The sequence below is a fragment of the Apteryx mantelli genome, chromosome 22 (assembly GCF_036417845.1).
Source record: "Apteryx mantelli isolate bAptMan1 chromosome 22, bAptMan1.hap1, whole genome shotgun sequence".
In the NCBI taxonomy this organism is placed as follows: Eukaryota; Metazoa; Chordata; class Aves; order Apterygiformes; family Apterygidae; genus Apteryx; species Apteryx mantelli.
In genome coordinates this window covers 10,568,873-10,675,735 of record NC_089999.1, presented here as the reverse complement: position 1 = coordinate 10,675,735, position 106,863 = coordinate 10,568,873, and the positions used below count along the sequence as shown (strand labels likewise).

At 44.1% G+C, this 106,863-nt stretch overlaps 8 protein-coding genes across 16 annotated transcripts; 3 read left to right on the top strand and 5 right to left on the bottom strand.

The window, feature by feature from the left end:
- Positions 1 to 728: 728 nt before the first annotated feature.
- TRPV1 (transient receptor potential cation channel subfamily V member 1) lies at positions 729 to 13,869 on the bottom strand. Its single transcript, XM_013953851.2, has 15 exons — positions 13,752 to 13,869; positions 10,247 to 10,562; positions 9,514 to 9,680; positions 9,045 to 9,197; positions 8,515 to 8,655; positions 7,687 to 7,985; positions 6,858 to 7,034; positions 6,170 to 6,334; positions 5,114 to 5,184; positions 4,241 to 4,406; positions 3,451 to 3,517; positions 2,711 to 3,027; positions 1,985 to 2,112; positions 1,607 to 1,722; positions 729 to 1,043 (listed from the first exon to the last, which is right to left on the bottom strand). Exons 1-15 carry the CDS (start codon positions 13,852 to 13,854, stop codon positions 877 to 879), a joined length of 2,553 nt encoding a protein of 850 aa, XP_013809305.2. The 5' UTR covers positions 13,855 to 13,869; the 3' UTR covers positions 729 to 876.
- A 2,295-nt stretch (positions 13,870 to 16,164) lies between these two features.
- On the bottom strand, positions 16,165 to 25,498 carry SHPK (sedoheptulokinase). Its single transcript, XM_013953904.2, has 7 exons — positions 25,130 to 25,498; positions 23,510 to 23,651; positions 20,464 to 20,647; positions 19,089 to 19,241; positions 17,808 to 17,983; positions 17,452 to 17,652; positions 16,165 to 16,582 (listed from the first exon to the last, which is right to left on the bottom strand). The coding sequence occupies exons 1-7, from the start codon at positions 25,304 to 25,306 to the stop codon at positions 16,188 to 16,190; spliced, it is 1,428 nt and encodes a 475-aa protein (XP_013809358.2). The 5' UTR covers positions 25,307 to 25,498; the 3' UTR covers positions 16,165 to 16,187.
- A 266-nt stretch (positions 25,499 to 25,764) lies between these two features.
- CTNS (cystinosin, lysosomal cystine transporter) lies at positions 25,765 to 34,289 on the top strand. Of its 5 annotated transcripts, XM_067309836.1 has the most exons (11): positions 25,870 to 26,057; positions 26,363 to 26,436; positions 27,844 to 27,922; positions 29,104 to 29,188; positions 29,281 to 29,384; positions 30,332 to 30,463; positions 30,877 to 30,976; positions 31,068 to 31,187; positions 32,281 to 32,451; positions 32,900 to 33,017; positions 33,392 to 34,289. In XM_067309836.1, exons 2-11 carry the CDS (start codon positions 26,373 to 26,375, stop codon positions 33,520 to 33,522), a joined length of 1,104 nt encoding a protein of 367 aa, XP_067165937.1. In that variant the 5' UTR covers positions 25,870 to 26,057; positions 26,363 to 26,372; the 3' UTR covers positions 33,523 to 34,289. The 5 variants fall into 5 exon arrangements, with proteins under 5 accessions (XP_013809336.2, XP_067165941.1, XP_067165937.1 ...); XM_013953882.2 differs by lacking the exons at positions 25,870 to 26,057; positions 27,844 to 27,922 and adding an exon at positions 25,765 to 25,847; XM_067309840.1 differs by lacking the exon at positions 32,281 to 32,451 and having other exon boundaries at positions 25,867 to 26,057.
- Positions 34,290 to 34,722: 433 nt separating this feature from the next.
- Positions 34,723 to 39,032, bottom strand: TAX1BP3 (Tax1 binding protein 3). Its single transcript, XM_067309841.1, has 4 exons — positions 38,917 to 39,032; positions 37,104 to 37,223; positions 36,727 to 36,804; positions 34,723 to 36,337 (listed from the first exon to the last, which is right to left on the bottom strand). Exons 1-4 carry the CDS (start codon positions 38,953 to 38,955, stop codon positions 36,200 to 36,202), a joined length of 375 nt encoding a protein of 124 aa, XP_067165942.1. The 5' UTR covers positions 38,956 to 39,032; the 3' UTR covers positions 34,723 to 36,199.
- Positions 39,033 to 39,077: 45 nt separating this feature from the next.
- EMC6 (ER membrane protein complex subunit 6) lies at positions 39,078 to 40,009 on the top strand. The gene is made up of 3 exons (XM_067309894.1): positions 39,078 to 39,150; positions 39,229 to 39,295; positions 39,428 to 40,009. Exon 3 carries the CDS (start codon positions 39,470 to 39,472, stop codon positions 39,803 to 39,805), a length of 336 nt encoding a protein of 111 aa, XP_067165995.1. The 5' UTR covers positions 39,078 to 39,150; positions 39,229 to 39,295; positions 39,428 to 39,469; the 3' UTR covers positions 39,806 to 40,009.
- A 218-nt stretch (positions 40,010 to 40,227) lies between these two features.
- Positions 40,228 to 71,461, bottom strand: P2RX5 (purinergic receptor P2X 5). 5 transcript variants are annotated; one of them, XR_010886232.1, is made up of 13 exons: positions 56,205 to 56,689; positions 54,259 to 54,409; positions 50,529 to 50,600; positions 49,646 to 49,721; positions 49,181 to 49,277; positions 48,622 to 48,702; positions 47,596 to 47,734; positions 46,510 to 46,646; positions 45,723 to 45,816; positions 45,125 to 45,190; positions 44,180 to 44,262; positions 43,615 to 43,741; positions 40,228 to 43,387 (listed from the first exon to the last, which is right to left on the bottom strand). XR_010886232.1 is itself a non-coding variant. In XM_067309892.1 (12 exons), exons 2-12 carry the CDS (start codon positions 60,852 to 60,854, stop codon positions 43,666 to 43,668), a joined length of 984 nt encoding a protein of 327 aa, XP_067165993.1. In that variant the 5' UTR covers positions 60,855 to 60,950; positions 71,406 to 71,461; the 3' UTR covers positions 40,228 to 43,665. The 5 variants fall into 5 exon arrangements, 3 of the variants coding, with proteins under 3 accessions (XP_067165993.1, XP_067165994.1, XP_013809334.2); XM_067309892.1 differs by lacking the exons at positions 54,259 to 54,409; positions 56,205 to 56,689 and adding exons at positions 60,792 to 60,950; positions 71,406 to 71,461 and having other exon boundaries at positions 40,228 to 43,741; XM_067309893.1 differs by lacking the exons at positions 54,259 to 54,409; positions 56,205 to 56,689 and adding exons at positions 60,792 to 60,950; positions 61,098 to 61,448 and having other exon boundaries at positions 40,228 to 43,741.
- Positions 71,462 to 73,269: 1,808 nt separating this feature from the next.
- Positions 73,270 to 106,629, bottom strand: ITGAE (integrin subunit alpha E). The gene is given in 37 exon segments (XM_067309942.1): positions 73,270 to 74,019; positions 74,615 to 74,725; positions 75,332 to 75,427; positions 75,826 to 75,927; positions 76,034 to 76,163; positions 76,371 to 77,086; positions 78,657 to 78,709; positions 79,559 to 79,682; positions 79,767 to 79,833; positions 80,292 to 80,369; positions 81,343 to 81,419; positions 81,726 to 81,827; positions 83,062 to 83,197; positions 83,891 to 83,961; positions 85,413 to 85,541; positions 86,227 to 86,375; positions 87,027 to 87,160; positions 87,948 to 88,078; positions 88,419 to 88,640; positions 89,578 to 89,718; positions 90,631 to 90,761; positions 91,804 to 91,939; positions 93,092 to 93,159; positions 93,243 to 93,393; positions 93,860 to 94,013; positions 94,886 to 95,037; positions 95,664 to 95,785; positions 96,041 to 96,154; positions 96,796 to 96,931; positions 97,404 to 97,557; positions 98,253 to 98,404; positions 99,108 to 99,229; positions 99,584 to 99,715; positions 100,355 to 100,472; positions 101,016 to 101,086; positions 101,526 to 101,623; positions 106,289 to 106,629. Coding segments are annotated over 37 exon segments (5,040 nt in total). The 5' UTR covers positions 106,492 to 106,629; the 3' UTR covers positions 73,270 to 73,962.
- HASPIN (histone H3 associated protein kinase) lies at positions 76,338 to 79,951 on the top strand. The gene has a single exon (XM_013953878.2). The coding sequence runs from the start codon at positions 76,338 to 76,340 to the stop codon at positions 78,942 to 78,944; it is 2,607 nt and encodes an 868-aa protein (XP_013809332.2). The 3' UTR covers positions 78,945 to 79,951.
- Positions 106,630 to 106,863: the final 234 nt, after the last annotated feature.

Genomic DNA, 106,863 nt, shown 5'->3' with positions numbered 1-106,863 from the left:
TTTTTCATAGGAGCATACTCCTGTGTTCTTGATTTTATTGCTCTTTTATGAGTCCTTCTCCAGTTTCATAATAGCTTAGCTGGTTAGCTTTTGAGGCCAGGAAATCATGAAATCAGGGCCTGTAGCTTCTCACACAAATACTTTTTAAAATATGGAAAGAAAATCTAAAAGCAAGCAGAACGTATGAAATCCACTGCTTGGGATGTCAAATGACGGCCATTTTTGTAGAGCCGCTTTTGTTGTTTTCATATTATCAACAGGAGAATATCCACCCTCACTGGCCACTTGCACCAACTTGCTAAGGTTAATGAAGCTCCTGTCAGCTAATGATGCAAATGCCAACCCTCTTCCCAAGGTTCCCTGGGAAACACAGTCCTTCATGCCACAATGACAGCTGATGACTCAGAGGAGAATGCAGTGTCTTCGATGAAAATGCATGAGAGCAATTTGAAAGAGTAAAAGAAACAGATCGAAACTGGAAAATCTGCACTAAAAGGGCTCACTCCCTTACAGCAAGCCCTGAAGTGTGGGGAATTCTCAATTTATTTCCTTTTTTTTTTTTTTAAACAACTATGCAAAGTGTTTCTCACACTTCATGAGACAGCCTACATGCAAATATCTAGGCCAAGTAAATTTAAACCAAGTACTAAATAGCCATTTTTTTCAGATTAATATTAAAGATAACCATGTAGACATGAGCTTAAACAACAAATAATTTATTTAGCATACTTAATGAATCCTTCCACACAGTAATTTCCTAAGTCCTTTGACCTTTTTCCATAAATCCCTGTTCTTAAGAACAAAGTGCTCTAATTCTGTGCTTGTAAGTACCAACACAGGCAACTAGAATAATCTTCTTCTAAAAACAAAATACGGTTACACTGACTTTGGAAGTGACTCCTTCAATGCCTCGGAGTCTTCTGGCTCATAATAAGGTTCCAAAATGGGTTTTAATTTGACTTCTTCTGGTAGTTTTTGTGTCTCTTCTCTCCTGCTTCCATCCCTTAAAAGTGGAACCAGTGTTTTCCAGTTTTTCCCTGAAACTAAAAAGGAAAGGAATGGTTGATTTTATCCCCTCCACAGAAACAGAAGAAAATATACCAGTGGTTTGAATAGGAAGCTGATGAAAAAAGAAAGAAGCAGGAAGAAAGGGCTCTGTGTCCTCCCCCCCCCCTTATTGTTCCACAAGTTTTCCATATCTGAGCCAGCAAGCACAGCAGAGATTGATCTCAGGGTTGAACACTTGTGTGCTGGGTGCTGAGCTCCCAAAATAGAGAGTCTGGGGCCTCCAAGGTAGCTTCTTGGATATGTGGCTGCCATTATACACTGCCTTGCTCCTCAAGATTTACTCTTGTTATCTGCCTTCCAAAATCTACAATCAGAATAAAGAATCCATGGGGCTTTTATTCTAAAGAATAGAACTGCTAAGTGAATAATGAGTCCACTTAGTTCTTTACATTTTGCATTGATTGAAAAAGCCATTAACTGAGCTACAGCCATTATCACTAGTAAGTGTATAAACTGACCGCCCTCTAAAAATTAACCTGTGCTGCTTCTGTCATCAGTGTGTAGTCCATTCCAGGATCTAGGTCCCTGAAACCCTCACCTCGACCAGCCTTAATAGAGTAGCTGGGATTTCGTTTGAGGTCCCCAGAGTACCCAGGGTCTTCGTTGATTATGCCCAGATTAGTATTCCACATGGACCAGTTCACTTCTTCAACTCTGGGGAGAAAAATGACAAAAACAATATCTATTCTAAGGATCAACAGACAACTTTAGGATGAGTTTATATCTCATATTGCCACCTCTCAGGCTTCAAATCTGACCAAGGAAACAAACTAAGCTGACTACAGCAGACAGTGTTAATGCATCACTGTTCAGAGGAGTGCCCCGAAGGAAGAGTTCCGCTTCCTATTACCATTTTCAAACGCTTCAGTGTTGTTTGTCTATAAAAGATTGTTCATTTGACACACAAACAGATTACCTAAAGCACCATCTGTAATCATCTTGGCCATCAGGTGTGATCCCCACCAAGACTCGCTTCCCAGATCGGAATGAGCGCCTCAAACAGTTCAAGTAGCTGTTTTCAATATCCAAGATTGTGATGGCTCTCTACCAGGTAAAAGAAAGAAGAGCACTGAGAATCTGCTGTTTCAAGTCATACAAATCCTGAATTCTGCCTTTATAAAAGAAACCTTCAGCTTTTATCATTATTATCATCTTAGAGCAAGCATCATATCCATCACTAAATCATTACCTCCACAAATATGTCATTTAAAATGTTGAATTACTGCCCTGTGGTTAGAACTATGAAGTTCCCTTTCTTACCCAAAAACAAAAGCTGATGTGGCTTTGTCTGAGACTCTGGAAAAGATTGTTTTTCTTTTTTTTCCCCTTGCATTATCCCTGTCTTCATACTCTGATCAGGATTTTCCATCATCAAAAGCCCAAATAACTGTCTAATTACAAAAGTACTTCTTTTCTTAAATTCTGAACATCTGTGGAACACTGGGAACATCTGCTCAGGCAAAACATCAAATATGCATGGAAAAGGAACCAGTTTACTTTTTTGGGGGATCTGTTTAGGTGAATCAAAAATAAGGAGAAACCTATTATTTAGAAATAAGCCAGTTCCTACAAATTCTCTGTGAAATTTCTTATCATTCCCCCCACCCTATTTCTAGGATAGCGCCTCACAGTACCAAAATACCTGGAGTTTCCAGATGCTCTTGCTCTCCTGTGCAATTTTGCTCACAGTTTCCCCCATCAGTGCAATGAGCATGTTGAGCAGGAGGATGTATGTAAGGATGACGTAGAGAACCAAAAGGATGACAAACACAGACTTGAACCTGTAGTTCTCAGTGAACTCCAGGTCCCCCATCCCAATAGTGAACTTGAAAAGCTCCAAGCAGGTATAATACAGACTATTATAGGATGTGCGGCCTCGTTTCGGATGGTAACATCGGGTATAGTCAGAGCTATTGGTATCCTGCCCCTCATTGTCATCTTCAATTAAAGTCACTACAGCTGTTGCAAAAAAGGAACCATATAGGCAAGATGAAAATAGAATTTGAGATCATAATTCTACTGCAATGAAAATGAGTATCAAGGCATAATATAAGACAGAATATCTTTATGGGGCATTGTCCCCAGTTATAGCCACAAAATTCCTCTATAAGATATTCCCCATAGCTGATACACTCTCAGAATGTTGTCTCAGTTTTCTCTGTATAGAACAGGATGAGTGTTTTTTCATTCAGCTTTGCCAAGCAGCTTGAGGTCCAGGGATAAAAAGCACTACGAAATTGCTGTATATTGTTATTCTGAAGACATTTTTGTAATGAGGTTAATTGATCAGTTTTTAGTTGAAAACAAAAAATCTAAGTCACTTGGCAATATAACTTTCTGCGACTTTAAGATAACAAAAAGTAACTCCAAGTATGATATTACCTGTGGAAAATCCCAAGAGAAAGACTAGGTAGACAAACATGAAGCGACATAAATCTCTAAGGATCATCTGCAACATGGAAACAAAACATTTTTATATCCCTAAAACTTGAATATAAACTGCAACAAAAATTGGCAGAAAATACTGCTTGAGCTCAAAAAGGCATTTGCTGTGAACTTGCTGTTTGTCCATTAAACTGTTGTTTATCCAGATGAGTTAATCAATTTTAATACAGAAAACATTTTTCTCCATTATTCATGCAATTGTTTACAAACATATGCATGCCAAATAATTTCATCTTTGTGAATATAAACCACATTAAGACAGTTGTCTCTTTGTTCCTCTCTTGGTCTAGTCGGTTAAATCCTACACAGAGTTTTATTAGCCTGCTACCGCCTCTTAGCTAATTGCTCTGTTTTGTAACATTCTAAATATTCCTAAGGAATTTTCCAGATGGTAGAAAGCTGTGCTATTTCATGCTAGACAAAATCTGCACTGTTCTCAGTCTTCTTACATCCACATCTTACAACTGTAGGGTTATTTTGAAGCATTGCAGGTAATACAGTGTATCAAGACTTATAAAAGTGCATGGATGAGAAACAGGTGTTTTCTCTACATGACTTAAAATGTGACCTCTTTGACCAGAAAATAATGGCTGAGCGTAGCTGACTGATATAAGCCTTCCTAATGGCATCCTGGTGGTATATATTGCCACTTCTCTCCTTGGGCTGTTGGCAAGAGTTTCCTGACCTGATCACTCAGCTGGCCTCACTACCCACTCACTGGACTGACCTTTGCAATCATGACAGAGTAAATGCCCATCTGCTGGAAGCCACGGGTGTAGTACAGCATGTTAGCCCAGCCCAGAGCCAAGGAGAAGACCATGGAGGCCACGTAGAGTTCCTGACCACAGAAGTACAGCACCACAGAGCTCAGGAGGAGCAGGGAGTGAACAAAGCTGAAAGACAGGCGCAGTCTGAATGCAGAGTGCTGAGTCAACCACAGGTGGTGTGAATGGAGGAGTACCATGATGCATGCAGCAGAATCAGGGATGCTCCAAAACACACAGGAGCCTTGGCAGTCAATTCCTCTCTTCCCTTCACTCTTTCCCTTCTACAAACCCTACAATTTCTTTTGCAAACTCCTGTTTCCCACATACAAACTTCTGTAGTCTCATTCTTGTTCTTCCTTGTGACTGGAGGGAAGCGAAGTCCCTGAAGACACGCTCATTTCTTTGGCACTCCCTTTCTTTCCATGGACCACTGTACCATCCCATGAAGTTGCCCTGCTCAGCTGCCATCCAGCTGGGAAAATAAAGGGTCTAAATTATGGAGAGGCAAAGCTCCCTTTAGGAATAGGAGGACTCCTGCACATCCAGTGCACACACTGGATTGCAAGTCAGTTAACCTGAAGATCTATTCCTAACTCTGCTGCATGACCCAGTTACTGAACTTCTCAGCACTTCATTTGCTTTACCTCCAAAGGACATTATTGACCCACACCCGCTTTTTCGAGTGCTACGATATCCACTGTCAAGTGTTTTGTAAGGGCCCAGGAAATTATAGCAAAGCTTCTACCTGTTAAGAACTGGCTTCAGCCAAAGCTATGGATATCACACACTCCTCTGTTTCATGCTGAAATGCAATCAAAAATATTGGAGCTTACAAAAGAACCTCACTGTAGCTGTCAACTATCAGCGTCTTGAATGATGGGCGCCTCTGCACGAAATACTGTATCTGAAAAAAAATGGGAATGAATACCAAATTTGCATCCAAGGAGGGAGTAAATATCCCATGTGAATGCACCAACAAACCCCTGGACTGGGTACCTATATAGTATCTCACAAGAATAGCTGAAGAATGACACTGGTGCAATGTCCACTAAGGACTCTTGATAGCACTAGGATTCTTTGACACCTGGGGCCTCTTTTGAAGGCAGCAACCTGTTCAGTCAGTGGACCCATCAGAGGACCCGTAATCTCATCATATTCACTGTACACTCTTCATTGGCTGTCTACAGAAAGCAGGCTTATCTTAAGCTAAGATAGGTAATCTTTAATGTAGACCTAGCTATTTGTAATGTGCCATTCCTAAGCTTTGGCCAGACTGATATCTACCCAGATGCTCCTTGACTTCTTAGGGTTTTCTTTTTCATGCAATAGGCAAAACTGTACCTGAGAGCTTATTAGTAATCTGAAAGCTCCTACTCAGGCAAAGGAAAAAATTGTAGCTTTTGACTAAGATGTGGATTATCCTAGCAATCTTTTCTAATGAATGGGAAAGGTGATTTTGGGTCTCACCTACACCTACCCAAACAGCACAAAGGAAAAGTTTCAAATATCTTACCCCTCTGAAAAAAAAATAGAGACCTCCCAGTACACTCAGGATCTCTCCAGTCACTCGAAAATATTCCCCAGTGCTGTGACCAAATGTGAAGGGAGGCTGTATAAGACAGGAACATAGAGATGTTCAGCAGAGCTGGAGATAGGAAAGACCTGTCCTTGCCAGCAGCTGAAAGCAACTACATTTCCTGAGGAATTTCTCAAGTTTCTAAATGTGCTGCAGAAAGCGAGCAGGGCTGGGAAGCAAGCAGGGTCAAAATCTCCCTCCTACCTTTAGGAAAGATGGAAAACTGACCTCAGGAGCGCACATTCAAATGGGAGGCAGATCTGGGATATTATACACTGGGTGGCTCCCCTGATATGTGAGAGGAGTAACATACCTTTTCTCCCTTCTCCACAGGTCTGTAGTAGGCAGCTGTGGTGAGGGTGATGATGTGCATGGCATAGACAAAGAAGTTGAAGTAAAATAAATGTTTGACAAACCGGTCCCACTTGTCTTGCAGCAGCCTGTTGAGGGGTTCCACCAGCAGCATCTCATGCCGGTTCTGATGGGAATGACAAAGAGGAGAACCTTGACAGGATCAGTATCTACTGGACTTTGAAAACAGCAAACAATATTCATCTTCAGCAAATGTTACCTCTAATACCCTTTAACTCAGGAAAGGAGATCGCTGTTTTTTAGAAATGAGGCAAATTGACTTGTCCACAGCTGTATGCTGAGTTGGGAGCAGAGCTAGGGACAGCTGGAACAGTTCCAGCTACCCAATCTCCTGCTCTAGCCACTAGAAGCTGCTTCCTCACAGGAGGAGGAGGCGGGAAGGAGGAAGAAATGGCAGGGAAAGACATAGACCCCAGAGAAGGATGGCAAGAGTCTGCAACTCTCCTGTGCGTAACCAGCACCACTCCCTCCAAGCATGGGGGAATACAGACTGCATTGAGTGACAGTAGCACACCACACACTCTGCTAGAAAGGGAAGATCTTCAAAAAGATGCATCATCTGGAATACAAAGCTCTTCCCTAGCAGTCCCCCAACCCATGAAGAAAATGCCAAGGAGGTGCATACTCACTGGTGTTTCACTGCTGTAGGCAATGATCTCAAGCACTGAATTTTTCTCGCATGTGTCTATACAAGACAAGTCATAAAGAGATGAGTGGACAGGTCCATAGACCCATTCAGTGAACTTCCTAGACAAGTGTCCGCACTCAGGATCTTTGATCTCTCGTCTGAGGATGTAAGCGAAAATCTAATTGCAAAAGAATAATACAACCAACATTTCAGTGCTAGTGGAGTTTAAGTTCCTCAGTATCTCCATAAGAGGGCAGGGCTAATTTCTCCCTAGTTTAACTGTGCTGAAGTCAACTTACCGGAGGACTGCAGAGACCAAAGTCTGAACTAAACAGTATCAATTTTCTCACTAGTTTTTGGGGCATGAAAAACAAGAATATGGCAGGAAGCCCATCTCTTTGCTCTCTACCACTTACATTGTGCCACTATAACTGTTTCAGAGCAGAAAGAGAAATGCAGAGACATTTGTTACACGTCTCTGAGTTTACACTTATGGTGAACAGGAACTGTCAGAGGGTGAGTTATACCAGCCAGTCAAAAGTACAAAGCATTTCATAGCTCAGATAACAGACGAGACCTGCTTTCTGCTTCCACCTTGGCTGGCACATGTGTACCGGTGGTATATGCATAATGCCAGCTGGGCATCCACAGACCCACACTTCATAGCCTTTAGGACTTTTCAATTCTGCATGTGAAACTGCAGCATCAGTTCCTATGAACTAAAAGGCCCATGCAACAAGCAGTCATAAAATCTGTCCTACATAAATGTTTTATATGTACTCTATAATTTGATGCAGTGATGGGAGAGTGACACAGATGTGCCCACCTACCCCTATCTTTCCTGTTTTGGCTGCCAGAGTTAATGGTGTCAGCCCTTTCTTGTTGGTGAGTTCTTCCAGCTTCAAGATCGGGTTAATTTTGGCACCAAGGATCAATATGTTATTGTACATCTTGGTAACAAACTTGGTGTTATCCTTAGTGTTATCCGCAATCTCCACCAGTGTGTGCAGGACTGTATTGCCCATGGAGTCCTCAGCAGTGATGCTGGCTGCCTGGTAGGGGTTCTCAAGGAGGAATTTCACAATGCAGAGCTGGTTGGTGCAGGCAGCCAGGGACAGAGGCAGCTCCCCTATGGGTAAGCAATGGGAATGAGTGGTCAGAAAGGCCAGCACATGGGCAAGCATTACTTCAGGTGCATAAATGAAAAGGAGACCATGCTATTTTCATCTTCCACCATGAGGAGAAAGAGGTGAGTTTTTCTGTCTGATATAGCACCAACTCTTGAGATAGCTGTTAGAATTGCATTTTCTTTGGTTTAACTGAAACTTAAGCACCATGAAATCATGGCTGCCTATAAAAGCACTGAAAGGAGGGCTTGCAGAAGGTTACAACCTTTCAAAGATTATAGACCTCAGAAAACAAATGGATGTAGACAGCAAGCTGACACTAAACAGCATCAGAGCCAACTGTGTAAATCCCACAGGTTTCTTTGTAATCGTAGCCTTTAGGAGTAAGTATTTGGACTAAGTAGTGGATTAGCCCATCTGGTACTTGTGGGCTTCCAGTCCCGCATAAACAGTATTATCTGAATAGCTTTGCACCTGGGATAACGATGTGGATAACTCAATCAATAAAGTGCATGCTGTGTTCACTCCTACCGAAATAAAAGCCAGGTTTCCCTTTGATTTTCCTGAAAAACTCCCCACAAGCTCTTGCATGAACATTTGCTCCGTTCTGGACCAAGAGCTTCACCAGGTACATGTTCCTTCGTTCGATAGCGATGTGAAGTGCAGTCTGGCCTAAAGAGACACTCATCAGACACAGAAATCTGTAACATGTAATGCAGACTGACAGCTTTCAGGCACAATTCATTCAGCTCCATGTACGAGGGTGGAACTGAGAGCTCTGCACGCTGAAAAGTTCTAGAATTAAAACAAGTCAGATGGCACAGACAGCAAGTTCCCTGAACCTGCTGATAAATGAGCATGTATCAGAAAGGGCATAATATTGCACCTGTCTAACCAAATACTGCCCTGCCATGAATGTATTGGCTATTAACCAGATGCTGGCACTTCGGGATGCTGTATCCTCAGGCAGAAGGCCTCACACAGAGAGTGTTTCAGAGCCCTGTTTATCCCTACCTTCAGTCTCATCAGCAAGTGTTCATTGCATTGGCTGTTTCTCTTACCCTTGTAGTAGTTGTCAGTATACTCTGCGTTAACAAACTCTTTCAGAGTTCCAGTTTTCTTTGCAATATCCAGGAGCAGTGGAATGGTGTCGTTTTTCCCATCATGCAGATTCAGCATGGCTTTCAATAAGCATGTTTTCCCAGTTTCTGGTTCTGTAACATAAAAGATTACAGATATATGGAAGTGACTACAAACCTACCATGAGACCCAGGCATGCAGGAGTTCCTGAGGATCTTTTGAAAAGATAAGAAAACCCATTTGGGGTTTCCACAGAAAAATTCTTGAACTTTTCTAAACTCTCTTCCAACCTTACAGTCAAGGGGTTGCCCAATTAATGGGGGAAACACCGGCAATTAGAGGTCCTTCTGCAGTTACTTTGCATTTAACACAGTGATTTTTTTTTTTCATCTCAGTAGCACTACTGGAAGACGACAAGGGCAACTGAAGATATGTTACACTAAAAGGTACCTTTGAATTCATCATCTGTGAGATGCTTCAAGGTTCTATTAAGATAGATTAGCAGATTGTCCAGGTCACTTGTGTTGCCTTGGGCTACAGCATCAAAGATCCTTCTGCGGTCATAGAATTTGAAAGCTTTTTCTGAGCAGCCTGTGATGGAATCAGTAGATAGGAGCCTAACAAAGGTAAATCTCAGTTACTTAAAGACTGGTATTAAGCAGACCTTTTACAAACAAGCAGATTACGATGCTTCATTAACTTGCTTGAAGTAGCAAGCACTACCGGTGCATGGATCTGCAAAGTCTACAAGATCATAAAGTCTGCAGGCAACTGTTCTGATAAAATTCTGTTTCTGTTGCTGAAAAGTTGAAAACAGTATTTAAAGAAGTACTGAAGTCTGACAGTAACTACAGGCCTAGGAGTCAGGCACTCCCACCTTCTCATTCAGAGTTATTCACTGAACAGTCTCAAGAGAGTTACTAAGGCCTGTCACTAATTTTGGGTGAGACATCCATTGGCTGAATTTTCAGAGATGCCAAGGGCTAACAACTATTATCACTTTTACATGTAACAGCAGGGTATTAGTAAATGTGACAGGATATTCTCCTTACTGTGGCACTGAAAATAACGGAACTGAATACCAGGCACGCTAATGTGGGGAGAATAAATGCTGCACTAAAATACACAGCCTAAAGCTGTCAAACTGCATTCACTACAACCAAATCCTACAAGGTAAACTTACTTGTGAAGTTTCCCCCTCTCCAGATTGGCGTGGAATTTGATGACAGAAGGTGCCATCAGGTGATCCATCTGGTAAAAGGAGTCCATGGGCGCCATACCCTTGTCACTATCCCCCATCACAAACCGCCCACGTCTTGCAAAGATGTTGCTTTTGGGTGGCTGCACCTTGCTGTTGAGGGTACCCTGGAGGCTGTCAGGCATTTCCAGCAGGGAGTCCTCCCCATCCGTGTGCTCATCTGCCACTTCAGATTCCTCCATGTCAGAACTGCCAAGCTTCTTCATCTTCCCAAGAATGGAAGACATGACGAACAGGCAGTCTGCGAGGAACCACACAAACACCTCAAGTCAGCACATTACAAGGCTGTGAGTCCCCTTTTTCCTAGGACTACTCTCCAGAAACAGCAGGGAATGGATTGGTTGCTCTCATCCCAGAAGCAAGACAGACAGCCACAGTCACTATGCCTAGAGTTGGAGCAGTTTGGCAGGTCATTATTCCCACACTGTTTGTTACTCCCCATTGCCTTTACCCATTTCAGAACAGAGACAGCAAACCAGAAAGGCCCAGAGCCTCCCAGGTTGCAGAGCTGGCCACCTTTGCTTAAACTAGGGCCTCCTCCTCCTCCAATATAGTCCTGCCACTGCTGTTAAACCCCGAACAACCTCCAACCCAGAACAACCCCTGCTTTTTTTCTGTATTTGCTAACTGTTTTGTGCCACAAGACATTTTCAAGAATATATTTGGCATATGAAAAAAAACTGATGGAGAGTTTTGTGCCATAACCATATCTCAGTGATGCTAAGCCAGGGTTTCCTGGCTCATACCCCATGCAAGGGTTTCCTGCGTGCAGGAAAATTATCACCTAATGACTTTACCAGAGTTACAACAACACTAGATGAAAATTGGGCTTTATGATTCTTGGGAGATTAGTGTCACCTCAGACATGAGACACGGAAACAGAAAGGAAAATGTTACCACTGATAAGAGATCCTTGTAAGACCACAGCTCTGATCTTGTCTGATTTACAACCACAAAGAATTTGAAAGAAGTTAACAAATACACAATAACGAAGACAGAGCAGAGATTTTTTTTGCTTTTTTATCACACTGTTTTAAACAGCCAGACGCTGGTATTCACACCACTGAATGCAAAATATTCTGGAAGTCCAGCAATGGAGACAGCAACAACATCATATTTGAACTGCCGTGTACCTGGCTTTTAGAGGGTGCTGAACAGCCTTAGAAAAGTACTCCAAAATCCTAGGTTGCTTTGGAAATCTTACTGTTTTGAACACAGGGATGTTATAAAATCTTGAAAAGGTCTCCAATTATAAACCAATTGCAGTGGTCAGTAATCTTCTCCCCACATTCAGTGTGAAAACAATGTCACAAATATGCTTCCAAGCCATTTCTCTTCACAAAAATATTCTGCGGAAATGTTGATAAACCTACATATTACACTAACACCAGATTTTCAGTTCTACGGGACTAATTAATATTTACACTAAGGTACAATCACATTTTCCTGTGCAAGTATGATGGGAATGACACTTCTGTCTTACATTTGCATTTTGAATAATGTACATGGAATGAAAACGTCAATTTGCAAACTTGCACATTTAGAGTAACTGGAAGCAAATCAGCATAATATAGATGAAATACTAATAGCAACAGTTTAACTTGTTGTGACCTTCAACCTTTCACGTTCTTTGCATCCTAAGAGGCACTCTGAAAGGATAACATAGTATCTTATTATCATAATTATTCTATAAATAAGAAATTATGTAAAGAAAGATATTTTCATTTGGAATTTGATATTAAAAATACTGAAGAACAATTAATTTAGGGAAGAAGTTACAAAAATAGATTTATAAAAAAATGAGAGAAAAAAAAGTCTGAAAACAGCCATATATAATTTTCTTTTTTTGGTCTCAATTAAATTATTGTGGATCAAGCCAAAAGTGTCAGGAGAGATTGCTGTGGAAAATTGAATCATTTATTTTCCATGGAATAGATGCAATAAGAGAATAAGCAGAAGAGATTTAATCTTGGCTCCCTGGCAATTTGCTCTTTGTTTTAGTCACTATATGTGCTTTTGTTTCTAAAGCCTGTTGGTAATATCTTTGATAATAAAGAAAAAGTTGCTTTTCCTCATGAGTATGAATTTGCAAGGGAAATAACCTTCAAAGTTCTGTGGAAGGATTATTAAAAAAAGATTTTCTAACCTGAAAAAAAGCGTTAACCTATTTGGACTCTTTGAATCCTATGTACATCAAAGTTTGACCTATAAAATGAGATATAAGGAAATACTGTTGTTGAGAGTATCTAACTGAACCAAAACTAACGATAAAAACCAAAGAGTTTACAAACAACCAACAAGCATGCTATTCAAATATACATGAAGAACTTACAAATATTGCAAAAAATCCTGTCTTCCGCAAAATACTCCAGTCTCAGTAAGCACCCACTGATCTACAGGAATTTGGTGCCAGAGATTCCTTCTCCTAGGAGCCTGGACCAAAGAGACCTCACAGTTTGCTTCTCCACTTCATTTGTCCGCAAAATTGTTCCATGCGCTGATGATTTTTAGAATCAAGGGAAGTTCACTATAAGAACAGGGAATACAATAATAAAATCATTAAGAACAATTCTGGAAGCAGAAGCATCAGTAGCTATTATTCCCAGGGGTTTAGCAAAGCTTTTTACAAGAATTGCAATATGTTGTTGTTGTTGTTTTTTTCCTCCCTAATTGCATTTAGTAATGGACACTCCTCTTCAGATTTCCTCTTTGAAAAGTCACTCAAGCTGCAAAAAAATCCCCAAACAACACAATTGTTTCTGTGGATCAGAGTTTTATTTCACTTTGCAAAACTTTCTAAAATATGCCACAGCTCTTCCCTGAAATCATTCACCTTTTCTGGAGGCTCTTGGCGGCTGCCATAAAACCTCGCCAAGAATCTTAAAGATAAACTGATTCTGAACAGAGTTAAAGAAGAACCCAGTGACAGAAAATCCTAAGGCCACTCTATCATTCCATGTTCCTACTGTGTTTTATTTAAAAATATACATGTAACAGTTTTTAAATGTTAGCATCACTAGGAAAAAAAAAACTAATCCAGGATGGTTTTAATCCCCTAAAAAAATGAAAAACTGTGTCAAATATTGTTAAATATATCATGTATATAGGATCTCTCTGTCAAAGACTGGGCTGGAGAGACAGCTTTTCCAGCAAGCTGAGCTGGTAGGCTGTAGTTGTTAGGCTAGAGGCCCCAGACATCTAGCTCCTGAGGTTTGAAGCTAAATAAAGAAATTACTGGGTGAAATTATCTGGTGTATGCTTTGCAAAAGGTCAAACTACAGGATAAGAAATCTTTCTAGTCTTGCCATCTATTAAAAAATAATATATTTGCCTATTTATTAGCGAACTAATTATACTACTTAAAACAGCTTATGGTATTGTACTCAAAGGAAATAAAATGCCTATTTATTAATGCATAAGTATAGATTACCAGCGTGCCAGATCCTCGGCTGGTGCTCCTGGAATTTTGCTGAGCAGAGCATCTGATTCAACACTATGATTAACTCCTTCACCATTTGCAATGCAGGGCTCATAAGGGAACTATATGGCTCAGCAAAGGGTCTTCCTCATTCAGTCTCAAAGCTTCTCACCGATTCCTTTTGCTAAATGCTCCTTCCCCTTCTTCTCCCATTCCTGGCTTCAGCTCCTTTCAGTCTTACCATGATCTGATGTCCACACTTTGGGAGCTTTCTGCTGTTTCCTGAGCTTTGATGCCTTCCTCATCAGCCTCCCTGACTCATATTTGTTGTGCAGACGTTACTTCCCTCTTACCAGCAGCATTCTGTGATTCTTGTAATGGTTCTTTGAGGTATCATATTCCATCTCAGGAGGGACCTGGTTTGAAGGTGTAAGCTCATTAGGAGATGTGAATGCCTATCAAAATAGGACAGTAATAAACTAGAAGGAAATTACTCCTTTTTCTTGGGCCTGCATCCATGCACCCACACGAGTGTTTAGGCTTTGTGTGCTGTGCTTGAGAGTGATTTTTGCCCAGTAAGAGCTCTCTCCATCACTGCAAATGAAAAAGTATCAGTAGATAAGCTAGAGATCCTAAAGATGTATCCAAGGCTCGTCTGCAGGTCAGAGATAGCCTTGCCTTTGCTAATAGCACTAGAGACCATTGCAACCTAAAGCCAGACCAAATTTTACTAGCTTCTGCAAATAGACACAGCTTGGTTTCATGGTTAACAGCAGCTGCCGTGCCATGGTGGAGAAGTGTTATCAGCTCTTTCCACAGCTATTCAACAAAAATGAAAACAGATCTGCTGATACAAAAATATTTTATAACAACAAAAAAGAGAAAACAACATATAACGAAATCGGACTTTTTACAAAGTCTTTCAACTACTCTGCACTTTGCAATTCCTATTTATGCCAACAGTTCTATAACCACCACACAGAACAGATGCATGGAGGGAGGCTGGAGGGAGATGGAAATTAATCCATCTCTGTAATTAATGTCGCAGAACTCAGAACAGCTTTCTCACTAAGAAAATGAGGTAGTCCCGATGTTGTTAATGTGCAAAATGAAAATACACATCTGTATTTCAGTTGAAATAGATGTTCTAAGTAAGAAAATTCTATCCAGACGACATGAAACTATCCTTCTTACTTCCCAGTCTCATTTGAGCAAGAAAAGGTGTACATCTATCATGTTTTAGACTGACAAAGTGTGAATGTTCTTACATTAAAATAAAGAGTAGGGTGAGAAATCAATTTTAAGAGCATAGCACAGGGGATAAAAAATTAGAAATTTTAAGGGAAGTCTCATGATCAATACTCAACACTAAAAACTGGTTAGAGTCTGACCTGGCAGCTGCCATGTTAAAGCCCACTTACATAACATAATACATGAAGGGCAGAAACACCTTCAAATCAAATACACTAAAATACCTGGGCATTATACTTCAAGAGCAAATCATTTTTGTGGACCATCTCTCAGGGATGCTAATTGTGGTTGTGCTCAAAAGTAAAATCACAGTTTGAAGAGATGAGGATTGATTGGGCTTCATAAAACTTTCCGAGCTGGCCACCTCCTCCTGTTCATCACAAATTCTGATTGTTCCAGAGAAGCCCTGATCCTCTCTACCACCCAAAAAACAAACATAAAATAATTACATACTGCCAAATAAGGAAAATAGTCACCTCACTCACACCCTGTGAAAGTATTCTGCATTAGGATATAAGCCCTGCATTTCAGGTGTCTCCAGTCATTGTACTGACCTAGTCATACCTTTGACCTGAATCCACTGCAACGGACCTGGGTGACCACAGAAATAATCCTCATGTTTTATTTTGATCATTTTGTTGACAGGCAAGCCAAGGCTGTATTTCATCTTTTACAGAGACAACATGCAACATGTAAAAAATGGCATTCATTCTGTGCAAGTGCCAAACTCCTCAAACAAGCTTGACTGAGACCCCAGTCTGCTACCTATATGTATGTATACTATGAGACAGCTTTTAAACACAAGATGTCTCTAATGAAAGCATCAGACTAATTTACAGAAAGCTACTCATCTCTCCCAGCCCTTTCTAAATATATTTCCTAACAGGAAAATGAGCCTAGCATGAAATTATCATTTTAGGCAGAAACTTAATGGATCTTTCCTAGTCACTCAGTCAAATTTAATGTGGTAATTACTTCTCATTTCACAAATGGAAATGACAGAGCTAGGAAATGGAGTACACCCTGTGTACACCCAGAAGCAGAAACAAACATTAAATACAAGCTCTTTTTTGCTGTGGTGAGTGAGATGGTACGTTGAATACAACTCCAGAAAAAGTTAGGAAGCAAAAGGAAATACTGTACATCCAGAGAAAAAAGAAGACGACAGTTCATGTCAGGCCATTCCAAACAATGACTTTATTTTCTGTGGAACATCACCATGGCAGCCCCCACAGCAGCGTCAACATCCTTCCCGTAAATCACAGGGAAGGGAAAAATCCTTTCTGCTTCCTGCCTCAGCACCTCGTTCCTGGCAAGGGCACTCCCAGTTCCCAGAATCCTCCTCACTCCTGTCTCCGTCAGGCGCTCAGAGGGCAGCATGGAATGGAGATTTTCAATGATCCCACGGCACAGAGCTCTAGTTACATGACCCAGGGAGAGGTCAGAAACAGAGATATCGGTCACTGAAGCCAGCTGCTCAGGCATGTGCCTCTCTCCAAATAGTGTCGGGTGGATTGAGAGTTTGCTGTTGGTTTGGGCCAAGGCTGCTTTGATTATCTTTGTATAGATAGTAGTCTCCTGAACCTCAAGGCCTGCAAAAGGGAAATACCATGTTACTAATTTGAAGGGGTCTAGTATATTCTACATGTGGAGACTTAAAATGGACACTGATCCACCTGCTCAGCAAAATATTGTATATCTGTTTTTCCCTGTGCCAAAGATAACTGCTTTTCCAGGACTCTGAACCCCCTTCCCATCATCCAACATACTGTGATGCTAGAAATTTTTTTCTGATTACAGAAACTGCCATTTCTGATAATACAGCTATCCTCCTTTGCCTACACTGTGTGAAGTTACACAAAACACCACCACTAAAGGCACTGCTGGCAGACTTCACATGCTATCCAGTCACTGAAGCTAAATGCAGAGTTTCCTTCAAGAACTTGCTGAAAGAGTAACAGATATAAGAATTCATTGCTTCACTGCAACACCCAGAAGAGGAATACAAAAGAGCCCGTAAAGACCACATTGAAAGCACTTAGGAAATATTACATGAGCCTGAGTCTTAAAATCCATTAGGTATTTAGAGTTCTGAAAATTTGCAGCAAAAGGCAATTGATATAATCAGAGAACTCTTTTGGACGGCAATCATAGAATATTAGCAGCTGTCTTCAGATTTGCTGACCCTTCCTTTTGAAGGATATTCTCTCATATTCTTGAAACAAAAGAAAAGCCAAAACCTAGAGATGATGTGAATGTAGGGTCTAGGCATGACTGTCCCAGCATGTTCATTAGCTTCAAAAGGAAATTCTAGAGATCTAGGAAGCATGACCCAAGAGTTATCCTTGTTCCTTGTACAGCATGACAAAACAGCTCTAGGCTTGTTCTTTTGCCTCAGCTACCCTGGTACTTTGCTGATCAACCCTAATTTTAAGCTTTAACTATCCTTGAAATAACTTACCCAGTTCTGCTGTCCACTGGGCCACCATGTCCACAAATGTTGCTAGAACATTGCCTCCATTGAGTGATGCTGCCACCGCCAAGTAGTTACCACTGAAGTAGGGAAAATAAGTAACAGCTGAGAAAGGATCTGGTATCTCTGGAGGCTGGAATCCCGGGGGCATAGAGATGGTCAGCTGAGCAGAGGTGCCGATATTGAGAACTTGAACACAAAAAGAAAAAAATCAGTGTTTTACCAGACAACCCTGAAGGAGGACAAAGAAAAAAAACAAATAAGTTATCAAGATTAATCAATCACAGACAGACACAAATAAAAATGAGGGTCTCAGTTGCACACTATCAGCTACATGATCATACCTGCATCAGTCCTCTCAGTCAGACAGGAATAAACAGAGCACTGGAAATCTCCAAGGGCAATTCCGACTTCTGCTCCCTTGGGTATTCCATGCCATGCATAGATTGTCCTGCCTGCAATACTGCCAGGGTCTCCCACCTCTGGAAGCAAGTGAACAGGAAAGCCGGATTTTTTCAAGCTGCAATCAGAACAATATAATTGCAGGAAAGCAGTACGGGAAAATGCAACATGACTACAAGGACCTCTTTGAAGTCACAGGTGAACCTGGCATTTGTGGCTGCTGGATTTATGGATGCTTTCACCTATTTAGAAAGTTTCGCCTTGGACCAGAGCAGCATTTCAGTTCCACTGGCTGGGTGGACTAGAATAGTCTAGAAGAATAAATACTTTTACTTTATATATAGTCTGATTACCTGAGATTATACAGCAGTACCTGCACAGCCAGTTTAAGCTAATGTTGTCATACATACAGGCAGTTCCAGAGTTAAGGGACAATCACAAAAACAGCCTAAGAAAAAAATCAGGTTTCAAGTGCCAAAGAACTTAGAGCTGTTACGCAAACAGTTAGTGGTTCAAAACCAAATCATTAATATTTAAGTCCAACAAACTTCTTACACAAACAAACTGCAAGATACTCTATGTTGCTACAGCTACAACACCAGATTAGTGAAAGATCAGTGAGCCAGATGCAAGCTTCTGTCATTCTTTCAAGGCATTAGAAATTAGTTTACCTTCATGAGCAGAAGATCTTTTCATCTTGGAGTACTGGCCTAACCTAAGCCCTGAATTGTATAAGGTCCCCCCCAAAAGAGCAAATCATAAAAAACAGCAACAAAACAGACCCTATTTTCCAATAATACTCCCTGTAGCCTAATAACTTTTAGATAATATGACAAGTAAATCTTTGCGGTTACAAAGAAGCTCAGCTGAAAGAACTAATATGCACAGGCAGCAGCAGTCACTTGTCCATCCCATCCCATCATCATACCACAGAAAGGGAGAGGAACACTTTTGTATATAAGGCCTCACTGACGAGCCTCTCAGCTCTGCTGTTTTAGCTGTTTCTAAAAACACAGTGCCAGATTTTATATAATTTAAGCATTATATCCCTTACAAACCAGAGCAAACCCCCAACACTCCTGTATGGGCCACATCACAACTGATTAGGAGTGACTTTCAACCACTTTCTATCTGTAGCACTTTCATACTTAGGGCCCAAAGAGATGTTCATGTTGCCCGATACAAGCAATGTGTAGAATCTATTGAATGACTTTAGCTCTTACATGTCAGTATTCCAGCTTTTGCTTCTGGAATTAAAATATCCCCAGCTGGCAGCATTCTGGACAGACATCAGTGGCTTCTTCAGGTCACACAACATGGCAACCACATAGTCATGGATAGTGCCAGCTGCATCATAAGACTTCAGAAAATCTGGACTTTTGAACAAAACATTATTAAACAAAAACAATGAGTCTTTCAAGGCACAAGGTAGCAAGAATACTTCCAGTGCTACAAGGAACTTCAGATATCTGCGATCTCATCTCCTAACAATCAGTGAACCAGCAGCCTCAGTGATCAACCTGTACTTTTGGGTCTTTTAAGTGAATTTGTTTTCCAAGATGTTACCACAGCAGCAATACTTAATTCCTGATGGAAGATGGAGAGAAACTGGCTTTAAGGAAATGAGTTGTCCAGGTTCAAAAACACACCATTGCAAAACTTGTCAGGAAGTTATTAACTGTTTGCACAACAATGTCATTTTGTTGATTCTGGAGCATTTGAGAAAAACAGGAAAATTCCTGCAATTGCTTTAAGATCCACAAATTATATGAAAGGAAATGTACCAAATGGTGAAACAAAGCAGGAACAAAACAGCTTGGACTCATGATCAATACAACACTGAGGCAAGATCTGGCCACATTCCACACATTTGTTGAACACACTTTGGAAGAAATCAAGTTTTTCCTCAACTTTTATAGCACCTAGACTCATTGCTGAGGAAAACACCAGCTCTTTGAGAAGCATAACATACTGGAGATGAAACTGTCTGAAACCACTGAAGAGCAAGTCCTGCTGAAGTCAAGTCATAAGTGAAAAATTACATCCTTTGCAAACATGCCACAACAAAGCAGACCATCAATTCCACCTCATAAGGAGCTCAGTGTCTAAGGAAGAAAGGAACTGGAATTAATTTAGGGACTGTTTCTTTTAGCATCTGGCAGCAAGCAGCCAAAGCAATTCTGTTACTGTCTTAGGCATGCTTGTACTTTTGACAGACAATCCGCAAAAGGCGAAACTGTAGTGTTCAAACTATATTACCAGACCTCCTTTGAGCAGGAGGTTGGACTAGAATTATTCTGATTCTTTAAGGCTTTAAGGCTACTACATGGGTAGAGGATTTTCTTTTTGTTAAGAGATCTGTAGTATTTTTATGAGGTCAGGGTCTCTTGTGTGTTCGGTTGCATATAGTTTATACTGAATACTGATATTTTTAATATTTTTTGACTATTTAATTAATATTACAATTATGGAGAAATGCAGCAACTAAACCTGTAGTGGCATTAACCTGCTACAGAAATACTAACTGTCACGTAAGTTCAAGATGAGAAACTGCCAATGAAACCGCCTGATACAAAACCCTTTTGAAAAAAAATGTACCTCTTCTTTAAATACCAGTAGACTGTGGCACATCCAAATCCTGTAGCCAAGCTGATATGTGACTGTGGCTGAGGAAGAGACGAGAGGAAGCTACGGTTGCAGCGGCCGTCTTGCCAAGTAATCAGATTACTGACCTCCTTGGGCTCAAAGGTTCGGCCAGTTCCACTCTCTGTCCATTTGCAACCTAAAACACACAGTGTCCGAGAACTCCAGTGATTCCCCACAGCATAGTTTGCCCAGCATTCTTCATTTCTGGATATTCAGATAATTTGTGCAACGAATTGGAAAAAGAATAGAAAAAGAGCCAGTAGGCATTGCAATCAAATGAATTAGTCATACTTTTCAGTCCTAGATAATGTCATAATGCCATAATCTTTGCTAAAACAGAGAATGCTGTCCAAAGTCTTCTGTCTCTACTAGCACTCCTAGTGTCTAAGGGAACAAGGAGCTTGCACCTCGAGGTACTAATGATACAACTTAATAACAGGTAACCCACCAAAAATTTGCAATTTTGCTAAGGGAGGTAATGACCTGCTGTGACATCTCTTGCATTCAAACCTTAATTGGGATCTGTCACATCATGACCTAAAGAGAGTTGTATTAGTAGTGAACTGCATACAGTGGATAGCACATAGTTATTTGCACCTTTTGAGTCAAAGCAAAAGGAAACTTGGCTCTATATTTATTAAGCAAGGGACTGTGAAGTATTAAAGAGTAGCCTCCCCTTATCTACAACAAAGCTTCGCTGAAGGCAAAATAGGGTTGAATTCAGTTTTCTCTTCAGTTTTACCAGTCTAGCATGTTCCCTCTGAGCAGAGGAAACTACACCTTTGAAGTCACCTTCACATTCTTCTATGCAGGGGCCTCAGCTAAATTACGGCAACTTTTCAGGGCTGCAAGGAGCCTTCTCAGCCATGTCTGCTACTGCTCCAGTGCAGTGCGCTACTTCCTGCCCCGACATGCTCACCGCAAGCAGTCCTGCAAGGCAGCTTACGGGTCCTGCCAGAACAGCAAACTAAACACAGCTTGAGCTCGAGCATGTGATGTTTGCTAGCACACTCCATGGCATGGTTTTGGCCTCTGACAGCTACTGCTCCCCCAGGCAACGCCTGGCCACACTGCAGGGATAGGACAGAGCGCTGACTCTGTGACTGAGGCTACTTTTTTTTTTTTTCCTCTTTTTTTGGCTGGGGGGTGGGGGGAGACTTTTGTCATACAGATGCAAGCTGTGCTGTGCCACTTGACCTCTCCTGAGGTCAGAGAAGAGGCCCCAGGCTGTTTTACTTACTAGTAAAAACATAGTCAAATGAGTCTTTCCTGGACTGGATATAGGGATTTGAAGTCACACACACAATAAAAAGCAGCCATGAAAGCTGGGTAGTATTATATGAAATATGCAAAGCAAACATATACTTTTCCTGTCCCCTTGGCTCTCTGTTCCATCAAGGCTGTTTGAACTGAATTTCCAATTGGTTTGTTTTTCTAGTTTTAAATGGATTCTAAGAAATACTATTAACCATAAATCTAAGCCTAAAGCATGCTATTAAAAATGTAAATTGTGTCCCAAAGCGCATGAATTCACTTAGTCTACTCAAAGCAAATGAGAGCAAACAAACTCTTTCCCTTTGTTGAATGCAAGAATTGAAACAAAAGTGACATGTGGCTTTAGGAAATAAAATATTAAGCAATATCACAAAAGAATCTATGTCTATGATGAACCCATGATGCTTTGTTATAAAGCCCTTGGGACAGCTGGAAAGCAAACAACAGCTCCTTCAGCCCTCAGCCTTTAGAAATATTTCTTAATAATAATTTTAGTAGTTAAGGTAAAATTACAGCCAGCAATGAATAGCATACTGTCTCTTAAAGCAATTAAGAACCTAACAAACTTTGACAGGCAGTGACCAGCACTTTTGGGAAATCTGTTCTGTGGTTTACAATAAATCTTTGCTTAATTTGAGTAGCTTCTTTCTATTATTATTTTAATACTTTCTTTCTATTATTATTTTAATACTTGTATAATTGCTCAGATGTTCACATCGTAAGGTAAAGAGAATGAAGACAAGGAATTAGATTCTGAAATCTGAACCAAAAGCCCTAGACTTCAGTACATTTATATCAGTTTAGCCAAGAAGAGAGACTGTCCCTGGCTCTCACAGCTGGCAATCCAAGCCCTGAATTCTTCAAACATCCTCACTGTCACCAGGATTATTTGGGTACGTACACGATCAAGCCCCATATGACTAACTCACTGTGGTTGATTTCATTTCTGAGGTCTTGGCCTTTCATTCTACAAGCAGTTGTGTACCCAGGATCATGACCATAATCCTTTTCTTTTCCTACTCACAGAAGCATAAGCAGTAAGATCAGTGCAACACGAGAGTCTATGACTTACCAGAAAAAAAATGCTTTGAGTTTTTTGAAAAAAACATGGACAGAAATCATCTTTTACCAGACTTCAATTTTTCTCCTACTCTGCTTTCAAACAGCATTTCAAATTAGCATAGCAATATTCAATGTTGGCTAGCTAATGCTATGCACATTCTCTTAAAGATCTAGAGTAGCTTATTTTTCAAGGGATACGCAGAACTGCTAAAACTGCTACTGCAAAATCACAGGAAGGTATTAAGATATTGGACAACAACTAGTTAAGTGTTTTATAAGGTGAATAACATTCAAAAAAAAAAAAAATTCACATGATCCAGAAGTTCTTTCAGTTGGCAGCAGATAGCATACGATGGACAAACATTTGTCAAGCTACAAACATGCAATTCCTCCTTCATATTAATAGCTGTGCTGACTCTACAGGGATCTCATAAGACTAAATCCTTTAACTAGTCTATGTAAACAACATGGTTAACTGTAGTGAGCAGCTGACATTCCAGAAATTAAAGCAAAATCCCCACAGAACAAGATCTTCTGATGATTCTGTCTTACAGAAGACCAAAGTGAACATGCAGCAATTTCCTGCAGACCATTTCAGTGCTAAAAATTTATTTTCTGCAGCATAATATTCAAAATAGGAATGCCAAAGAATTAATGTTACCTTGCTCTTTTTTCCAAAATACAATCCCATGCATTTGTCCTGAAATACCAATGTGACTGACTCTTTGAAGTTGTTGCTGGGGTAGAGCAGCAAGGCATTCATTCAGTGCTCTTATTATCTTCTGGACATTCTGCTCCATGCCCTGCAATTACAAAGCATTATACCAAGCATAAAATCATTGGGATTCATTCACTGTATTTATTAAATAAGCCTACTCTAGCCAGAAGTGAACAATATAATACGTTTAGCTTAATAACGTACATTAGAATAACATTCACTCCTAAATTGACAGAAATAATGCAAAAAACCCCAAACCACAAAACTCCAAAACCAATACTAGCAAGTTGAGACTGATATAACAGCACCTTACACTGAAGACCAAATAATTCTTGAAATAATTTCTCTGATTCTAAGTTATTGCACTCAAAATACACTTTTCTAAAAATCTGTCCCCTTCTCATTTTCATATTAATACTCTTCCTCCTCACTATATGCCTTTATTAATTCAATTTTTTATCACTCTTCTTTTTCCTCATAAACAGGATTACCTCGTGAAGAGGTTCTGACTTGCATGCACTCTCACTTACACCTTCCTAAAGCCCCTCCGATATTCACTTACCTTTGATTTTGAAGAGGCTGATACTTCATTTCTGGATATTCTTAGATCTACCCAGTGCTGATCTACTTGGTAAACTGACCAAATCATGCCACAATGGAAGCTGTATTACAACTTCTACGCTTTTGAACATTCAGATTACTATGTGACAGAAGATTATAAGCAAAAATGTTTAAATATAGTCTACACATAGATGTGAACTGTTCTGTGTGTATATACACTTTTGGCTGCATAAACATAACTGTAGGGAGCAGGTTTAACACCTCTGCTCAGACAAGAGGCCTTGGACACACTACAATACTAAGCTGGAGGAACGTCTATATATATATTTTATAATTTTGTTTGATTTGTGCTTTATTAGCTTGACCAGCACAATGGATCTAAACTCCTCTAACAGGAGTACATATTCTTGGGTATTTCAAACAGTAATTTCCGGTTATGATTCCATCTCACACTAAAGCGCAAAATACGCTTCCAGTAGGCAAGTGGTTGTCATTTCCTGACCAACAGCGTCAAATATCAGGTAATGGTTCATGGGAGAAGAGTTTCAGATTGTCTTATGACATCTCTGAGCCTACAGTGGAAGAAGCAGCAGACTTTTCCAGCAGAAAGTTTGCAAAATTAGTTCTTCTCTCTGTGGTGCCACTCAGGGAATGTTCCCAGCAGCCATCTCCATTTTGAAACAAGGGAGAGCTCCTGAAGATTTACTGCTCACCTAACAAACTCATTGGCTCTTGTACTGTTTCAGTTTGACCTGACCATTTCAGCGACTTTTCAACACCTCGATCTTTCTTAAAACAGGAGGCTTTACTTGGCTTTCTTGAACAGTAAACAGACAGCATTTTAATTCTAATTTCAGATATCCAGGCACACGCAGCAACCATCTCCCTTGTTCTAGGCACAAAAACGACCCAGGAAGGACACCAAAGCCAGCACGACGCAGCGGCGCAACCCAGCTGCTACGAGGCTAGGGATGAGCAGCGATGCCCCCCGCCATCCCTTACCTGCGGTCCAGCGCCCGGGCTGCCCGTTTGCGCCTGCGTCTCCCTGGAGCAGCTCTCGGCCACCGCTTGCCCCCGCTCTCCCCCTGCCACCAGGACGGCCTTAACGGACGTGGTGCCCAGGTCTATGCCCAGCACGCAGGCCGCACCGGGCCTGCCCGCCGCCTCGCTGCCCGCCATGGCCACCGCGGCGGGGGCGGCTTTCACCTTCCCCGCCCAGGAGGCATCCGAGGCGACCGCGCTCCTCGCTGCCACCTGCCCCAGGTGCCAAGGGCACACGCAGCGCCCGCCCCAGCGGCGCGCGGGCACTGGGGGGACTGGGCAGACTGGGCAGACAGGGCGAGCGGCCTGGACTCTGCCCTGTGGACTCTGGCGCTCAGGGCAGAGGAGGCCTCCCCTCAGCAGCGCCTGGACACGTTCCCTCCATCTTGAGTGTGGCGAACCGCCGTTCCCCTCCCCGGGGACCTGTGCGGCTCCGAGCGACAGCGCAGCACAAAGGCGAAGCCGCAGCCGGCCGCCTCCCGCCGCAGCGCTCCCACCTCGCGGCCCCGCCGCCGCCGCCCGCTCCGCCACACCCAAGATGGCAGCCGAGGGCGGCCACACCGGCGCCGCGCCGGCCAAGGGGCGTTAGGCGGGGAGTTGATAGGCGGCCGCCTCACGTGAGAAGCAGAAAAGGGAAGAGCCGGAGGCACGCGAGACGGAGCTGCAGCGCTAGGAGGAGGTAGGCGCCCTTTCCCAGACGCTCGTCCTCGGCGCCTGCCTCCCCCTTAAAGCGCGGGACGGAGCCGCTTCACCGTGCCTCCTGAGGGCAGGGCGGCGGGGACTACAAGTCCCAGCATGCACCGCGCCTGGCCGCCTCAGGCGGCGGGGGCTGGCGGAGGCGCGGGGGCTGCTGAGACTTGTAGTCCCGCGCGGGAAGGGTGTCGCTGAGGTGAGGGGAGGTCCCCGGGGACCAGAGGCGGCGGTTGTGAGGGGGCGGCAGCTCTGTGGGGCAAACTGCGAGGGGAAGATGTCCCCGGGGGGTCCGGGCAGAGAAAGGGGCTGAAAGGCCGGTGCCCTGCCGGGACGGGGGGCAGGGGAGGTGGCCGAGGGTCCCTCGGGGGGGGGGGGGGGGAGCCGGGCCGGGGGCAGGGAGCCGTTTGGTGGGTGCTGCCCCTGAGGGGACGGGGTGGTGCTGCCCCCCATAACGCGTGGAGCCTGAGCAAAGCTTTTCTTCCCCCTCTACCCCTTCTGCAGCCCTGCCAGGATGGGGACAAGATGCCTGCTCCCGCCGCTGCTGTGCCTCTCGCTCGCGCTGCTGGGGCCTGGCGGTGAGTGTTTGCCCAGGGCAGGGCCAGCTCCTGGCTGGTAAGAGGTGGAGGAGCCGTGCCCGAGGCTGCTCCGCTGGGGTAGGCCCCTCACGGCGCCTCTCCAGGGAGAGCTGCTCCAGGTGTCCCCTCGGCTCTTCCTTCACGCCTTTCCTTGGGCTTCATGCGCTCGCTCCCGCGCGCACGGCGCTGCGTTGAGGCGCTGGTGGGCCAGATGGAGCGCTAGGGGAGCATACGAATTCGCTTCTGCAGATGTGGGTTAAATATTGTGCGTGGAGCAGCTGGCGATGAACTGGGGAGCTCTCCTGCATTTAAATAACTTCTTAAGAACTCTCTGTTCTATAAGGCAGCAAGACAGACGCGCACCACTGCTTCTGATGCAGATAATACCTATACAACTTCCTGCAATAGTGGCTCTTGCAGTTTATTCTTATCTAAACAAAGTTTCTCAATTCTTTCTAAATATATCAACTTTCAGAAGGTACAGGGAGGTGCTCCAACTGCTGCATGAGGCTCCTGACACACCCAAGGGACTCACCACTGCTCTAAGGCTAACTGCTAGTGTCTGCCACTTCACTGTATCCAGCCCATGTATTTTTTCAAACCATGATTTCAGTTCTAGTTGTCTTGAACTTCATAGTTCAGGAGACAAAATAGGGTGCCAAGTACACAAGCAGTGTTTGTAAATAAGTGTCCAGGACAATCCATTTATCTCTCTTCATATATCTGATCTTATTTTTATGTAGCTCTTTATTCTTCCTCCTGCCACTTTTGTTCTTTAAACATACAAACCCAAAATTGCTAACACATGATAATTTATCATTTTTATATCAGTAAAATTGGCATTTATAATCTGGACCTCTCTCTCAAAACATGATGTGGTACAATCTAGCTGGGTTGTTGCAAAGTGTACCCCTTAATAACAACATTTCAGAGCCTTATAGCAAGGTGCTTGAGAACCCTGAAGCATTAGGATAATAAATTCATGTTCTCTTGAACATATGGATATCTGGTTTGAATTTGTGGCTCAAGCAGCAGTTTTAAACTGAACTTTGAGCATTTTGACTCGCAAATTACTAGGATCACAGCAAGAAACAATTAGCATGAGTTTAAAATACCGTATAACTTCTGTTGGCATGAACTTCTGTTGCACTTCAAATATTTGAAGTTGCTTCCTTACGACTTGTTCAAGTGACAGTTATTTAGTTCCTCTTCTTTCATTTAGTTTGCCTTGAAATAAGCTGTAGTCCCTTTGTTTGTCGTATGTGTGTTTTTTTTATTAGACTGACAGTGCAGACAGCATTTGATGAAATCTTCCTATCACAAAATAAAACAGCTGGGTCTTCAGACATTCAGGAGTGTCTGTCATTCATAGTAATTGAGTGGGAGTTTTTGTTTTGTTTTCCCCAGATGGAGCCATTGTATTGTCTGTCCCTGAAGTGGTTTCATTAGAAAATGGGAGTTCAACAAACATCACTATATCTCTGAGGTAAAATCACGACTGCAACTTCACTTTCTCTTTGGAACAGGGGAGGAGCTAGAGGGTAGGTGCGCAGAGTGAATCTCACTTGTGTGTGACTGGCCACTCCTAGACTGTTACATCACCTTTAAAACCAGTTTGGACCAAAGTGGTGCAGAAGCCTCACCCGCAGCCTTGTGTGGAGTGCGCCTCCAACAATATCCCATGTCATTTGTATGGAAGCTCTAGCAGGGAAAGATATTGTGTACTGTCTGTCCTATATTAGCTTATTTAACTGTCTGCTGTAAGCGAACTTAAGTTTCCTCCACCTCCAAAACCCAAAGCTTAAGAAAAACTTGTATTTCCTAGAAGGATCACTAGAGACTTTACCAGGCAAACAAAACTCTTTGTTTCTAGCAAAGAAATGCAGCTCCACTGGGGCTGGTGCACCTCAGTCCCATTGTTTAATGTAGTGCATTGTTTGTCTGTGTTCTTGCTTTGTCAGCCTTTTTCCAGGAAAGAAGTGTTAAATATTCAACAACTTTGAAATTTCAAAGGAGTGGTGGTGGGGAGAAGTGAACAGTCAGATGACAATATAGTAACTGTGGTTAGGAAGGAAAAAGGCTAAACATCACTGCAGCAGTCTAGAACTCTTCTTTTTGCAAAGAAAGACACAGTACTGTAATCTAGTTCATGAACAAGTACAAGCATTTGAATCTTATGATACACTAAGTACAGCACTACAATTAAACCTTCTGGACAAGTGCCCAGTGAAGTTCTGGGAAGAAAGTTGTGCAGATCTATTTCAGTCAATTGATTCTTAGTTTGTAGCACTTCCATCGCTTCTGCTTTTCTTCTCCCCCACCACCAAATCCTGTCATGGTGCTTATTAATCCCTTGCTGCTATGGTTTTGCTCTGCCACTTAGGTGGCAGAGGGAAGTAAAATGAAGAGAAGAGGGAGGTAAAATGCGGCCTTATAACTGTCTAGTGCCCATCACTAGTTCTAACTAAGTGTTCAGAAGAAGGAATAGCACACTGCTAAAATACTTTGATGTTGGTGTTCCTTTGAGTACTAGGCAGGTACTGTTGTGTATGGACTGTCCATTAAGTTTGCCAAAGCTGTGAGGAATTGGCAGACATTCTCCAATAGGCCTGAAGGAAAGTCTTTGAATTCAGGCACTAGTCTAACTTGGCTTTTCTGCCTTTGCAGGGCTCCATTAAATGAGACACTGTTGATAACTCTTAATATTACGTACTCATCGAAACACAGAACCATTGTTGAACTACCTAACGAAGTAAGTCACATAACAGACTTCTGACCTTATGCAAAAGCCTGCTGTTGGTATGGTGCAACTCTCCTCTTTCTTTCCTCCATTTTGCCTTGCAGATAAAATTGCCTGCAGGTCTCACTAAGGTAGACTTTCAAGTAAAAGCAGATGATGTTGGGCAAGTTACAGTGTATCTTCATACCAGTAATTCCAACTTAACTGGGTGAGAAACTGGTTTTTAGCTCTGCTTACTATCTTACTGCTCCCTACACTTAAGGTGATTGTTCCCTCTTTTTATAGTCAAATAGTTAATGAGACAGGGGTGGTATATAGTCAAGAAGATGTAGTGACCCTCCAGCAGTCCTCAAGGTATTCAGATAAATACAATGTATGGAAGCAGAATGGTAGTCTAGGTATCTTAGATTTCATTACCAGATGACTCTGAGTTCCCATGGCTCCTTAGTCTGGTTTAATAACCCCTCCCAAGAGTCTCAAAACTATACACTAGCCTTCCTGATCCATGAAGCACTTGGCTGTAAAAGTCCAGTGGGATACTGCTGTTGCTTAGAATTTGCTCTGGAGTGGTAATAGTCTGATTTTTTAGGTTAGAGGGGCCTCCATTCACAGATGCTACTGTCCTCTGTAATAGGAAAACAGTCTAACAACATGGAGAAAACTGGATTGTATTTGCCTGTTGCCCAGATGGCACTGTACAACACCATACTCCTGTCTTACTTCTTCATTTCACTTCTGCTTTTAAAACTTGCAACAAATGCAGAGGTGGCCACATTCATGAAATGTTCAACAGGACAGGCATGATCATGAGGCTTTGCTGGCAGAGCATGAAAAGTGAAACTGCTGTTGCACAACAGACCTCATGCTAAGAGAATGGAAACAATAGGCACAAGATGACCTTTTGGAAGATTTGTATGATAGTAGAATGGAAAGGAAAGAGTCGGACAAGAAGAAAAGGCTAGGCGTGGTAGAAGTCTTAAACATAACAAGGGCACTAAAGGAAAGGGGAAAAAATCAACTGAAACCAACTCGGGATCCTAACTGTTTTGTCTCAAATTCCTTGACTCTGTTTTCTCTTTAAGTAGAAGAAGGGGAAATGTCCTGAAAAAAGTGTGAACAGACAAATTGACTAACTCTGTATACGTTAACCTTCAGACCTAGGATTCAATTTCAAGTGATTCACAGCATCATAGTGAAATATGCTGATGAGGTGGTTGGCTGGATCTATTTCCTTGCCTGGTCTATCTCCTTCTATCCTCAACTCTTTGAGAACTGGCGACGGAAAAGGTAAAGAGACTTAAGATGTGTTTGTAAGTTACTCAAGCACTTCTGAAAATCATGGTCTTAGTTTCAGTTATGTCCATCTCGGTTCTTGTGAATAACGCATAGAAAGACTGAGGAACAGGGCAAAGACAGCCTCAATAAATGTAGCCCCAGTGAACTTTCATACAGGCAGGTCAGAGGAAACTAAGTGCATCCTACAGACGCCTAGTCCTAAGATTTGGCATACCAGTGTGTGGCATATAAAGGATATTTCACCTTGCTTCCTGATGAACTCGGCATCATGTTGCAACAATGCCTGCAGCTTTGGCTTACATGAAAAACTGTCTATATATTGGCACATCCTAATGACAAGTCCTCCTTGGAACTGGCTGTAACGCTCTGATGCATATTTTTAAAACTTTTTTTTCTCTCTCTAGTGTTGTTGGATTAAGCTTTGACTTTATTGCATTAAACCTTACTGGCTTCATAGCATACAGTGTGTTTAACATTGGACTCTTCTGGATTCCCTTAATTAAGGTAAACGTTATCTTTAATATTTGTGGGGGAGGGAGGTTATTTACAGAGGAAGCTATGGTATTTGACTAGTTTTGGCTCCCCTTACATTTAGGAGGAATTCTTACTCAGTTATCCCAATGGAGTAAACCCTGTGGCTATCAACGATGTTTTCTTCAGTCTCCATGCAGTAGCTCTGACTCTTCTCATCATAATTCAGTGCAGCATGTATGAGGTAGGTCTCAATGCTGGACTGACCTGTCAGCTCTGGCAGAGCTCCCTCTGTCGGACACCTCACAACACCCCGTACTCAGGTCCACCCTCTCTGTTCTCCAAAGACACCTTCATTGCCCTTTCCTCAGCCTCTCCAGAAGGGAAACTTCACAGTCCAACTGCCTTATCTTTACTGAGCTAATGGTCGCTCCAGTAAGCTTAGCTACTTCAGCCTCATGGATGTTCTGAGCTTATCAGTAGACTCTTTAGGGATTCAAAATAACTAAGGCAAACAGCCAGGTTCATAAAGTTCCCAAACAGATCTCTAGCCAGTACACAGATGACATTTGTACTGTGTAGAGCTGTAAAGATGTGTGTTGCTGTTTCCTCACCATCTGGAGCATTCCTTGGGTTAGGATGGTCCTCAGATTGCCTGCACATCATGAGCTTTCTTCTTCAACCCATCCCCTCCCAAAACAGCTGCAGAGAGTCTTCTGTAATTCCCATCCCATTCTATCATTAAAGTCAGGTGGTTATTTATTTAGTTCCCATTGTAAAAGCCTCTGATCTGAACAGCCAATTTGCTCTAGATGGTAACTATTGCTAACAGATAACTATTTCTGTCCTGGAGTGCTTCCTTCAGTGATGCTAAACCTAAAACTGTCATGGTTCATTTGTTGCCACTGTTAGGTGTGATAATTTTTCTAGTAAAGAATCTGAAGGCAACCATGAACTCTATTCCGTAATGGTATCAGCAGCCTCTTGCATATGCAGGAACCCTTGGTATCATCAAGCTAAACTCAGGAGATTGTGATAGCTGTGGCACTGAATAACAGGCATTATAAATCTTCAAGAACATTGCAGCAATATTGTTTCCACTTGCTCATGGACAATAGTGTTCTAAATAAATGCTGTTCGCTGTCACTAATCAGCTCTTGCAAACCGATCAGCTCTTGGTTGCTGTAGCACTCCATTTAGTCTTAAAATTCCCTTGTGGTCTGAGTCTAATTGGTGCAACAATGGGTTTGTTCTGTAACCTTGCATAGTACTGAGCATATTGTATATCTTATAATGGTGTGTGGACAGTTTTAAATGTGTCTACATTTCTGTTTCAGAGAGCAGGTCAGAAAGTATCCAAAGTTGTTGTTGGACTATTGGCACTTGCTTGGATTTTTACATTTACAACACTGTTTCTTGCTGCAGCTGAGGAAATGACGTGGCTACAATTCTTATTTTGCTTCTCTTACATTAAGTTAGCAGTCACACTGATAAAATATTTTCCACAGGTAAATCTGAACTTTTCTGTTTTTATACTATATTACTGCCACCCTAAGTGTGAAGTGCATCTTCTTGAAAGTCTGACTAGACTAAGCCAGTAATGATGACTATTTATTCATTTTCTAGTGACAAAATAGTCTGAAGATACCACATAATTTTCCAGAAGAGTTCTGAAATGTTACTCTCAGGAATGCTCACTTGTTTTATTGGGATTGCCCAGGGCACTAAGAGGTAGATCAACTTCTAAAATGAACAGAGAAGTCTCCATGGTGAGCTTTCTTGCCAGGAAGGAACAGCTGAACCTCACTTGCAGACTAGAACAAGGCTTCTGCTAACTACTGTGATACCACACTAGGTAGCCAGGATTGAGGTCTCACAGGACTACTAGGTGTTGACAGGTGTGACTAGGTGCAACCAGGCAATGAGATACTAACCAGCTTCTTGTCACACTCCCAGGCATACATGAACTTCCGCCGGAAGAGCACTGAGGGATGGAGTATTGGAAATGTGTTACTAGACTTCACTGGTGGGAGCTTCAGCCTCCTGCAGATGTTTCTGCAGTCATACAACAATGGTAAGGCTGGAAATGAGATGGTTGGGGGCCCTTCTAAGTGGTAGTGTTGGGGGGAAATCCTGCTGCAAAGCAGACATAACGCTGTATGTTAACTTGGGAGGAGCATGTTTGTGTGGCAGTGTGGGTAGCTGTTTCTACATTAAGAATAAAGAAGTGTTTGTATTTCCTCAAGTTAAAAAATGACAGCTATTCTGAAGAAACTGCAAAACAGTTTAGTTAGTTTCATATAAGTTATACACTGCAATCAGTCTTAAGGTGTATCTGAACAGTCCAGTTAAACATCAACTACTCTATGTATGGCATGACCATTCAAGACAAGACTAACTTGTTGGTTTGATTAACTTGTCTTAGTTCTCTAATCTTGTGTTTGACAGATCAGTGGAAGCTAATCTTTGGAGATCCAACCAAGTTTGGCCTGGGTGTCTTCTCCATCATCTTTGATGTTGTTTTTATGATCCAACACTACTGCCTTTATAGGAGACGGGGGTATGAACCTTGTGAATAACATCTCCTGCCAAGATAAAAACTTTTTATATTGGACTTACCCCATCTTGGCTAAGGGATTTCAAGATGTCTCTTAACCAGGTACCAGAAATACTGACTCTGAGCTCTATTTACTTTGATCCTTTCTGGTACCATGTACAAGCTCTCGCCTCACCAAATGCTGATTGCCAAATGCCTTAAAGGATACCAAGCTATCTAGCTGCTTGTGGATGGAAGAGACTCTCATACCTGTTGAAGCTGCAAATCCAGCTTGGCTTGAGCTGTTGAAGCAACGTGTGGCCCTTCTTCCTCTAGCAACAAGAAGGGGAAAGATCAGACTCGTGTCTTTCTGATCGTGCTTCACTTCCAAAGAGCCGGAGTCCTGGCTTCCAAAAATCTCAGATCATATCTAAGCAACCACTTAAAATGTTAACGTAGTGACAAAGGAAGCAGGTCCACAGATCTAACTGCTGCTGCTGACTCCTCACAGACCAAGTCACAGTAGAACACTGCTGTAACAGCAATAATGGTACATGAAAGGGATACTGGAGGAAAAAAAAGTAAACATCAATGTTAAAAGCTGAACCCAAAGAAAGGAAGAGTACTGAGAAGAAACAGTGACTGTGTTCCTATCTCACTGAAAGCTCTTTCAAATGTGCTAAGACAAGTGCTCAGATAAATATATCTGAATACTTCCAGTGCACCTACTTAATTTAATTTTGCTTACTTCTACTGGCATACCTGGAGTCCTATACTGTGGATGGTAAGGAATAAAGATTGTCAAAGGGATTATTTCGAAGTGGATCATGTTAATTAACAGCCCAATGATTAAAGTTCCTAAATACATGTTTTTGTTCCTGGGCAACATTCTAAACACATGGGGTATGTTCCAGGTTGAGATCAAGGCCTTGACTTTCTTGAAGGTAAGTATTATACCTTTTTGAAAGAACTGGAAGGTGATCTATGCATTTGTACTGGAACAGTACTTGAATACTCAGTTTCTCTCTTGCTAGATGTCAGCCTAAGGAAAACTACAACTCTTTCCCACCTGCTAGAGACTAGGTGAGGTTTTGAGAGTTCACTAACACTATGAATACCCGACAGTGAAATCAGACCTTGCTAACCTCAGTTTCTAAGACTGCATTTTGTTGACATAGTCCAAAATCCCCTTAGAAAAAAGAAGTCCCAGCTGGAGGCAGTCAAATACGTAGAGAGATGCAGCTCAGGAAATCCAGCTTTTTTTATTGTGTGTAAAATCAAGTGACATAGCAGTACAAAAAGCAGTGTATCTTTATAGTAACAAAAATAACTTCAGCTTGAAAGCCTTAAAATTTACCACTGAATTCTTAATTGTTACAAAATTCAAAAGCAGTATTGTAATAGTTCAATAGATACAAAAATGGTAAATAGGCATCTGCTGGTGTGTACAGAACAGTCTGAGATGCATTAATCAAAATATGCCTACATGGCATAGCAGTAATGTACTGAATAAGTTAGTCTGCCATCTCCTCGTGTTCTATTTACAACAGCTTACCTGAAGACCGCTTAAGGAAAGTATAGATATGTATAAATCAACTGAGGTGGATTAAGAACTCCAGTTTTCAGATAATTGTAAAGCTAGCTGGTTAACAAACCACTGAGAATGCTAGATAATTAACTCAGTTTTGCAGCAAGAATCTTAAATCCTGTAGTACGTAATTGATTTAAACAACTTTGTAGCTTACTAGAAGTTTAAATTTGGTCAAGAGGCACTTATGCAAATTACTGGCATATTCTTCTCTTCCATCCAATAAATCAGTAATTTAAGGAAAGTCTTCTACAAGATGCAAACCAAAATCCACCCCCTCCACCTGAAGTCTGACAGAAGTGGTATAAAGAATGGGAGACTACAGATACGAGCAGCCTTTTTGGTAAGTCCAGCAATAGTATTTTCTTTACCTACTCGTATTGCTCTGTATTCCTGCCATTTAATCTTGATTCATTTGGTGTTAAGAATTACTAAGGAACAAGGAGAATTGAGGTTTCACTCTGATAACAAAGCTGAATTGTAGTGTCTAAGAGCTTTTAGTGCACTTCACAGGTACTAATCTAACTCTTCTGTATTACTCGGTTGTTGTCTCTTGTCTGAAGAGGCTCCTCTGTACAGGGAATTTTTGCAGTAAACCATAATGCCCAAACCCTTCAGCATACTCTGTCTGGCTAGCACACAGTGTGAGATTAGTACAGTGCTCCTCCCCACAGCAGAGTGCAACTCTTAATTGACATTTTAACTTGATAGCACAGGAGGACAGGACAGCTTGTGTCTACAAGCTTGGCCACAGCAAACCCTCTTATCTTCCTTGGCAGAAGCCATGCTTCCTTTTGAAAGAGGAAGCTTCTGTGCTACAGAAGAATCTTGTCAAAGTTGAGGCTCCTCCAGTTGCTTCCTTAAATAACTAGTATTTGTCCTGTCCTCCTGAAAGCCATGACTATTACAGGGTCTTGCCATGTACCTGCAGGGAAGACTTTAGAGAAGCACTCTGCTTACAGGACTAGAGTTTTACTACTGTCAGTTACACCAGAAAAAGAAAAATAGTGTTTACCACAGGTAGGAACATGCACTCCTTCCAGACAGCCTGCTCAGGTCTAGTATTTGCTTCCTTGCTTGATATCCAGTCTACATCTCTCCCTCCCCAACCCTTCCCCAACCTCATGATTGATTAGGACATCATTGATTGTTGCACAGCCTTCTGCAGAGATTGCCTGGTCACCAGCAGCCGCACCACTTCTTCATTTCTTTTTGTCAGCCTCTTCCTAGCCTGGTCATGAGTTACCATTGTCATATCCCAGCCATTCACCTAGAAAAAGAACACAAGGTGCTTCAGTAGTCACAGACAGCAAGTCTTGACAAAGCAGGGCAAGCCTGACGCACAGGGGCAAGCCCTTGGGCTGCCCCATCTCTGGTGGGTTCCCTCAGGCCATCTAAGCCTAGCAGCTCTTCTCAAAATCCAGTGCACGGAAACAAACAAATCGGAGGCACATGCACGGACTCACAGGAGTCCGGTTACTTTTTCCACTACGTAGTTCTATAAGAGCAGTTAACTGACATTTGGCATAACCCCCACAACCTGCCCTGGAAAGTACCTAGAAGACCGTACGTCCCCCCAGCAGGAACTTCTCTGCAGCACACACCTGGGTACTGCATAGCTGGGTACTAAATTAGGACTTGTCTTATGTTGGTGTTTACCTGCATGATCTTATCTCCGATCTGAAGCCCTGCAACTTCTGCTGGGCCTCCTTCAGTCACCCTTGTTACATAAATACCCTGAAAAAAAATTAAGTGTTCGTTTACTACATATGGAAGCATTAAATACTCAAAGGGCCACTTTACTGACAATGAAAAAATACTTTGTAGTATATTAACGGATTCTAGTTAAAAACAGGTTTGTGTGATGCTGGAAAGTAAAGTTGAACAAGAGCTAACTTCGACACAAGCCTGTCTGCAGATGATTACATGGCAATGGAATAACTTGTCAGCCAAGTGAGATGACAGAATACAGATGCATGTGGGTACGCGCAGCATTTTGCAGAGATAGTCGCTACTGAAAGCGAGGAGCATCTGACCTTGTCAGTCTTATCTTCAGAGAAAGGATTCTGAGCAGGGTCCTGATCAATGCCACCTCCAATGCTGAATCCTAGAATCAAGTTGTCACCTTGACGAAGCTTATGTATTTCAATCCTTTGCTAAAAAGAAAAGAGAATAACTCAGTACTGTGATCACTGGAAGAAATCTTAAGTCCGTTTCAGAAATGGACACATATAAGCCAGTTAGATATTTCTTTCACAGAGATGCTATAAACCTCAGTTAACGCTACTAGAAAAGGCTGTATCACAGCCTTGGTTAGAATAAGAACCATGTATCAAATCTGCATGTGTTGTAAGCAAGCAAACAGCTCTAAAACTCCTTCGTAGAAAACTACTATTACATAGCATTTGTCACCTACCAGTGACATATAACCTTGGTGCTGACTGCAACAATTGGCTCTAGACTGTTCTCGGCCCTGCCACAAAGTTATGTGACAGAAGAGCATCTGCAAGCTCATCCCAAGGGTTCTCGTGCCACTATGTAGTCAAGCTTCTCACCTAGCCAGTGCTTTACCGCTGCACTGAAAACAAGGGGGAAGGCATTAAAAACTGAGAGCAGTTCTTCTTAAATGTGAGTCAACGCTGCTAACTAGCAGTTGTTCATCTCTAGATTCATCTGGCTTTTTGTCCAAGTGCCTTGTGTTCCTGTGTAGCTTGGTCAATGGAAATACTAGCCTATTAGTAGAATGTTTCTTTTTAGATGTTGTAAGTTATCGATTTGATTTTTTTGTAATCTGAAGGTATGCAAGTTCCTTGCTGACTGAAGAACGCAGGCATCTGACAAACTCTACAGATTACTGAAGTACTGTGTAACTGCCAAGTGCTGCAGGAATTTCTGAGCCAAGATAAAGAGCCAGGATCTTTAACTGGAACAACACCCACTCAGAAGGGGCTTCTCAAACTTCTGCCTCAGTCAGGAGCTGAGCTTTCTGAGTGGCAGTAGACTCAGGATCTCACTAGGATATGAACAGCTTGCTAAACTAAGGCATCTCACACATCCTCAGGGATGTCTGCTCTCCCACCACTAAAAGTGGCACAGCCTATTCCAGCTAGGCCAACAGTCAAACCACCCAAAAGGGCAATTAAACTAATTTAGTAATTTAATTAGTGAAAGAAACAATATAGCAACCTTTGCTTGTGTTCTGTTTTCTGATTAAGGCGTTTAACGTATTTTTTAAAAGCTCTGCTTCATAAAATTCAAACATACGTGGCAGGTCCTTATCCTGCCTGTGTCCTGCAGTCGCATACAGCGGAGGGCACCGAACAAAGTGCTCAGCCAGCCGCTCCTGCCCCATTACCACCAACCACGCAGGAAAACATCAGGTCTTGTGCAAAGCACCCGGTACAACAAAGGAGACGAGGCCCCTCGGCGAGGCTCGTGTATCAGGTTATAGCAGGATGCAGTGACTGCTTATCCCTTGCTTTCTCAAGCAGCAGCTGAAAAGAGGAACGCGGTATTAAGGCGGTGGGAGACGCTCGGGGCGCTGAGGTCGGTCTGTCACGTAGCGCCGCCAGAGGCTTCCGCGGGCCGAGCGGCTCCCCGAGAGAAGCGTTTGGGCCCGAGTAAACGAACGCGTCCCTCGAGCAGTGGCGCGGGGCGGCGGGGCGCGGGCAGCCGCCAGGCAGGGCAGCCCCGGCCCAGCCCCAGCCCGGCCCCGGGAGCAGCCGCCGCCCCGGCCCCGCCCGTCGCCCGCGGCTGCCCGAGGAGGAGCCGATTCCCGGCGCGGGGGCGGGAGGCGCCCCGGCCCCGCGGGGTCCCCGCGCGCCCCCCCCCCCCCCGCCCCTGGCTCACCACCACGGCGGTGACCGGCTGCCCCGGCACGTACGACATGGCCCCGCCGCCGCCGCCCGAACAAAGCGCCTCGCCCGCCGCCGCCGTCGCCGCCCCGCGCTGCCGGCCAATGGGGCGCCGCCTCGCCCGCCTCTGACGCGCGGCGCCGGAAGCCAGGCCGCTCTCCCGGCGGCCCCCGCGCCAAGATGCCTGACAGGAGCTTCCGGCGGGGTGGCGAGCGGCTCTACGGCGGCGGTAGGTCGGGGCGGCGCGGTGGGGGCGGCGGCGGCCGGCGGCCAGGACTGACGGGCGGCGCGCGGTGTCCCCCGGCAGGGTGCGAGGCGTGACGGCTGGGCCCGGCCGAGGGTGCCGCGGAGCAGCTCGCCGCCGTGGATGAGAGGTACGGGCCGGGCCGGGCCGGGCCGGGCGGGGAGGGCGGCGGGCCGGGAGCGGCGGCGGCGGCTCGTTACCGGGGGAGGGAAGCGCCGCCGCCGCCGCCGCCGCCGCCCAGCGCGCGTGTGCTCTGCCGCAGGCTCGCCGGGAGGGCGGCGATCCCCGGAGCCGGCGGGCGGCCATGGCCGCGGCGGCGGCGGCTAAGCGCGAGGGGCCGCAGTTCATCAGCGAAGCGGCGGTGCGCGGCAACGCGGCGGTGCTGGACTACTGCCGCACCTCGGTGTCGGCCCTGTCGGGCGCCACGGCCGGCATCCTGGGCCTCACCGGCCTGCACGGCTTCATCTTCTACTTCCTGGCCTCCGTGCTCCTCTCTGTGCTGCTGGTGCTGAAGGCCGGGCGGCGATGGAACAAGTACTTCAAGTCCCGGCGGCCGCTCTTCACCGGGGGGCTCGTCGGGGGGCTCTTCACCTACGTCCTCTTCTGGACTTTCCTCTACGGCATGGTCCACGTCTACTGAAGCAGTTAGGAGCCGCGTCAGCCGCAGTGTTTTCTTTCTCGATGAAGCAGGAGGACTGTTGCCAAAAACGTTGTCGACACCACTAGGCCAGCTTACCCTTTAAACCGTTGTTCGCTGCTCATATTGTTAATACCGTCAGTAAATTATGTCTGAGTACAAATGAATCGGTAGCACTGTTCTAATTAAATTCAGCGTGAAACAGCACCTGGACATCTCCTGTGAATATGTGTGTGGTGGTTAAGGGATGCCTTTTGTCTTTCGTTGCAGTCGCATCCATGGGTTTTGGTCACCTTAGCACCTTGTATCCCCTGCACTTTAGGATTAGAAATATCAGTTGACTTCGCTTGTAGTTTTGCTGCTTGCTCCTGCTTACAAAGCCTGATAACACATCACCCTAAAAATAATCCACTGACACAAGGAAGTAGTTCACAGTAGTATATAATTAAGTGTATGTAAAGGTTTGGTACAGAAGTACATTTGAGTCACTAGTGCAAACGTTATCTTTCACAGTTGCTATACGTCCGCTCTATAAATAAATGCCATTTTCATGGGTACTCTGCACTGCCATATACAAAAGTCAGTACATAATATTCTCACAAGTCAAATGCTTTGCTCTGTTTTGAATACCATTGTGTCCAATGAAATACAGGCAACCAAATGAGAAGGACAGTATCTGATTAACTGCTCGCCCAGTCTGTGCTGAACACACCTGTAAGACTGTTAGCATTTTCCCCAACTGAACAATATATTAGTGTGGTTCTGTATGTCCTTGGCAGGAACGGAAAGAAAAAATTAATCACCTGCTATACACATAATATCTCTTTGCTGTAGAGGTGATCCTGCAAACAGTGTTTGATCAGTAGGTTCAAATGAAAGGCTCCAACCTCTTGTACAGTGTCAGTGTTTTGTCCTACACTTCCCTCTACAAACCCACGTTGCTCCATCAGGTTCTTTGAATCAGCCATTGCTTCACCAGAACCTTGTTTAAGATATTCCCTGTTTATGGTATACACAGTTACTTTTACAACATAAGGTACTGTACTTAAAAAAAAAACTTTTCAGTAAAGTTAGCTTCTAGTGAAATACAGGGTTATACAAAAGGTAGATTTGATACCGTAAACACTGCCTCAGTCACGTTACCTGTGATCTTTTGGAGGAAAAAAATGGTCAAGTTTTTAATTCCCTTAGTAGTATGCTTTGACAGATTCATGCTGTTGAAAATAACTGGCACCTGTTACCCATTAATGGGTATCTTTTATACACTTGTACTATTCAGATACTTTCTAAACTCTTAATTACATTGCTTAGCATAAATATGTATCACCAAAGGAAACTGAGATTTACATGGGTAAGAAGTTACCTAAAGAACATGACTTACAGAGGATTCTTAGGCAGCATTGCCCTGAAATAACAAATTTTATTGCTGTACATAAAATTCAAGGAAAAAAAAAATATCAAACTCGAGAAGGAAAGAAGCTTGAGAAGGAATCTGGTTATTATGTTTTATAAAAAGCAATAGTTGTGGAAATTCTGTGAAACAGAGGGTATAAAGTAGGGAAATGCTCTAGGGAACCTGGGCAGGGGCTGAAGCCCCTGAGGATTTCAGTCAGGAAATAGCTTTGGTTGTCTAACTAGAGGAGGTTGTTTTGTCAAGTTGAAGCATTAGTTTCAGAAGAACAAAGTCAGCTTGATGTGTTATAACGAGCTATTTGGTCTCCAGGAATTGTACCTTGGCCTAATTGGACATGTGGTGTTCACCATGTGTTTCACCATCTAGAAAACCATTTAAATAGAATTAAACTTTGACAGTAAAAAAATCTGTGCTGTTTATTGGTATGGTAATTCCCATAGGCCCAACTAGCGCAGTTACACCCGCATTGATTCATGTTTGCCTACAAGAGAGACTTTCAGAGTGAAGAGGCTTTGGCTATGATTATAGCATCAGAGGTACACAGCTTATCCTAAATATTTTATATCCAATGTTTAATTCTATTTTCTAGCTAAATGTTTAAATAGTTAATCAGTACTTGCCTCTGAACAGAAGGAAGAGAGCAAGTGGATCAGATTGCGTGCAATTTGCTATAGGTGACTTGGATTCAGAGTTTGCCACTGTTAACAAAGGTGAATTTTAATTTAGAACAAAGCTGTTGCTTGGAGTAGCGACTTTGAAGAAGTTAAAGCAGAGGTGAGCGTGGCTCTTTGTTTCTATTTGTATGCAATACGTAAAGAACTGCAGCAGCAGGAGTCCTTTAATCTTGATATGCAAGGAGTGAACTGAAATACTTGGGAGTCTTTATCCTGAGAACTCCTAACTGACGGTGACCTGGTGGTGTTTACAGAACGCTTGAACTGTTTGTACCAAACCACGGTGCAGAGGCTTTAAATGACAGGATTAGTATTTCAAAAAAGACAGGAATATTCACCTACCATCTTGGTCAGCTGGTGAGTCAATTCCTGTCAGCTCAAGCTAATGCAAATTTTAAAAGTAAACAATGTTGTTCTGTAAGCATTTTCTCCTCTTACAGTAGTTACATCCCCACGTGAGCATAAATTCACAAAATGGGCTGCAATGAGACTGTGCAACTGAGAAATGAAGCAGCACTCTTCAAAGTTGACAAAGCATTTAGAAAGCGGAGCTATGACTTCTAAAGTTTCCTCCTGTTGGTACATTTAGAAGAACCAGGGAAAGTCCTACAGAGCTCCCCTTTGCAACCTCTGCAGAAGAAAGGAACAGATACAGTGCGAAGTGACCGAGCAGCTATGAAAAATGGCAGAAGCGTGAAGACCCCAGTGGGGATCTCCTCCCGCCACCAGAAATTTTAAGTGATGCAGAAAGAATAATCCTGCGCCAACAACAGCAAATGAAACCAACCACAAAACAAAGATGGGGAACCTAGGACCATCTCCATGCAGATACTCTCAGTGCCATGTTGCTTTTCAGCACACTAAACCCCTTTTCCCTCCACTGTCAACTGCAAAAACATCTGTCCCTGCCTTGCTTCAAAATATTCCTCTGCCTGCTGATATCTTCTCTGTACTCTGAAATGTTGGTTTTCTGGGCCAATTATGAGTGGAAAATCTGGGCAGCAGATGAGGTAGCTGGGACCCAGAATGGCTAAAATTGATTCTCCATTCAAAGTTGTGGCAGGCTCATTCTCCTCTTGTTCAGCCACTCCTAGGAGAGATGAGCAGAGCACCTTGTTGCAGCTGTTTAAGGGCTTTTCCTGAAGGAGCGCTTTCCTAGCCCTCATGGTTACATGAACACAGCAGTGCCCCCGAGACGTGCCTGGTCAGCACGGCATTGTAGGATAACGAGCCCCTTTTCCCTGGGCTCTGGGAGCCGCAGAAACACGGCATTTCACTGCACTTCCTGACACGAGCAGTCCTGCTGCTTTACATCTAATCTTGCAAACAAAACAAAGGAGAGTTAGGAGCTGTGGCTGCAAGCCAGTGGAGCGGGAGACAGGTCGATTCTCGGCCTCCTCAGAACGCCGGTGGTGTTTCACATTGCTGCTCTTTTGCACACAGAAGCAAAGCACAGTCACAGGATAATGCTGGTTATTGACATAGGTACAGGTGTATCTATAAATAGATATAAAAACATTCAGTTGGTGTCTTCCTTTTCCTTTTATAAAATCCTTTTATAAATCCGTAATGATAACACAGCTGTTGCAAGCTCAGGATATCAGAGAACATCTGAGGGCAAAAAGAGCTTCTCTGGAAGGACATTTTGTCCTCTGGGAATCCTGAGAATACAGTAGATCTGATCTGTGGTGTCTCCACCTCCCAGTCCCAGTGCGATTCCACACCTGTGTAGTTTTCCTGGAATATGTTTCCAGCTAGCAGACCCATCGCTGTGTCTAGAGCCCACCGAGCTGGTCTGGGCTCTGATTTCCATTATGAGTAGGGCTATTTAATGATTTCCTGGAACTGGACCTGAGGAAACAAACAAAGATGATGGTAAAGGCAAGCAGACTATCTTCCTTTCAGGAGGCAATGCAGGAAGAGCTTCCCAGCCAGGCCTCTCACACCTTCCCACAAAGGTGGTCACCCTCCACACAGCTGAAGCTCAACTTCCCAGTTTCATGAGCTCTTGGAGCTGCCCCAATTCCATTTGCAGTCCTTACGGACTGAGAATGTGAGGCCATTTATAGACCAACCATGATACAGCAGCTTCCCTTGTTCCCCAGCTAACTACAGCAATGACTAGGGAGGGAGGGAATAACTTGGCTAAACTCATTTGGAGGCGTATAAATTCCTGGAATTGAACGGCCTTTGTGTGCCATTAATGTTTACTGCAGTTCCCATATCTCCAATTTCTATTAGTCATAATAAAGCTATTACATTTAAACACAAAAACCAAGCCCCACTTACTTTACTTCCTCATATTTTTTGCCTCGATAAAAGTTACTCTTTTTAATCAGATACAGCAGCACCAGGTCACAAAAGAAAGCTCCCTGCAAAACAGTAGAGAGAATCTGTCATGTCCTGTAACAAGGAACAAAATCATCTCTCTGTATGGCCACTGCTGCACCCTCCTCCAAACTCACCCAAGCTGCACAACCTTCAACAATCTTTTCTCCTGGCTAGTGTGCTGGGCCTGCAGTTACTCACGTTTGCTCCAAGTTCTCATTTATGCATTTGTATCTACCTTTTTTTCCCCTAGATGCTTAAGTCTTGGGGTCTTTGCACTGTGTTTAAGGAACACTTTAGCCAGCAAGGACAGGTTTAGGCCTGCTGCAGTACAAATATTTTTCATTTCTCAACTCAAGCTTCTTAAGTCATTTCTTGCTTCTGCTGGGAAAGCCATTATATTCCCAGGACTCAAGGGTGAACTACTAAAAGGATAATCACAGCCAAAGAGCTGATGCATAACTGGAATTAGAGGGCAAACACTGAGAAAAACTGTACTCAAGGTATCTGATTGCCATCAGGACCTAGTACTTGATCATATCACAGTCTTCACCATGTTTGCCCTTGCCATGGTACCAAAGCTAAAATCTGCTAGCACAGTTCAGTTTCTTTCACTACATGCTTTACCTTTGAAGTAGAAAAGGGAGTGTTTAGATTAAATTTGAAATGAGTATTACTTAAAGAAGAATAACGTGTAGAAGCTGTATTTTCCTCCATGAACTGTAATTGTGGGGGAATATTAACAAATGCCTTTGAGACAGGACAGACGCACACCTGACTGAGCAACGAGAGTACTAAGAAACTCTTCTGGAAAAGGTAAAACAAACCATCCCATTTCATACTTCTGATATCCAAATGACAGATCTGCGTCCCAATACATTACTGTAAGAAAGTACATTAACTTACCGCTCCCATGAGGGCAAGCCCTGAACCAATATTGATAATGGTGGGAATGATGTTAAATTTACCTGCCTGAAAGAAAAACAGGTCATGAAGTATTCAGTGGAAGAACCCAAGAACAAGTTTAAGGATATGGAGTTATGCAAGGGAAACTACTTGGGCCTGTGGGTGTGTTTTGGTAGCAGGAAGCAGGCAGGGCTGTAGAAAGGTCAGCACAGAACTATCTTTGAGGCTAAAGGTCTGTGTTTGTATCAGATCCAACCGCCTTGTGGCTGTGTTTCTGAGCTTGTGTCATTCCTGGGTTAGGCTTCTTTTTTTACAGTGAATATGCATGGAAAAGTCTCAGGAGCATCTTTACCTCTGTTGGACTTTACATGAGCCTGTTTTTAGGTATAAGAGGTGCAGACTGCTGCCTTTTACCTCATCCACACTCCAGGTCATCTCCTTCCTTATGTGGAGTTAGCTCCGCACGAATGAATGGCAAGAGCCCTTCTGTACAACAAGCCAGAGAGGCTGCTCTCATGCCAGTGCTGCCTTTCCACTGAGAAAGGTCTCACTGCTTCTTCCTTTCCAGGCTCAGAAGTATTCTGGCCTGGGACCTCACCTTGCCATTCACCATCACATCAAAGCGGATTCCATATGCTTTAATGAGCGTCCGGTAGTCGACCCCATTAGCATCCTGGTAATACTTGGCAAACCTGGAATTCAACAACGTTGATTTTAAGTCCATCATCTGCTCCATGTGCACATGAATACTCCTGAATTCACTGCACTGTTCAAACACGTCTATTCCCCTATCAAAGGCAGCTTTAGCTTACAAGCTTGGTCCAAACATTGAGTCTCACAGGGACACTCAGATTGGGCACTTCTCAAGAAGTTGTTTCATTTCTAGCCTCAGCTGGAGGCATCAGAAAGCCACTCACACTGGGAACTGTCTACATGCAGTTAGAGAGAGCTGCTTCTCTAGACATTCCTTCCTCATTGCCATGGAAATCTCTGCTACGCCACAGATTTCATGGCTCAGGCCTGTGGGTCATCCCTGCAATGAACTGGTTGGGAGTCAGGTAGGGGAGCAGTGGTTAACACCGGTTACAAAGGGACTGGCAGAAGTCATAACCAGTCTGTTTTCAGAGCTGGAATTACAGCACAGGCGCCAGGAGTCTGACGCTGGCGGCACATGGAGGGTAAAGGCTTGGGCAGGGGTGTGGGATGTGGGGAGCTGGCCAGGGGCCTGCTGCTCTCCTTCCCTCAGCTGAAGCCACATGCTTGGCCAGGGGCATTGCCTGGCACGACCTGATCTGGTACGACTTCACTGCAGAGCTCTGATGCCCCAGAGTCAAACCAGCTCTGCCCAGCTGCATGTACCGCATCACATTCTCCTCTTTGCCTACCTGAAGTTGTACCCAGAAGAGATGGATTTTTCTGCAAACTTGTTATCCAGCCGGCTAAAAGAATAGTGAGGATTACATTCAGAAGGGGCTTTATCAAGATCACAGTTCCATTCAATCTGAATTCCTATCACACCACCCTTAACAAAAGAGAGAGAGACAGTGTGAGTTTTTTAAGCTTAGTTCAATTAATCTGTCTTCAAAATTGTCAGATCCACAAGCAGGTTTCCCCCAGGGACAAGAACAGAAGCATTTCTGGTCACAGACACAAGCACATACACTTCTGGATCTGCCAAGTTCATGCTTATATTAACCAGATTATTCTACACTACTACACCCCTAGTTTTCCCTGTGCTGGCATCACAGGGAAGTAAAACAGTGCCTTCCTGACACTGCCTTCACACGACCCCAAACTAGCCTAAGAGGAGATTTCTCACCCCAGGGCTCTGATTTGATTCATTAAGTGGCTGTAACATACTTCAGTGGAAAAGTCATTCTTCTGTAAATGGACAGAGATGAAAAGTGCAGAAGCCAGCACAAAGCCTGCACTCTTCTCACCCTGCGTTTCCTGGGATGCCTCAGATGGGCTCTGCTCCCCCATGTGCTCCGCGAACTGGGTCGCAGCCTGTTTGGCACTGCAGCCCCAGCCCTCCGTGGGAGCCCCAGGCAGAAATACGTCTGTTCACCTGACGCTTCCCACCGAGGAAGCCTCAAGGGGTGTTCTCTGAGCGGGAGCAGCCCCACTGACTTTCCAGTTCTTTGCATCTAAACTGTTTTAGTAATGTTAAGATTAATCAAGCAGCAAACTCTGCTGGCAGAGCAGAGTTTTTGGCAGCCCTGAATAACAGACAAGTGACCTGACCACCTCTTCCACAGCACCTGCAACATCGCTTTGCCTGAACAACTGTTCCCATTCCCTGGTGTTGGAATAAATGGGATTCAGCATGACTTTAAGAACCAGCATCTCTCAGCCGCCCACTGAGCCTGGATGGGCGGCAAATTCCCAGGCAGCTAGTGGTTCTCCCCAGAGCCACCCAGGGAACAGTACAGCCAGTTGGCAAAACACACGGGTCCGAGGGGCGCTCCTACCTCCAAGGCCATTTCCTGGAAGTTGCTCCCGGCCCATCTGACAATGTTCCCCAGGAGGAAGATGGGGCAGTAGGGATGTTCTGTGCTGTAGCGGCAGCTTTTCAGGTAGGACCCATCGCTGGTTGCCAGCACATTCATCCTGCATGTGGGGAACAGGGGAAGCCATCTCATCTCCCTCTTCGCTTGCCTACATAGCTGGCTTAGAGAGCACCCCCATGGCTGCAGAGACAAGAGACTCCTCCAATATCCCACGTGCACAACAGCAACAGCACCTTCCACCAGCCTTGTCACCCTGTGGGCCTTTCTACTGCTGGTCTTGTGAAAAAAGACCTTCAGGCCAGATGGGAGCTAGGCCAGCTGAAACTGGGCTCAAGGACGGACTCATGTGGAGCAGGCTGCCAGGGTGCTCCAGGGTCATTTGGTACAATGTCTTCTCAAAAAAAAAAAAAAAAAAAAAAAAAAAAAAAAAAGGATGCTGGAAATGTCTAACTAAGCCTAGCAGAGTGGCAAGACAACACTCCTTTCTACAGTTCCTTCTTTCATTCATATTTGAGCCAGAGCTGCAACAACAAATGCAAACAAAATTTTAAGTTGGCATTTTCCCAGCCTTGTCCAGGTGCCTTCATTTTCACAAAGAGGAAGAGAAGGAATAACTGGGAGCAAGAATAGTTGGGGAGCCTGACTTTGCACTAGCTCGGGAACAGACCTATCCCCTTAGGAGCTCCCCCCAGGTCCATCCTTTGCAGTAGGAGCCATCACAGACCTTGTCTGGTGAGGGACAGCCTCATGCCAGCTGCCATTTTCCTGAGAAGCTCCCAGAAGATTGGTGGCCTTCCCTCAACCTCCACGCCCTCAGTATCTCCTTGCTTCTGCACAGCCTGAAGCCAAAGGCCTCCTCCTGCCTTAGAAGAGGATACGTTCACCTCCCTACCCCAGCCGTCAGGCAGGAGAAGGACGCTGGAGCAAACCGAGGGTATTGGCTCTGCAATGGAGAGGACACAGGGATCTCTGAGCACCCACACTTACTTGGAGAACTTAAACTTGGGGAAGCGGATTGAGTTCTTGATGTAAATGGTGAAGTTTTCTGCACTGGCAAGAAGAGGTTTCCTGGAAGAGAACGGCTTGTTATCTGTTTTATGTTTGCACCCTGCCCATGTGTTTAAACTGGGATTTCCATTTAAGAAACAGCTAAGTTTTATCCTGTGGTGCTTCTGCAGGGTGGCCCCTATGGTCAGAGCTTAGGGCTTCAACAGCCAGACTGTGCACCTCCACAGACCAGTCCCGACTCCTCCCGCCCCCGCCAGCCATGCCACTCGCACCCCTTTGCCAGCGAGGTGTTAGCGAGGAGGGTGCAGGTTGGGGGGGGGGGGGCACGGAGAGCTGGACACAGCCCTGGGACAGCCGGCGAGGCAAGCGGAGGGCAGCAGAGGGCCAGTCCTGCCAGGGGGCTGGGCAGAGCTCCCTGCTGCACTGGAAGAGCCAACATTCAAACAAGCATCCAAGCAGTGGGAACCCAGAAACAGCTCTGGATGACCTGCAAGCCAAAGCAACGCAAGCTTGGAAACAGCACAGGATGGCCACGTACTTGTGCTTGGATCTTTTCTCCACAGGGCACCAGGCCAATATCTCACAAGTCCCTCTGATGTTGTCCCTGTCTTTCAAACAACGGCCAGTCTTAACCCCTGCAGCACAGATATCACAGAAAAGGTCACCAAGAGCAGCCATCTCCTCTTTGTCTACAGGGCAAATGAAAATCAGATGCTTTTCACTGCCACTCTAAGCCCTCCTCCCTGCTGTGAAAGGGCTTCTCAACTGGAACAACAGCTCTCTTGTTGCTTCTCTGAGCAGCCTGGGGTGCTTTGGCCCCGCCACGGTGGCTTAGCAGAGCTGTAAACAAGGCAGCAATCTCAATAAAAGACAACAAAGAGAAAGCCATCGCCACATCCTCCTGATTACTAATCAGAGATCTTTGGTGTTGTATCCAGGCTGATGTCTCTGAAGGAGCCTGCCTCTGCCAGAACCAGTACAGGAGGAAGGATCCTTTCCTTACCATTGCCAGCCACCACTGCTTCCCCTGCTGGGCAGTCCCCATCCGTATAACACAGGGCATCGGGAATGCTGACACTCTGCAAAGTGGAAGAGGACAGAAGTGAGACGTGCGACAGGACATAGCACACTGGAGGAAAACTTATCAGTCTCGCTGCAGCCCCCAGGAGGGTTCACTGCACAAACCAGCTGCGGAGGTACCCAAGCGGGCAGGAGCGGAGAGGGCAGGCAGCTGTAGAGCTGCCCGCTGAGTAAATGCAGCCACTAGAGGTCAGCCGCATCCTGAACAACAGGCTGCGCTCTCAGCCTGGGCTATCCCTGTGCTTACGACAAGACAAATTAATCATTGCCACATGGAGATGCTGCCTGGATGGCCAGGGTCCTGCTCCCCCAGGCTCTGGCCCATTCTGAAACAGGTAACCACAGAGGACATTTAAACATCACACCGCTTTAAAGACCTCATGCCCTTGGCCTGGAAGGTGCTAAGCACCCTCCAATGTCCTGAAGATAGTGAAGCCTGAGAGTTCAGTCCTTCCTTAGCAGGTATCTTAGTCTTTTACCCTTAACTAGACTCAGTCACCTCAAAGTTGTTTTCCCACGGCCTTTTCTGGCCCTAAACAATTGCTCTTCTGGTCTCATCTCCACCTGGGCAGAGGTCCAACACCTTTCACTAAAGTCAGCCAGACTCTACACGATCAGAACCTCTGGAGATTAAGACAGCTGAACCTCCCAGGTTTTCAGTAACCTGCCCAATTTCCCTTACTGAGATGTTATACTACAGAGAAAAAGCATCTGCCTTTCATTCTCCCCGTGTTCACTGCTCCCCAGGTGTCAGTTCTAACCCCATTTTTAGGGGTCTGGGGGTCAAGGGGCTCAGTTCTGCCTACCTCAGGACATGTAGCTTGCTTCTGGTTTGGGGTCACAATCAGGTTCGTCATAACAAAGAAGACGTTTTCACCCTAGAATAAACAAAGCAAGGCAGGAAGAGTTAGAAAATCTGTCTTAGTCTTATCTTTTACCTGTTACAAGGAGGATGCAGTTCTCTGCAGAACAGTAACACTTCCCTCTCTCCTGGTGCTTTTCAGGCTGAAATAAAACAGCGCCCTTTGTTTGGGTGTTGGTTTGGATGAGGTTGGATACTGCCGATCTCACACACAGCTGGGGAAGCTCTGACACAGAGAAGTGCAGGGATTTGGTCAGTCACTCAAAAAAACCAGCTGAGGGCTGAGAACAAAGAGGGGTTATGGGTGTCCCAGGTTAAAGTATTACAGCCACTAGATCATGCTGCTTCTCTGGTACAGACGTGAGCCTCCTGATACGCACATGGAAAGTCTGATCAGGCAGCCTCGGTGTGAGCATAAGGACACGCAGCTGCAGCAGGTCCCTGTGGCATAAGGCTTCTGCTTCGGAAGCTGCGTTAATTTGGTGAGCAAACTATCTGACAGGAACGCTGAGCCTTGCCTCACTGGCTGCTTGGCAACGGCTTGTCCTCCTTTTCCATGAGGACACGGTGACTGAGCAAGGCCCTGCTCCGCTGCAGAGCCACAGGTCTTTGCTCTCGGGCAGGGTCACGCAGGCTGGCACGGCTGCACTGGTGCAAGCCCGAGGGCACAGAGCAAGGCAGGGTTCAGGAGCAGAGTTGGTGTAACACCGTGGACACGTGATAAAACAAAGCAGAGCACTTCTAGCACAGGCTGTAGTAGATGGAATACAGATCATTTCACCAAGCAACTGGGATGACTGGCCAAGACACGCAAGGAAGAGACACCTGACTGCGGTTTTGTCTCTAAAATCCTTATTTCTGGCAGTGTTGGGCTTCCTTTGCATTCAGGCAAAGCTGTAACGTATGTGCCGACTCCTGTTCTGGGGCTGTCCTTTCTTTGCACATGCACAGCTTCTACCTCACTCCTTCTGCAACTTCAGCAAAAAGAGTTACGAAAGTGCTTACAAAGCTTCCTGTCGATAACCAACTGCCAAAGGTAACCACAGGAAAAACAAGGCTGAAGGTGTCAGTACAGTCAGTGAGGGTGGAGAGAAGGCATCTTACCACAGCACTGGAGACAGAGGCTGGTTCTCTCATCCCTTGTCATTCAGAAGTGAAACAAATGCAGAAATAAAACACATGCTTTTATCACCTCCACTGTGTAGCGCACACATACAGGAAAGGGAGGAGGAGGAGAGCGAGCAACAGCCTTGGTTACAGCACTTTGCTGCAGCTACAGAAACACTGGGATTCCCAACAGCCCCCAGGGTGGTGGGGAGCCTGACTCTCATCATACGCCAAAAGGACACACGTAGTCAATAGAGTCAGCCCAAAAGATGGGTCCAAGGTGCTGCTCACAGCGTGAGCAGTGAGAAAGACCCAACTCCATTCACACGACCAGCACTGCCATCCTGGTGCGAGGCAGGGCAGCCCTGAGTGTCTTGGGCAAGCAATCCTCACTCACGACGTAGAAATCAGCAGCATGCCAAGCCCTGCCAGCCATCTGCAACGCTGGGTGCTCATCTGAGTGAGCACGGGGCAATAAATATGCCCAATTAGGAGCAAACTCTGGACCCCAGACATCACCAGGTTGCTCTGAGTCACGACAGAAAATAAGAGGTTTCTGTCAAACTGTCAAGGAATGAATGAAGTCCAGTCCAAGGAAGCAATGAGTGAAGGATTCATCAGGTGAATCCCTGCTCTGTGTTATACTTAACCCCCAAATGCCGCTGGTTCATCCTGTCCAAGGGTATTTTCAGCCCTCAGTGGTAAATTTCTGTAAACTGAGTGTCTGCAGTTTATTCTGGAGCAGTCTCTTGGAAAAACCCTTCCAGCACACAGCCCTGCTTGTTCCACACAAACATCAGAGATCTCAGGTTTCCTTCTGCAAAAGCAGAGCTCTGTGCTCTCGTGCTTGGCTGGTTCTCTTTCACTTCACTGCTGTGCTTTCCCGGGGGTGTATTTACCCCACATCCCACCAGTGCTTTGGGAACGCAGGGAAGTCAGTCTGCAGCAGGAGGGACGCTGCTGTCAGCAGCATCACTGCTAAGCCCAGGAGAGCTGCCCACTCCTCTGTGGAGGAGGCAGAGTTTCTCCCAGCCCTCACTGCCTCCTGCTCTGCTCCCCGGGTCTCTCCGGTACCCACCAGCCCACCCCCACCTGGACAGCTCAGTCCTCCCCCCCAAGTGAAATAAGAGAGATCATGCAGCAGTTGACAGATGCAAATGACTTAATGCACTGAGAGCCGGCACTCAAATACTCCTAAAAAGCCATATGGGATGGATCTTACAGCTGATGTGAGACAGTCAGCAGACTAGCCGTAATCAGCACTTGGAGAAAGAGAGCTCGTGGGATGTCCATGCTTGCATCTGCAGACCATGAAAGTTGCTGTGTTTTATAGTGCTCTAAGAGAGCCCAAGGTCTAACATCGCTGTGCTTACTGGAGGTTGAGGCACAGCAGGGCAGACTGCAGCAATACTGGATTCAATATTGTTGCCTGATTGCCCAAACACATTCAGATTTATGCAGTTATTGTGGAAGAATGATGCTGTAGCCTAGGCATCCGCTTTACTGAGTGCACCAGCTCAGAGGGAGAGCTGGCTATCTTTATGCAGTGCATCACACTACGAGGCCTCCCAACAAGCCAACACACGGTAACAAGATCATTGCTCGAATCACAGGAGAAACGTCAGACAAGTTAAAGTACTAGCCAGCATCACCATTTCATCTGTGGGTGTGCACAACAGCCACCTGCTTTATTCTCCCGGGCTTCCATGCAACTTGAACGAGAGTGCTTCAGGCACCCCCAAGCATGCTGCCTGGCATTCCTGCTGCACGGCAAACTGGACTGAGATCCAGAGTTTGCAGTGAGGTTTTGTGTTAAAATTGGTGGAGATGCAGAGCACAGATCCACAGATCTAAGCAAACCCAGGCAGCAGGAGAAGAATGAAGTCTTGTTCTTATGCACAGAAAAGTAATTTGCTCAGTTTATAGCTCTCTGCCCCCCGTCAGCATAGGACCCTGATTTTCGCCTCATGTACTTTCAGGCACGTGACGGATGCTGGGAGGGAGGAAAGCACACATGCAAACAGCCCATGGCAAGCACAGCTGAGCAGTTCCCACCCTGGAGCCAGGCTGCATCTGCTGGGATCTTTTCTCCTTGAGCAGCAGCCATGCATCTCACTTAGACCAAGACAGGAAGCAGCAAGGCAGTTTCAGACAGACATTTCAATCGGCTTCCATCATTCAAATTGCACCGCATCTTATTTCCATCTCCTGCCTCCTCCGGGCTCCCCTGAACATGCCTGCTCTAGCCCAGCAAAGGAGGCGAGCAGACACTTTGCTCAGACGAGCAGTCCCACTCAAATCCATGGGACATCCCACTGAAATCCTTGGGACTTCTGCTGAAAGGTTTTGCTTGCTTAGTGTCAAGGGCCTTTGTGAGAGAGACAAGGTGGCTTTGACATCTGCTGCAAAGACCTAAGAGGAGGCACGAACTGCTCTCTTGTAGCCCATCTCCTGTTTATTCACAGGAAAGGTCTGGGAAAGCCATTTTAGCCTTGCCAACAGCAACCATGCTGGAACATGTCTTTCCAGCTGAACAGCAGAGCTGATAGCAGCAGGGTGATGCTAACCTGTGGAGGGATGACGTAGTCCGCAACATCCCATAGCCTCTCCCCCAGCTCCGAGGTGTTGGTGAAGGCCACCCCTTTCAGCTTGGTGATGACAGAGCTCTGGAGGGACGTGTCCGTGTCCTGATAGCCTTTCTTGACAATAAAAACCCACCTGCAAGGAACACAGCAGGCAGCAGCATTAGCAAGTGGGAAAAAGTTAGCCAGAGAAGATGGTCTGGGGAAAGGCTTCTCTTGCTTCTTCCCACCAGAAACAGCAAGAACTCCATAGCACAGGGGAAAGAGCTCTCCATGTTGAATGAAATACCTCTAGCTCCTGCACAGTACTGCCAGAGTCACTTACCAGGACAACAAATCAGCCAAGACCCTTGAAAAAGCTAAAAGGGCCAGGGCAGGTTTCAGGGGAGGGCAGGCCGGCTGCATTTGCAGGTGCAGCTCCCCCTTGCCCTGCACTGACCTGGCATGCGCTACTGCTTGCAGGAAGCAAAAGCAACCATCCCTGGGGCTGAGCAGCACTCGCATGTGCTGCCCTTCACCCACCTCTTGTTGGCAAACCCGAATAACTTTTTTCCACCCTTGTGAAGTCTCCTACTTTCCTGTTTTTCCAAGAACATTGTTTTTCTCCCCAGGAAGACTCAAAGGCAGACCCCTAAGTTCTCCTAGTGAATTTGAGAGGAAATGGCAGCCATGTCCAAGAAATGACTTGATTCAGAGGGGGCTGATGATCACAACTCCATAGCCATCCTCTGAATAGGTACTGGTGCATGATCAAGCAATCAGACAGGCCAGACTAACGCTAACCACCTCTGTGACTAAGGTGCAACTCCTCTGTGGCCAGGCTTACCACAGATTCCACCAGTGATGGTGCCAGAGGTCTGCAGAAGGCACTACATGCCTAGGAAAGGAAACAGCCTGCATAGCCCAGGCAGTCTCTGAAGACTCAGGGTTGCTGGTCATGCTATATCTTTCTTGTACAGAGGATGTGTCCTCGGCAATCTTATCTACAGGATTCCTCCTTTAGCAGCCAGTAACATGCCAGACTGCTGAGACTCCATCTCTGCCCAGCTAAATAAGCAGGCTCTGGAACTGTGCGCCCTTCTATAAATAAATCCAGCAGGCATAAATGACTCTACTATATTTAATCACTGAAAACACAAGGTGAGAGAAAAGAGATTTAAAAGCGCAGACAGTGAGGGTGAAGATTTACAAAACACGTTCTGAAAAGCCTCAGAAACTCGGGAAGCAACAGCACAGACATCATGTAGGCTGGATAATTTCAGGTCTGAGCCTGCAGGCTGCAAGGACTATCACCGTGTTTGTTACAAGTCAGTGTGCCCAGCCTCTTGCAGAACCGGGCTTCTTCTGAGCAGTGCTCTAGCTACCTCCATGTCAATCAGCCTTGCTCTGAAATAAATGCAAGGTAGCTGATATTCATGCTGCCTCATGCTGCATGCTCCCAGCTGCTACAGCCCATTCCAGCAAGGAATTAGCCACTTTGTTCTTGGTTCCCTCCCTTATAGACTTGAGTATGTCATACAGCCATGGAGACAAGCCTGGTTTGTCCCAAGGCTCAGCAACCGTGGCCATAAATGTTATTGTTTCTAATGAGTCAGGTATTAAGGTTTGGCATCATTCCCACAGAATACAGAAATAAAAGCCTAAATAATTCATTGCAAAGCCATAGTGCCATTTGATCTATTTTTAACCCCAATCTAACCTAATCTGAAAGGCAGAGATGAATCTAACAATCCCCTGGCAGCTGAAAAGTCAGATACACGTCTATTAGACATTACAAAATCCTGATTTTATAAATAAACATAAGCATCTGCATTCAAATCACAAGCCATAGCAAGCCATCACCACATGCAAAGTATCTTACATTAATCTTGATCACAACACAGCAAGCAAATGTAACCACAGCAGTATATTAAATGTATGGTGATTCTTACCCCACCAGGTAAGCCAGGATGGAAAGCTGCACGACTCGGTAGAGAATCCCCACCTTCTTGTTCTTTGCAATGACGTATTTCTCTGTTTTATAATCAAAAAGCGATAGAAATAAACCCTTCCAAGCCACCTGCCCCATTCTCCCAGCTCACTCTTTTACTCCTGGCTGGAGCAGACAGCAGCGTTTTCAGCTCGCATTAGCCACACGTGCTCTGCACAGAAACCTGATACACCAACCCCTTCAGAGCAAAGGGCCGATCCCTCCCTCCTGTCAGCTGCTCTCCAGCAGCAGCTCTCAGGTCGGAAACCAACAGCTGCGGAAACAAGAGAGTCTTAGCTGCTTTGCAGCTAATTCATCCTCTGGGAAAACCCCTGCCTCAGTTTTGCTCACATGCTTTATTCTTTTTCCCCCAGTCACAAAACGTTTATAACGAAAGCTACGTTACAGCACTCAAGGTCACAGAGCTATAGTATCTCACTGTTGAAGCCTTTTTTCAGTTTATATGATGGTAAAACACCTGTTTATATTTTTAATTTCTTAGGTGTTTACATGAGCAAAGAGAATTTGCATTCTTCCGAGTCATCCAAAATATTTTCCTGGCTACTACATCTTCCCACCATAAAACTAACAATTTAGGAAATGAATAAATAAGTTCTTCATGTGGTTAAGGGATCAGTCACCATCATGTCTCATCAAAACTCACAGTGAGCGCTGAGCTAGGTGCATTCAGATACAGAACACAAGATCTGATGAAATAGCAAAGGGAGAGGAATAGCTTTACCCCTCACTGAGGGAGGAGCTGTTTACTCGACGGTAGCGCAAGACATGACTCCTAGTCCAACAGAGACATTTCCGAGTGCAAGGAAATGAAATGATCGTTACTTAAATTGAGAAGGATGGCTAGACTGGCTCCTGGCTAAGGAGGGAACTTTATGAACTCTGAGGTGGAAAATGAGACCTGCCTGGATCTTCCAGCAACCTGGCTAAAAGCTAACGCACCTCGTCACGAGAAGATCCAGCAGCAAGCTGGGGTCTGGAGCATTTCCCGTATGCGTACACTGATGGGAGATGTCTCTCAGGGCGAGTTCTGGGATGGGACTGCCCAAGAGACTGAATCTATCAGAGAGCGCCCATCAGAGACACGAGGCGTTGTACTGGGCGTAAATTACAGGGTTTGCTGCGTTCAGGAACAAGCACGCAACTAGCTCACGCCCAAGCGCTGTGCTGGGCATAAACGGCAGGTTTGGGCAGCAGGGGGGACCTGTGTGGAGGAGGCCATGAAATGCCACGTGCCTGTCGCAGCCAGGTCCAGCCAGCTCCGAAACTGGTGTAACACCCCACCAGGCACCACAACTGCAGGTGGAGGAGCACACGGCACCTCCGTGTGGACAGATTTAAGGAAGAGCAGCAGGCAGGAGGAAGGGGACATCACTGAGGACATGGCTGGAGACATGATCTTGGAAGAGGCACTCCGTGACAGAGGAGGCACACGTCTGAGGGTCTATAGCCCCTGGGCAGCCCACGCCAGTGCAGGGACATTGAGAAGCAATGAGAAACGAAGGAAAACCAGTAAACAGCAGGGAGGAACAGCATAAAGAAACTGTTGGGCACACATCCCCAACCTCCTGCATCACCCAGCACCTCACTGAAGGAACTGGGACAGACTAAGCATAACTCATGGCAAAAATACAGTAAACTGAGACTAGGAAGAAGGGAAAATAAGTGTCTGGCTTAATTTGAGCCTGGTGAAAGGAGAGGAAAGGTGTTTAAAGACTTTTGATTATTTATGTTTTCTTTTTCTCAATAACTGAATCAATGATTAGAACTTTGTGTTAACTGACAATAAATTAAATTATGTACAAATTCCCCGCTGTCCTGCCTGCGACGGGAGTGCATGAAGATGGGAGCCTGGGCTAGGTCAGGACCAAGAAGGCTCTTGGGCATGCACAGTCAGCAACTGGAACGCGCACTTGAACACGGGTCAAGAGAGTGGGTCACAACCACCTTCTGAACATGCAGAACAATACTACATTATCAAGGCTGCAAACAGTGCAGTGAAGTGGTTATTTACTCTAGCACACGTACCTGTTCCCTGTGGAATTCTCTTCCTAGAGAGAATCATTTCTCAGGATCTCCAGTTTTGTAAAAATTTTATCTTTCGTCCTCCCTAAATTCCATACCAAATTTAAACAGATTGGTCAGATTTTTAAGTGAGTATGAGAGAGAAGCTTGCTCCAAATCACAAGATAATTACAAACAGCATAACAAAGAACAGAACATTATCTCAAATATCCCTCATTTTGTCTCTTAACTCACAGCCATCCTTAGAGCTTCTGTCTACAAAGTGAAAGAAACTGCATAACCTTTCTCCAGCATCTGCAAAACTGGAACAGAAATCTGCCTGCGACCTCCTTTTAACCCAGAGGTTGCAGTGCTCCCCTCGCTCCAGCCCTGCGGCATGCAATTGTTTCAGCACATGGATCTTTAATGAGGAGGTCCCTAGGGCACGTGGACTGCCAAGGGACGCCCACCGGGACCCAGCCTGGCTCGCGTTGACGTGGCTGCAGCCTCTCAACTGTTGGCATCGCTGTCACTTGCCACGACTTGCATGCCCCGTGCGAGAAGCCCCGAGAGTGCCCCAGGTCCCCGGAGGATGGGGCCTCCCGCTCCCGCACGCCCACCTGGCCACACTGCCACCCCACTGCCGTCTCCTGGGGCTGAGACATCTGAGGGGCCACCCCGGCCCCTCTGGCTCAGGGTTAGCTCCAACCTAGCTCCCAAACTCTGCAGCCACCCTTCAGGCTCAGAGCAGGCAAAGGGCTGATCTTCCTTACCTCTCCCACCCGCCTTGACCCTCCTTTCTCCATCTGCACACCCCACACGGGCAGCCTGTTTATCTCACACCGCCAACCTCGCAAAACAGTTTTGCTGCTCCCAAGCCCCTCCTAGAGCTTTCTTTCTCACTCAAGCAACTGTAACAACCAAGAATCACAGTTGCCCCCTTCCTCAAGCAGTATTTGGCCTTTGAGTCCACCCCTCCTTACCAGATGCCTACACGCCAGACTGTCACTAGTGACCATCTCACAGCTCCTCTATTTGAAAGCCTGAAGCACAAATAGAAACTTTTACAACATTTAATAACCAGAGAAAATAAAACCCTCCACGAAAGCACACTTCTGTGCAGATCAAGGAGACCACGATGGCCAATCAGGCCAGAAATGAATAAGAACGAACGGCAGGCCCAGCCTGTCTTCCCCAGCCACTGCCCAGACCCCAGAGGCAAGCAGTGCAGCGCTGGGTGCAGGAAGACCTGCCCAACTCCAGGGCTCCAGAGCTGTGCTGAGACAGGAGCATCCTAAAGGGGCCACCAGACCTTTTCCCACTCAGTCTGCTCCTAGGAGAGATATTTTTGCAAGTACAAGATGCTGAGTGATAGCCAAATGTTATCTATGATCACGGGTCTGGCCCTACAAGAACACCATCTGCTCCCCTGGCCCTGCTGGAATTGCTCAAGGAACTACTGTAAATCTCAAGTATATCCCACGTCTCAAGCTGCCCTGTTTGCTCAGGACTGCTTCCATCGTTGCTCCAGCTGCACAGAAAACATCCAAGCTCACAGAGGATCGAAGTATCAATGGAGTCAAGTCAGTCCTTGGGGTGTCAGGAAAGCCCCTCCCCATCCCTATCTTTCCTGGAGCCACCTCCTGTCTGTCTGGGTGACTGCACAGGCTAAAACCAGACCTGGAAACTTGCTAACAGTTTAGCGTGTTGCTCCCTGGCCCTGTTTTGCTTAGTGGCACAGACCTAGGTCTGCTGTGAGTTTTTGCAATTATTTTCCAGGTCAATTAATGTGATGAACGATTTACACAGGTTAGAAAAAAAGCGTTCCTTAGTGTGGGAAGTGTTCCTGCTACAGGTTTGACCTGCAGATGTCAACAAGGTTTGATCACTAATAAAAAAAGAGGATGCAGAACTGATACTTTTGTTTTTTAAACCCACCAAATAAACACACAGTTGCAATAGCAGTTTTTAAATAAAAAGTTTTGGTTTCTATCAAATGCACCCCAGAATATTCCGAATGTTGCCCAACATATGCAAGATTCATGCTGACAACAGTGCTCTTGGCATGCTGTTGGAGGCATTGTTCTTACCACCTTCTAGTTTTCACAGCATTATTCTTTATTGCCTGGAAAGCAAGATTACTGGTAGATTTCTTAAAGTGCCCATGGGTTATTCAAACATAAGCAATTTCATTCATGTGGGTATGGGGTGGGTCGAGTAAATAGCCTAACAAAATGTAATCATCAGTTAAAGACCAACAACAAAAAAAAAAATCAAGTTTTACTTAGTTCTTCCCGAGGGACTGCAAGGCTGGATCTCTTCTGCAACATATCTCCCTTCTGGAGTCCAGCATTTTGAATTTCCCATGGAAAAAACAGTTCTGTTGCTTTCCCATGAAGGCTATTTACTCAGTCTGGAAGTTCTCACAGGGAGGATTTCTCCTTCAACACTGAAACTCCCTGTATCTTTTTTCATTCCTGACACATTACACCTATACATAACTCCTCATATTGCTCACAATAATTACCTTCTCAGTATTCACGTGTAGCCACAGGATACGCAGCCCTTGTCTGCCCAGACTGCTACTCATCTACATTTCTCTCCTTCTGTCAGTAGCTCTTCAGTATTCAGGTGCCTCAGACTTGAATTCAGTCCAGTCATGATCCAGTAGAGGCCAGTACAGCGACTGTGGAAATAAAAGTTTAGATCCCTGCTCTGACACAGTGGCACTCTAAACACAGCCAGATCACATCTGGCTCTTTACAGCATTTTAGGATAGAAATGTTTCATGTTCAGCCCAACAGTATCATATAATGCTATCTTTAAGTCATACCCAAAAGAGACCGCACATTTTCCAAAACGACAGCAGACAACCCTGGCCAGGACAGACAAGCTCCACGAGTGACTGCTGGAAGTGTCCGTTTTAGGTACTTGTCTTGTTTGTTGCCAATTCCAAACGATCACCCTCCAGGTGTTAATTCTCTCAGTGATCCCCACTCAGCCCTCTACTGTGTGATCAAGTGCAACAGAAACACTGTCTCTCAAAGGCACAAGAGCTGATGGAGAAAATGCTGAGACGTTTAAGGATTGGAAATGCTCCTGCAGCAAATGCCTGAATGACGCAGACACACAATCCTTTACAGATAGGCGCCAGACCAGCTACTTAAACAGAAAGGAGGCAAGGAGCAGAGGATGTAAGTAGGAGATAAAACTATTCTGGCAAGGAAATGACCAGTGCAAAAGGCAGCAGTCAGCTCTCCATTACTTTTTTTTTTTCTTTCTTTCTCTCTTTCTCATAGCATCATACTTTTAGGTCAACATCTAATGAAAAAAGCAAGCTGATGAGTTGAACAGATGGAAGAGAAGAAGTTGCTCTTAGACCACAGCATATGCACACTGAAACACATGCAACATCAAGCACACGCTGCTTTCTGATGATGGGTTTAGTTGCAAGAATAAGGAAACGTGTGCAACCTGCAAGGAAAAAAATTCCATTCAATTTCTATTTTAATCCTTTTTATGACTTTGCAGTGTAAATAAGAAGTATGCTGCTACTTGCCAATGAAAAATTTACAAAAACGAGCTTCAATTTTTGTCCTCCTAGCTAGTACTCCTGGCTCACATGCCCTTCAATTCTTCCTTGTTTGGAAAACAAAACCTTTTTTTCAAGAGTCTTTGGAAAAGCATTCAGACCTTTTTTGCCTTAGGAAGAATTCCTTATTTCCCAGAGAGGGTTAAACTGTTAGAGAATATTGAACTGAAGCTGTCTAGAATTAATTGCTTAGCATAACTTGCTTAGCATTAGTAGCTAAATTTGCTGAAGCCTTAGGCCTCAGGCTGTGAACTTGCTGTGAACTTTTACTTAGATAAGTAAAAGGGGGCCCCAGAGCCGGTTCAAGCTGGAGGGATAAAGAAGTTACACGGACAGCAGGAGTAGCCAACCTTGAAGATAAGCAGCGGCCTGCCTAGAGACAATAAAGGGGCCCAAGGAAGAAGGGGAAGAACCGAGACCTAACTATTACTATTGGTCCAAACTATCGCTTAAGGGGTGGGGAATTTAGATTGTAAGGGTATAATTGCCCAGGGATTTCTTTGTTCGGGGTCCCTCTTTGGAGGCACCCAGCTCGAGCTGTAATTACCACACGTATGTCATTAAATTTTATTTTTCTTCAATCTGACTTCGAACTTCTGCCTCAGCAGGAACCTAGGGTCGGACCCTGTTATGGAGGCCGGCGAGCCTGATTTTCCATAACAGTTTGGCGACCCAGATGGGACCCTAGGTGACCACCGTCGGGGCCTCTCGTCTCCAAACGATCATCTGGCGCCATCGGGTGAGTTCACCTGGGATCTTTGGCAACGGGAGGCACCGAGAGGGTGAGTCTTAAATTCCTGCCTAAATTCTAAATTCTGGTTTGGTAACAAAGTGCACTGTAAGGGGTACGTGGGCTGATCACCGTAAGGCGTACCAGGTTTTGGGGTGGGTTCGAGTCCCACGCCCAGGTTTGGAGTGGGTTCGAGTCCCACTCCCGGGTTTTGGGGTGGGTTCGAGTCCCACGCCCAGGTTTTGGGGTGGGTTCGAGTCCCACGCCCAGGTTTGGAGTGGGTTCGAGTCCCACGCCCAGGTTTTGGGGTGGGTTCGAGTCCCACGCCCAGGTTTGGAGTGGGTTCGAGTCCCACGCCCAGGTTTTGGGGTGGGTTCGAGTCCCACGCCCAGGTTTTGAGAGGGTTCGAGTCCCGTCTCACTCCGGCCGGAAGGGGGGAGTGCGCAGCCTGATCAGCGTAAGGTGCACTGCAAGACTAACTTAGAGTTACTGTGACTAGTGTGAGTGTGGATACCGGTACCGTGACTGGTGTGAGTGCGTATGACCTGGGAACCGAAAGGGGCACCCGTCGGCTGACAGAGCCGCCCACTGCGAAGGGACGGGAGTCCTAGCAGTCAAAGACTCGGGTGGTGTGAGTGCGGTTCCCAGAGAGAGAGAGTGAGAGAGAGAAAGAGTGTAATCATGCTGGCTGCAGGGGGTAATGAAAATTTAAATTCTGGTGTTGCTGAGAAAAAAAAAAAAAAAAAAAAAAGTATATTATAAGGAAGTGTGCTGCCTGATCAGCATAAGACGCACTTTTCAGGAACTCAATATAGGAAATAAGTTCGGCATAGAAAAGGGGACGCCCTTAACCGAAATTCTGCAAAAATAGAGTAAGTTTGATGGTACCAAGAACCTAAGAGGGAAAAAAAAAAAAAAAAGGAAAAAAGGGGGGGGGATTGATCCAACTATGTCAGGAGGATTGGCTGTTCCTGACAAAGGATGGTAACCCGGCAGAACGATGGCCGCCACAGGGAACCTTTGGTCATCAGGAGTTAACTTTCCTGCGTCACCATTTGCAGGATAGGTTCCCCGGACAAATGGATTATTGGTGTGTATGGGACAGTTGGGCAAAGAAAAATTTTCTCAGAGTATTGAAAGTAGTGCAGCTGCTAAAACGCTTGTGGAAACTGCTCCACCCTATGCACCATCCTCTGCTTCAACTTCTCTATACCCCCCCTTGCCTTCCCCCTCTGCCTTTCAAGCCCCTTTGCATGTCGTTCCTGTGCCAGGAGTGCCCCTGCCAGGTCCGGACGGGGCACCTCGGGTAGCTACAACGCGAATTTACCGACCCTGGGGGCCCCAAGATTTGATTGCATGGAGTCAACAAACTCCCAGGCTTAGGGAAGATCCAGAGAAAGTGTTACAAATTGTAAGAGGAATACTGTGGGCGTATGATCCTGCCGGGGGGGGGGTGTGTGCAAATGCTCCTTGAAGCCTTGTTCACTCCAGATGAAAAACACTCAATTCTGGATGTAAACCATCCTTGGGCAGGAGAGGGGGGTGTTCTGGCTGCTCGAACGGCCTGGCTGATTGTGGACCCCGGGTGGAATTATAATGTAGAGGCAGATTACAGGCAGTTGCAATTAGCCAGACAAGGCTTAGAAGAAGCTATACGGTTAGCAGGACAAAAGACCGCGAATTGGTCTAAAATAAGGGAGTGTCAGCAACAACCTGAGGAACAGCCCTCAGCTTTCCTCTCCAGACTATTTAAACAAATCAGAATGTTTGGAGGGGGGATAGACCCAGAAGCCGAGGCTAAGAGGCCTCTGATAGTTTCCACATTTGTGGATCAAATGGCCTCTGACATTAAAAAGTATTTTTCTAAACATGTTCCTGACTGGCCAGGGAAGTCTATGGATGAAATAGTACGCTTAGCCACATTTGTATATAACGGTCGAGATGAAGAGAAGGTGAAAGAAAAGAGACGACAGAAGAAAGGAAGTGAGTGTGTTAGCGGCTGTGTTAAGAGACGAGTTTAAAGAAACTAGAGGAAGGGGACGAGCAAGGGTCAGAGGAGACAGGCGGAACCAAAGCGAACGTATTGTACGCTTAAGAGTTAATGATTATTGCCATTATTGTGGTGAACAAGGGCACTGGCAGCAGGAATGCCCAGTGAGACCCCGCATGCCTAGGAATAGAAGGGATGGCATGGGACAGCCGAGTACTGGGAATGACACCAGGCAATTCCCAGCCAGTCCACAATGACAGGAGATGGGAGACCCAGAAAACACCGTGGGAAATGGGGTAAATTTATGGGATATAGATTTGGATTTCAGGGGGCAGGTAATGGCAAATATAGCAGGTCAAGAAATTCCCTTCTTAGTGGATACTGGAGCTACCCTTTCTCTTCTGAATTTTGAGCCTAAAGGATGTAAGTCATCAGATAAAATAACAATACAGGGAGTAATGGGAAAAGGCGAACGAACGTTGACTAAGCCCTTGTTGCTCACTACTGGAGGAAAAGGAGTGTGGGGACGTTTCATAATTTCCATGGATTCACCCTTTTGCCTTTTAGGGAGGGATCTCTTACAAGCCCTGGATACCCAGATCTGCTTACAGCCGGAAGGGATGAAATTAATAATAATGGGCTCATGTGTTCTGGCTGAGACACCAGAACCAGAGTCAACTAATCTGCAAATTCCGACAGGTTTAGAATCAGTTCCTGGAAAGTTATGGAGCTCTTCAGGGATTGATGTTGGACTATTGAAATCAGCTAGTCCAGTCTCAATCAAAACAAGGGGAGGATTACCTCCCGCGGTTAAACAATACCCTATCCCAAAGGAAGCAGAGAAAAGTATCCAAAAGCAAATTGATCACTATCTAAAACTGGGTATCCTTAGAGTTTGTGAATCCCCATACAACACCCTGATTCTGCCAGTTAAAAAGAATAGGCAGGATTCTAAATGGCGATCCGGAGTATCGGTTTGTACAAGACCTAAGAGTTGTAAACCAAAATGTAATCGCTCCGCATCCAGTAGTTCCTGACCCATCAACTATATTACCACAGATGCTCCACTGGGCAACTTATTTTACTGTGATTGATTTAACAGCAGCCTTTTTTAGTATACCAGTAGCTGAGGACAGCCAAGATCTTTTTGCCTTCACTTGGAAGGGACAACAATTGACTCGGACTAGGCTACTACAGGGATTTACTGGGTCTCCGACTATTTTTTTCATGTATACTTAAAAATGATCTGGCAGATATCAAACTTCCAGGACATTCAGTGTTAATACAGTATGTGGATGAGTTGTTATTAGCAAGTAAAGATTACGAGACATGTTTGAAAGACACTATTTCTCTATGTAACGCTCTTGCTGAGAAAGGACATCGAGCATCTCCGTCCAAGCTCCAGCTGTGTCAACAAGAGGTAAAATATTTGGGGTTTATCTTGAAGGAGGGACACAGATTAATTGATCCAGAACGGGTAAAGACAATTCTCAATATACCCCGTCCTATAACAAAAAAGCAATTTAGGGGATTTTTAGGAGCTGTAGGATTTTGTCAGCCATGGATTCCTGGGTTGGGAGAGCTTACCAAACCATTGGTCCAGGCAACAAAAACGGAGGAGACAGAGCCTTTGACCTGGACTCCAGAAAAAGAGAAAGCTTTTACATCTGTAAAAAGGGTGTTGGTCTCAGCCCCGGCTCTAGGACTACCAGATTAGAGTAAGCCATTTGAATTATTTGTTCATGAACGACGGAGTAGCAAGTGGAGTATTCAGTCAAAAACTAGGTCCTCACCGTAGGCCAGTGGCCTATTACTTCACCCAACTAGATGCGGTAATCAAAGGCACTCCAGGATGCATCAGAGCATAGTAGCTACAGCAGCCCTTATTAGAAAAACACGACCTGAAGTTTTGGGTCTCCCAATGACTGTGTATATGCCACAGAAGAAGAAAGAGAATTGGAAAAAGCGTGAAGTGGTTCAAGACGAAAAAGGAATTTGGACTATCAGGGGTAAGCCCATCCTTTCCTTAAGGTATTTACTTTCTACAGATAGGTGATATCATGATCGTGGACATGGAGGAGCATTGACTGTCGCCTCATGTACTCTACAAACCTGGGCAGCTCCTGAGTGCATGTGGTTGCAAAATGCATAACAACAACCTGCCCAACTTGCCAAAAATTTAACGATACTTATCCTAAGATTAACGGAAGAGGCCTCCCACGGGCTTATTTTCCATTCCAGCGTCTACAAATTGACTATGCTGACATGCCAGCAGCAGAAGGATTTAAACATCTTCTTGTGACAGTTGATCAACTAAGCAGATGGGTGGAAGCCTTTCCTACCTGCAAAGCAGATAGGGCTGCAGTGATTAAAGCCTTGTTAAAGGAAATTGTCCCTAGGTCTGGAGTCCCAGAAACTGTAGATTCAGGTAGGGGTTCGCACTTTTCAGCAGGAGTTTTAGGGAAATTATATCAAATGCTAGGAATTCATAGAGAATTGTACACACCTTATCATCCCCAGTCTTGAGGACAAACTGAGAGAATGAACAGAACTATTAAAAACAAGTTAGCATGGGTATGTACACAGGCAAGTCTCAAATGGCCTAATGCCTTAAACTTAGTGCTGTGGGAAATTAGAACAACCCCTGTACAACAGGTAGGATTATCCCCAGCAGAAGTCTTATTTGGGCATCAATTGGCTACAGGAACTTATATCCCAGCTAAGACCAGCCTGTTGGATGGAGATGAACAGCTAACCCAGTATGTTCTAGGTATGCAAAAAAGGTTTGAAAATCTTAAAATTATATATATATTTATTTGTGAGATAAACACTGTCAAAGCTCAAGACATTTGTCTTGATACTGAACAAAATGTTTGTCATTTTGAAATACATCCTGATGAAACCCCTGAAACTGTACTTGTATATATTGGAAAAGGATGTGTCTGTATGAGAACTCTCTGTAATCTTATATTCATAGATAACATTACTGTAGACACAAGTAATCATTCAAATATTTGTGTTTGTAATTTTTCTAAAGTTATGGGCTGTGACTTTAATTATTCAGCTCCTGTTGTGTCTCATCAATTAATACAATCTAATTATACCTTAAGTCAAGATTTATTACCTACCCCCATCGGAATGAACCTTACATTGGTACAGAAACTACTACAACATGATGACCTGTGTCAACTGTTAAAACGCATCCGAAATAATGGACAAAAAACTCTAATCACTGTTCATCATGATGCAGAAGAGATACTCCATATCTTGGAAAGAGTGAAGAAGAATGGAGAATATCATTGGTGGGAGACTCTTCTGGGATGGTCACCAACTGCAACAGGGATCTATAATCACATGTTGCACCCAGTAATAGTTATGTTAAGTTTGACCATGTTATGCCTATTGCTTACAACCATATTGTATATAAGATTATGGAGAGTGATAGTACGCCTCGAAAGGCTTCGAGAACTCTGCTTAACATATTAGCAGGGATGCTTAATAAAAACAAAGGGAGGACTGTTAGAGAATATTGAACTGAAGCTGTCTAGAATTAATTGCTTAGCATAACTTGCTTAGCATTAGTAGCTAAATTTGCTGAAGCCTTAGGCCTCAGGCTGTGAACTTGCTGTGAACTTTTACTTAGATAAGTAAAAGGGGGCCCCAGAGCCGGTTCAAGCTGGAGGGATAAAGAAGTTACACGGACAGCAGGAGTAGCCAACCTTGAAGATAAGCAGCGGCCTGCCTAGAGACAATAAAGGGGCCCAAGGAAGAAGGGGAAGAACCGAGACCTAACTATTACTATTGGTCCAAACTATCGCTTAAGGGGTGGGGAATTTAGATTGTAAGGGTATAATTGCCCAGGGATTTCTTTGTTCGGGGTCCCTCTTTGGAGGCACCCAGCTTGAGCTGTAATTACCACACGTATGTCATTAAATTTTATTTTTCTTCAATCTGACTTCGAACTTCTGCCTCAGCAGGAACCTAGGGTCGGACCCTGTTATGGAGGCCGGCGAGCCTGATTTTCCATAACATAAACAAAAGATTAAATCAGCCAGACCAAGAATGCGAGGATTAATAATCCATCCTTAATCCCAGAGGCTCCTAGAAAAGGAATCCATGGAAATAATCTGTTGTTACCCACAGAAGCATCCAAATTTGTCTGCAGGATTGAGAAATGGAAGTGTGCCCAAGTTCCTGAATATGCTTTCTCTTTGATTCAGCTCATCATTTCCAGAAGAGCAATTTTTAGGCATACCTTTCTGCATTGCTCCCCTGCTGCCTCCCAGCAGAAATGCTCATTTATTACAGAATGAGGAGACACTAAAAATATGACTCAGTTCAACAGCTCTCAGCTTTCACCATGGCTCTATCCTTTGAATGCGCTCCAGGTTGCTACCCCAGGTCTTGAATCTCCTGTACAGTGTGCAGGACATTCAGTAAGGTCTTGTTGTCATCACTAGCTGGAGTTTTACCCACTCCGCTCCCCCAGCCCAAAAAGTGAAAGTGCTTGAGGAAGAGTGCTAAAGAGAGGGAAGGAAAATACAGCACATCTAATGAAATTGATCCATCATGCCCTGTTCTGTGAGCGAGCTGGCACTAAGTCAGATAAGGGAAGTGAAATACAAATGCACATAAAGACATCATTGGGAAATTGAGTGCAATAAGAGATGGAACAACAGCTTTATGCAGTGCTGTATTGCAATGTTTTCACCTTCTAAAGCCAGCCAATAAAAGCATCAATAGGGAATAAGAGGAAAATGTTAAATCAAAGGCCTGAAAGCCAAACATTTTTAATAAAATGTGTGTTCACATTAACTAATGACTTAAAAGGCAAAAACCCACTCTCGAATATGCTTGACAGATCACCTCCATTAGTACATTAATGCTTCCTGGCCAATATGCATCACTCCTGACCTGGAGGAATGCAAAACTGATCCAGGCTTGATAGCTCCACCAGCAGCTGCCTGCCTTACTACGAGTGCTGAGGAGACACCTTCATCCCCTTCTGCCAATGACAAATTTTGCCATGTAAACATCTAGAAACCGCAGACTGAGGTTTCTGCCCTTTCCTCCCCGAAATTACTATGTGGTAACTCTTTCTGGTCATTAGAAAACCTACATGGGACATAGACTTGACCCACAAAGGAAAAAGTTTCATTAGCAACACCCTTAACCAACCTGCCTTGCACGTGACGTTGCCTTAGCTCTGGAGGCTGGTGGTGCCCTAAGCCAGTCACATGTTACCATATGCAAGAGGCTCATGTGTCCCAAGCAGGCCCAGAGAACAGAGCCACGCTGCAGAGCACGGGGGAGTATGGAGATAGTTGAGCCATTTCAGGCAAGCTGGCAGCATTAGGAGCAACCTGCTTGCAGCCCCACAGCTCAATCCAGCTCATGCACCCTGTTATAATAAGAGACAGGAAATTTCTCTTTTGAGCTGTAATCTCATTAGCCTCCAAATAAAGCTGTCCCAATAGGCTCTCCAAGCTGGCAGAGCACTTCGTTGTTCTTATCTGACGCTCTAATGCTCTAACGTCAGCACCCAGCACTTAACAAAGAACTATTTTTCCTGATAAGCTTTCCTGTAAGGCAGAGATCCACTTTACTTACTTCTGCTAACCATCAGGCCACCTGCACTCCCACAGTTCAATACATGAACCGGTCAGCTTCTGAACACGCTGAAGGAACTACAACCCAAGGCCTGTGAATCCTCCTGGCATACAGGAAAGACATAACCAGCTGTTATCACTCCTGATTAAAATAGCATCACAAAACAAATCCTGTCCTCCCCTTCAAGGTTACAGTTAACAACCTATCTCAGCTATATCGATTCTCATCAGTCACCACCCATCATCAAACCTCCCACTCCGTGGCCAACTCACAGCAAAAAAATAGCCATAAGTCTGGCCAAGCTTGCCTAGCAGAAGCTAATATCGAAACCTGGAATGATCCGGAGCTAGGCACGGACTCAGACTTAAAATGGCTGGAATGATGGGATGGGATAAGCAATAGGATAGCACCCATCAAAGGGCAGAGAAAAGCCATCTGTTCTTGCTCTCCTGGGCTCACCAACAGCATTGAGAGTCATCTCTCCCTGACACCTGGATCCTGAACAGGCTGCTAACACCTGACCCTGGCTAGGGTCAGGAATTTAATGACTCTGAATAAGTCATTTGCAAATCTCATGTCATTCAGGGAGGTGGCATAACTGCCACTGCCAGAGTGCAGTGAAGTCAGGGCTACAGAGCAAGGCCACAAATGTTGACAAGGCTTTTGTACAGAGGATTTTATTTGAAATGCTGATTGTAAATAAATTTAGAAGCAGAAAAAGCAAGGCTTCCATGGAAACAGCATAAAAACCCAGCTGTGGTTTGGATCATTGCAAAATCTTGGCAGTCTTGACTAATCCCTTAAGTGCCATCCAATTACTGCAAACGTGTTTGACATTCACTACAGCAATTGTGAAGAATTAAGCAGTCAAATGGCACTCATCGGAAATTACAAGTCACAGAATCCTATAATGCATTTAAGAAAAAACATCTAAAAAGGAAAATGGCATGGTCCACTGCAAGACCTGACCTCCTTGAGAGCTATAAGGGACATCAAAAGGGACCCAAGTAATCAAGGATATTTAATTTTGAGAAGAAACTAGAAAAGATGAGAGAAAGAGGGAGTATAACAAGAGTGGCTGAAGGAGCTGGGCTTATTTAGCCTTGAGAAAACTCTCCTTGCAACTCATTATTCTTAGCACAGACTTCTACAAATAACATCCCTTCATTTAGGAAGGCAACCAAGAAACTGCCTACAGCTTTTCTGTGCTCAGACTTACCAAGTACTATCTGACTGCAGGGATCTCCTGATGCTTCAGAACAGCCAGGACTTCGGTGTGAAATGGAGATGGTCTGGGAGGGAGGACGGGCTGGGTGACTGCTAGGGAGATGGGCAGTAAGGAGCACAACTGCTGGTATATTGCAGTCCTTCCACAACAGCGCAGCTGTCCACACCAAACATCACTCAGTACTAGATTGGCGTAGAGCTGTGGAGAAAGCACATGACATTTCCCTCTCCAAAGAAAAGCCAACATGCCCCACAACTTATAAATAAATAAATAAATAAGGAAGATTTGAAAAAGAAGGTGGCTTCCTTATAATGCCACCATCTCAGTCACCACTGTGCATAGCTTCTCTGCTTGAAGCTGAAGCTTGCCTGAAGCTCTTCAAAGTGATTCTCTCTCTCAGCCCAGCGTATTCTGCTTTTCATGTACAAAATGCACCATCAAAGCCCATCCACTAAAAGGACACACAGAGAGGAACAACTTTGCAACAGTTCTGCTAACACCCAGACTGAGAGATGGGCAGTAGTTCCAGAGAGCTGTTATGCTATCTGGGAAATGGTACAACAAATTGCTCAAACCGCCTTCAGCCAGAGTTCTCTTACAAGAATTTATTCTCAAAAAAGCTGCAATTAAAAAAAACTCTAAAAAACAAGAGGATTTACACAAAGGGGGACAGTAAAGCCTTTCACACTAGTCAAGACACATTCTTCCCAAGTGGTACAGAGCTCTTGCAACAAAAACTCCCCTGACTTAGGTAGTTCTTTGGTTCAGACAAGATTTTCCTTTCAGAACTCTCCTCTAGGAAGTCTCATTTCCTCAGTCCTTGACACTCGGGAGCAGGTGTGGAGCCATTCACTCTGCATGCAGCTTCAAAGAGCTCTATAACCAGCCTGGAGGGAGAGACCTACAGAAATTCAAGCTAGCAGAACGGCTGCAGCTGCTAACTGATCTGGTGACAGCACAAGATCTCAGCACCTCTCTTGTACTGCAGTAAGTCATATAAAGTCCCTGTATTTGTTTAATACCTTGCTCTGGTTGCTCTTACTTTTGCCCCAAGTAGGCAGGCCAATGCAGTCAGCAATTTCTGTCTGTTTTGCAGCCAAATTTAAAGCTAGGACATACCAATGGTTGTACCACCTGTAGAATGCCCATCCCATCATAAAGGTGATCTCTGTTACAGCTTAAAGAGAAGTATTAATAGCTCTGCCCAGGTACTAGACCGGAATTTTACAAGGAAACTTTAACATAGGCCACAATGTACTTGTTAACTTTAGTTAATATCAGGCAATATTGGTTAAGCCAAGGGAGACATGGAACTATTTTGCTTTCTGTAGGTCTGAATGAAAGTCTATGTTTATTCTACTGCTGTGTGTAAAAACACATTAGATTTGTGAGGTTTATGGTTAGCCGAATACGACAGAAATAACAACAACTACACAATTAAGGACAGAGAAAGCCAAAGAGAGGAATATTGCAAAGTGAATGTACTTGTTCTTTTGTAAAAACAGGGAGCATGGAGGGGGGGGCATTATTTTTTAGAGATCATTTCGTTGCTCAGGAAAGAAAACACCTGGTACTGGCTAAAGCCAGCCACAAGGCACTGCTAGGTACCTTGCTTCCTGCAAGATGCAATTACTGATAATCTAGAGCTGACAACCTAGAATTGCTCATGACTCACCCTACTTTCTGCTTCACTGCCATCAGGGTGAGTAGCAACATGACTGTGATCAATGCTGCAGCTTACTGCTCAGTTCTGCTCTTAATTCAAACATAGCTACTTTTCCTGGGCTTCTTTGGAACAGGTGTTGCTAACCATCCCAGCTTAGGGAACTATTTAATGATACAAGAGGAGTCTCTCTGAACTGGTAGTGAGATCCATGAAACATTTTTATTTGTGACCAAATCAGGATTTGAAAATAACTCAAAATGGAAAAGCAGAAATGAGATCATGAGATACAAAAAAACCTCATCACCACATGCACTTATGGTTCCAAGAGTTAGATACTTCAAAAAATGTTCTGCTGCATTAAAACACAAAAATCTTTATATTTGTATATATAGATACATATATACACAAAACATTTGGCTCTCCATTTTCATTAGCAATAGCGGAACGGAAAGCCTCCTCTATCTATTTCTATTTCAATCTATTCCAAAGCCATTTAGTATTAAAATCAATTTAAGAACCACTCAGTATCACAACAACTAAGAGTGCAATCCAATACATAAACCTCACAGGCTCCAAGCTGAATTTTCCCTAGCATATCTACATTAAAGCAAAATCTATCACAGGGAGTCTAGTTGATCAGTACCAGGCAGTCCCTTTTTAACAAGCAGCCAGTTCAAATTAAACAAGCAGGTAACTGCCCACAAGCGCAGGGCCCCCGTAGTCAAAACAGTCAGTTGCGAGAGTCCCAAAACCTAGAGTTTCATAGATCTATCCCAACTCAGGGAATATGATTCGTTTTGCATCTCAGCCAGACACTGACTCCGGTATTTCCAAAGAGCCGGTGACAGAATAAAGAGTGTTCTGCTTTGGCCAGCCTCGTCTTCAGGAATTGTCTTCTTGCTCCATCATATTTTTGTAGTTTCTTTTGAAAAAGCCACACTGGAAAAAAAATTATTCAAAAAAATTATTAACTCTTCACATATGCATTAGTTTTTGCTTTTTCTTAAATTTTAAAATGAAAATTCCAAGTTCTTCCCTCTCAGAGTTGCTATAAATGAATGAGTGAATGCAGAATGCAGCCAGCATATTTCTGACAAAGCTGTAAACCTTTACCATTTTTTAAAACACTTCAGAATGTCTACTAACGCTTCATAACGTTCGAACATTCTGCAGAACACTTTGAAACAGGAGTTCAACAGACCTAGGCATGCAGAGAAGGAGTTTCTTTTCCAGTACTACTGAAATGCCTCCATTTGCATTCTAAAATATAGCAGCTAATTAACAGTTTAAGATGAGAAGTGAAAAGGAATGCTTTTCTCATTTAAATAGCATGAAAAAATGAGAGGTTATACTGCAATGCTCAGAATAGGAATTTGTTCAAATCTAAGACACTGAGGCATCTAATACAGAGCTCTTACAGTGATATGTCCTTCAGTGTGTTTAAAGAAATCTCTTTCATAATTAGAGAAATCTTAAAACCATAAGTACCTTTAATAACAAGATCTCTATTTTGTTGTGTGTTAACAATACTCACTTTCCAGAGGAGCAGAATAATGAAAGCCAACAAGAGAAGGCCACCAACAGAGCTTCCTATGATAACTGGCAAGGGATCAAATGCTTCCTCTTTCAGCAAGACGAGAGCAATCTAGATCAGAATCAAGACCAATTTAGCATATGCTGAAGGTCAGTTGTTTTCTTCTTGGCTAGTTTTTAACTGAGAAAGCTATATAGTTTGAACTAATGTTTAACCTTTGAACTCCATGCTAGATGCAGCATTAACCTACCTATGCAGGTATTCTGCAATGCAATAAGAACTGATTTTTTTTTTTTTTAATACCAAAGCTAGTCAAGGAAGTTAAATTCACTAAGTGTTTTCTACAAGTTTACAGCAATTACAAAAATCCCCAGTAACAATCCTTCAGAATAAAGGGCATGCCTTCACTAGGGGAAAGAGGAGGAATTTCCCAGAGAGGACAGGAGCTGTTACCCACAAGTGTCAGATGATATCCAGAATTCAATACAAACCCTCAATATTTTCCTAGTATATGCTAACAAGTATCCTCCCTTTGCTTTCATCCTATAGTCCAAAACGTGATTCCACTAAATTCAATGGTGGAATTATTGTTTGCTTCAGAAGGTCTAGGATTTAACTCTGGAAGTTGATCAGTTTTCTGGGTTCAAGAAAAACATCTAGATCTCACTCGTCCTGCCCTAAGAAAAGGACCAAGCTGCCTACACGGTGCTCAGATACCTCAGCATTATGATTCTCTTCTTTCAGGCCCAGATAGAGTTTTCTGTCGAAGGTGATTTTCCCAGCAACCAGCAAATCAGTTCTGGGTTTTAAGAACTATAGAGTAAGAATAAACACAAAGAAAATAAAAATCACTTAACAGCATCTTCAGAAAAAAATGAAAATGCTGCAACAGCAATCAACAGTATCCTTACCCAGACTGTAAGAACTACCCTGCATACAGTTTCTTGTATGTGTACCCTTATAGATGACTGTATCGTAGTGAGCAAGTGCCTGGACAGACCAAGGCTTGTGTTGTCACGCAAGCTGTTGTGCCAGTACCCATTGCTGGGGGAACCAAGGGGGCTGCAGCACCGCTGCGGAGCCCTCAGCCCCACGAATAAGACCTTACTCTCGCTCCACGGGGTCAGAGAACAGCTCTGCGCGCGGAAGAAATCCTTCCTGCAAACCCCGCGGGGCCGAGGGGCTCGGGCAGCACCGCCCCCCGCGCGTACCTGCTGCGCGTCGGCGACGGCGAGCTCGGCCGCCACGGTGACGTTGTCCCAGTCGGCGCTGAGGAAGCAGTACACGCGCTGGTACTGCACGTCCCGCGCGGCCTGAAACGACAAGGGGGCGTCACGGCGGGGCGCCGGGCCGGGCTGGGCCCCCAGCGCCTCGCCGCGGGCCGCTTTTACCACAGCGGCGGCCGCCGACGTCGCTCACCGTCGCGGCTGCGTCACCGCCGTAGCCCTGCAGGCCCGCTACCGGCTCCTCGCCCACCGTGCACGCCGTGGTGCTCTGGAAGGGAACGGTTACGGTCGGAAACAAACCGTTACGATTGGAAGCGAACCGTTACGGCTGGAGGCGTTTCCTCGCGGGGGTGGGCGGGGCGGCCCTGGGGGCGGGGCGCCGCCGTCCTCTCGCCCCCCCCCACCCCGCAGCTCTCGCGAGGTCTCGTTTGAAACGGAGGCGGGCGGGCGGGCGCCGCGGCGGCCCCCGAGGCACGGCGAGCCCCGGCGCGGCGGCCATGCCGCTCCAGCCGCGCCTGCTGCGCACCTACTCGCGGCGCGGCGGGCAGCTCCGCCCGCTGCCGCCGCCGGACCGCTGGATCTCGCCGCCGCGGGACCGCAAGCGGCTCTTCAGCTCCACCTCGGCCGCCTCCAGCGCCGCCTCCAGCGCCCGCTCCGCCGCCTCGGCCGACTCGGACGACCCCGACTTCTCGCTGCCCGGCAAGCGCCGCCGGGAGCCGCCGGGTGAGCGCCCCGCGCGGCCCTGGCGCCTGCGGAGCCGCCGCCGCGGCGCGGCCGACAAGGAGAACCGCTCGCCGCCGCCGCCGCCCGCGGGGGAGCTCACCTCGCCGTCGCCCTCGCCGCTGCCCCGGCCGCGCCGCCCCCCCGCCCGCCGCCGCCGCCGCCAGGGGCCGCCGGCCGCCGCGCGGCGCCCGCTGCTCTGCAGCACCCCGCAGCGGCCGCCGCCGCCCGCGCCGCCCCGCCGCCGCTCGCCGCCCGGCCTGGCGGAGCTCAGCTCCGTCGTCGCGCTGAGCCCCGAGGGCGGCAGCCCGGAGCTCTTCTCGCCGCCGCCGGGCGCGGAGCGGCGGGGGCAGAGCCCGGCCCCGCTCGCCGCCTCGCCCCTCCGCCTGGCCCCCGTGCGGGGCGGGCGGCAGGCGGCGGCCTCCGGCAGCGCCCTGGCCCCGCTGGAGGCGTCCCGGGCAGGCCGGAACCGGCTCCCGCCGGCTTCAGCGAGCGACCGCTCGAGGGAGGACGGGGATGGACGGTCCTGCCACGGGGGCTCGAGGGCGTCAGCACGGGGAGGCCACCAGCCGCGAGGCTCCCTGCCCTTACTAGGGGCCACCACGGCTCAGCAGGCAGCTCTGCCCGCCCTTAACGCTAAGCCGCAGGGCGCTGTAGTGTGTGATGGTGCCAGTTCTGAAGGACCACGCGCTGATCTGAGGAGAAACTCAAGGAAAGGAAGCTTGAGCCGCCAGAGAGGCCAGCTTACTCCGGTGGTGGTCTTGGACCCTCAAGAAGTGCCCGTGTGTTTGAGTGGCATGCAACTCAATGAACAGGCAGATATTCAACCCTCCTGCCAGCAGCCAGTTTCTCCTTCAGGCCTGCAAGGAGCCTTGGAGAAGAAATACAAAAGCAGCAAGGTCATTCCTGGAGATGGAAGTACCTGTAGAAAAGCTTGCATCAGTGGCTTCAGTTCCAGCCGCTGGGGGAGACAGACAAGGCTCCGCCCAAACAGGCACAAAAATAAGAGACAGCAGCAGGCTAATAACTCCTTTTTCAGACCACAAATGAGGCAAAGAGGGATGAAGAAGAACGTTCTGGAGATGTCTGCAGATGTAAGAGACAATGACTGTTCTTTCCTCAATAACTCCCATTGCTGGGGCAGGGTTCGAGCATCTTTGTCCTTCCATAAGAAAAAGAAAGTTGCCACAGAAGAGAGTTTCTGCAACAGCATCCTTTGTACGCCTTCGATGAAATCCCAGCTTTCAGGGCCCCAAATAACCCTATCTGCTGATAAGGCTCAGTGCTGTACTTGGTCTGCTTCCTCTATGGCCCTGCTGGCTCCCAGAAATTCCTGTTCTGTCCTGGAGATGATGCTTACAGATGCAGAGAAGGTATATGGGGAATGCCACCAGGAGGGGCCTATCCCTTTTGAGGAATGCATTCCCTTAGATAAGATGAAAAATTGCCAGAAAATTGGGGAAGGGGTGTTCGGGGAGGTCTTCCAGACTCACAGTGAGAGAGGACCTGTGGCCTTAAAAATAATTCCCATTGAGGGGACCGAAAGAGTAAATGGTGAAGCTCAAAAGAGTTTTGGAGAGATTCTACCTGAGATAATAATTTCAAAGGAACTCAGTCTTCTGTCCGAAGAGTCTATGAACAGGACTGTAGGGTTCATTAGCTTGTACTCTGTGCACTGTGTTCAGGGGGCCTATCCTAAGCACCTCCTGGAAGCCTGGGACAAATACCACAAAGTAACAGGATCAGAAAATGATCGGCCAGACCTTTTTGGGGATGAGCAACTCTTCATGGTTCTGGAATTTGAATTTGGAGGCAGTGATTTGGAGAATATGAAAAAGAAGTTAAATTCGGTGGCATCAGCAAAAAGCATTTTGCACCAGGTCACTGCTTCCCTGGCTGTGGCAGAACAGGAACTGCACTTTGAGCACAGAGACTTGCACTGGGGCAATGTGCTGGTAAAGAGAACAGATGTAAAGGAGCTTAATTATGTGCTGAACGGGGAAGTGTGCACAATCCCCACAGCAGGGATCCATGTCAACATCATAGATTATACCTTGTCTCGGCTAGAGAAAGATGGGTTAACTGTGTTTTGTGACCTTTCCACTGATGAAGAACTGTTCCAAGGCACAGGGGACTATCAGTTTGATATCTACAGGCAAATGAAAATGGAGAACTCCAACAGCTGGACTGACTATCATCCACACAGCAATGTCCTCTGGCTGCACTACCTGTCAGACAAACTTCTGAAAGAAGTGATCTACAAGAAAAAGGAAACAACTTCTGCCATGAAAAAAATAAAGCAGCAGCTCATTAAGTTCCATAAAGAAGTACTAACTTTTGGTTCTGCAAGTGAAGTTTTACATAACAGCAGCTTGTTCCAGTGAGCGAGGGAGTGCAGTGTTTCCACAAATGAAGTTACTGATGCTGCCCTCCCCTTTGCTGTTTTTTTATGTATGATCTTTTTAAATGATGGCACAATGAAGAAATGTCATGATGTCTGTGGGTTATCAATGTGTATAATAAGTTATCAAAAATGTGTTTAAAAAAGTGAAAAAAGTCTTCTGCCTTAATATGCTTGCAGGTGTACTTTTTTGAGGGGAGAGGGGAAAAGAGAACAGACTTTGCAGGGGGGAGATTTCTTCAGGCTTAGTTACATTTTGAATTAAACTTTCTTACCTTTTGAGTTTTAGTATATTAAAAGAAGTTCTCTTTCGTTATTATATTGTCTTTCTTACTTTTTTTTTTAAACTCTGGACAGTGAGGACAAAAGTAAATATTGTTAGCCCAATTGAGGATAGAAAGGGGAAAAAACACCTCTATGATTCATTTTTTAAAATGAGCTTTTGCTCTGTTTGGCAAAATTTGTGCATGAAATCGTACTACAAGATGTAAATATGTAAAGTTTCTGTAACATAGCTTTAGAAACATTCTAATCTTCAATAATCTGGTTTTTTTCCTCTGTAAAGACCTGTGAAGAAGTATCAGATTATGAAAAAACAAATAAGAAAATGTACCTGTGTTCCTGTTGCATTTTTCACACTTATGATGTTGTGACCTTGTAAACGGATAGGAACCCAGATCTGTAACTGGATGGTAGCTTTAAAGCGATTTTCTCCATTTATCTACAGAAGGAAATGCACAAGACAAGTACTCTTTAGTCCTGATTGAAGATGGATCAGATTAACAGAATTTGAAGCTCTACTTACGTTAAATTTGAACTCTTTGTTTTCAACGAGTCCTTGACTAACATTCACGTACATTAAAGAAACTGGTCTGTAGACAAAGATAAATCAAACTAAGTGAACGTTGAATTGAATTGTTATTGAAAGCCAATGCGTCCAATAACCCAGATGCATTAAATAATAAAGGTGTAGCATCATCAGATTTGTTAGCACTGGAACGCTATCTAATCTGTGCATATATGTGTACGTATGCAGTTTATTTATAAGTCAGATGTATCTTTGAAGCTCTCCTGAAGTCTACTTTTTACAGGTTAAGAGAGTCTACATTTGCCCTAGTCACCCGCTGCCTACGACAGGGTTTTATAGTTCTGTTTTCCAGACTCTCTCCCCTTTTGCTGCCTGGTACCAGAGAAAGTGACCTGACAATCTGCAGTGCTCGAAACAATTAAGATGGAAATTGTACTATAATTTCACCAAGCATCCCCTTAATCCTCTTTCCTCTAATTGACTAATGTAGAAGCAATATAATTGAATATTCCTAAAGCTTACTTGGTAAGAACTGCAGTGAATGCATATCTGATATCAAGGACATGTTCTTCAGTCAGATTGGTGCTGTTTTCGTTTATACTGGGGGGAAAAAAAAAGGATGGATGAAAACATTATTAGCTGCCTGCCTTGATGTTTCATTTCTGTGGTTTGAGAACTGCCAATATTGGCTGTACAAGATGGATAGAAACATACAGTGGTAATAATTTATGAAGAAATAGGTACCAGCCCACTGTCTTGTGGGGTGACATGGTATTTGAATATTGGACTAGCCCTTCAGTGCTACTGGTTTTGAAAGTTGCTATTGCCTTGAAATGCTTCTCCACAAACCAACATTAACATGTGAATAGTAGTATTGCTTTCATCAATTAAAATTAGAAGCTTCCACCCCTCACAAAACTGACTGGTCATTAAACTCATATGGAAACCTTTGCCTTAAACTGTGCTTGCAGTGCAGTTCAGCTGCCAGAGATTAGTTTTGTTTGTTTTTATTTTTTTGTTTTGGGTTTTTTTTTTGCTGTTTTAAAAATGCTGTGTATCAGCCAGTTTCCATAGATTTTAATGGGAGGAAAAGAAGGAACATGACAACAGAGGAATCTGAACTGTAGCTTCCCCACATTAGAAAGGCCTTGATCATGAAAAATACCACAAATGTATGTTGTCTTCCTAATCATTTGGTACCTTTGAATGAAAGATCGTCTTGGAACAGAGCTGTATTATACATATTGCTTATCTGTTCTCACTCCTAAGGAAGGAGGATGTCAGGATGCAATCTGGCATTTCAGAAAACACAAGCTTGTAAATATGTACTACGCTTAAATTAAGACCTTAAAGGGAGCTCTATGTTTTACTAAAACAATGAAATATGAGCAAAGTTAAATTAGAAGGGAAGGAAACATTTTTCACACAGATCCAAATGCTTTAGGAGGTTGAGAAGAACAAGTATAGTTGTGCGGAACTAGTGACTGATAAATAGTTTGTACACCGAGTAGGAATTCTTTTATCTCCTTTTTAGTGCACAGTATATTTTTGTGGTGAAAACAGCAATACTCACTTGGTGACATTAACAGTGATTGTAGACTTATTGTGGAACATGATTTCACGTAATTGCCAAATCACTGAAAAATTTGCCTATTTTGAGGGAAGAGAAAGACATAAGAAAATACTGATTACTCTGTGAATACTCTCTTTTTAACTCACCAGGGTACTGCTGAAATATGATGGCTAATGCATTTTCTGCTCAGCATTCCCTTCCAGAGGAGTTAGACACTACTGAGGAAGGTGGAAAAATCAGTGAAGTGCAGGAATATGAAAACGATCTGTAGCCTTGAGAAATAACAGAGGCTATGGCCGAACTGTAAAGATAAAGGATGCAAGACAAGCAACTCAAAGTATAATAAGCAGTAGGAGAAAATGAAAATAATGATCTCTACTTACAGTTGTCTTACTGAGTATTGGATGCCCAATTCTGCAGTTTAAGGATGAGGCTATAGAAGTGGATGGCACTGGCTGACCACAATGAATAACTGGGGAGGATGGCTGCCAATAGAATAGGAACACTCTTTAATATTGAATAAAAATGGACTGGGAAATTCAATTCCATCTGTGTCTGCTCCCATAAAATTAATTAGGTACAAATAGCCCAACAAAAACTTGGAAGTCTTAAATCAGATAAATACTCTATTCAGGCTCCAGTCCTAACATCATAGAAATGCCCTCCCCACTCCCCCAAGTTCTTTTTTGGGGCATTTTAATCAGATAGCTCTAGTATGGGCTAAACAGGTTCATGAGGCTGCCTGAACATCTAAAGGAAGTTGGATAAATGAGGTTGGCATTAATGGATTGGCTCTCATATTAGAAAAAGTTGCTCTATAGTCTCAAGTGTCTATTGCATATATGTTCCACAAATAAATTCTGTGCTGTATTACAGCTCTGGATACAGTCCAGTGCTTAAAGACTTGTCCTTCATAAAAAATGATGAAGAACTTGAAAGTTTTAATGTGAATAATGGAAAAATTAACTGGCACAAACCACTTATCTGACGTGCTTATGAAAATTTCCAGAGCTCTGGGTGCTGCTCTAATTTAATGCATTAGAATAAACATAATTTACTTTTAGATATTATATGTATTTATGTCATTTCTGAATGCACTAATTGAGGCTGGCCAATTCCCTGCAAACAGCAGAGACAGCTTTTTAATTCCATTTAATTCTCTCCTTTGCTCTGTGTACTTTCTATATTGAAAAAAATATGATGCCCATACTAGACCAAGAACTAGTCTCAGTACTGACTAGAAGTCAGCGTTTATTATCAGTATCTCTAACCTAGGCAATAATTTTTTTTAGCAACCCAGAAAACTGTCAATCTAACCTGCTTCCCTGTACATTGGTTCTCAAATCATGCAGACAACCAAAACTATCATAACCTTTATTAAACAGATAAATACCTTCATTTTTAGGTTCAATTTGTTCACAACTCCAGAGCAGTCAATAACAGGATTTAAAAGATGCTAAAAGAATATGGGTTACTCATGCACGAATTGTGGTAAATTACAGAAGTCCTCATCTACTTCCATCTGCCTGTTTGTCTTAATGATCATTGATTCTTTTAATGATGCCACACAGATGAGTTTTACAAGAAGCTGCTCACTTGTCAATCCTTGAACAACTGACCTTCCTTCAAGATTTATTTATGTAGTAAGTGAATAGGAGTCAGAGCTAGGCTTTCCTTCAGTGATCTGCTGTTAGACAAATAGTTCTTCCATGATCTTACCTCAGCAGTCATCTTTTTAAAATTTAAGTTTTCAGAATAGTCCAAAACCATAGTTGTCATGTAGGAGTCATCTCCGCTGTTACTTAGGGAAAAATTCATGGTCACTTCTTCAGTGTGGCCCACTACTAATTCTTTTCTAGAAGCAGACAGAAAAATGAGATAGGTGACATACAACTTCTAAGGGCTGCTATTTAATAAGAGGCCCAAGGCATTCTGGTACTAGTAATTGCTCCCCTCAAATGCTTTCACACACAGTATAATGCAATAGCCCAATTAATTATTCAGTATTCTTCAGGGTGTGTAGGAAAATGCTTCCATATTATTGAAGGCAGTCATCTCTAAACCCTACATAACATTTGATCACTTCCGTTTTACATCTAGATGGCTTTTAAACCTTTCTCCATTTGATTAGCTTTTCAGTGAATCTCTGGAGTAACTTTTTACAATGAAGTGACATCTACCCTTTTGCCTAAGGCTATGTAAACTGAGTGATTCTTTGCTCCAGTGCTATGCTATGGATCAGTCCAAAACAAAATCAGATGTTTACCATCAAATGCCAGAATTGTGATTTTAGGACAGCTACGGCTGTTTAAACACTGATCCCACCTCTGAGATTTCCTCGCATGGCCCAGCAAAGCCCAGGGAGGCATACAGTTACAGTATTGTATGAATGTAATCTTACAGAAAGAATAAATTAGATGGAAATTAATGTAAACAAAGGGACAATAAATCTTGTCTGAGAATTTGAACAGAACACCTTATGCACAAAGATGACATTTTATATGAATGCTAAATGCAAAAAGTGGATAATACAACTGCTTTGACTCACGGAATCTGACTTGTCAAAGTTAAATGAGCAGTACAGATGGTCTTGTTGTTGCAGTTCTTCTCGTAAGGCAACTGAAAACAAACAGATCAAGTCAAATTTTAACTGTCCTGATTTTTCTAAGATACCAGATTTAGAATACCTTTACATATACACATACACACAAGAGTCCTTCTCTGAAAACTGAAATTCCCATGACCTCATTTCAGGAAAAGCTGGAAGTAAGAGGGCCTTCTAGTGGTGAGTCACTCCCAAGTTGATGATGACTTGTAATTCAGCTCCCAGAAAAAGATCTATTAGCAGTAACATGAAACGTCTTCACTGGGGACAAGGGTCATTAAAGAGATGCCAGTTTACCTGTGACTTGCCACAGGAGTCACTATCTAAGCCAGTCTGGTGAAAAAAATGTTAGCTAAAATAATATTACTCCTTTTCCCCAAATGACATGTTTTTCTTGAATAAACATATTCATATGCTGTGCAAGCTTCTAGGTGTGCTATTTTGTAGAGATGAGGTTACTTCCCAGTGTCTTTCACAATTGTTTTTTTCACCAATAAAAATCTGTCTGTGGCTTACATTCCTGGAGAAGTTCATTGATAATTAATAATTAGCTGTTGGGTACTAAACCCAGTAGCAGTGTTGACCAACAGTCAAGAATCTCATGAAATATTCTTATGAAATTAAATGCATCATCAACATCATAATTCCTAAAATCACTGTTATCATAGTAATGAGCGTTCATTATTGCTCCGCACTAAATGTTGTTCTAACTCCTCTGTCCTATGCTTGATAGACTGTTAATTAAATATTGAATTGTAGTAAAAACACCTATTAAATAGCAAAAAGCTGCCTCTTTACAGAGCTTTGTGGAATTTTTCCAAAAGCTGTGATTTAGATTTCAGACTAGTTGTGAAAAAGAGCTGGATTAGCGTGCAAGAATCCTGCTACTAAACAGTAAGCGAGGAGAGAGGATATCAGACTTAAAGGTTAAGTTTGTTAGAAGTTTGCAGCCTCCCAAATATTGGTTTCAAACAAACAACTAAATCCAAACTAAGAAAGTATTCATTTCTTCAAGATTTTTTAAATTTTAGAAAATTGTTTGTGTGTTACTACCAAATACATCATTCAAATAATAGGTCTTAATGTAAGTTCCAATGTAGAATTCAGTATCTGAAAAGTACTTCACAAAACACACAAACTGTCTCTGCCTTCTTCACAGGTAGCATCTGAATCTCATTTTATACAGAGGCATAGAAGAAATGCTGTGGTCAAAATCAAAGCAATTTTGTAGCAGATCTGAGGTTGGACCTTAGAGACAAGATTGTCCTAACAGGGTGTGAGTATCTGCTATGGGGGAACCTGAGCCTAAAGTCTACCTAAAATACAGTACTTGTAACTAAAAAGGGAGCAGGGGAGAGAGGAAGACATGCACAAGCTAAGAAAACCACAATTTTTTTTTTTTTAATAGTAAAGGCTATGATCCTGGAAGGAGAGAAAGCTCTTTGCTAAGCTTTTATTTTATTACCTGAAAATGCATCTCAGATGGCTGATATCTATCCAGAATAGGAACAGCAAATTCCATCTTACTGTTTTTATTAAAGAGCTTGTGTTTAACTCTGAGAAAAACACTGGAAAAGCAGTTGAAGTCACATGGCTACAAGGAAGGAAGAACAAAAAGTTAAGAAAAGTATCTGGGCATTAAAATGCAGAATGGTGTGTACATGTCATCTCTGCATGCCTGCTCTGCTTCCTAAAGTATAAATACAGGGAAGCAAAACGACAGAGTGAAATAGTGTAAGAAACAGGGCAAATATAGAGCAACCTTCCCCCAGCCATTCTGTTCCAGCTTTTGTCAACTGGCATGTCTAGGGACCTTCTGGCTCAGAGGTTGCCTTTGGGCCATTGTTTTTAATAGCTACCAGTGGTCCATAAACTTGTCAAATGTTTTTTTGGATCATTTTCTACATTTGGCTACCATGACACCCCTGGATAACGTGTTCTACATTTCAGTTATTATTTTTATTGTGAAAAACAGTTTCCTTATGTTTGCTTTAATCCTGTAGAGCTTCATGCCTCTCCTGAAGTCTTGTGATTATGAATACTTCACATGCTTACATTCAAAAGGATGAGACTGATTTTTAGCAATATAAATAAAAACGGCACATGTGGCATCTCTTGCCTCAGCTGTGAACGTGCTCAGGAAGTCTAACACCCAGAAAACTCTACCTCATTATATTTTCTTCACATTTCAAGAAAAGTTCATCCTCAGGCAGATTCTGTAACAAAATCTTTCCCTCTTAGCCCTTCTTTCTGCAGTAAGTCTGATCAGTATCACCTACCAGTGCATAGAGCTGCAGCTCTAAGCACGTGTCCTTGCTGACCAACAGCTGTCCGCTCCTTGTGGTGTTCTGATCTTCAAACTGCACTCTTTTCTTTGGCATTTTCACATCTAAGTCCACCGTGTAGAGAATGTATAACTGTGAAAACACTGGAAGCACAGATAGGATTTTTCTGTGTGCTCAGAACAACGTAACAGAACTGCAGAAGGGTCAGTGAATGAAGGGTAACCGAAACCTCTGATCAGCAGCATTCACAGAGGAGGAAAAATACAGTGACATATTCCCAACAGCTTCCCACAAGCCAAGTAAAATGGAAAGACTCTTACATTTAGATTTGCTCCCTACAGAAACTCTGAAAGTTCAGGCTCCAAGGTGCAAGATTCAAGATCCCCAAAATATGTTTAATTTCTCCCAAGTATACTATGTTAGTGATAGTCCAGTTTTGAATAATGGGATCCTTGGCTTTGTTAATGGTTTTGATCTGCTGTCTTCCATCTGTTGCTGAGAGTGCATATTACAGCTGTACTCAGATTGTAAAGGAAAACTACCATAAAGGCTGTTTGTGAAGACAAGCAGAACCAATACTCAAGCACCATGTTCTTTCCTAGAATGAGCAGGTGCAAATTCATTAACCTCAACAGAGCTTTGCTGACTTCTGACAATAGTGAATTCATCTCTCTAATTTCTATCAGGAGAAATAATTTATTTGTTAGTTGTACCAGAAATTGCCCTCACTGCCAAGTTCCCAATGCCAGCGTAGGACTGTAGATTTCAATCTGATCACAATTCCAGTTTGTTACCTTGTTGGGATGCTGGTAAGGCCGAGATTATATTGAAGCACAGTTTTGCAGTAATTAAGCTGTTATTTTGCAAAATTAATATTCTCTCAGGGGTGAATCTCATGCTGGTGAGAAACTGGACAACTGGTCTGGAGCTATCCAGTGAAGAACAGATAAGAAACAGAATGAAATATACATTTGCAGACTGAAACATTACAGGAGAAATGGTCTAAGAAATCTTGACAGCAAGAATAAGAAATGCTCATTGTTTCCACAGTATTTCACCTGGATCAAGTTTGCCCATTTACAAAAGTTCCAATTTTGCCTGGAAAAGCTGGGAATGCATAAAATCCCAAGAGTCTGAAGGACCAGGCAAGCGAGATTACACCAATAAGGCTAGAGTTTCAGAATTAGATACATTTCTATATCTCTCCACTAGATAAACCCATTACCTAGTGGTACAAATTCTCTCTCTTTTTTTTTTCCTCTACAATTTGTTTTCAAACACAAAACGCAAGAACAAAATCAAATCTGTCTGCCATGACTTAGCCCTTTTGAACTCTGGAAGTCACTCAGTTATCAGAAGTCTGACTGAAAATGAGGCATGGTCCGTAAAGTTATTTTCTTTGTCTAAATGACCTAAATTATCAGTGCTGAACTGCAGACATCAAGGTCTGCTTAGACCTGGATCAATGTTACAATCAGTTCACATTCACTAGCTGATACTTGTTCAAAGCTTTAGACATTTAAAAAAAACCCCTTTGCAACTTTAGGGAAAGGCTTCATATTTTATGCGACTTACTGCAACACTGGGAAAGATTTTATAAGTCCCTTTGATGCTGAACTAATAATTGAATCATTACATGGTGCTTGGAATACAGATTTTAAATGCATCTTTGAAGCATCCCCCCAACACACTAAAAAGCAGCACTTATTCCCTACCGAAGCAAAACCACATTCTTCAGCGATCCTACTGTAATATCTTGGAGACCATCTTCAGTGAAATCAAAGCCACCATCAATGGATTGTCCAAAATACTGGAGTTCTGAAGAAATTTCAGAGGCTTTTATTCTCTGATGGGGAGGAAACATCAACAAATATAAGTTAGGTTCTCTCTCCTGCCCTTTGGAAAGTATATTTCTTTTCATGAGGCTGCTGCTGTGAGGATGATTTTGTAACACTCCTGACACACAAAATATTGACACTTGACTTGTCCACAGGCAAGTGGACAACTAAGATTAAGGAGCAGCTCTGCTGCAGAAAATCGTGGAGTCACACAAATCGTCTGATGTGTACCTTTCTCACCCATCATTGCAAATGAAATGCATTCCCTTCCTCCCAGCTCATTGCTACAAAAACACAAGCTTTTCCCTCTCGAGGTGTACTGGAGAAATTCACACATGTGACACGTACTTGAGAAAAAGAGCTTTTGATCCCGTCTTTATCACCATTAAAGATGTAAACACTGCCAAAAGAGGAACTGTTTGAAAGCTGATCTTCAAGGGGGGCTCCAACTGCAATATCCTCGTATCCATCCCTGTTGATGTCTCCAATGCTGGCCACAGTAAACCCAAACCTTGCAAAAGGAGAGGTCACCTGCACATTTAAGTGTCCTTCCAAGGTGAATGAACCAGTCTGAAAAACACCCAATAAGGAATCCCATTTACAGCAAGGGTAGCATGGGTAGCTCTTACATGAAAAAAGACCTCACTGCACACTGATAATGTTTAAAGGAGAAGAACAACGCTCTAAACAATATATTAAGCAGTTCAAGATTTAGCTTATTCACAGAACAAAAGCTTGATCCTTCTTCATTGAGAGCATGAAAATTCTCCCATGGAAGCAGTGTCTCTGGACAGCCCTAGGCAAGCAGACACTCTGAAGCACTGTCTGTTATTAAATTAATAAGAGATTGAGTTGATCCCCAGCTAGTTTCCCAGTGATGGAAACCATCCCATCTTCTGGACTGTCTTATAGAAATATGCCACAAGAGGGTGCACGTTATTTGGCTTCTAACAGATGCCAGGACTGTTATTTTCTGCTTCCAGTAAGCACCCTGAGTAAATTTTAGGAGTGCAACAAAGAGGGTTTCCCCTGGTCTGCTGTTAAAGTGTGTTCAGTTCTCATTCAGAATGACCCAACTAAAATATACCTTGCACATTGTATATTGGAGTTAGAAACTGGGCCCACAAAACATTTTCTTTTCTAGAAGTCCCTGGGAAGCAATGGTGTAGCAGCTGCCTACGCACACATTTATTGCAAAGACTGTGAAGAACATTGCTTGGCAGAGCAAGGTTAGCACCAACAAATTGCCTATGTACAGGCAACAGATATAATTTCATCACAGCATGATATCAGTGTACCTTAGGTTACAGAATGGTTTTATTTCTTTAGTTATTTCTCTTTCATACTCTAATGACTAAGACAGGACTGCTGGCTTCATCCTGCAGTCCTCTACCATACAGGGAGAGCACATACAGTGAGAGCACATAGAGGAATGTTTTATTTGTCACTACTTAGGCATGGTTGGAAAATCCCCAATGTGGAGTGTTTACGCTACCAGTGTTTTTACCTCTGTCTCCAGGCGATAGACGTAAACCCTTCCTTCTTCCCCTAGGATGTGATAAAATGGAGCTCCAACAAGGAGAAGATCTGTCACCCCATCACGGTTCACATCAAGTGGACAGAGCTCAGAACCAAAATAAGATCCAACCTGTGCTCCAGAAAAAGACAAGCAGCTCTTACACTGGAATTCTCTATATCTAGCTTTGTAGAATTAATGTCTTTGTACACAAGTAAGGCAATTTTTAGAATGAAACATTACATATCTACTTATTTACATGCATATAATTTCCCTGTTATTTATTATATATTACAGCCATCCTCAGGGAGGGATCCTGTAACCAGTGTAACAGTACCAACATCATTATTCAACAATTTGACAGAAGAAAAAGGAGAATACCACAGTTGAAAGCCTCTTTTTCCATGGGCCATAAGAATAGAACACAAATATAGTACAATCCATTTAGCTAAATGCCTTCCCAGGCTTTTCCAAATTTCTTGATTGCTTCTGATGCTCCCAAAGCGTTATGGAATGAACAAAGATTGTATAGCATCCACATTTGGCTAAATCAGGTGCTTGACAGCTCCTACTTATGAGACCTCTAACACCAGTGGAAAAACACGGTGGAATAGGAGCCAATACCCTCCATCAGCCTGCTGAAGGCAATCGGACTTTGATAATTTTCCCCAGCTAAACGACTTGTCCCAGAAGCTCTGACTTCAGCAGATCTCGTATGAAAAAGACAGGAAAAGTTCTCAGCTGAGAAGATGCATACAGAAGACGAATCAATGGGGGCTGCCTGTCCTTTCCAGGTTTCACAGCAATAATAAAGCTAATGGATTTATTCAAACAATTGCTACATGCAAGTACTAGCTACATCACACACTCCTTACTCAGCAAGAATTATAGTAGCTTTATTCGTTTCAAAAGGTAAAGTCTGAAGGCAAAAACGTGGCTGCTGTTTGAGCAGACTGGGTGCATGGAACCCACTTGGCTCCACTGAGCAGGGATGTTTTGTCAACCCATTGGCCTGAAAGCCCCCATCTGAGTGAAGCACAGTACCTGTTCTCCTTGCAGAGTTTGTTTTAAGCGACCGTCCTGAAACACCAACACCTTCCCTGTCATGCTGTGCCGAGGAGCTCCAGCCACATACAAGGCTCCATATCCTGTGCTTACCACTGCCATGCTGTATCCTGGTACATTCATACAAGGAGCAAAAATATTATGCGTTGTCAGTACCATACTCTATGTCTGAAGAAAAGAGCCCACAAAGCCTTTACAGAGACATGGACCTGCATCCTCAATGAGATACAAGAGTTCACACCATGTCAAGCTGTTCTGGCCCATGGGTTTGATTCTAGAGCCTCTCACGAAAATACTGATTAGGAAACAGGAGGTAACTTCTCTGAGAGAAAAGCCAGTGAGGCTGAGGTTTTCCTCTTAACACCTTGTCTGGTAATTGAATAAATTTGGGCCTCTGCAGCCTCTGCTCTGAAAAATCTACTTGAACTCCTGCTGACTTTTCTTGACATTTATCACAGTTTCTGAGTGATTATCCAACATATACACCTTGTTTCTTGTTAATTATCATCTCTGCAAGCTGGGGGGTATAGCAGCCTACATAGAAGTGAAGGAAACATTATACTCCAAATAAAATGCAAAAATAGAACCATTCTGGGGTTTCTGTAACAGGGAGGTAATGGGAGAAGGACTATCCTGAAGATATAGACAGTCCACAGCACCTGACAATACCCAGAAAGACTTTAAGGCCAAGGCTACAGTCAGGAGATAGTCAGGAGACTATGAAGCGGTAGGGTGAATAGGCAAAGCTTTATTTGTCACCAAGCCAAGAGCAGTATTGATTCACAAGCTATTTGTTCTCCAGACACTCACTACAAGCAAAATATTTATCCTTATCAACTCTCAAAAATGCCCTTCATTGCAAGTGTTCTTACACAGTACAACCAAATGGCATGTGTTAACAGAATACCACAAGGCATCATAACTCATAAGTGAAAAAAAGACCTATCTTCCCAACAACAAGGAGTCAAGGAGTCTTTATATCAGAATCTCTCTCCCTGCTGAGAAAATATCAGAAATACAGCAAGATCCTGCAGGAGACAGTCTTCGTCAGATTAATACTGACAGTGCTGGCACACTGTGCACTAAACACAGACAAACAGCAAAACTGCAGTCAGATTGTCATTTGATCTCAGAGAAAGGTAAGCTGCTTACCTAGGTAACTGTATTTTGCTTTTTTGGCTTCCTCTTTAGACTCATTCAGGAAAACAGCTGTCTTGGTTGCCAGTTCATAGAGCAGAATTCCACCAGACCAGTCAAAAGCCCCCACAGCACCAAACATTAACACTTGCTGCAGAAGTAACATATTGCAGATCAAAAGAAATGAATACAGGGCAATCCCCAGGCCTAGTGACTTCTAGCATATCAGAAAGCAGTTTAGTAGACAGCAATGTTTTCTGGCTTACAACTCCTGCACTCCTCCCTGGGCTCCAGAGCTTGGACCAGGCACCAGCCCCTGCCAGACGCTGAGGAAAGGCAAGGTGACTGCCCATTGTCAGATGAGCAGACACACATCTTCCAGCTCCCTAGGTGACATTTTTCTGAAAAACTGGACCATTGTTGGCCTTGCAACCAAGACTGCTGAACACTCATTAGCCTCCTCAGCCTCTATTGCTCTTCCCCTCCTGACAAGAACAAAGATCATTCTTGCCCTGGATAGACCAAGGTTTTAAGCCAGAGAATTCTGAAAGAGCAGAATTATTTCATCTGCAACTTATTGGACCTCCTGACTTGTGCCTCGGAGATGTGAATGACAGAAAAAACAAAGTTGTCAACTGGAGTTAGCTCTTTTGTCCAATGGAAGAAAAAGGATCCAGTGTTTAGAACAGAGGTCTGTTCTAATGCCCATGGTCTAATCTCTTGCTTTGCACTCTTAGGTGAATCAACATGCTTTATCAGTGTGTACTTCTTTTGTATCTAAATGTATTTGGCATTATTAATATTTTTAATATTCATAAATTCATATTATGTACTTCTACTGCATTAACAGGCAATATGAATTAGACACAAAAGGAATAGTTTCATTCTTATAGGCTTAAAGTTAAATATTTCATCTAAGCTAGTTATCTGGATTTTCTCTACAGTAATTGAAGAGTGGTCAGCATCTTCAGAGATGCTGATTCCACTTATCTTAAGATAGGATGAATTGCCCTTTGGAAGCACTCAGATGACTATTGAACAGGAAGCATAACATCTAGACAGCTAAAAGTCATGTGTGATAAATCCCACCCCAAAATAAAACCCACCACTGACTATATAAAAGTGGTATTTCTGCTTATCTGACACATTCAAAGCAAGAGGTGACTTGCAAAGGAGATTTAACTACATGGTTCTCACACTTCTCTATTAGTGTCATTTTTTGGAGGAGACCTGAATTCTTACAAATATCAAAACAGCATCACAACATACAGCCATTTAGAAGGGTTAAATGCAGAACACTTGCCTTATCCAAGATCTGCACACTGAAACCAGCTTGTGCAAGCTCATATTCTAGAGCATCACCTTGAGTACCTGAGGATGCAATGGAAACAGGGTGAGACACTTTCTCCTTATCTCCTAGAAGGGACTATTAAGGCAGAAAGATTGTTGTTTACCTTCTATACCAATAATACTCTGCTGCAATGTTGAAAGCAGCCCATCTAACGCTGAATAGTCGGTCACCTGAAATACATTAGTATCATCCGGACCAGATGCAATCAACCGCAATTCATTTAGGGCCTTTGGTTTCTTGAAGGCATCTCCCACCTGCAGAAGAGACACAAATCATTCAAAAGAAACAATCTTTAGAATCTGCATACTCCCACCTACTTGGGGCTGGAGTCATTCAACAGTTTATGGTAAAAACAAGGCTTCAGCCATCCTATGTAATCCCAGAAATAGCAATTGCTTTGGAAGCCAGTGAACTGGGCACTCTCAGTGTCTCCTGGGACCAAATCTTTACAAAACATCCTCATGTAAAAGGCTGATGCTATATCTGCTGCATATACCTTTGTCCTACCCAACAATTAATTTTGGACACAAACAAGTTTTAGTCATATTTGCTTGTTCTAATATCAGCTCATACTACAGTGTTATTTTTCAGCTATTTATTTTCTACATGCTCCTTCCCTACATTTATTGGATCCATGCATGGTGCAGCTTCTCCTTTTCTCTCCCCCAGTGGTACCCAGGAATGTAAGCAAGCTACACTCCAAGTGTGTTCCCAATTTACCCCAATGGCATAGCGCTCAATTCCTGCCATTTTGGGTGAATTTATCACTGTTGTCAAGTTCATTTCATCCAGGAGTATTTCCCCGTCTGTAAGCACAATCATGACCTTGGCTGCATTCTTCTGGGACCCGTGACTTTCAACGAAGATAGAATCCCTGGTAAAACATTGAAACAAAGAACTTGGGATAAAAATTGAAGCTTCCCTCCTTGGGACAGAGGGAGATTCTTCCTGAATTATGCATTTGTGGCCAACAGTCATAGCAAGGAACCAAGAGACTTTCTTTCATCTTCACAAAACTTAAAATGGTCAGGCAAATCTGTTCTCTTCACAGTTTCTGGGAGAAGTACCAAGTTAATGTCTGTTCCAGCAAAGGGCTCTGGCCCAGTCTAGAACATTCAGACATCAATAAAGAAGAGGGATAGCAGATCACTCCACTTTACTCCTGAGGACTCAGAGGCGGCACATTTCATGGTAAACCTGTTCTCTGTCACTCTTGGGAGGCTCCAAAAGGAGAGAGAACTTGTCCTGAATGAAATGCTGTAAAGATTTGCTGAGATGTGGCCAGGTACCTGAGGAGGAACTCACCACACACCACAGCTCTCACATGGAGAGACTTCCGTAATTGCTAATGGGCTGGATTTGTGCACACAGTTGATTCTACTAAAAAAGCTCTAGACACCATTCTCAGTTCTCGGGCCTTCCTTACTGCTGAGGCTTAAGAGATTTTAGCCTAAAGTTCTTGTTCTGTTCTTCAGGTTTCTCTTGTACTTCTCTGGGTGCTGACCCTTTCATCATTTCCCGAGTCCCCCGTCCCCCATCTCCTATCAAGAATTAGGCACTGCACTGACAGCTGGCCTTTACAACCCTCTTAAAACATGGTGCAGGAGTTGCTGCCTGCCATTCAACCATTACCAGATAAATGGGACTGCTTTCAGGACCTGAATGTCCTGAAGTCCATCCCCCCTTCTCAAGAAATGCCCCAGAAATTCATCCCCTTCATTTCTTGGGCCCTCTTTTGTTACTTACAGAGCATGCTGCATGGCAGATGCTGTTTTGGTCACATTGCACACCTGCACAATATCAAGAACTTTCTGGAGGGTGGCATTTGGATTCCAGTTTTCTCGCAGGTCAAACTCAGTTCTGATTTCAAACCCGTACTGCACCACTGCAAAATCACACTGTAAGGAAGCAGCAGATAAGCACCTGCTAGTGACAACTGTTGATTCAGAGAATCAGGGCTCTTTGTAGCAACCAGCCCAGAAAACCCAACAGAAACCTGAAATATGCTGATGCTTGAGGCATTTGAGAGTTACAGACTTTGCTAAAGTTGGTGAATGTCCTAAACCTCATCAAAGAAAGCAGTAGAGTACCTTCATGCAAAATAAGTGACTGCAGATAATGAAACTGTTAAGGTGTCTGGCAGAACAGGCAGTCTTATCAGTGCTTCTGTGATTTCAGATATAGAAGTTACAATATAGGAACAGAGACAACAGTCATGACTGTCACCTTAAGAGAAGCAGAGATGGTGCTCTCTGGGCTTCAAGTACGACAACATAGCAGAGCTATGGATTGCTGAACATTCAAACCACAAGCTTTTTATTTCTAGTGTTCTTGGGATCAAGACTGAGAACTTATTGCTAGGCTGTAAGCAAAATTATGTCATGAATACGTGAGTTGTGGAACCGATTTCCCATCCTAATGGAAATAAACCTGCACAGTCCCAAATTCTGGTGAAGAGGCAGCTTAAATGAAGCATAGTATCCTCTGTACTTCTAGCCAACTAAAGAAAACAAGTAGGGAGTACCTCAAAGCACTTCTGATACAGTGTTTTCATCATCTTGTGGATGAAAGCCTTTGCTTTTTCAAAATCTTCTGGCTCAATGCTCCCCGATCCATCCAAAATAAAAACAATCTCTGTTCCAGAGCCTGCCAGGATATGGAAAGTAAATGAATGAGGAGAAGGCTCCCAGGAGTTCAGCGTTCTTGGTCAGAATCAAGCATTATCCATCTATGCACAAGTAATCTCACTCCAACAAGCAACTGAACTGCACCAGACTGCCAAGCTGTCATTTCAGTGTGAGCCACAGCTCAGCTCTGGAAACTCACAGCACAGCAACCCCCTGGATTTTGCTAGTCCAGGGCAGTCTATAGCATGATTCTGTTAAAAGATACTTCACGTACGCAAGTCATTTTCCTCCTCCTCCTCCTCCTTGTCTTCCTCTATCCAGGAAGGGAGCTTGCCATCATCATCATTCATGTTTCCATGCTCTGGTGCTTCAGTTGGAACATTTTCAGCTGAAACAAGAAATGAGTTTGAGGGTAACTGACAGGGAAGTGGGAGAGAAAGCAAAAGGTGAAGTAAAACCTTGCATTCTTGCCTGCACAGTGTTTCTGCAGAGCACCTTTCCTGGGCCTTACTGCCTGGCAGCTGAACTCTTTCTCGTGCCTGCAGCCTATAATGGATCATATTGCTTTCAGGCTCAAGACTACAGATGCTATGGAAATCTTTGTGAGTTTTAAAGTCTGTGGAGTCAGGACTTCAGCTATAACAGAAATAAGCTGCTCTGAGCACACCCAGAAATGTAGGTACTTCTGTAACAGAGGCTCTGAACAGGAAGGTGAATGTATGCATTGTAAAGGCCCTATTGCAGCCCACCCATCTTTCCAGGCCAACATTATGGCTGCAGGTCACTGATAGAGAATACAATCTCTTGTCCTCTGGGCTCGCTGGCTAAGACAACTGCTACTAATGTAATGGAGATCATTTTTATTTGTTTTGCTGTTGCTGGGCGGGTAACTACAAGAACAGGCTGAGACTTGGAGATGTATTTACATTCCTTGAGCAATGAAACTACCTACTGTTTGCTCATCATCATAAATTCACTCTGTGAGCTACAGAGAAGATAGATGTGTGTCAGGAGTGGGCTTTCTCCTACCTGAAGTACTCAAAGTATTCCTCTCCAGCTCTAAAAGGAAACTGTGAAAATCTTCATATGTGGACAGCACAAACCAGTCACTTCTAACTTTTTGCAACTCTTCTGGGGCCCACTGGTTGCTAATAAACTCTCCAATCTGGGGAAAAAAGCCATCAGCTAGGGAGATTAAACACATTTCATGCACAGAAAAAAAAGAAACAACAAATTCCCAAATTGCCATTAAAAATCTCAAGCTTGAAAAGGGAGGCAGTTTTCTGAAAGCTTGGTAAAGTAGCCCTGATCCTAGATTCCACAGAAAACACTTATTTGCAAAGAAAAAGGTAATAAAAACTCTAGAACTACAGGACACAGGATGCTCTTTGTTTCTAGGATGTATTCTTTAAACCCCTCCAAAATAAGCTCTCTGGCATCAAGAAGATAGAGGCCTGTGTTAGTCAATGGAGCCTGGGCATCTCAGATTGGACATCCTGCACATCTGAGGCAAGACTGCTTTGTCTTCTACCTACTGCTAAAGCATAAAGATAGACATGGGGTGGAGGGAAACATTACTCCCCTATATAAGAGCTTAGATGCAAAACAGTTTGGCTTTGATGTTGCTTCCCACTCACCGCAGGAGCATAGAGTTTGATCTTAGCTGTTTCCAGGGAGTTCATCACATTTCTCAATTGGTGATTATCCAGAAACATCTGCCCAGATGCCAGGACGATGATTATCTTGTCATCAGTCTGGCTGGAACCATGGCTTTCACTGAAGACTTTGTCCCTGGGGAAATGCAAGCCTGAAGATGTTTTATGGGGCAAGCCATGCCTGCAGAGCTAGAAATGTCAGTGTTGCTGGCAGGGTGCTGATGTTCATTGAGCTCTCAGCCCGTGAGAGATTTTATGCAGTATAGACATGCAAGGCAAACATGCACATCCACTCGCAGATAGATTTATACTTTCCAGAGACACTGGCTCTCCCTAGGTGGTAGCTATTACGTACCACTTTCACCAGCAGCATACGGGACATTTTACAGAGGAGATCAGTATTGTTAGAGTCATGTTACTGAGAAGAAAATGGAGTCAAGAAGAGAGCATGACTCCCAGGAAGACGCAGCAGACCAGTGAGAAAGATGGGAAAGGCCTCAATCTACAAACACACACATGCTCAAAGCAAGACCCAGATAACTATGAATTTTCATTCTGAGGCCCCCATGCCAGCCAGAAAGAATTCATGCTTTGCCTTTTGACAATTTCTCCTAGCAGAGGCCAGAATCAGACCCAATGGACCCTCAGACAGACTCATTCACAGGCCTCTGGCAGAGCCTATCACTAAGGGAAGCATTGGAAAGGGAAGAGTGAGAGCTTTGAGGGTGTGAAATAAATAGAGAGAAGAGGTAGTGGAGGCTGGACTGATGCACACGAAACCCAAGCAACTGCCTAGGTGTTCCTAGAGGTCCTTGGGACACGCGAACTCACAGCACATGCTGCAGTGTGGCTGCAATGTCAGTTTGGGGGCCCTGCTGCTTCATGTTTTGGACCTTGAAGAGAGCAGCGGATCTGTGGCAGCTTTCTTGTAGGCTCAGTCTGGTTTGGATCTCTGCTCCATACTGTATCACAGCAAACCTAATCTGGAGAAAGCAGACAGCAAAGCCAGAGCTGGTTAGGCAAGATCTAAGGCAGGAACCCGAAGAAGTTCCTTGGAGTGCCAAATTTAGCATGGAGTGCCAAACTCTGCTGCACAAAGACAGAAAGCAGATATTGTAAATGGCAGGCAGATCAGTTGACTTTATCCCTCTGTGTCCATCACACATTTGTATTCTGGTGATCCTTTCTGGATCAGCTCCAGGAGCTGACTTTGTTTTCTTTGGCTCAAGACAATGAATTTTCTGTCTGAACTTCCTGTATTTAGCTATCTGGCTAGACCTTTCATGACGACATGGCTCACTTTGTCCCCAGATCCAGGCTTTAAGTCATTTAAATTAACAGCTTAGATACCTCACCCTTTATTTTTGTGTGCATTGTTTCAAGGTGCCCTGGGAGGTCTGCATGGTAAAATATCTAAGCATGCTTCTGGCATGAAAACCCACTCCCAGCTGTTCCACTCCCCTCTTCAGCTATTCCTCCTTGGCTCCACAAGATTTCACTCATGCACTAGAATATGTAGAATGATTACCAGTATCACTATGGATATTTAAAAAGCAATAGTTATGCAAACTATTAGTTAGTATTAGTTTAGTTCTGCAAACTAAATAGTTGTGAGTTTCTGTTGTTCATTAGAGCCCTGGTGCATCCTACCTATTAGACTACAAGACTTTGAGGAGGTTCACACACCTTTGGGCATTTCTGCCACATTGATTTCATCATATTAAGGACAGCATTCTTGGCATTTTGGAAATCATCTTGCTTGGTGCTCTCTGATCCATCCAGAATGACAGCAATCTCTGCTCCCAATTCTGTCAATGCAGTTAAATATAGAAGGACATTTGAAAGGACACCTAGACAGCCTAACATTCAGCAAAGACTCAAGAATATTGAAATGTTATCAAATGATCAAAAATTTTACTACAGCACCATCCAGCCATTTTGAAAACAGGTCTAGGTGATGATGTGGTTTACACTGCAGTGACAGGTTTAGATAATTTCAGTTAGTGATGACTGCAGTAATGACTGAAACTTGCCATTATTACAAATTACCTTCAAAAACTCATCCTTTTCTCTCCCCAGCTCTCCCCCACCAGAGGAATGCAAATTGCTTAAAACTAAGCTAAGACACAAGGATGCGAGGCTTCTTCGAGCCCAGCACTTACCTTTGCACATGTGGCTGCTCCCTGCAGAGTCGAAGAGCTCACCACAAGCACTGCTGATGCCGTTTGTGTTGCTGATGTCAGTAATCTTGGTTTTGCTGTTTTTACTTTGACTGCTCTTTAATTTGGTCTCAACTAACGAATTTAAAAAGCAAGAAAGAAAAGACTATCTACCTTTTAAAAATACTTTTTCTAGCTGACGCACTTTAATCTCAGACTCTGCTTTCACCCATGTTCCTAAATTTGCAGAAAGACTGAGGGCCAGACTTTTAATAGCAGTTAGGCGACTGAAGTTGGAACCAGACCATCTAGATGTCTAATTTAAACTTAGCTTCTTTGCAGTGACTGCATGCAGAGCAAGGTTAGAGAGTCAGACTAGCTCTCTGCTCCCTTCACCTCAGTGCCACAATAGCCCAGCCAAGTTGGAAGAAACAGCCTTGAGCACCTAGGCACTTTTTAAAATCCCTATATCTACTACATCCATTAGCTAAGCACACCAGTGCTTTTTTAAATCCAGGCTTAAGAGCTGGATCCTTTGGATGCAAAGGACACCACAACAGAAAATCACTAGCGCTAGGTGCTTGTCTTCAAGGCTGAACACGTAACCCCACTGAAGTCACAACAATACATGTTAAAATTCAACTCTAAATCTCTCCTGTGGCCACAGAACTTGCTTATTAGGGGCTCAGAAGGTCTCTGCTGTTGGGAAAGCAGAGCCTCGTGTTGTTATTTCTGTCCCTCTGCAAAGGCACAATACTGGCTTTGCTCCTATACCTATCTTGGTGAGGTTGAGGAAAGCTGTGCTGTGCAAGTCAGGAGTAAGCAGAGTACAGACTCCATTCATGTCCTCTGTAGTGGTGAAGGCCCGGCGGTGCTTCTTCTGGAGGCAAGCCTGTGAGGATGGTGGGGAAGGCTAATGAACGATGAGCAAAGACACAGACAGAGGATGACCAAAGATGCTGTCTGGCAAATCTTCAGCATCCCCTGCACAGCACTAAAAGCCTCCTAATGAGAGTAACAAAGCTGGCTGTGGTCACCATGCCCTGATGTGACTCCTGCTTCAGGACTTCAGCCTTGAGCTGGTGACAAGGCGCGGGGCTGGGGGAATAACCATACAAAGGCATTAGCCAGAAGCCAAGCGGCTCTCTAAAGCCTCCGCTGCCTATGCTCCCTTTTCTTTCCCCATGAGTAGGGCTGGCTGCAGTGAAGTACAAACCACACTGCAGTCCCTCCTCAGCTGATGAGAAGAGCCCTTCCGAGATCTCTCTCCTGGCTGGCAACGCACCAGCTGGCTTAACAACCTGTCAGCATCCCGCCGAGACCCATCAGCGTTTGTCCATCTATTATGTCTGCTCATTTGTACCTCCCAGCAAACATACACAGCATTTTGCAAAAATCCAATCATTCCCAGTCAAGGATGTTCTCAGTCCCTTACCAGGATCCAGTCTGCATTCCTGTCAATAGCTATGCCACCATCCTGGATGTTTTTGGAGCCTTTAATGTTTCCTGAAATGGATTGAATGATTGAAGGAAGAAAGGAAGGGGTGAAGACGGAATTGAAATGGATATGGCACTTGTCAGCCTTAGGCAGACAGAATAAATACAAAGGCTACAACTACTGAGGATAGCTATACTTGCTCTCTTAGGAGGAGGACTCAGAACTAGTCATCAGCAACATTAGCAGTGCTGAGTATGCTGGAAACCAAAAACTTTGCCTTGTATTTCAGAATGTTTAGGTGAAGACCTAACTGGGGCAGAAGAGGTCTTCCAGCCTCCAGACACATCACTCTCAACCACTGGGACAAGAACGGGCCTGCATTTCTTCTTCATGAAGTGCTGACTTAAAGGATGTAGTAGTGTGCCCAGTTCTCCCTGAAACACCCAATCTCTACATCCCCTCATACCACGGCAAAGCAAGGATTGGGAAGGGGGAACTGGACTGTACCTCTCAAAGGTATTTCCTGGCACTGGATCTCTTCCTGCAAAACAGTGCACTTACTCAGCCTGCCCAGCCCCTTGTCTACTGAGGAAGTAGCCAAAATCCTGTGGAATGAGAAAAAACATTGAAAGGTGGCACAATCAAGCAAAGTCCTTGTAACTGCAGCATGCAAAGGCACGATCTGTGGGTCAGGGTGGCCATCCCTTACCTGACAATATGTCTCTTAATTAACCGGATAAGAGTATGTTTTTGAACTGAATGGGCCACTAAGAGGGAGACACTTGCTTTCTCTGACAAATCATCACCCTTCCCATTTGTTCATCTAAAGCTTCAGTACCCAAGCTAAAAATTTCTGCGGTGAGAGTGCTCCAAGCTAGTTCAACACTTGGATATCACCGGAAGATGCCACTAGAGAATTTTGTCTTTTAGAAACAGGTCACTGGAATGCACACTATCCAAGTTTGTTCACCTTCTCTTTCAGCCTCTTAAGGAGGGGAAGGAGGGGGTTCTTCTCCTTTGTTGCACTCGTTGTCCTGAATAGGCTCTAACTGGGCTTTTAGCAGGGGAGGTTTCCACCTTACAGCCAGCAGCTCCTCTGCGACAGCCTTTTTTCATTGCAATCGGGAGTTTGGCAGCTGACTGAACCTGGTTGAAGAAGGGGATTTACTCTCACCCCCTACTTCTGCGTCACTGCAAGTAGCAGTTTATCTGAACTACGAAGTCAAGGGAGCTAGGCCAGATCAAGGAGGAGGACTGGAAGTGACTTGCCCATTAAACACTGGAGGTAAATGGAGGCTGGAGGTGCACTGAGAAATTCCAGACCCAACGCTAGGAAATGGCAGCACTGCTGTATGAAATGGAGACTGTTCTTAGAGTCAGCCACTTTCTGCTGAGGGAGCAGGAAAGGTTTTGCTTTATTTAGTCCCAAGGTTAAAACATGCTACCTGCTACACAGCCTGACCACTCTGTTCTGCATAATATAGGTTATCTCTATAGCAACCGCCTGTGGTTGGCTTCTATTCACCAGCCTAGTTAGCTAGTTCTCTTCCCCTACAAACCCAATAGTCGAAACACAGCAGTTTCCAGCTCTATGGTCTCCAAACCAAGCTCACAACATACCTGGCAGCTGGTGGGTGGTGTGACTGCTGCAGCCCCAGACACATACACTATGGCCAAGGAAGCTCTGCGGAAGACCAGCTGTGTCTGCCAGCTGGTTAAAGGAGCAGACAGCCTGTATGCACAGCGCTATGACTTAGCTGTTGGTGAGGGGAAAGGCAGCGCAAAGGCTCACAGTGTTCACATGATGGTGATGAAGCTCTAACGCCACTCATCAGCCCCTAAGAGCTAGGGAGCGATGCCGGGCTCCAGGCAGAGCAACCTGTGCTGCCAGTTCTAGAGAATGAGAAACCGCATGACCTCGGGGCACACTCATTCATAAAGATCTGGAAAACCTGGATATTTTTCTTCTTTCTGTTCCTTACACAGTCATATTCCCATCCGAGTGCTGAAGAACTACGGGCCACAACAGAGAGGCTGTGTGTGGTGTGATCCACTTCTTGCCAGTGTCAACATTAAAGCTCCTCAAGGACTTGATCGCTGCAAATAAACAAATAAATGAAAGCAGACTGTGACCTGCAGAGTCACAGTTAACAGCACAGGCTGGTGAGCCAGCTGTGCCTGAACCCTGCCACCCAGACAGTACAGAGACAGTTGGTGGAAAGGAGAGTTACCAAGCTATGGAGATTTCATCGATTTAGATTAAAAAAAGACTTTTTGCCCAAACTAGTAGAAGATAAATTAACACAAGGTCCTGTCATTAGATCCAAAATGGACTTTCACAACAGGACAAACCACAGCTACTAGTTGAAGCTCAAACATGCATTCAGGCAGGAGAGGACAAAACTCCAGGGTTTGTGCAAGTGATGTGTCACTTAGGGATCTTTCACCAGTGGATTCACTTTTAAAGTTGATATTCAACAGGCCAGGAGACTGAAACCCCAGCAACAGCGATTGTACCCCACAAGATCAGTACTGTCATAAAATAAACCCGGTAAGGAGGGGAGAATGTAGGTTTTGTGGAATGCTAAAAAGAAAAAAGAAAAAAAAAAAAAGCGCAGATTTGTGCCAAACATGATGGATATTCTGCTGGGGACACAGCTCTGCTAAAAAGTCCAACAAGTCATCTCACAGTAGATATCAAACAGCCAAAAGAGAAAGACTTCTACTCATTATTCACAGAGCTGTAACTGAATCGGCATCTTAAATTTAACTTTTTGTTTGTTTGTTTTTTGCATAAGTGCACTTCCTTTTTGCAAGGCAGCCCACAAAAAAGGGTCTGGTGTTGGTGCTGTCAGACTCTGTGGCAAGCCAACCTTTATAGCTGCTCAGTGGAAAAATACCATCTCGGCTCTTGATTTCTTACACGCTTCAGTAAATGTACAGACTAGGAATGTAATATATATTTGAATCTAAGTGACAGACTGAAGATGTCACAAAGTAAAACAGCATAAAAGGCAAGCTACTACAATAAACGCTGTGAACTCAAGCCCTGACCAAACTCTATTTATCTAGAGTCTTTCCTGATTCTGATATTACTCAGAGCTGAATCTGCGTTTATACAATCAATTTCACAGAAACCACTTCCCAGCCTAGCTACTAATATACAGATGGAAGAAGTGAAATACCACATTCAGTGCTATGAGACACAGCATGCAAATATCATGGTGAAATTTCAGTCTTTGCTTCTGCTTCCTCAAATGTGTTTCAGAGACGTGGCATGCATCCTTTTGAGAGGGCAGGCAGACCATCCCGAACTACCTCCTTGCTTTGTAAATCCCATTTTACCAGTAAAACTCCATTGTAATAGTACTAGCCTAACAATTCCATATATTTACAGAGGCTTCCAACAAAAGTTCTTTAAAACAAAATATAAACAGAACTCTACATATACTGGAACAAGTTCCCTGGGAAATTCAGTCGTCTTTGAAGTAAGGAACAATTCTCAGGCAGGCAACCAGTACTGAGAAGAAGAAAAAGGAAAAATGATGGCCACGGAGCTAACCTCGCTCTTGTGCACGTTCCTGTGCTCATATGGCGTTTGGTCTGGGAACCAGAGGCTCCTCAACGCTGCACTCAGCTCTGATGCTGCCGTGCTGCAAAGCCAAGCTGCAAGGCAAAGCTGTTTGAACGTTTTGCTCCCGACTCCCTGCTCAAAGGGATTTCCAACAGACGACTCGGGGGGTTTAGAACACTAGTTATCAAATTAAGCGTGCTGTACTTAAACTGGAAAAAAAGAGGTGTGTGTTACAGATTCAGTTCTAAGAAATTAACTGAAACCCACCAAGTCAGACAGCTGCGCTTTTCTACGCTACTGCTTTCAACAATAAAACCCACAAATGCAAACAAAGGGTGCCAAAGAGAACAGTGATAGAAAAGGTCTATTGAAAGCTACACAAGGATAGAAGCCTCCACCACTAATTACGCTTTAGTTTAATTTGTAGAAGTCAAATCAAGAAAGGTCAAGATTTGAAAAAATATTAAAAGGTACTGCATACATATTCATTAAGCATTTGTATATTTAGAAAGTTAGGAGTTACCTAGCATAATGCTGAACACAAGAGCAAAGATATTAGTAAAAGTAACACATCATCATACAAAATACAGAAGTCAAGCCCAAATGAGGAAAACAGAGTAGAGCATAAACCTTGATACGTTCAATGTAAGATTACAGTAAAATTACAAGTTAGAGAGACTTTGATAGACATCTCATCAAAAGAATAAAATTCATAACAGTTTTTTTTTAAACACATTGGAAGCACAAAGCTTGCCAGAAAGTGTGTGAGGCTGATCAAATACTCAAGACATGAAATGAATACTTAAATGAATATCTAATTAAGGAATAATATTCTTTCAATGCAGATTAAGCAGCTAGATATAGGTATATAGAGTTTTTTGAAGAGAAAGCTAGACAAATAGAAATTCTGTTCCACAGAATCACACTAGCATTTATTTGTGTAATTGGAAGAAGTGGGGCCAGTACCATCCACAGTGCAGTTATCCTTTGTGTGAGCTGAGAGAGCAGGCAGTGGTAAGCATGTACCCTGCCTGGATCAAACAACTACAGATAAACTGATGATAGAATGGTCCCCGCAGGGCTGCAAAACAGAATAATATGGGTACAGACTCCGAAAACACTCCTCCTAATTCACACCTACACCTTACTTTACCCAAACTCTTATTCCCAAATAAAAGTCTTCTGAATTTTCTTTCAAAAAATCCTACATATTCCAAAGCACTTGATCAGGAGATTAGCAAGCCAAAAACTTGCAGGAAATGAATCTCCGGAGTTACACCCTGCTTAATGCAAGGTGTATCTCAAATGACAAACAAAAAAGTTCATCTAAATTCTGCTCTCAGCTATTTCAGTACAAGTAAACAGACAAACAAATAAAAAAGTATAAAAGGCCAAATATAGTTTTTTAGGTTTGTGCTTGAGTGGAATTTCACCCAACAATCACTTTTCTCCCACTAAGGGTGACTACCATAAAACTCCCTCCGCTCAAATGCATGAACTCCTCTGAAACAGCAGAAAACCCCCAGTTAAGGGCTTTTATTCCATACAAGTCCCAACATCCTGAACTTCTTACATAAGAATTATTTTATTGGCTCACATTAAGGGACTGATAAGACTCTCCAAAAATTGCCTCATTTCTAGACCGAAACTTTTTTTTTCTCTGTTTCATGAAAATAAATATAGAGATAAAACTCACTCATTAGGAAGAACAGGTACAGGAGGGATCTCATCATTCCTGGCATTAAGACGAAGGAAATAAGATTTGAGACTCGGCCAGGCAAAAGCTGCTCTCTTCCTCTGATGATTCTCCAGGTCTGCAGGTCTCATGCTGCTTGCTGAGACAAAGTCACTCTATTGTGGATTTCCTAACTGAGGTTTCAAGGCGTATACTAATGACATTTAAATAATACTGCAGATGCAAAAAGCTGCTTAGATAAACTTAAGTTACTGAAAGGCAATTTTTAGCAGTGTCTCCATTTTTGTCTACCAGCACCTAGAGTATATCTAGCACAACAGGAACCATCTGGAAAAGCCTCGAGGGACTATGTTTGTATTGACTACCTTCTTGCTACACCGACATGCCACATCCCATAGAAATGTGCAAACAGATCCACTTGAGTGAACTCACAGCATGGATTTAAGACATGTCAGTTCTCAGATCCTGCTCATCGTAGCTATTTTTTAATGCACAGGTTCCCCCCCCCCCCAGAATCGGTGTTCCCTTTTTATTTAGTATATTATCAGAAGCGTTGACATTTTACAGCAGGATAG

What these genes read in the sequence shown, in the direction of transcription:
- TRPV1 (XM_013953851.2), bottom strand. Translation starts at nt 13,854, where the DNA reads ATGAGCCCTGCATTGCAAATGGTGAAGGAGTTAATCATAGTGTTGAAT. An exon ending in TACTGACAACTACTACAAGG is followed by an intron (nt 8,656 to 9,044) that starts GTAAGAGAAACA and finishes GTGTCTCTTTAG; the next exon opens with GCCAGACTGCACTTCACATC. An exon ending in GAAACCTGGCTTTTATTTCG is followed by an intron (nt 7,986 to 8,514) that starts GTAGGAGTGAAC and finishes GCTTACCCATAG; the next exon opens with GGGAGCTGCCTCTGTCCCTG.
- SHPK (XM_013953904.2), bottom strand. Translation starts at nt 25,306, where the DNA reads ATGGCGGGCAGCGAGGCGGCGGGCAGGCCCGGTGCGGCCTGCGTGCTG. An exon ending in TACTGGTATTTAAAGAAGAG is followed by an intron (nt 19,242 to 20,463) that starts GTACATTTTTTT and finishes TTTGTTCAAAAG; the next exon opens with TCCAGATTTTCTGAAGTCTT. An exon ending in AAAAGCTGGAATACTGACAT is followed by an intron (nt 17,984 to 19,088) that starts GTAAGAGCTAAA and finishes TTCTGATTGCAG; the next exon opens with CTTGAAAAAATCCGGCTTTC.
- CTNS (XM_067309836.1), top strand. Translation starts at nt 26,373, where the DNA reads ATGGGGACAAGATGCCTGCTCCCGCCGCTGCTGTGCCTCTCGCTCGCG. An exon ending in GAGAACTGGCGACGGAAAAG is followed by an intron (nt 30,464 to 30,876) that starts GTAAAGAGACTT and finishes TTCTCTCTCTAG; the next exon opens with TGTTGTTGGATTAAGCTTTG. An exon ending in TCTGCAGTCATACAACAATG is followed by an intron (nt 33,018 to 33,391) that starts GTAAGGCTGGAA and finishes TGTGTTTGACAG; the next exon opens with ATCAGTGGAAGCTAATCTTT.
- TAX1BP3 (XM_067309841.1), bottom strand. Translation starts at nt 38,955, where the DNA reads ATGTCGTACGTGCCGGGGCAGCCGGTCACCGCCGTGGTG. An exon ending in AGCCGGTCACCGCCGTGGTG is followed by an intron (nt 37,224 to 38,916) that starts GTGAGCCAGGGG and finishes TTTTCTTTTTAG; the next exon opens with CAAAGGATTGAAATACATAA. An exon ending in CTGAAGATAAGACTGACAAG is followed by an intron (nt 36,805 to 37,103) that starts GTCAGATGCTCC and finishes ATTTTTTTTCAG; the next exon opens with GGTATTTATGTAACAAGGGT.
- EMC6 (XM_067309894.1), top strand. Translation starts at nt 39,470, where the DNA reads ATGGCCGCGGCGGCGGCGGCTAAGCGCGAGGGGCCGCAGTTCATCAGC.
- P2RX5 (XM_013953880.2), bottom strand. Translation starts at nt 56,341, where the DNA reads ATGGGGCAGGTGGCTTGGAAGGGTTTATTTCTATCGCTTTTTGATTAT. An exon ending in CCCAAGTTTAAGTTCTCCAA is followed by an intron (nt 47,735 to 48,621) that starts GTAAGTGTGGGT and finishes CCCCACATGCAG; the next exon opens with GATGAATGTGCTGGCAACCA. An exon ending in TCTTCTGGGTACAACTTCAG is followed by an intron (nt 45,817 to 46,509) that starts GTAGGCAAAGAG and finishes GTTGAATTCCAG; the next exon opens with GTTTGCCAAGTATTACCAGG.
- HASPIN (XM_013953878.2), top strand. Translation starts at nt 76,338, where the DNA reads ATGCCGCTCCAGCCGCGCCTGCTGCGCACCTACTCGCGGCGCGGCGGG.